This window comes from Chrysemys picta, chromosome 3 (assembly GCF_011386835.1).
Source record: "Chrysemys picta bellii isolate R12L10 chromosome 3, ASM1138683v2, whole genome shotgun sequence".
NCBI lineage: Eukaryota > Metazoa > Chordata > Testudines > Emydidae > Chrysemys > Chrysemys picta.
In genome coordinates this window covers 190766751-190910929 of record NC_088793.1, presented here as the reverse complement: position 1 = coordinate 190910929, position 144179 = coordinate 190766751, and the positions used below count along the sequence as shown (strand labels likewise).

General features: G+C 44.6%; 2 protein-coding genes across 4 annotated transcripts; one reads left to right on the top strand and one right to left on the bottom strand.

Moving 5' to 3' along the window:
• Positions 1-28184: 28184 nt before the first annotated feature.
• FBXO48 (F-box protein 48) lies at positions 28185-34214 on the bottom strand. Its single transcript, XM_005312351.4, has 3 exons — positions 34100-34214; positions 33318-33658; positions 28185-28585 (listed from the first exon to the last, which is right to left on the bottom strand). Exons 2-3 carry the CDS (start codon positions 33621-33623, stop codon positions 28424-28426), a joined length of 468 nt encoding a protein of 155 aa, XP_005312408.1. The 5' UTR covers positions 33624-33658; positions 34100-34214; the 3' UTR covers positions 28185-28423.
• Positions 34215-34318: 104 nt separating this feature from the next.
• Positions 34319-135707, top strand: APLF (aprataxin and PNKP like factor). 3 transcript variants are annotated; one of them, XR_010599948.1, is made up of 12 exons: positions 34319-34584; positions 44651-44722; positions 68916-69082; positions 71034-71226; positions 72799-72925; positions 81448-81635; positions 87712-88115; positions 97935-98057; positions 98507-98534; positions 120980-121026; positions 123128-123169; positions 133515-135707. XR_010599948.1 is itself a non-coding variant. In XM_005312352.4 (11 exons), the coding sequence occupies exons 1-11, from the start codon at positions 34492-34494 to the stop codon at positions 133721-133723; spliced, it is 1665 nt and encodes a 554-aa protein (XP_005312409.2). In that variant the 5' UTR covers positions 34319-34491; the 3' UTR covers positions 133724-135707. The 3 variants fall into 3 exon arrangements, 2 of the variants coding, with proteins under 2 accessions (XP_005312409.2, XP_065445748.1); XM_005312352.4 differs by lacking the exon at positions 98507-98534; XM_065589676.1 differs by lacking the exon at positions 133515-135707 and having other exon boundaries at positions 123128-123170.
• Positions 135708-144179: the final 8472 nt, after the last annotated feature.

The following is a 144179-nucleotide window of genomic DNA, read 5'->3' as shown; positions in this document are numbered from 1 at the left end:
CGCCATCTTGAATTTCTAAACTCCATTTTGAATTGCAGCAACATTCATAACAGAATATGACCATGTACCAAAATCACCTTACAGGATAGGTAAGAAGACAGAAATGTAATATTGCCTCTCAATAAATCCATGGTATGCCCACATCTTGAATACTGGAGCTGGTCTGAAAAAGATATCCTGGAACTGGAAAAGGTACAGAAAAGGGCAACCAAAATTATTAGGGATATGGAACAGCTTCCGTATGAGATGAAATTAATAAGACTGGGTGGAGTTTTCAGCTTGGAAAAGAGGTGACTAAGCGGGGATATGATAGAGGTCTATAAAATGGTGACTGGTATGGAGAAAGTAAATAAGGAAGTGTTATTTACTCCATCTCATAACACAAGAACTAGTGGTCACTAAATGAAATGAATAGGCAGCAAGTTTAAACAAAAAAAGGGAGTATTTAATCACAGAACAGACAGTCAACGTGGGGAAACTCTTTGCCAGAGGATGTTGTGAAGGCCAAGACTATAACAGGGTTCAACAAAGAACTAAATAAGTTAATGGAGGATAGGTCCATCATTGGCTATTAGCCAGGATGGGCAGGGATACAAAACCATGCTCTTGAAGTGTCCCTAGCCTCTGTTTGCCAGAAGCTGGGAATGGGCGACAGGGGATGGATCGCTTGATGATTACCTGTTCTGTCGATTCCCTCTGGGGCACCTGACATTGGCCACTGTGGGAGGATAGGATTCTGGGCTGGATGGGCCATTGGTCATAAGAACAGCCATACTGGATCAGACCAGTAAAGGGCAGACCCAACCAGCAATATTTATATTTGGTGCACTGAAAGGGTTAACTTTCCAAAGCTGACCAAAATGATTAGTGAAAGTGTTTTGGAGCAAAAGAATTAAACAGAACAATGTGAATGAAAATTGGGAGCTATTGTTTAAGGAGCTTGTTACATGGGGCATAAACCCCATTACATAATTAGCTGAGCTTGCAATGGCCTTCCACTCAACTCGCTGACATTTCTCTGTCTGTAAATGTGGTAACCGTTTTTAAATCTAGATCCAATCAATTACAGCATGTCAGGGAACAGTTTAGGCATCAATGGTCTGATCATTGGGTTGATGGCGGTAAACAAGAGATTCCCATATGGCTCCCCTCTCTCTCTCTCTCTCTCTCTCTCTCTCTCTCTCTCAATGTGTCTCTCCCCCCACCCCTCAACAGCCACCCTCATCCTCTCTCCCCTTTCTGCCCCTGCATCCTCAGCAAACTTTCAAAGACGGATGCCTCGTGATGGCCTTCGCTCGTGGGGATGTTGCCTAGTGGTCAGGGTTTCAGCCCTTCGACATGCGGAGGGGAAGGGCGCGGCAGATGGTGGGGGAGCACAGGCCTCCCACAGGGTCTCACCCAAGCCACTCTGAGGGCAACACAAGGGTGTGACACTTCCTACCAGCCAGTTGGTGTCCAAAGTTCAGAGTTTATCACAGGAGGCTCTGAAGGGTGTCAGCTCACTGCTTGGCACCTCTTCTCAACTGGGCGTGGCATGGCAGCTCTCTCCCTCTTGGGGTGGCAGCTGCCTCTGTAATGCTGACAGACCCTGGTTGTTGGGACCTCTGGAGCTTAGTGCCTGAGCCTCTGCAGCATGAGCTAAAAGCCAACTGGCTGTTCGCTAAGACTGTAGAGCAGACTCATTTTATCTTTCTCTCTAAATGGTCTCGGTGCCACTAGATGGGACACACCACCACACCCAGAAGGTGTGTGGGTTACATACTTCCCCTAGCTGAGGAAGCGCATCCTGAGCTTCAGAGACTTCCCAGTTGAAATCCCAGATGACCCCTGTAACAATGCGGCCTCTGGTGGGACACTACTGAGAGTATCAATTCAGGACAAATTGCTTGGAGCAGGACAGTCACAGCCCAAGGCTGGGTGTCCTTGTGTCCTTTACTATTAAGGCACGCCAAACCAGCCAAACAGAAAGGACTTTGGTTTTACCCCACTGGCTAACCAGAAGTCATACAAGCAATTCCCTCAGATACCCCAGTTCCCTTGTATCACCACCAGCACCACTCCTTATGGGGATGAATGGTTATGAAAACCAATACCAATGCAGAAAAGGACCTAGGGGTTACAATGGACGAGAAGCTGGATATGAGTCAACAGTGTGCCCTTGTTGCCAAGAAGGCTAACGGCATTTTGGGCTGTATAAGTAGGGGCATTGCCAGCAGATCGAGGGATGTGATCATTCCCCTCTATTCGACATTGGTGAAGCCTCATCTGGAGTACTGTGTCCAGTTTTGGGCCTCACGCTACGAGAAGGATTGGAAAAATTGGAGAGAGTCCAGCGGAGGGCAACAAAAATGATTAGGGGGCTGGAGCATATGACTTATGAGGAGAGGCTGAGGGAACTAGGATTGTTTAGTCTGAAGAAGAGAAGAATGAGGGGGGATTTGATAGCTGCTTTCAACTACCTGAAAGGGGGTTGCAAAGAGAATGGCTCTAGACTGTTCTCAGTGGGAGCAGATGACAGAACAAGGAGTAATGGTCTCAAGTTGCAGTGGGGAGGTTTAGGTTGGATATTAGGAAAAACTTTTTCACTGGGAGGGTGGTGAAGCACTGGAATGGGTTACCTAGGGAGGTGGTGGAATCTCCTTCCTTAGAGATTTTTAAGGTCAGGCTTGGCAAAGCCGTGGCTGGGATGATTTAGTTGGGGATTGGTCCTGCTTTGAGGAGAGGGTTGGACTAGATGACTTGGTGAGGTCTCTCCCAACCCTGATATTCTATGATTCTAATACCCCAATAAAAGAAAAAGGTTCTCCCGATCCCAAAGGACCAAGCCCCAGACCCAGGTCAATAGACGAGTCAGATCTTACCCACAAATCACGCTGTTGCCAATCCTTTTGAATCTAAAATCTAAAGGTTTATTCATAAAAAGAAAGAAATATAGATGAGAGTTAACATTGTTAAAGGAATCAATTACATACAGCAATGGCAAAGTTCTTGGTTCCATCACTGCTTGTAGCAGTGATGGAATAACTGCAGGCACAAATCACGTCTCTGGAGTACATCCATAGATTTGGATGGGTCATTCAGTCCATTGTTCAGAGCTTCAGTTTGTAGCAAAGTTCCTCCAGAGGTAAGAAGCAGGATTGAAGACAAAATGGAGGTGTTTCCCGGGCCTTTTCTATCCTCTGCCATGTGGAAGGACCCCTTTGTTCTTACTGTGGAAAATCACAGCAGCGAGGTGGATTTTGGAGTCACATGGGCAAGTCACGTGTCCATGCAGGACTCAGTTCTTTACAGGTAGAACAACCATTGCTCACATGCTACCTTGAATGTTCCCAGGAAGGCTTCTCATACGTGGATTGGAGTCTCTCAAGGTCCATTGTCAGTTAATTGTTTCTTGATTGGGCACTTAACCTGAAAATTCCTTTCTCAAAAAGCTGACCAAATGCTTCACTAATGCTACTTAGAATCAAACACAGTGAGATACAAATACATAACCAATACTCTTAACTTCAAATACAAAATGATACACACATACAGACATCATAATCATAACCAGCAAATTACAACCTTTTCATAGATACCTCGTTTGACCTCCCTTGTACAAGATTTGGTGCAACTATAGGATCTTGGTTTCAACAATGATCTATACGGTAACAGTTCATGTCAATAACGTCACAACCCCCCACTTGTAACACTGACAGACCCCAGTCATCAGCGGGCAAGATCAAACTTGGGACCTCTAGAGCTTAGTGCATGAGCCTCTATAGCATATGCTAAAAGCCATCTAGCTATTAGTTAAGGTTATAGAGCAGACTCATTTAACTCTCTCTCTAAGTGGTCTCAGTGCCATTAGATGGGACAGAACACCACACCCTGGTGCAACAGGAACAGGTCCTCCCTTCCCTCAGGGAGAGGGACCTTCAGGCAGTTGCTGAGGGAATGATCCTGCCTTCCTTCAGGGCCTGCAACGTAGAAGTTCTTCCTCTTGCCTGGTCTGCCCACAAGTCCTCGTCCAGTCTGTGCACCCTCTGCAGGTGTGATGGAGCTGGGCTGGCTGAGGCCAGAGCAGCTCCTTAACCCCTTGTTCCCCAGTGTGGGGTTTGTATTCCCAATCACAAGTCCAAAGAGAGGGGAAAAAACCTTGAAGATATAGCTTTCCATACTCTTATTAGCTAACAGGCCTAGCAGGCCTGAGGGCATATTTTTCCAAGGAGAGCTTTTTTGTTATCTTGGGTACCGATCTAATGCTGCAGATGCATATTTTGGGTAGCGAATTATTATATCATCCAGCAGTGACAATGTGAATTTTGAATATTTTATTTATCCTGACTTCTCTTTAACTCCTTGGAAGGCAACTTTAGATGCTGTTTTGTGCAGCAGGCATTCTTGCCCTGTGTTGTCCGGGCTATTCTGTTGCTGGATTCAGGAGGAGGGCTGGTGAGAATCCACTCTGCTGCCTGCAGAACGCTGCATTCTAACCAAAAGTATGTTACTTTGGGTCCTGGTTTCCTTCTGTTCCTGGAAGGTGATGTTTGGAAGTTTTTCATGGAGCATGAAACAAAGTCCGAGTCAGTATTGGTAAATGTCCCCAAAACACGACTTCAGCCTACCCTGCATCACCCAGATCCAGCCTCTTAATTTCTTTGGAATTGATTTAAAGTTACTCACACACCTGCATAGGATGTGCGTGTGTGAATCCTCCAAGGGCAGAAGTGAGATGGAGTGTACATGAGACTTTGAGTGATATCAAAGCATTCCACAATGTTGGAAATCATGGCCTTGTGGACAGACAGAAAGCAAAGTGGGGGATTCTTTCTTCCTCCCGCCATGGCAATACAATGAACAAACCCTCTGTTTCATTCCATTGGAAGACACTTCCACACCCACTGGGTCAAGCCTGCTGCCTGGGACTGCGGGTGCTACAAGTGACCAGCAGAGGGCCAGAAGGAGGAGGACCATGCAGGAGCTTTTGCAGATAGGGGCAAGGAGGAACAAGGAGCACATTGCTTTCAAAAGTTCCAAGGAGGAAAGGGACATGGTCCAGGAAGAGAGGAAGAACAGGGAGCAGGACTGATTGCTCAGAGAGAGAATGCAGGATATGGGGGTCAGCAGGGTGGTTCATCCAGTGCATATGCCAACTGCTATGTCTGCAGGTACATGTAACTATGACAGTGGAATGGTGTTCCTGGTCCTGGCTCAGAATGGTTAGAAGATGGAGTTTGTGGCAGAGCTAGTGAGCAAAATTACAGATGGGGTTTCGGTTCCCAACTATTGACAGTTGTGTGTCTCAGAGAAAGATCCTCTAACCCCTCTCTCCAAGAGACGTACCCTTGTCTCCAAAACCAGTGAGGTGGCAGAGCAACTACTGGTTTATGCCATATACTACAGATTTTCTGGCTAGCCTTGAACTCTCCAATTCCCTGATGAATGTTCTTCTGACACTTAATGGCTTTTATATTTTTGCTCTAGCGATTATTCAGACACTCAGCCCAATCGGCCAGATCCTGCTTCCATGTGGTGCCTCACTTTCCTCCTCTCTGAAGTGGGGATAATCCTAACCAACAATTAGACAGTGTTTGATCCTCAGATCTTGCTTCCCAAATCCCTGCCCTCCTGGCCCAACACCGGCCTCTTCCACATTTCCCCAAACTTCCATATCAATGCTAGTGCCTGTCTCATCCCCCAACTGCAAGGTCTCCTACACGGTCTCCTTCCAGCAAGCTGAAGCTGCCCCTGGCTCTGAAGCTGGAATCGCATGTCCAGAGAGCTTCCCTTGCATGGTGGATTCACCTGGGGCATGAGAAAGGACAATACCCATATGCAGGTAGAAGATCAACCTCCAACTCCGTCCCAGCAGCAGGATGGCCTCTGGTCCCTGCTCCCTCGGACAGCTGGAGCTACTGAGAGGTGGGGTTGGAAGAGCATGAGAACAGCCCATGAGGTTAAAAAATGGCAGGGAGAGCCTGTTGTCCCTCCGTGGGCAGTCCTTTCTTTCCGCAGGCTGTGCTTTGGTTCCTGGACTCTGCCCAGAAGCCCAGTTCCCATCCCTAGCAGCTTGGCTGTTCCCTACCCTGCTGTGCATCAGGCCCTCTGCAGAGAGCTGCTCTGGGCAAGGACTGCAGAGCCAGCTGTCATCCTGGCAGGTGTAGCCCCAGGTTCCATAACCCTGACCCATGGTCTCCCTCCACTGGCTGGCTCTGAGCAAGGCCTGCCCAGAGACATGGATGACGAGTTCTAGATCCTGGTGACAGCAGCCCCCAGCACAGACAAACTCCAGCACATCTTGGAGGTGAGCAGAATGGGGAGGGGCAGCAGGGGTTTTACCTTCGCGCTGGGGACTCCTAGAAAGAAGAGACTGGAAAATCCATGTTTCTATTGGATCCTTCCGAGTATGCATTCGTGATATAAACTCACTGGGTGACCTTGTTGTTAACTCACTTCCCCCTTATGGCATCAGTCTTCTGCCCTATCAAATCTACCCTGGGGAATAAGGACAGAAGCCCCGACAATCACCTTCACCTGTGGGTGTCTGGCCCAGGAGCCTAAACCAACTGGACTATCTGCCCCATCACCTACACTGCCCTGTATTTTCCTCCTAGGGCCTTGTCCTAAATGCTCAGCCTGACCCCTTCCCGGCTTGTCCCTGACCTTTAAAGGACTATCCAAGCCCACCCCATACCTGCTGCCCTTGGGGTCTCTCTCCTGGCTGAGCACAGGCTGCCCTTATATCTCTCAGCAGCTCTGGGTCCCAGTCACATGCTGATTCTTGTCACGTGACCCCCACACTTATTCCCTTCACCCTAGGGAGCTGCATAACCTGGGCTAGGTGCAGTTGAGCACCAGCCCCTTTCCTGGCCATCTCACCCAGGGACAGGTTGAAACTGGAAACCTGTGGGCTAACAGTAACTGTTTGCTCCCAAAGGTGCTGAAGACACAATGGAAGAGGAAATCCTTTGGCCTGGATTTAAATTATTCCAACTGAAAGTGAATGAGAGAAAATAGATCCAGAGTTATCTTCCTAGCAGCAGAAAATGTGGAGATTGATAGACGTTAAGGTCAGAAAGGACCATTATGTGCATCTAGTCGCACCTCCGTATAACTCAGGTCCTAGAATGTCACCAGGTGGTTCCTTCAGCCAACCATAGCATGGGACTGAGCCAGAGCCTGTCTTTTGGAACGACGTCCACATGCATTAGAGGCAGCTGGCTAACAGAAAATCTTTCCTCTGCAGTGACGTGGGGTTAAGGCACATGGAGGAAAAGACATGGAGGCTGTGATTAAAGTTAGGGCAGCGAGGCCAGGCTAACTGGGACTAGGTCCCAGGACTGGCTATCACAAGACCTGCCATTTTCTATTCCTGGCTTTGACCATGAGTGAGTCTCTTCACCGCTGGGTGCCTCGGTTTCCCCAACTATCAACTAGAGCTAGTCAAGGTTTTGTTTGTTCTTCCCATTTAACAGGGTGGGAAACTGAGACACAGTTGGGACCTGGCTACACTACAGGTCTGTAGTGCATTTGTAAGCTGCTGACCCCACATGTTGATCAGGGCCTATGGACAAGACAGCTCCTAAAGGTGTGTTTGTTCTGTGCTTATCCCCTATGTACCAGCAGGGCTGGACGGCCTTTTCTCACTGTGCTGTGGGGAGCAGGTCCTGGGTACTAAGGGTCTGAAGAAGCTCTCAAGGACTAATTTTTTAAAATATTTTTTATCAATGAATTGGGAGAAAACATACAATCACTGCTGATAAGACTGGTGGGTGAAAAAATACTGGCAGAGTGGTAATTACTGATGAGGAGAGGGCAGTGATACAGATCAATCTGGGTCATTCAGCAAGTTGGACCATTCAAAGAAAATAAGTTTGACCAGAGCCAAAAGGTCCTATACCAAGCAACAAGGCATGCCGGGCACACCTACAGAATGGGGAAGTGTATCCAGGAAAGCAGTGACTCTGAAAAGGATTTAGAAACCATAGTGGAGAAGTCACGCAACATGAGCTCCCAGTGTCATGCTGTGGTGAACAGGGCTAGAGCCATCATTAGACATATGAGCAGAGCCGTGAGTAATATAGGGAGGTGATACAGCATCAGGGAGTACAGCATCAGGGAGGCTGATACTGGAATACGGCATCCGGATTTGGTGTCCTCATTTGGAAAAGATGTTGAGAAATTGGAGCTGGGGCAGCAAAGAGCCACCAAATGTTCTGAGGGCTGGAGAAAAATGCCTTCTAGAGCCCTATTGAAAGATCTCAACCTGTTTAGCTTATCAAAGGAAGATTGAAAGTTGACTTCATTGAAATGTTGAAGTGCCTTAATGGAGAGAAAATATTGGGTATTAAAGGGCACTTTAATCTAGCACAGAAAGTCATAACAAGACCCAATGGCTGGAAGGTGAAGAGACAAATTCCTATTACAAATAAGGCACAACTATTCAACAGCAAGGATGATTCACCACAGGAACAAGCTACCAAGGAAAGTGGTGGATTCTCCATCTCTTGATGTCATTTAATGAAGACTAGACGCCTTTCTGGAATGTGTTTGCCCAAAAGTAGCTATTGTGGTATGCAGGAGGCCTGTGATATGCAGGGGGTAAGATTAGATGCTCTAAAGGTCTCTTCTGGCCATAAAGTCGACTAATTTCGGAAAAAGAGGAGGTTACTCACCCTGTGCAGTAACTGACGTTCTTCGAGATGAGTGTCCCTGTGGGTGCTCCACTCTAGGTGTTGGTGCGTCCCTGCGCCTTCACTCGGAGACTTTTCATAGCAGTACTCGTACTGGCCACACATGCGCAGAGGCTGCCCCCCGCAGTGAGTCTAGGATAATAGTACGCATGCGTGGCCAATCTCCTCAGTTCCTTCTCTACAACGGAGGCTACCCCAACTCCGAAGTAGAGGGGAGGAGGGTGGGTAGTGGAGCACCCACAGGGACACTCATCTCAAAGAACGTCAGTTACTGCACAGGGTGAGTAACCTCCTCTTCTTCTTCGAGAGATGTCCCTGTGGGTGCTCCACTCTAGGGGACTTAAAAGCCGTGTATCTTAAGGAGGTAGGGACTTCGGATCTGATAGGAACGCCATTGATAGTACAGCCCTGCCCAAACGTATATCAGATAGAGGGCCTTGAGTAAGGGCATAGTGTTTAACAAAAGTGTGCTCAGAGGACCAGGTAGCTGCTTTACAGATATCAGCCAGGGGAACTTTGCCTAAGAATGCTACAGAGGCAGCCATAGATCTAGTGGAGTGTGTTCTGATGCCGTCTGGAGGTGTAACTTTCTTCATCTGATAGCACAACCGGATGCACTGAGAAATCCAGTTTGAAAGTCTCTGGGTAGAAATAGGTGTACCTCTGGAACGCTCTGCGATGGAAACAAAAAGTCTGGAAGAATTTCTAAAAGGTTTGGTTCTATCCAAATAGAAGGACAAGGCCCTGCGTACATCTAGTGTATGCATTGAGGCTTCGAACGAGTTCGCATGTGGCTTCGGGAAAAAGGTTGGTAAGTGAATCGGCTCATTAATGTGGAACGAGGAGTGAACTTTAGGAAGAAAATTGGGGTGTAACCTGAGGGTAACCTTGTCTTTGAAAAATATCGTATATGGTGGGTCTGCCATAAGAGCTGCTATTTCTCCTGCCCGCCTGGCGGAGGTAATTGCCACTAAAAATGCTGTTTTCATCGAAAGGTGTAAAAGGGAACACGTGGCTAGGGGTTCAAATGGTTGTTGGGTTAGGCAAGAGAGAACTAGATGAAGGTCCCTCGGGGTGGTGGGTGGTTTTATGTCTGGGTATAGGGTTTGGAGTCCCTTGAGGAAGCGTTTGGTGATAGGATGAGCAAATACAGAAGTACCCTCAATTTTGTCATGAAAAGTTGTAATAGCAGCTAAATGGACCCTGATGGAACTGGAAGAAAGGCCGGATTGCTTAAGGTCCAATAGGTAGTCAAGTATGAGCGGAAGAGGTGCTGACGTGGGACTAAGTTGTTTAGTTGAACACCAGTGTGTGAATCGTTTCCACTTACATATATAGGTGGTGCGAGTAGATTGTGTTCTGCTATGCAGGAGTACTCTTTGAACTTGTTCAGAACAATCTAGTTCATTTTGGGAGAACCATGTAGGAACCATGCTTTGAGGTGGAGCATGGATAAGTTGGGGTGGAGAAAACGGCCGTGTTGTTGTGATAGGAGGTTCGGAATGAGAGGCAAGGGGATTGGTGGTCGAATGGACATTTTGGTGAGAAACGGAAACCAGGGCTGTCTGGGCCATGATGGGGCAATTAGGATCACTTTGGCTCCATCTGTTCGTATTTTTATCAGGACCCTGTTCAGAACCGGTATTGGGGGAAACGCATACAGTAAGTTTTGGTGCCATGGGATCATGAATGCGTCTCCCAGGGAATGTTTGCCTAGCCCTGCTCTGGAGCAAAAATTGGGACATTTCTTGTTTTTTGCAGTTGCAAAGAGGTCTATTACTGGGTAGCCCCAAATGCGGAATATGTCGCGAATGATGTGCTCGTTTAATTCCCATTCGTGATCCCACGGGAAATGTCTGCTTAGTTCGTCCGCTGTGGTATTCATCACTCCAGGAAGGTAGGCCGCTGATATCCGGATGTTGTTCGCAATGCACCAGTTCCAGAGTTTCATAGCCTCTGTGCACAGGGACTGGGATCGAGCTCCCCCCTGCCTGTTCACGTAGAACATGCATGCAATATTGTCTGTCATTATGCGTACGTGTTGGTTCTTGATCAGTGGTAGGAATTGACGGCATGCATTGCGAATGGCTCGAAGTTCTAGGACATTTATATGGAGAGAGGTCTCGGTTGAAGACCAAAGCCCCTGGGCTGTGTGGTGAGACGTGTGCACCCCATCCTGTCAGAGATGCATCGGTTGTCAGTATGAGGGATGGAGCCTGCTGAAGAAAGGGGACTCCAGAGCAGAGGTTGGAGTGAATTGTCCACCACTGTAGAGAATCTTTGACTCGGGCAGGTATGGAGAGAGTCTTGTTTAGAGGGTGCACATTCGGTCTGTACACCGTGGCCAACCACACTTGGAAGCACCTCATATATAGACGTGCATTTTGAACGACGGAGGTGCACGAGGCCATGTGACCTAGTATTTGTAGGCAGTCCCGGACAGTCACCTGGGGACTGTTGCGAATCCTTGTGGCTAGTTGACTTATAGAATTGAAGCGAGCTGGTGGGAGAGATGCCAACCCCGTCCGGGAGTCGAGGTATGCCCCTATGAACTCCAGATGTTGGGTGGGGTATAATGTGGATTTGTTTTTGTTTACTTGCAGGCCTAAAGATAGGAAACAATCAATGGTAAGCCGTATGGATCGGAGAGCTTCGTCGAACGTTGAAGCTTTGAGGAGGCAATCGTCTAGGTAAGGAAATATTACGATCCCTTGTTTTCTGAGGTAGGCTGTAACTACGGCTAGGATCTTGGAAAAAACACGGGGGGCCGTGGACAGTCCGAAAGGGAGAACCCTGTATTGGAAATGTGTGGAGCCGAGAGTAAAGCGTAGGAATCGTCTGTGGGATGGGTGTATAGTCACATGAAAATAGGCATCCTGTAGGTCGAGGGCTGAAAACCAGTCGCCCTGCTCCAGCGCTGGGATTATAGTGGTGAGAGTGACCATCTTGAACTTTTGCTTTTTGACAAATTTGTTGAGCCGCCTGAGGTCGAGGATTGGTCGCCATCCCCCATTTTTCTTCTCTGTTAAGAAATAATGGGAGTAAAAACCCTTCCCTCTGTGTCGTTCTGGCACAGTTTCTACTGCTCCCAGTTGAAGGAGATGCTGCACTTCTTGGAAGAGTAGTTGCTCGTGAGATGGGTCCCTGAAGAGGGACGGGGAGGGTGGGTGGGTGGGTGGGAGGGAGGGAGAGGAAGGGGATGGCGTATCCAATTGTAACTACCTCTATGACCCATTTGTCGGATGTAATTTTCTGCCATTGATGAGAGAATGGTCGTAGGCGGTGTCCAAAGATAGGTGTGCCGGCTGAAGTGGGAACGCTGTTTTCTAAACCCTCGACCAATGCTTCAAATCTGCCTATTAGTTGGAGGGGGTTGCAGCGCCCCTGTAGAATTAGGACGACGACGCTGGAATCTTGGTCTTTGGCGTCGTTGTTGCTGTTGTTGTTCCTGTGGTCTATAGGAGTGTTGTGAAAATGTGGGGTAGCGTGGTCGGTGATAAGGTTGATATCTATATTGTCTTCTTCTGGTCGCAGGTGGCTGGAGGCCTAGGGACCGGAGGGTTGCTCTTGCGTCCTTCATCGAATGCAGCATGTCGTTTGTGGTGGAGGCAAAAAGTTTTTCCCCATCGAAGGGAAGATCTTCAATGGTGCTCTGGACCTCTCGAGGGAAGAAGGAGGAAGAGAGCCATGAACCTCGTTGCATGACCACTGCTGTGGCGGTCGACCTTGCTGCAGTGTTAGCTACATCGAGGGCCGCTTGGAGAGCGGTGCGTGATATGGTTTGTCCCTCGGAAACCAGAGCTGTGAATTGTTGTTTCTTCTGTTCTGGGATGTGATCAATAAAATCCATGAATTTATTATAGTTTTTGTGGTCATATTTTGCAAGGACTGCTGTATAATTAGCTATGCGAAATTGTAGCGTCGAGGATGCATATACTTTACGGCCGAAGAGGTCCAGGCGTTTACTGTCCTTGTTGGCTGGTGTGGAGTGGGCGTACTGTTGTTTGGCCCTCTGGTTTGCTGCGTCCACTACCAATGAGTTTGGCGCCGGATGGGTAAAAAGGAATTCAGAGCCCTTTGAAGGAATGAAGTACTTCCTGTCCGCTTGTTTACAGGTAGGTAGGCTAGTGGCTGGATTCTGCCAGATGGATTTAGCGGGTTCTAAAAGGGCTATGTTGATTGGTAATGCCACTCTAGAGGAAGAAGAGGGCTGCAAAATGTCTGTTAGTTCATGCCGTTGTTCAGTGACTTCCTCTAAGTTAATTTTCAAGTCACCTGCAGCTCTTTTAAAGAGGTCTTGGAATTTGGCATAATCGTCCGACGGGGTTGGAGGAAGGGGAAGTAAGGCTTCCTCAAGCGTTACGTCGGACTCTGCTGGAATAGGAGCAGGACTCAGTTGCTCCTCGGAGTGTGACGGTGCTGCCTGGTATCTTATGTCACTGGCAGGTCCGTCACGAGGCAGTGCTAAACCGGTGTTGCGCCTGGTCGAAGTGCCGTAGCGCATGTGTTCTCGGGGGTACGATGCCCATGGTGCCCAACATTGCCAAGGTGGTGGGTAGGGCATAGGTGTTGCCATCCAAGGGTTCACTCCCCATGGGGCAGGATACTGAGGACAGGCTGAGGTAGTTTTTTTGTAACCCCTGTTGATCTGGGTCTGGGAGTCTTGAGAAGGAGAAAAAACTGCCTGTGGATCAGTTTCCTCCTCACTGGAGGAAGGTTGTTCTGATCCTGAATCCAGCATTGGAGAAAAACAGGCATTTATCAGGGGAGACTGCAGAATAGGTGAGACCAATAGATCTGCTGTCTGAGTGAATTGAAAAGGTGAGGCTCCTGCATGAGGTGAAAGCTGCGGAGGAGGAAGTTGCCCTGAGGGAACATTCCTCTGAGCAGGGGTTTTTCCTTTGATCTCCCTGTCAGCCTGTGCTGTGATTGCCGGTGCCGTGGTAGGTGCCGGGGGGACAACATCAGCCCGCACAGAGTCAGGCAAGGCTGGAAATGTCGGCACCGAGTTCGTCTCGGTGCCGAACGGTGCCATAAACGAGGCAGGCAACTGAAAGCCTGAAGCCTTGGCACCGGAGCTTCGCGCCGCCGCCGCAGCCTGAGGCGGCTTTCGTGCGGTGCCTGAGGAGCCCGGCTCTTCAAAAGTGCTGAGGCGAGGAAACACAGGCAGGGAAACTGTTGACCTGCCTGAGGCACTTTTGTGCCTCACCAACTTCTTTGCTGGAGAGGGCTGCCCCTTTTTTGTAGCTTTCTTCAGTTTTTTTGAAGCAGGGGGGCTGTGGCGGGCAGTAGAGCTGGAGTCGGCTCCTGGGTCTGAAACTGACCCGATAGACTTCTGCAGGAGGAGCAGTTTCAGTTTAAGCTCCCTGTCCTTTCGTGCCCTGGAACTGAGTTTGGTACAGTGGACACATTTTTGGGGAATGTGTGTTTCCCCCAGGCATTTTATACAATGAGAGTGGCCATCAGAGAGCGGAATAGCATCCTTACACGTAGAGCAGCGCTTAAAGCCTGTGGAGCCAGACATGGTAGAAGCGGCTGCGGCTGAGAGAATTTTATTTTATTTTATTTTTTTTTAACAGATAAAAGAACTAATGAGCTACACTAACAAGAACTGACAACAAACTAACTACTAGAACAGGTAATAGTAACAAAGTGAGGGATTTTCTAACGAGTCTGCTGAGCTCCGTCTCAGGCCGGGGACGGTAGAGAAGGAACTGAGGAGATTGGCCACGCATGCGCACTATTATCCTAGACTCACTGCGGGGGGCAGCCTCTGCGCATGTGTGGCCAGTACGAGTACTGCTATGCAAAGTCTCCGAGTGAAGGCGCAGGGACGCACCAACACCTAGAGTGGAGCACCCACAGGGACATCTCTCGAAGAAGAACTGAGAGTAGCATTGGGAGCAGCCTCTGATGTTTTACTGTCTAGCCGGCTTGCTTCCTATTATGAACACTCATTGAGTGGGGTGATCCACAGGGAGTAGCTCAAACCTCCAATGTGTCTGGCCAGCGGCAGGACATTAGCACTGCAGGGGACGGGTGTGTGTGTGGCAGTGATATCACAAAGGCCTTTTTGCAGGACCTCAAAGGTCAAAGGTGGTGGGGAGGTGGTGACCTCACAGAGAGATGCTGACATCAGCTAGGCAGGACGGGGCGAAGGGCCAGGGAAACCTCAGAGACCCCTATGGCTTTGCTTCAGCAAGTCTCCTTCTCGAGGTCTCTCTTTGAGGACTGAGAGAGTATTAGGGTTCACGTACATGAGCGCGAGGAGGAGCCTCTTTTGAGTTTTCTCCTTTCCCTTTACTGATTTTACTAGAAAACAAACATCCCTGTTTAGAAGGTAAGAGCTTCCGAGAGGTTTGGAACCTGTTCAGTCTGATCCATCTGGTGCCGGCTGAATTCTAGGCATGGAAAACACTAGTTTATCTTGGCAGAATTTTATTCTCCACCTGGGATTTTGTCGCGTAGAATCACTGGGGACATTAGGGTTTGTCCTTTTTGTTTTACCTTTTCCTCCATCCCTCCTTCCTTTCTCTTCATCTCTTCCTTCTTTTGTCCTTTCTCCTGTTCCCCTCCCACCACCAGGAGGGGTGTGTGTGCGTGTGTGTTGCTGGGGGTGCTCTGCATCTCCCATTGTGGGAGGTCCATCCAAAAATGTGGGGTTCAAATAGTGCTTGGACCCCACTGACACTAGATGTTGCTACTTTGGTCGTTGATGCTGCAGTTGGGTGGGGGGTGGGGAAGGCACTTCCTAGGGAGTCCAGGATAGTGTGTGGGGGGTCTCTTTGCTATGGGCTCCTGAAGGAGTTGGGGGGCTAAAGGCATCACTGAGAGGGGGGAGTGTGGGGCCCAATCTGCCCTGGGTCCTGGAGGTGGGAAGGGGGTACATTGCCCCACAATGCCGCTGTCTTTCCCCTGAGTGGCAGCAGGCGTCACCCTGTCCCCTTCTCTCCCTGGTGCAGGGACCCCCAGGGACTCAGAGGATGCGGAGGAGGAATAGGTAGACCTGGCCACAGAGGAGGCTGCTCTCGAAAACATCCAAGAGCAGCTCCAGGGCTAAGAATAGGTACAAAGGTTCCCCAGCTGTGCTGGAACCGAGATTGTCCTGCCCCTTCCCAGCACCCTGACCCCCTGCAGAGGGTCTTGTCTCTGATGATCCACCAGCCCTAATGGGGACCTTTCTCTACCATGATCTGGGACCCCCAAGATGGGGGTATTTTTCACCCACCAGCCGGGGTCCCCTCCCCCCACAGGTACTGTCCAAGGTCCTGACACTGCTTGTGTAGGAGTTGTGGGTGATTTGGACAATGGGCGGGTCCCCACTATCCCCCATTCAGGCCTGAGTCCTGCAGCTGGTGTGGGTGGGGCAGGGAGGTCCCTGGCTAATTGACTCTCTCTCCCCTAACCCCACTCCTGGTGGGTGCAGGATGAGGCCTAGCAGCTCATGTTCCTGCACGCCATCCACCCCTCGTGTCTCGATGCACAGCAGAGAGGGCAGGACACATTGGAGCCGCACTGCTGCAAGGCGGCTGTGGTGGAGAGGATTGTGGTGAGTGAGACGCGGTGCCCAGCTGCTGGAGGGAGGACAGAGACATGGGAGGGGCAGGGATCTCCCTGGGCCAATGGATGGGGGATGGCTGGTGCTGGAGGGGCAGCCGAGGGTGGCTCCTGTGGCAGAGGTGGTGAGAAGGTTCACTCTTTCCTGGCTGGGCTGTTCTTTTCACTCCAGTAACATTGCAATGGCTTTGAGGAGAGGCTCACTCTGAGGATCAGATACAGGAGGGCCAGCAGCGTCCAGGGACCAAGCGCTATTCCTGCCCTGCCACTGTCTGTCTGGGAAACATTGTCTTTGTCATTCCCTGGCTCGGTGCCTCAGTTTCCCTGCTGTTTCACAGCCGTGTTGGTGCCAGTCCCACCCCCACACTGCACAGTCTAATACTGGCTCCTCTCTCTTTCCAGCACCATGACACCTTGAGCAAGAGCTAGAGACCCACCTCCTTCGAGCTGCCCTGCATGCCGTCTTCACCCTAGGCACCCAGAAGGACACCACTCAGCCAGGTAGATCATGCTAAAGTCGAGGATTGAAGAGACAGCTGTCATCCTGCCATGAATCCCTGCTAATTGCCTGCAGTGGGATGTGAATGAGAGAGGCTGGGATATGTGTTTGGAGGTCTCACCAGTGCTTCCCAGGGACCCCTCTTCCCGTCCTCGGTCAGGGCAGTCAGTGCAATGCAGTGTCAGGCCCTTCCTAGTGAAGGACAGATGAAGGAGCTGGGGCTTCAAGCCAGAGCTCTGCCTGGTTCTGTTGAGAACTAACTACAGGGCCCCTGGCTGGCTTAGGGCATGAGAGTCTGAACCCCTCCTGTGAGATCCAGAAAATGGTCCTCAGAGAAGAGTCACAGGCTCCTTGCTAGGGAAACAGAAGGCCCCCGGAGAATCAGCGCTTCTCTCCAACAGGCCCTGAGATTCCTGGGGGGATTGTGCTCACACTCAGTCCCTTCACCCAACCAAGGACTTGAGAGGCAGAGCAGAGAAGGAGCTTGGCTTGAGTCAAGTTCTTCTTCTCTTGGTTAAGTGGTGACTGGGCTTTTAAGGGGACCATGCTCCAGGTTCATGCCTTCCTGTCATCCTGGAGCAGCTGGGGAAGCATGTCCTCATGGAGGGCCCTGCCCAATTCCCTGTTCTCCAGGCTCCCTTGGGGGCAGAGGAAATTAAGGCTCTAGCTTTAGCTTCTATCCTGTAGCATCTCCTGCAGAGGGGCTGCGGGGAAAAAGAGAGTCCTGGCCCACGGGGGACTGGGAGCTGACAGGAAAATGCGGATGGAGTCCCCTCTCCCTCTCCCTTCCATTAGAACTCAGCAGAATTCCCCAGGATGGGTCACCACGTTGCACAGCTGGCTCTGTTGATCTGTGACCCAGCCAAGCACATCAGCCAGCAGGCGAGGGAGGGGGTTTGCCGGCTCTACCAGCTGCTGCTGTACCAGAGGGGTAAGGAACCCAGCTGGGAAATGGCACCCGATAGAAGAGTGAGACTGGGACCCCAGCCAATTTCTCAGACTGACCCTGGCTGGAGGATGAGTCTCTGTCTGTCTCTTTCTCTGCTCTACACCCCTCCCCTGCAATTCTGTTGGGCCAGGCACGCAGGGAGGACTCTGCCCACTGTGAAGCCACCACTGGGATTGGAAGGACACAAGCACTGCTACCAGAATGACAAATGTGTGTGTGTCTCTCTTTCCCCGGGCTGAGCATCCATGAGGCCGAAGACCTGTGGTGCTGGGACTAGCACCAGGACAGCAGGCTCCTGGGCTACGGGAACACAGCCAGGGTCGGGGAGGTAAGGACACTCTGCCAGAGCATGAGACAGCTCAGGGAGTGGGGGTGGCTGGGTCCCCTGCAGTGGCTGCCTCCAGGGGCCACTAGATGGAGATGCCGTTCTAGCCCCAGGAGTTGAAGCCTGGCTCTGGGCAATCTGCTAATGCCTAACATCCTGTTGGTTTTAGGTCTTTGGAAAGTTCTTCTTGGAAAGGCAGAGAAGACTCTTCCTCCGGACGGCAGTGCTGGCCATCCACAACCCCCTGCTGCGTGTCAGCCAGGCTGGTCTGGTCCTGGCCTACTCCCTCCTCGGGGAAGCCCAAGAGCTGATGGGGGACAAGGTAAGCAGCTGTGTTAGACTCAGGAGATTGGGGCAGGGCCCTGGCCTCATTCCCATCCTATCGCCATTCGCTGGCCTGGCAGCATGGAGCCTGGTGGGGAATGAGAGTGAGAGCAGGTGCTACTGGGAAGGGAGATGAATTCACTTCCGTGAGCAGCAGGGAACCAGCTTGTCCCCGGAGCAGCTCCAACACAGCTCTTTAGCAAGGCTAATTAATTACAAGTGTTACCTCATCACGAACTTATGTTCTTAGGTCACGGTGCTTTTGCTCTTGGGAAGAGCAGAGGAGTCCCCTAAGTGCCCTCTGCGAGCCTCTCCTGTCCCAGAGGGCCTCACCTAGTTCCCAGTGGCCTAGTGTCCATGTCACCCGAGCCACCACCTAGAGAGAAGGGGAGGATTCAGTCAGCAGGGGCTGCTGATCTGCCCCATTCACCAGGGCTGCCTCCTGTGGCTTCAGCATTAGTGTCTGGGATGACTTGGGGCAAGATATCGACCTCCCCGCAACCTACTTCACTGCTGCCAGAATCACTCCTGCCCGCCCCTGCTAGAGGCCCCTCCCTGCCCAACCTGGGTGGGGCTGGAGGAGAGGGTTCTGAGAACTTTGAGCTGTGGTTTAGAGGTGGATCAGCTGTCAAGGGCACTGAGGGGGAGGTGGCAGGAGCTCACCCTACAAGGAGGGGGTTTGGCACTGGACGTTACTAGAAAGCATAACAAGACTCCATTCTGGGGGTCAGGAGGTGAATCCATCCCTCAGTGGTGGGGAGGTGCTGTGTGGAAATACTGCTGGTTCCAGGTGCTCTTAATTCCCCCTGATTCCTCAAGGCATTTGGGTCTCTGATAGCTTCTCGTTCCCTTGCAGCAGGAGGATGTCACGGCCAAAGTGATGCACCAGCTCCGTATCATCCGGCACTTGCGCCAGGTGCCTGAGGCACTGCAGGGGCTGTACCTTTCATGCCATCAGCAACTCCCACTCCCTGCTGCAGGTACTGCTCTGGCTCACTGTAAATGGGGAGCGAGTGGAAGGGGAAATGGAGCCCCCTGGCACTCACTAAAAGGGAAAGTGGTGGATTCTCCATCTCTTGATGTCATGGAATGAAGACTAGATGCCTTTCTGGAATGTGTGTGCCCAAAAAGTAACTATTGTACTATACAGGAAGCCCGTGATCATTCAGGGGGTTAGATTAGATGCTCTAAAGGTCTCTTCTGGCCATAAAGTCTACTAGTTTCGGAAAAACTGAGTGTAGCATTGGGAGCAGCCTCTTATGTTTTAGTGTCTAGCCGGCTTTCTTCCTAGAATGAACACGCATTGAGTTGGGTGATCCATAGAGAGTAGCTCAAACCTTCAAAGTGTCTGGCCAGCAGCAGAACATTAGTATTTCAGGGGAGAGGTGTGTGTGGCAGTGACATCACAAATGCCTTTTGCAGGACCTCAGCCTATTGGTCAAAGGTGGTGGGGAGGTGGTGACCTCACAGAGAGATGCTGACATCAGCCAGACAGGACAGGGGCGCAGGGCCAGGGAAACCTCAGAGACCCCTGTGGCTTTGCTTCAGCAAGTCTCCTTCTTGAGGTCTCTCTTTGAGGACTGAGAGCATATTAGGGTTCACTTACGTGAGTGCGAGGAGGAGCCTTTTTTGAGTTTTCTCCTTTCCTTTTACTGATTTTACTAGTAAACAGACGTCCCTGTTTAGAAGGTAAGAGCTTCCGAGAGGTTTGGAACCTGTTCAGTCTGATCCACCCGGTGCCAGCTGAATTCTAGGCATGGAAAACACTAATTTAAGGTGGCAGAATTTTATTTTGTCGCGTAGAATCACTGGGAACATTAGGGTTTGTCCTTTTCATTTTACCTTTTCCTCCATCCCTCCTTCCTTTCTCTTCATCTCTTAGTTCTTTTGTCCTTTCTCCTGTTCCTCTCCCACCACCAGGAGGGGTGAGGAGGGAACCAGCTCATCCCCGGAGCAGCTCCAACGCAGCTCTTTAGCAAGGTTAATTAGTTTTTCCTTGTCCATCTATCTATCATGTTCTTTTAGGGCTAGTCTACACTACCCAGATTGGCGGGTAGAAATCAGTCTCTCGGGGATCGATTTATCGCATCTCATCTATACGGATAAATCGATCTCTGAATCGACGCGTGTACTCCCACCTCTTCAGGAGGAGTAACGCCGTCAACGGGGGAGCTGCGGTGGCTGATTTGCCACCGTCCTCACGGCGGGGTAAGTCAAATAGGATATGTTGAATTCGTAGCTGAATTTGCGTATCTTAAATCGATTCCGCCCCCCCACCCCCCGTGTTGACCTAGCCTTAATCTTTCTTCAGTTTTAAATCTGGCTAATTCCAGTTTTTTCTGGACCTCACTTTCTGTCATCCTAGCCTTTCTGTGCTTAACCTAGCTTAACCCGAGAGCTAGAAGGAAGGAAAAACCACTTGTGAATTCTCTTGCAGGAAGTTAACTACCCCGCCCTCAGGCAGAGGAAAAAAACTGCAAGTACTCTCTGTTTTTTTTTTAAAGGTTTTTTTTTTTAAGCTAACAAACAAAACAAAAAAACCTCTCTGCTTTCCAAGCAGCCAAAAAGGAGAAAAAAATGTTCTTTTAAAATCCTACTGGGATCTTGGTCAAAATGATCCCACTGCTACAGCCATGTCAGGGTTCCTTCCCCACTCTGAACTCTGGGGTACAGATGTGTGGACCAGCATGAAAGACCCCCCTAAGTTTATTTTTACCAGCTTAGGTTAAAACTTTCCCAAGGAACAAATTCCACCTTGAACAATATGCTGCCACCACCAAGTGATTTAGACAAAGCATCAGGGAAAGGACCACTTGGAGTCCTATTCCCCCAAAATATTCCCCCAAGCCCTGCACCCCCTTTCCTGCGGAAGGCTTGAGAATAATATCCTCACCAATTGGTACAGGTGAACACAGACCCAAACTCTTGGATCTTAAGAACAATGAAAAAAATCAATCAGGTTCTTAAAAGAAGATTTTTAATTAAAGAAAAGGTAAAAGAATCACCTCTGTAAAATTAGCATGGTAAGTACTTTACTGAGTAACAAAAGACTCAAAAACACAGAGGATTTCCCTTCTAGGTAAAACTTTAAAGTTACAAAAACAGGGATAAACCTCCCTCTTAGCACAGGGAAAATTCACAAGCTAAAACAAAAGATAATCTAACACATTTCTTTACTATTGCTTACTATTTCTGCAATACTAGATGCTGAGTTCAGATATGCTTAAGGAAATGTAATTTCCCTGCCCTGGTTTCTTTGCTGACTCCCAGAGACACAGACAAAAAACCTTCCCCCACAGATTTGAAAGTATCTTCTCCCCTTATTGGTCCTTTTGGTCAGGTGCCACCCAGGTTATCTGAGCTTCTTAACCCTTTACAGGTAAAAGAGGAATTAACCCTTTACAGGGTAAAGAGGGATTTTATGCTACCCTTAGCTGTATGTTTATGACAAGGTCCCTCACCAAAAGCTCAGAAGCAAAATGGGATAAGATGGAAGATCCTCTCTGGGATAGGTAACTGGTTAAAAGGCAAGAAAGAAAGGGTTTGACTAAATGGTCAGTTTTCAGAATGGAGAGAGGTAAATAGTGGTGTCCCCCGGGGGTCTGTACTGGGACGAGTACTGTTCATCATACTCCTAAGTGATCTGGAAAAAAGGGTAAATAGTGAGGCAGATGATACAAACCATCTCAAGTTAGTTAAGTCCAAAAAAGACTGCAAATTGTGACAAAGGGATCTCACCAAATTAGCTGACTGAGCAACAAAATGGCAGATGAAATTCAATGTTGATAAATGCAAAGTAATGCACATTGAGAAACATGATCCCAACTCTATATCTAAAATGATGGGGTCTAAATTAGCTCTTACAACTTAAGAAAGAGATCTTGGAGTCATTGTGGATAGTTCTCTGAAAACATCCACTCAATGTGCATTGGCAGTCAAAAAGCGAACAAAATATTGGGAAATCATTAGGAAAGGGATAGATAATAAGACAGAAATGTAATATTGCCTCTCTATAAATCCATGGTATGTCCACATCTTGTATACTGGAGCTAGTCTCCACATCTGAAAAAGATATATTGGAATTGGAAAAGGTACAGAAAAGGGCAAGCATGGGGGGGCAAAGCCAACAAATGGGAGGGGGCAAAGCCAAGAGGGAAGAAAGAACATGATAAAAGGAAGAGACGTTGGCCATGCTCTCTCTCTTTCCCCTCCATCTACAGACACCACCACCAAGCGACTGAAATGCTGATCAAAGGGAAGAGCCTGACTTAAGGGCAACCAGCCAGCCAGGGGTGAGAAGCATCTAAGTTTGTAAGGGCACCGCAAGTGTTAAGATCAGTTTAGAATGTGTTTTGCTTTCAAAACAAAGGGGCCATGATCTCAGTCAGGGTCTGTACAGCTCTCAGCACAACGGGGACCTGATCTTGGTTGGGGTTCCTGCAGCACCTGGCACAATGGGGCCCTGATCTTGGTCGGGGTCAGTGCAGCGCCCGGCACAATGGAGGCCCTGATATCAGTCAAGGTCTGGGCAGCACCTTTCACAACGGGAGTCCTGAACTTGGTCAGGATCTGTGCAGTGCCTGGCACAATAGGGCCTGAACTCGGTTGGGGTCTGGGCAGCACCTGGCACAATGAGGGCCCTAATCTTGGTCGGGGTAATGAGGCTTTAGGGGTAGAATGGGCTGACAGGGGGAGGTGTTTGGGTTCAGGAGATTTCATGAAGGAGGCAGATCCCCACCCTGCGCTGTCTGCATCCATCTCCTCCCTCTCCCCACTGCAGCTCTATCCAGTGACAGACATGGCTATGGCCCCAAGCAGACTGTGCCCCTTGCTCTTCCTGACCCTCATCCTGCTGGCCGCCGGCCTGGCCCAGTTTGGACCACATGACACCTATGAGCAGTTCCTGAGAGAACATGTTGATTTCCCCAGTGCCACTAATGACCATCGGTGCTACAACCTCCTGATGCCATACTGGAATCTGACTAGCCCTTTCTGCAAAACCACCCACACCTTCATCCTCTCCCCCCCCCAGCCGGCTCCGAGCCATCTGCGGCCACAGTGTGATAGATGCCACCACTGTGACAGTAACGCAGCCTACCCCATGACAACCTGCTGGATGGTGCCTGGCTCCCGCCCGGGGTGTTGTATGTACTGAGGCAGAGCCCAGACCAGCAGGATACATGTGACCTGTGGCCAAGGAAGGCCTGTGCGTTTTGACAGAGTCCTGTAGAGCCCACGCACTGGCCATGGTCTGGGAGCAGAGGTTCCCCTGCTCCCCAATTTTGCTCCTGGGCAGCCCCCTATTGCTTGAGGCTCTCCTACCCCATCCCTGCCCCTCCTGGGCAGTGCCCGCCATGACTCTCCACAGAGACATTCAGTGTCTCCCCTCATCCCAGAGGCTGGCAGCTTGGGGCCTGTAGGGGGATTTCCTATGCTGGGTGCTCAGTTCCCATCCACATGAGTGAAAATCTGGATGCCCAGCCCCCCAGCTGGCACTGACACCCTCAGCCTGAGCCCAGTGGCCTCCTCACTGGGTGCCCATCATACAGTTCTGTCGCCTCCTCCCCCCTCCACATCCATAGTATTGGGGACATGTTGTTGGGAGAAGATTGTCCCAGAGGCGGGGCCTGGAAGCTGTCACTGCGTTTTGTTTCCTTGTTGCTTCCTGCAATAAAACACTTTCCTGCCAATGCAGAATGAGTCAGTGTGTTTAGGGGGCTGGGGGAATTTTAGGGCTCTCAAGGTAACTCTGAAGTAGAAGGGGGGACACACATGGAGCTTGGAGGGAGAACGGGGAGATGCGAGGCACCCCTGGCAGGTGCCCTTATCTTGCCAGGACACATAGCTCTACAGCCAGACACATTCAGCTGGGACATTTCCCATCACATCCCTGAGCTCTAAAGCACCTTGGGTGGAAAATTTTCCCATCTACAGTCACACACTCCCAGCCCCGTCCCTCTGCCAGTTTCTCCAGCCTCAGCCCATGGGCCCTGGGGTTGTGAAACTGCCCCTGGGTGTGTAGGGTTCCCCCACCCCCGCATGTCTTGGGGAGAGCAGCCTGCCCCAGACCACAGGGAGGGATCCAGCAACGGCCCAACCGACACTGGGGGAGCCAACGGGGTTGGGCAGAGTTGGACGGGCCCTGGGGCCTCACTCCCTGTCTGGGACAGGCTGGGGCCAGTCCAGGCTAACGGGGTTGTGGGCAGCCCCGTTAGGGCCAGATCTGGACCTGCCCCAGAACTGTGGTGGTGTCAAACACTGAGCCCGTGAGCACCAGGGGACACTGCAGGGTGAATGGAATCCCCCTGGGCCTGCCATCCTGCCGCAGATCCCTCTCGGCTTGGCCAACCCGGCCTGCCCCGGATCCCCCTGGGCCCAGGTCATCCCTACTCCAACAGGACACACCTGGGGATCAGACTCTGACAAGATCAGCTGGTGAGAAAGCCCCAGATCAGACACACACAGGGACAAATTCCCCCATGAGCACAGTGACACGCACATGCTGACAGAGCGCACACCGGAACACACTCCCTACCCAGATGCATACCCTTGCACTTTGCACATACACACATTGCTCATACACAATGAGCACACACACACACACTGGTACACACTGCACACACACACTCCCACACACACTCTGACTCTTTCTCCCCCCTCCCGCCCCCCACCCACAAACACAGAGAGCAGGGGCAGGACACACACCCAAGAGAGACGACTGCACTTCACTTCCTCTCCAGCCCTTGTCTTTCCCCCAGACTCAGGTGTTGCTGGGGGCTGGAGGGGAAGGACTCAGCTCCCACTGACTTGGTTGGACATGGACAGCTCCAGAAGCCAGGCCTGCCCCTCCCCTGGCTGGGTCGCTGCCCCTCATGATATCCAGGGACCTGGGCAGGGAACTTGAGCAGGGACTGGCTGGGGCAGGGGGTTGTGATTATGGGGTACCCAGGGCACCCATTAAGGGGGTAGATTCACTGGGACACCAGGGCCGTGTGGTTAGAGGGTCTGGGATTCAGGACTTCAGGGTTCTATCCTTGTCTCTGGGAGAGGAGTGGTATCTAGTAGTTAGAGCAGTGGGGCTGGGACCAAAACTCCTGGGTTCCATTCCCATCCTTGGGGAAATACTGGGTTGAGCATTGCAGGGAGAGGTGCGCCAGGCACGGGGCTGTGCGGCTCTCAGTGTCTCAGCTTCCCACCTAACTCCCTGCCCCATCCAGCATCTTTGGGCCTCTCAGTGGGAGGAGCTGCCCCCACCCCAAACCCAACTTCCAAGTCGGGATCCATATAACAACACTGGAAGGGGAAGGAGACTCAGGGATGCTCAGCTCAGCTGACAGCTGGATCCATCTCTGAGGGGAGCCCCAGGAGTCACGTGAGCCAAGAACAGACCCCAGACAGCGGGGAAATGCAGAGGGAAGGTCAGTGTAGATTGAACCCAGGGGGGTGGGAGCAGAATTGAGCCCTGACTCCATTGCACACAGGGGATGACTCCGCATTGACGCTGGGAATAAAGATCAGAAATTTCGCAAGAGAGTGAATCCTAAAACCTAACCCTCCACCTCAACCTAATCCTCACCCTTACTCTAACCCTAACTGTAACGCTAACCCTAACTCTTAACCTCACCCTAACCCTAAACCTATTCTAACCATAACCCTAAACCTCAACCTAATGTCTAAACCTCACCTACAACCTCATCCTAACGCTAACCCCCAACCTTAACTCTAACCCTAACCCAATCCCTAACTCTAATCCTAACCCTCACCCTAACCTCTAACACTCACCTGCAACCTCTTCCTAACCCTCACCCTAAATCCTAACCCTAACCCAACTCTCAACCTCACCCTAACCTTCACCCTAACCCTTATTCTAACCATAACCCTCATCCTAAACCTCACCCTCACCCCTAACTTTAACTCTAACACTAACCTTAACCCAAAACCTCACCCTAGCCTCTCTCACCCGCAACCTCATCCTAACCCTCAACCTCGCTCTAATGCTAACCCTAATGCTATCTCTAACCCTAACCTAATCCCTAACTCTAATCCTCCCTAAACCTAACCCTCACTCTAATCCTAACCCCTAACCCTAAAGGTAACACTAACCCCTTACCCTAACCTTCACCCTAACCCTAATCTCTAACCCTCACCCTAATTCTAACCCTAAACCTAACCCCTAACCCTAACTTTAACCTTACCCAAACCCTAACCGCTAACATTCAACCTCAACCTAACCCTAAACCCTAATCCTCAACCTCACCGTAATCCTAACAGTTAACCTCAGCCTAACCCTCACACTAACCCTAAACTCTAATCCAAACCCAACCCCTAACTCTAATCCTAACCCCAACCCTCACCCTAACTCTACCCCAACCCTCACTATAACCCTAACCCCTAAACCTAACACAAACACTAACCCTAACCCTTCCACAAACCCTAACTCCTACTCTCCCAAACCCTCACCCTAATCCTAACCCAAACCCTCACCCTAAACCTTACATTAACCCTAACCCTCTCCCTCACCCACTAACCCTAACCCTCACTCTAACCCTAGCTAAAAACTCTACACCTTAACACTAACCATAACCCAAACTCTAACGCTCACCCTAACCCCAACACAAACTCTAATGCTCACACAAACTCTAACCCTAACCCTTACTCTAACCTCTAACCTTCACCCCCATCCTAACCCTCTCTATTGCCTCCTCTCTATATTACGTTCTCTGTCCAGCTCTCTTCTCTTCCTTCTGAGACAACTTCTCTTAAACCTCACCCATCAGTTTGCTTGGTTCTCATTGTAAAACATTTTACAATACATTGTATGGAAGATGCTCTGACAGGGCTTGTCTAAACATCATTCTATCTGTTTAAAACCTATGTAAATTAGTATGACCCCTCCTCCCCCCAGAGTGGATGCAATTATAAGCACCTTTATAACTGTGTCCACAATAGAGGTTGTGTCAACTGAACGATTTGTTAAAAAAAAAATCAAATTTTATATCACTACAAAAACTGTGTATAGACCAGGCCTACAAAATGAGCGTAAGAGGTGGTTTATTGTACCAGGCTGCTGTTTTCTCACTGTTCTTCTGTGCAATCCCTTTTGTTTTCCATTCTCCCACTACTGCTTCCCTTCCATGAATTCATCTACCCTTTTCCTGAACCCAGCTGTACAATGTCCTCTGACCTTCCTGATTTGCTCTTCCCCTGAAGAGTTCTCTAACACATCCCCTTATTACAAAGGCTGAACTCAAGCCGTCAAAAGTGAAGTGATATGTAGAAATCTCTTTGCCCCAGAAGCAAAGAGGAGGAGGTGTCAACTAGCTGGAGGTTGGGTGAGGGTAAGAGGATGACTGAATTCCCTTCCTATTGTATGTGAGGTTTCAACTCTAGATTTAAAGAGGTTTATTGGAGAAATGTAACCCTTATTCCATTTCAAGGAGAACTCTACTATAAATCTTAATGTAACCTGAATTAAGTCAAAGTATATCCAGCTCAGTTACCCATAGTAGTTTCTGCAGTAGTAAAAGATAAAACTTAACTGCTGATTTTTGTTGCTGTGATTGAATACACACTAGGAGCAGGTCAGTGGACTAAGAAGGAGGCACTACTACAGTCACTCTTCTGACCATAACTGTACTTCAAGTAGAACCTGATGGTAAAGAGGGCCAGCCTGAAGGAGTTCATACCCAGTGGCTTTGATGCTAATACGGTAGTCAATCCCCTCCATTTCCCATGCCTATGGTCTTCTCATGGTTCTGTTTCATACGAATTTCAAGTGGAAAAAAAAAACTAATTTGTTTTCTATTTTTTCAAAAAGTGCCTAATGAAAAGTCAGTCCAAGACTTAACATCTGTGTAACAGTACAGCAGATCTTTAAAAATAATTACATTGTATAGTTTATATCTCATTCAGGGTTTTTACAACAAGCTGTTCTGATAAAGTGCAAAATAAAAATAAACTCTGTATTTATACATTTTTTCCAGTGAAGTTTCTATTACATATTTGCAAATGTCACTGGTGTGAATGGCTAAATATTTACAGTAAAAACAGTCAGTTCTGTGCCATTTCTTGCTATTTAAGATCCATGTGGTTTCTTATCTCTCCAGTTCTGCTTCCAGTATTTCTCCCCATGTATCAGCATCCATGGGATACATGCTTTTTTCTGGTAAGCCACAGCGTGAGTGAATGTTGCTATATTTTCCACTTAGCCATTCATGCTTCACTTTGCTCTTCCAGTAGTTTCTCAGTAGAGTGACCTGATACAGAGCAAACAGTTAAAAAGCCTTGAAAAACTTGAATAAACTAAGCAGAAGCCAATGTAAACATTGGAAGTTGGAAGAACTAAAGTTTTACACCAGAAAAAGCCTCTACATTATAATACATTTGGGTGTCTGGGCCCTCAATGCAATACATAGGTGCACAAATGCCCTCTAGTGGACCAGGGCTAACTTCACATTCTTCAGAGTAACATGGGGATCATTCTCACTTCTCAAATCATCTGCCTCTCATCCCCACCCTTTCAAGCCAAATCCCTACCCTAAAGTAATTTTTTTTTAAATCTTTCTATTTCTCTTCCCTATTCTGCAGGCCCCAAAATAATACAAACTCTCTTGTATGCTCTAACAACAGGGTGGTTGGGTTCCTCTGTTGGGATGTTCCCTGCTCATGCAGGGAGGTACTAACTTATTGACTTTTTGACACATGTAGCTTGTTACCTCAACCCTGGACATTAGGAGGTAGAATTAGCTGTCTGGGAGAAGGATCTAGGGCAGAGAAGGCCTATGGGAGGAGACATGGAAATGGCCATATAACTGGAGAAAGTCTGGACTAGGATTTGTGATGTTTGCTTTGTTAATGAAGTCAGATGCCAGGAAGGTGTTGAGTTTGGATTTCAGTGTGTCTACTATCTTCAGAGCAGCATGAGTACTCCATCTGCTCACAGCCTTGCCTCCTTGTGAGCTCTTGCCTCATACTGAACTACTAAAACACTTCCTCAGAGAGGAAATGAGTCTAAAACTGTGTAACTCTGAATTCCACTGACCAGTGATCTATGCAGAAGTAGACTTAAAGCCCCAAAAGAGGTGGCTGTACTTTCTTTCAAACTAGTGCTGATTGAGGGTGGTAGTTGCAATGTCTGAATCCATTCCCTCTCTGAGCTGCTAAGTCCTGCAGGCTGGATTCTATAAGTATGATGCTATAGCTGTCATAAGAACGGCCATACTGGGTTAGACCAGTGGTCCATCTAGCCCAGTACCCTGTCTTCTGATAGTGGCCAATGCCAGGTGCTTCAGAGGGAATGAACAGAACAGGTAATCATCAAGTGATCCATCCCCTGTCACCCATTCCAGGTTTCTGGCAAACAGAGGCTAGGGAAACTTCAGAGCATGGCTTTGAATCCCTGCCCATCCTGGCTAATAGGTCCATCAATAGCTATCCTCCATGAACATAGCTAGTTCTTTTTGAATGCTGTTATAGTCTTGGCCTTCACAATATCCTCTGGTAAAGAGTTCCACAGGTTGACTGTATGTCATGTGAAGAAATACTTCCTTTTGTTTGTTTTAAATTTGCTGCCTATTAATTTCATTTGGTGACCCTGAGTTCTTGTGTTAGAGTAAATAACACCTTCTCCTATTTTATTTACGTTCTCCACATCAGTCTTGATTTTCTAGACCTCTATCATAACCTTAGTAGTCTCTTTTCCAAGCTGAAAAATCCATTTTATTAATCTCTTCTCATATGGAAGCTGTTCCATACTTCTAATCATGTTTGATGCTCTTTTCTGTACTTTTCCCAATTCCAATATATCTTTTTTGAGATGGGATGACATATCTGCACGCAGTATTCAAAATGTGAGCATACCATGGATTTATACAGAGGCAATATGATATTTTCTGTCTTACTATCTATCCCCTTTCTTGAGTGGTAACAGCTAATTTAGATCCCATCATTTTACATGTATAGTTGGGATTGTTTTCCAATGTGCATTACTTTGCATTTATCTACATTGAATTTCATCTGCCATTTTATTGCCAAGTCACCTAGTTTTGTGAGATTCTTTTGTAGCTCTTTGCAGTCTGCCTGGGACTTCACTATCTTGCGTAGTTTTGTATCATCTACAAATTTTGCCACCTCACTGTTTACCCCTTTTTCCAGCTCATTTATTAATATGTTAAACAGTACTGGTCCCAGTACAGACCCTTGGGGGACACCACTATTTACCTCTCTCCATTCTGAAAACTGACCATTTATTCCTACCCTTTGTTTCCTATCTCGTAACCAGTTACCGATCCAGGAGAGGACCTTCTTATCCCATGAGTAGGGCCCTACCAAATTCACGGCCATGAAAAACGCATCACAGACCGTGAAAGCTGGTCTCCCCTGTGAAATCTGGTCTTTTGTGTGCTTGTACCCTATACTATACAGATTTCATGGGGGAGACCAACATTTCTCAAATGGGGGGGGGGGGTCACAAGGTTATTTTAAGGAGTCTGTGGTATTGCCACCCTTACTTCTGTGCTGCCTTCAGAGCTGAGCGGCTGGAGAGTGGCAGCTGTTGGCCAGGTGTCCAGCTCTGAAGACAGCGCCCTGCCAGCAGCAGTGCAGAAGGGTGGCAATACCATACCATACCACCCTTACTTCTGCATTGCTTCCTTCAGAGCCGGATGGCTAGAGAGAGGCAGTTACTGACTGATGGCCCAGCTCTGCAGGCAGCAGCACAGAAGTAAGGGTGGCAATACCATACCATGTCATCCTTACTTCTGTGCTGCTGCAGACAGCAGCTCTGCCTTCAGAGCTGGGCTCCCGACCAGCAGCCACCACTCTCCAGCTGCTCAGCTCTGAAGGCAGAGCCGCTGCCAGCACCAGTACAGAAGTAAGGGTAGCAGTACAGCAACCACCCTACAATAAACTTGCAACCCCCTACAACTTCTTTTTGGGTCAGGACCCCATCAATTACAACACTGTGAAATTTCAGATTTAAATAGCTGAAATCATGAAATTTACCATTTAAAAAATCCTATCAGCGTGAAATTGACCAAAATGGACAGTGAATTTAGTAGGACCCTCCCCATGAGAACTTACTTTGCTCAAGAGCCTTTGATGAGGAACCTTGTCAAAAGGAGGAGTACTTGTGGCACCTTAGAGACTAACAAATTTATTAGAGCATAAGCTTTCGTGGACTACAGCCCACTTCTATGCTCTAATAAATTTGTTAGTCTCTAAGGTGCCACAAGTACTCCTGTTCTTTTTGCGGATACAGACTAACACGGCTGCTACTCTGAAACCTTGTCAAAGACTTTCAGAAGATCTCAGTACACTATATCCACTGGATCACCTTTGTCCACATGCTTGTTGATGGCCTCAAAGAATTCTAGTAGATTGCTGAGGCATGATTTCCCTTAATACTTTTTGTAGACCCTTCCTCCACAAATCATGTGTCTGATCATTCTTTTCTTTACGATAGTTTCAACCAATTTGCCTGGTACTGAAGTTAGGTTTACTGACCCTTAATCACCAGGATTGCCTCTGGAGCCCTTTTTCAAAAATTAGGATCACATTAGCTGTCCTCCAGTCATCTGGTACAGAAGCTGATTTAAATGATAAGTTTAGTAGTTCTGTAACTTCATATTTTAGTTCCTTCTGAACTCTTGGGTGAATACCTCTGGTCCTGGTGACTTATTACTGTTTATTAATTTGTTCCAAAACCTCCTCTAATGACACCTCAGTCTGAGACATTCCTCAGATTTGTCACCTAAAAAGAATGGCTCAGGTTTGGGAATCTGGCCCCACTGGTTGTTTAGCAGGCTTCCTGCTTCTGATGTACTTAAAAATGTTTTTGTTATTACTCTGAGTCTTTCGCTGGCTGTTCTTCAAATTTTTTTTTGGCCTTCCTAATTATATTTTAACACTTAAGTTGCCAGAGTTCATGCTTTCTCCATTCCTCAATAGGATTTCACTCAACATGTTCAACTCCTCCTCACTGTTTTGAGTAGCAGCTGCAATGGTGCTGGGTAAGGGGGTTCTAAAGCAGCTGGTTCTTTGACCCCTAGCTGTATCTGGTTTAAGAGGTGTGTAGGGGCAAAAACTTCTCTAGATCAGCAGATTCCAGGAACCCCTTTTCTCCCAGCAGGAGTATTCCACTGAAGTAAAATTACGGGGAACATGTATGTAAAACTGTGTCCCTTTCGCAATGTGTTCCATTCCAGAGCTGGACTGATCATTTCTCAGGGACCAGGTAAGTTCACTGTCTCTATGGTACTCTTATTTTTTGGCATCTCTGCACAGACTGCCAGTTGTGATGGTGTTCGTGATACTATTTCACTATGGTCTGGTCTACACTACAGAGTTAGGTTGATGCAAGGTGGCGTATTATGACCTAATTATGTCAGTCTACATTAGAATGCGGCTTCTGATGAAGGAAGTCACCTGCTACGCTGACATAACTCCATCTCCATGAGAGGTGTAGCGCTTATGTTGATGCAGTTAGACAGTGATTAACTGACATAGCCTGTTGGCTGTCAGCCGGAGTCCTTCTACTCTCTGGTGGGGATAGCCTGAGCTGTCAGTTGTGGGTGCTTGCTCGCAGCTGGGGCCCCCATGCCCTGGCACTGACAGCTGGGTGAGCCCTGCACCCCACTGACAGCTTGGGCTGATAGGCTCCAGATCTGTGTCCTATAATGCCCCACTTCAGTTGGTGGAAGCACTCCTGGTGAGGACGTGCACTGCCGACTGAAGGAGTAAGTGTGGCTGTGAACTACTGCTTTTAATTACTGTGGAGGCTGTACTTCGACTTAAGTCATCTTAATTTTGTAGTGTAAACAAGCCCTGAGATCTCACAGGCTGCAGCTATTAGATGGTAACAACTTTGAATTGCTCTTGACCTTGGATGGATCAGAAATACTGATCAGGAGAGAACCTCACATATCTTAATACTCATCCTGAAAGCTACCCAGTTTCCCAAAGCTAGACAGTCCATGTTCTTAAATTTACCTTCCACGAATATCCATTTCCTCGATCACAGTCTATCTCTCGCTGACAGACAGCTCTTACAGTTAAACAGTGATGTTTCCACAAATGGTCACTGTTCTCAATTGCACGATTCCAGCTCTTGCATGTCACTGCAGCTTTGCATAAGCTCTGAATATCCAGTTCACTGAAAATTTTAAAACTGACTTCTGGAGGCAGCAGCTCTACAAAGTCCTCCCGATTTTCCTCTTTTTTCTTGGCTGGAGGAAGGACGGTCAGATCTTTATACGAAGCAAGTGCCTGTTTGTTCTTCTTTGAGGCTTTCTGCATAATTTAATGCCTCAGTACATCCACCATGAGTAACCCTGGGGGTGAGGAAGTACAGTGGTCACTAAACAGCCTCACATGTAGCTGGTGGCATGCCCTGGTCACTGATCTCAATTACAGAATACATGGAGTTAACTTTCACCAAGTTAACTCTAATTGTGAAGGTTATGTTAAAGTGCCTCATGTATTAAACAGCGTGCTATGCCTCGCACCCTGGCTGTGCAAAGTGCTAAGGCTAGGCTAGCCCAGCCTCCAGGCGTTAGGCAAGAGATAGACGGTGCCCTGTGCCCAGTCCCCAGGCAAGAGACAGACGGTGCCCTGCCTCTGCTCAACCATCAGGCGCCCTTTGCCCGCTGCCGAGCCCGGCCCCGCCTCGGAGCTCGCCTGGCCAAGCCGTGGCTGGAGCCCGCTCTCATCCCCCAGCCGCCCGCGGCGAAGGCGGGTGGAGGGAAATTCCAGCCCCGCAGGCCGCCCCCTACCTGGCCCCGCGCTGCTGCCCCCAGGTGACGGTTTAAACGTCTCCCCCATTCGAACTTGTTTGTTTACACCGCCGCCCACTGGCTTCCCGAGGCAATGCGCATGCGGCGGGGGCTGTTGAGGCGGGGCACGCCGGGATTTGTAGTTTCCCCGCGGCAACGCTCAAGCGCGGCCGGGCGGGGAGGGTGTGAGTTGGAAACTACCGTTTCCGGGATGGCCGGCCAAGCCGTGGGCGGTGGTGCGGGGATTTAAACACAAACAGCGGTCGCCTGCCCCGCCTCCTAGCACGGAGGGAAACGGAAGGGAGACGAACCTCCCTGCGTGGTGCGAGTTTCCGGAGGGGATAGCGGGGCCTGCTCCCTGCCCGCAGGCGGAGAGCCCCCCAGCGACGCCCATGCCGGGGTTCGAGCTAGCGCCCGCGGACGGGGGCTGCCCGGTGGCGCTGCAGCCCGGCCAGACAGTGCTGGGAAGAGGCCCCCTGCTGGGAGTAAGTCTGGCTCCTCGGCAGGGGGGTTGGGGGGCTCCCTGACCCCGCTGCCCAGCGCGGCCGCTGCAGCCCCCAGCCCAGTGCCAGCGAGCCCAGGAGCCGCCTCGGGGGAGGCCTGGCGCGGGCCTGCCCATAGCCTCAGTGGGCCGGGCGCTGCACACCCCACAAGTTCCACTTGGGGCTGGAAGGGACCATGGGCCTCCGGCAGAGCTAAGGCTCTCAGATGTCATCCACAGCCTTGCGGGGGGACCTCTGGCCCCGGGAACCAAATGAAGATGGGGGCAACTAAGGAATGACAGGGTCAGGAGTGATGATCACAGGTTCAGAACTAGGGCCCTAGAGGGGGACACCAAGCAGAAAACCCTGGACAGTGCCCACTGTGCCTCAGACCTGTTTAGGGTGCCAGCGGGTGCTGCCCAAAGGAACTCTGCCCGGATGCGTGAGACCAGGGAGGAGCAGAAATAGGCCCCCCCCCCCCCCCCCCCCCAGTCGCGGAGCACTCCCTCATCTAACATCCTCCTCCTGGTGTTGTAGAGGCTACTTTGGCCAGGGCGAGGAGGAGGTTGATGAGGTGGTCTTGTGACTTGGTGGGGCCATGGACAGGGTGTGTAAATATAAGCAGGTGTGGGGAAAAGTGCAGTTAGAATTTCAGCAGGAGGTTCTGGAGGGGCTGCAACCTGACGCATTCGAGATAAGCATGCACCAGGTTCTCCCTCATACCACAAAAGGGGCGGGTGTCAGGGATGGGGGTGAACTGTGCCAGGTACATGCCCCTGCTCACGGCTCCACAGATGAGCCACTAATCAATATCCCCGTCAGGCCATGGGGCCAGGGTGGAATAGAGGCTGGCCCCCCCTACAGAGGAAGGTGGAATCAGAGCCCTCCAGCTCCTTTCAAGCGTTTCTCCATAATCTGGAGCGATAGGAAACTTGTGTTAACAAAAACAGAGATTCTCCTTTAGCGTGACTCTAGGAGCTGGGGCTTTAAGAGAAATTCTAAACATTATGAGACTAACAAATTGTATGGGTTGGCGACACTGACTTATTTTCCTGTTTGCATAAACATCGCTTTCCCGATTCTCTCCCAAATCAGAGGAAATTAGGGGTTGAACAGGGGAGAGGGAATAGCATCAGTCTTCCAAACTTTCTGCCAACACAAACTAAGTTCTGCTCTGAGACATCAAAGCAAGACTTCACTTACAGGAAACTTGAATAATAACACAATATTGTCTTGTGCTCTTGTGTGCTTTCATCAACTGTGAAATAACTAATAATGTTAACATATCCTTAACAGTAGCCTTCAGAGTTCCCAACCCATTGAAATGTATAGGGACAATGCACATTTTTCTCAGAGCTCTTTTTTCCGACTTCCTTGTGCTAATTTCACTGCACCCATTACATTTAATGTGAGAAGTGTAATCTTTGCAACCATATGGGCAAAAGTCCCCTCCTTTTTTATTTTTTTTATTTATTTTTTGAGTGAAATCTTAAGATTTAGAGCAGCGGTTCCCAAATTTTTTATGAAGGTGACTCACCAATTGCATTTTCTCTCCTTCGTGTGTGTGCGCGATCCACCCAGGGTCCAAATGTGCATGTTTGTGGGGCCCACTTCATAGGCTGGTGGTGTTCTCCACTGCCTCTTTGCTCCACTGAGGGGGCATTGACCACCTGCAGCAGTACCTTCTGCCCTGACACTTCAACCTTAATCCCAGCCCAATGCAGAGGGGAGGCCCTGCCCTGGGAGGAAGTTGGAGAGCAAACCTGCCTCACACTCACCTAGCAGCAGTGGTTCCAGTCCTACAGGGCAGGGCCTGGCTCGCTGCTCTGGGTGTTGTGACCTGGCGCACTGGGTCTCAGCACCACTCAGGTTTGTCCTGATGGCTGGGTGAAACCTGAGTGGGGATGTGACCTGTGTGCCAGGTCACAATGTCCGGAGTGGGGAGGCAGGCTCACCCCTGTGGGGCAGGAGCTGCTACTGCTAGTGAGAGCAGGACAGGCTCACTTTTCAAGCCTGCCACTCCTTCCTGTGGCTTCCTCTCTGCGCTGGGCCTGCAACCCACCGTTCAGGAAACACTGCTTTAGAGCACAAGATGGCATCCTCCAGAAAAATCACCTCTTCTCCTGAAGCACTGTATACAAATTTAAAGTGAAACAATTTTCTCAATAGTAACTTCAGGTATACTTGTAACAATAGGTTGGTAATAACATTTCAGAAAGATGTGACTTAAGTTGGCCGTGTCTCTTCCAACAAAACTTTTTTTGCAGATAGTTTCGAGGTATGTCTACACTATCGGTGCTACAGTGACTGCTGTACAGCTTTAGCACCATAGCATAGACCCTTCCTATATCTAGGAAAGGGATTTTTCCATTGGTGTAGATATTCCACATCCCTGAGCGGCAGTAGCTGGGCCAGCAGAAGAATTCTTAACTTGGAATTCTTAAGGTTGGCTTAACTATGGCACTCAAGGGTGTGAATTTCTTACACCCCTGAGCGATGTAGTTATGTCAGTCTAAATGTTCAGTGTAGACCAGGGCTTGCACTCACTTCACTCAGCCATATCAACGCTTAGTACCTAATTGCTATGGTATCTTTCTCTAGTTGGCAAATGTGGCTGCATTTACCAAAAGCTTATATACGAGTCTGTTAAGTAGTTTTAGATTTGGGGGAGAGAGTTCAAGATAATCTAATACAAATGGTGTTAGTATTTTTAAACTCATTTAAAAATGATACATTTTTGCCCTTAGTTACACCCTGTACAAACCAGTGGATTTAACTAGGGGCAGAATTTGATCAGCTGTTTTCTGTGTTTAATTTACTCTTCTGTAATGCTAGTGCCCAGAGTCAGAATAGTGTGCATGAGAAAAGTGAGATTGACTAGAAAAGCTTGTGAAACTGATCAGTGTGGATTCATTATGCTAGATGTGGAATGCAAAAATGAAACTGTATATGTAGTAATTAGTTGTAATAAGTTGGTAATTTTCACTCCATGCATCTGAAGAAGTGGGTTTTTTTACCCACGAAAGCTTATGCCCAAATAAATCTGTTAGTCTTTAAGGTGCCACTTGACTCCTTGTTGTTTTTGTGGATACAGACTAACACAGCTACCCCCTGATACTTGTATAAGTAGTGGAAAATAAATACAACTTTCAGTGTTCTACACATTCTAATACACTAAATTACTTAACATTCCATCTTTTTTTCCAGCTCTGAGGTAGACACATGTCTGCATAATCCCAGCCCAGAGGGCTAAGCACCATATTAAATACCCAGATTAATATATCCCATTTATGCTGTTAAAGAATCCATCTGCTGTAGTTTGTAGTGATAGGAAAGGTGTAGTGAGGGGAGGGAGCCAGTCTTTTTAAAATAAATTCTTCTGGTTGCATTCAAATTGGGCCCTTTTCACATTTAGGTATCCTTTATTGCCTAGGGTTTTTGCACTAAACCATTATTTTGTGTTTGTCCCTTTGACTGGTCTTCCTCTGAAGAGGGCAGGTACATTTTTCCAATTGGCATGATGGCTCATTCACAGTCAGCATAATTAGCATTACATTAAAAACAAGCAGCTGTCCTGTTCTAGGCTTCTCTCTAGTAATATAGCTATATAATAAATAAATGGGAACTTCCTGAAGTACGTATTCAGATTGTCCGACTCTGCTGCCCAAGCTTCAAAGTTTTCCTGGAGAAAATCAAGCACTTGCAACAATATTAATGCATAGTAAATGAAACTCTGTGAGTGGAACAGGTAGACAGATCAGCACAGGGGTCAAATAGTTATGAAAGTGTGTGTGTGTGAGGGGCATAAGCAATCTGACTGGTTTAAAAGCTACATAGTCTTCATATGCATAGACTGGAAGCCTTTTCAGCTAGTCAGATTATTCCAGGGTGGATTTGATTTAAATCACTAGTCAGGAAAACTCGATTTAATCATGGATTTCTACATAAAAGGGCATTCTTGTTGGTTGTTATAACCTTAATACATATTCTTCAAAACTCAGAGATAGATGCAGGTTTCATTTTTGGAAGGTACACACTATACATTTTTTAAGTGATTTATTTGGAAAACTTTTCAGATGAGTTTTACAGCTATATCAGAAAATGAATGATTGGTTATTTCATTTACCAAAGGTAATTGAAGCAGATATTTATGAAGTCATTGGGAGGTGAACTATCTCCAATTCAATGGGTTAATCATTAATATTTGGAGGATTTTCTTGCCATGCTGTATTAGGAGGAGAACATCACCAGACAGACATTGAAATTGTTTTATATAACTAAAACAACAATGTTATGTATTCTGGATTTTTTTCTTCAACAGCAAACATATAATATTTTAACAAAACAAGCATATGATTTTTTGAATTTAGTTAAACATTCAGGTTTTTTAAAATCAGGTTTGTTTTTGTTAAAATTGTTTTTAACTAAAATAGTTAAATATTCAAAAACAAAAAAACAACAATTAAATTGACTCTGTCAGCCAGGTCAACATGAGAAAGTTAAAATATTGGCTTCTGCAGCTCACTCAGTCATCTTCACCTTCATTTTCCTGTTTGTTCATAATCTGGAAATGAAAAACAAGCTTTCCTGCTTTTTCAGGTCCCAAACGATTTCTCAGTTTGGAATGAATTAGTCCAAAGGAAGAAAATATTCTTTCTACACCAGCAGAAGAAGCTACTGCTATTAAAAGTGAGATTATCACTTCAACAGTCTCTGAATCCAAGAGCTTAAGTGACTTCCACCAGTTCACTGGTGTAACTTTCTTTAAAACATATCAGCAAACATATTTCTTAAATGGTTCTTATTCCCAAACCGGGTCTCTTTTACAGCTTGCTGACATTATAGGTTTTCCTTTCTAGTGAGAGAATGGTATGGTAGATCTCAAACCAGTGAAGGCTACACTCAGAAAGACTTCAAGACTTCTGGAGTATGCTGCTCAAACAGTTTCTCTTTTGTTTCTACTGCCTGTCCCTCCCTTCTCACATTTATCTCCAGACTTCTTCTCCTTGTCCAGATCTATTCCGCCCCCAACAATCTTCTATTCATTGAACTTTTTGAAACTTTGCACTTTTAGAGAGAGGTAAGGGATTGACTCTGTATACACACATTTGCAGAGGGACAATAGGGTTGAGGTCTGTTATTTCTGACTTCTATATACACCTCTACTCTGATATAATACTGTCCTCAGGAGCCAAAAAATCTTACCGTGTTTTAGGTGAAATCGCGTTATATCGAATTTGCTTTGATCTGCTGGAGTGCGCAGCCCCGCCCCCCTGGAGCGCTGCTTTACCGCGTTATATCCGAATTCGTGTTATATCGGGTCGCGTTATATCGGGGTAGAGGTGCATTATTTATTTATTTTTTTTTTAAACATTTTTTGCTGTTAATAAGCATATTATCTCTGAAGATACAAATCTACAGTTTGAGAACTGCAAAGCTAAGCATCTCTGATGGTATCTTCTAGACTGAGCACTGAGTCCCATTGGGTAGATAGAAAGATTAACCTGAATAATCTATACAGAAGCCCCTGGAACCGCATAAGATTGGATCCCTAATCCATGAATTATTGGAACTCATTTACAAAACTTTTCTTAAACATTACATGAATATATTGTCTCATACTCTAGAATTAGAATTTATAATCCCTATTCCATGATGAGATATTTTTGAGCTATAATGTATCTTAATTAAAACTATCTTTAGATAGGTTTTTTCCTCAAAAAGCATTTTATCAAAAAAATCTGATTTAAATAAAATTCTATTTTTTATTGTTTTTTTTTTAAAAATCATTAATTTTTATCCACCCTGGATTATTGTCATTTAAGTTACTTTCTGCTATTAGATGGCCATTTGTTGTTTCTCATGTATACCTGGGTTCACTTTTGTATTTGTATTTTAAGAACATATATAATGTAGTTTTAAGATGAGTTTGTGGTTGGTTCAAAGAGTTGTGCACAGGGAAATGTTGCTTCTTCATGGGCTGTATTTCAGAATTGGACCACTAGGCTGTTTCTGATCTGTGCTGTTGAATTATATTTGACTTTAGTTTAACTGAGGCATTTTTTCATTTTGTAATGTTTTATGGCTTGAATGTATTCCTTACTAATACATAGAATACCTGCTAGCTGACTTCTAATATACACTGCTACCTTGATATAACGCGACCCGATATAACATGAATTTGGATATAATGCGGTAAAGCAGTGCTCCGGGGGGGGGGGGGGGGGCTGCGCAGTCCAGTGGATCCAAGCAAGTTCAATATAACACGGTTTCACCTATAACGCAGTAAGATTTTTTGGCTCCTGAGGACAGCGTTATATCGAGGTAGAGGTGTATTTTACTTTGTCAGCATTTGCTTTAATGAGAACTGGTTTAGTTGCTTGTCTGCATGCTTAATTGATTTTCAAAGGCTAAGCTAGTAGCTAAAGAATGGAGGAGGACCGCTTCATGAGGCTCCCAGACCTGCTGTTGTAATATGTTAGACTTGACTGCTCTACGATCTTCGGATTTCTGAAGCTCTGAGGATGTCAGTTGAGGAAGGCTTTACTTGGGGGAGGCTGCTGATAAGATCTTTGCAGGCAACGCTTCCCCTGTTTAATGTGGGGATGTGTGAAAGATTTGTTTGGATCACTTTCTCTGGCACTGGAAATGTCAGTGGATATGAGCAGGCCATTGGCAGTGGGAACACTTCTTCCCATATTAACTACCTTGTCCTTCTGTGGAAAGAGATGAAATCATGTCCACTATGTCAAAACCTCATTTGTAGAACTGGAGTAGGGCTGAAAAAATGTAAGACACCTACTAGCAAGAGACCAGTAGGAAAGATGAGCAGTGGCGGGGAAGTTTGAGAGATCCAAAGGCAACACACTGAGAATTCCAGCCCTCACACCCAACTGTTGGTAGAGGGGCTGGTGCTAGGATTCTTATCAGTGGACTTGGCTCAGATCATGCTCCAGTTTTCGTATTGGTTTCTGCCTAGTGGGTGTTTGAAAATAGAAAGCCATACCAGCAGCCTCTGGCTGATAAAAAGAAAGAACTCTCTCTCAGCTTGCTCTCTCAGAACCTCCTGATTGCTGCAGAGCCATGCTGGCTTGGGTGCCTTTGGCCTGGTCCCCACTAAGTCCCCACTGCTGACTAAGGTACGCAAATTAATAACGTTAATAACGTAGCTGAATTCGAAGTACCTTAGTCCGAACTTACCGTGGGTCCAGACGCGGCACGGAGGCTCCCCCGTCGATGCCGCGTACTCCTCTCGCCAAGCTGGAGTACCGGCGTCGACGGCGAGCACTTCCGGGATCGATTTATCGCGTCTTAACCAGACGCGATAAATTGATCCCAGAACATCGATTGCCTGCCGCCGGACCCTCCGGTAAGTGAAGACATACCCTTTGTTGCTTTACCCCGCCTTCAGTCTCCTGGCAGCAATCAAAGTGGTGCTGGGAAGGTTCTATAGATTGAGGTGGATTTCTGTTACTCGCCCCAAGCTTCTGTGTTTTGTTTTATTCTAATGCTTCCATCTGCTGGTGTTCATAGCTTTCTAAAACAGCAGAATGTAACTGATCCATCAGTTGTTTGCAGATGAAGAGCTCTGTGTAGCTATACTCATTATACCTGGTTTCTCTTACCAACAGAAGTTTGTCCAATAAAAGATATTCCCTCATCCACCTTGTCACTGTTATCCGTTTAATTGACCACACGTTCTTAATAGCAGGAGTGAAATCACTCTGAGTCCTTTTGATTTCTCTCTGTCATCTGGCAAAACTAAGAGCAGCAGAGATATGAGAACAGTATCTTCTAACTCAGTGTAGTTCCTTTATCTCTATCTATGAACATTGTATCAACGTTGGTGAAAACCATGGAAGCTGCAGACCCCAGCTCAGATAATAGCCACTACTAATAGACAGAAGTGGAAAGGGGAAGTGCCCCACAATGACTATCCCAAATATCAATGCAAGTCCCATGATCACATGTGCTTGGCTTCCTCACTGACATGTAGCAGACATACACTGGGACCTCCTCCCTCCCCCACACACACTGTGATGATGGTGATGTAATCTGCTACCATCTTTGTTCATGGAGTGTGTTGGTTCTTATTTGCTTACCTCAGATTGGCATGTAGAATGCTTGGCAGTCTGGCAGAATCATGGACGCTTATGTGCTACTGCACACCTTCCAAGCACTGACCTTGAGGTTATTGTGTGTACAAGGGTTTATGGCCATTAGCCATTAATTAGGATCCTGTGGTATCATGGGCTTGTTCTTGCCACAATAGCAGCTTGATGGATTATTTTACCAGTTAATTATCTTGTTCTAAAATTGGACTTTGATTCCTAATAAGGATAGTAAATTTTGTTTTTCCTGGCCAACAACAGTACTCATTCTTATTGTCATGGGGTTTCTAGTGACTTGGACCTAATAGGGTGTTCTCAGTAATCATACAGCACTTTGTTTCTTACAACACTGCTATATATACACCATACACATGCTTACTGTATTCCCTCTCTGGCTTGGAACATTTCACACAACATGCCACCTCTTAATTTATGCTGCTTTTGCCATTAAGGGTGTGAATTTCTCCTGGACTAGTACCTATTCCCCTTCTCCCATCTGTGACACTCCCTTTATGTCCAGATTCAGTGGGCTCTAAACTGTTTCTTCTTCCTTCTTAAGATAATACGTTAGGACCCTGTCCTGAAGTAGCACGTTTATGCTTATCCTGTGCAAGCTTTGTTTCTTTCCCTAGCTTTGCTCTTGCAGCACTTGTTTAATATTTTGCATGCAATGTTTGTTTGTAGTAAGTGCCTACAATGAGAGAAAAAATCGATTTTTTTCAATTGAATTTTTACTGGTCAAATGTAACACGTTTTACCTTCAGTAATCTTTCAGATGTATTTTCTTGTCTAATAATCTCATATAGAGCGACTGTGTTTTCTCTTATGAATTTATTTGGTTAAGTGAAGTAACATAGTTCCTCACTAGAGGTCACAACATACACTTGTAATTCTGGTAGCAGTTTTCTGCCAGTTTGAATACACACCTTTAAACCGAATAAACATTGAGAGAAATGAATTATAGTTTCCTACAAAGATGTAATTGGATCTTTTTGCTGTCTTGAATGTCACACTTAAAGGAAATGTATGAACAGGAAGAACTTTCCTTGCAAATAGCAGCAGGTTTCTAGTTAACCCATCAGTATTAGTTTTGCTGCATATACAGAAGAGAGAGCTCTCTCACTGTAATAAATAATATTAAAACAAATGACTCTGGCAAAATCTCATTAGAGCTCCAAACTTCTCCAAATGAAAAAACAGGAGAATTAGCATCTGTTACGCTGGATTAAAAATTATCTCAATTTTTTAAAACAGTGTGTTCCTCACAAAATGTTCTTGTAATGCCAGTTCTTAGGAAATAATAACTTTTTTCCTGAGTTTTGTAAGCCCCGGGTACTGTCTCTACTTCAGTTTTTGTGTCAGTGTTTCTAGGATTAACTGTTTGTCTGCTGTGGTGGTGGAATTTACTGGAGTTACCCTGAAACTTTCTTTATAGAAAACATGAATTCCTGCTCTCTGTATGCTAGTAGCTTTGAGACAAGCACAGCACTCTATAACATTTCAAGACACATTACTGTCTCTTCTAAGTAGCACTGTCAGACCTTGAAAAATCATGAGATTTTAACAAATGGTAAATTCTGGGGTTTTTTTGCTTGCCTTTGGATATTTGAGCCAGCAGGGCTCATATTCTCAAGCTTTTCTCCACACTGAGGCTAGAAAGTTAATTTCTGTATTTAAAATAGTATAACGTCAGGCACCCAGTTCTGAAAATCTTGATCTTAATGTTTTAATCTAGTTCTAATACAGAATTTTTCTTTATTTTTTTAAACTAATTGTGTTATGTGGAACTACTTACAGGGCATCAGAAACCTACAGCCTGTATGAACTGTACTCGATGAGACCTTGTAATCTGCTTATTGATTTATCTTGATTTGATTTTTGTTTGCTTGTTTGCTATAATGATTCGAGATATGAGTGCCATAATTTGCTCTTATCTCAACTGCCTGTCTTTTTTTCAGATTACGGATAAGAGAGTATCCCGAAAACATGCCATATTGGAAGTGGTGGGTGACCAGCTTCGCATCAAACCGGTAATTTGACTTTTTTGTTGATTCTGTAACAGTCAAACTACACCAGAAAAAAGCTACTTTGATATTAGATACAAATGAATCTAAGTAATTCTTAATGAAAAGCTATGTTAGAAGTAGAAATTGATCAGGAATGTCTGAAAATAAAGCTACTGAATTAAAGTGATGACCCATAGAATCAACACTGCTTTTTCTAAAAGGTGATCGTGGAGTGAAACTGGCATTCTCCAAGGATGGGAACATGCTTTACAAACATCAGTATACTCATTATACCTGTCCGGTTATATCCCAATTTTTTCGAGACTGTGAGTTGCCTCAGTTCACAGAGGAAAAATAAAGGGATGGTAGAGTAATGAACAAGAGCCAGTTCACCTGACACCTCACCCCCACTCCCCATTATGTACAGACCACCCCTTTTTTCATTGGCATATCTGTATTCTGCCATCAGATAATTTCCAATAATTTGCTTTTATTTTTCTCTGTTACAACAGTGTAGCACTGGATATACCTAAGAAATATAGAACATAATTATGGAAATGCTGATTGTGACTCCATAGTTAGTTCAGTTTTTCACTTAAAGCAGGGATAAATCCTCCTTTGTATGAAAAATAGTGTATCCTCACTAAGTTTACAGCACTTACTGTGTACAGAATGAATTTTCTGAAAATTTGTAAGAAAATCTGATAATTTGTTGAAGTTAAAATAAATTGAGTCCTTTCAGAAAATTCACTTTTATCAGTCTTTTCTTTTGACCCGAATGATCTTAATGGAATAATGCAGATTCTTAAGAACATAAAGTTAAGAATGGCCATACTGGATCAGACATGTGGTCCATCTAGTTCAATATCCTGTCTTCTCACATTGGCTGGTGCCAGATACTTTAGAGCAGGGGTCGGCAACCTTTCAGAAGTGGTGTGCCGAGTCTTCATTTATTCACTCTCATTTAAGGCCAGGACCCGGGCAGTGTGAGTGCCATTGAAAATCAGCTCGCGTGCCGCCTTTGGCACGTGTGCCATAGGTTGCCTACCCCTGCTTTAGAGGGTATGAACAGAACAGGGTAGTTCATTGAGTGATCCATCCCGTCCCAGTGTCTGGCAGTCAGAGGTTTAGGGACACCCAGAGCATGGGATTGAGTCCTTGACCATCTTGGCTAATAGCCATTGATGAAAATATCCTCTGTAAAGTTATCTAACTCTTTTTTGAACCCAGTTATACTTCTGTCCTTCACAGTATCCCCAGCAACAAGTTACACAGGCTGACTCTGTTGTCTGAAGAAGTATTTCCTTTTATGTGTTTTGAACCTGCTGCCTGTTAATTTTATTGGGTGACCCCTGGATCGTACGTTATGTGAAAGGGTCAATAACACTTCCTTATTCACTTTCTCCATGCCATTAATGATTTTATATTCCTGTCAGACCCTCCCTCAGTCATCTCTTTTCCAAGACGAACAATCCCAAGCTTTTTAATCTCTTCTCATATGGAAGCTATTCCATACCCTTATCATTTTTGTTTCTCTTTTCTGTACTTTTTCCAATTCTAGTAGATCTTTTTGAGCTTTTTTTTAACCTACAAAATAAACTTTCACTCTTTACTCATACACCTTTTGTTTCTCTTTTCTGTACTTTTTCCAATTCTAGTAGATCTTTTTGAGCTGGGGCGAACAGAACTGCATGCAGTATTCAAGGTGTGGGCATACCATGGATTTATATAGTGGCATTATGATATATTCTGTCTTGTTATTTATCCCTTTCCTACTAGTTTCTAAAATTCTGTTAGCTTTTTTGACTGTCGCTGCTTATTGAGCTGATGTTTTCAGAGAACTATACATGATGACTCCAAGATCTTTCTTGAGTGGTAACAGCTAATTTAGACCTTATCGTTTTGTGTGTATAGTTGGTTTTGTGTTTTCCAATGTGCATTACTTTACATTTATCAAAACTGAATTTCATCTGTCATTTTGTTATCCAGTCATGCAGTTTTGTGAGATCCCTTTGTAACGCTTCACAGTCAGCTTTGGTTTTAACTATTTTGAGTAGTTTTGGATTGTCTGCAAACTTTGCCACCTCACTTTTGCCCTTTTCCAGATCATTTATGAATATGTTGAACAGCGCTGGTTCCAGTACAGATCCTTGGAGGACCCTGTTCTTTACCTCTCTCAACTGTGAAAATGGATCATTTATTGCTATCCTTTGTTTCCTAGCTTTTAACCAGTTACTGATCCATGGAGAGGATCAGTTGGATCACAGAAACCCCCTTGGGAGCTGCCACCCGATGTGCAAAGACTACCCCTGCTTCTGTTTTCCCTGCCAGCTCAGGACTCCAGCACCCTGTCTTGCTGAGCCAGACACAGACCCAGGGTCTGAATCACTTGTCCCAAAGCTGCAAGTTTACCTGAAAACAGCTCACAGTAGTGTGCTTGTCTTTAGCACTCAGAGGTCCAACTCCCAATGGGGTCTAAACCCAGATAAATCCGTTTTACCCTGCATAAAGCTTATGCAGGGCAAACTCATAAATTGTTCACCCTCTATAACACTGATAGAGAGATATGCACAGTTGTTTGCTCCCTCAGGTATTAATACATACTCTGAGTAAATTACTAAATAAAAAGCGATTTTATTAAATACAGATAGTAGGATTTAAGTGGTTCAAAGTAGTAACAGACAGAACAAAGTAAGTCACCAAGCAAAATAAAATAAAATGCGCAAATCTATGTCTAATCAAACTAAATACAGATAATTTCCTCACCAGTTCCAGAGCACTCCCTTTTACAGGCTAATCTCCTTTTAGCCTGGGTCCAGCAATCACTCACACCCCCTGTAGTTACTGTCCTTTGTTTCAGTCTCCTTCAAGTATCCTGGGCGGGGGGGAGGGGTGGAGAGGCTCCTTCTTTAGCTAGCTGAAGACCAAATGGAGGGGTCTCCCAAGGGGTCTTGTGGGTGGAGACCTCCCTCCTATGCAAAGTCCAGCTCCAAGATGGAGTTCTGGAGTCACCTAGGCAAGTCACATGTCCCTGCATGACTCAGTCTTTACAGGCTGACGCCATTGTCCACATGGTATCTTGCATGTCTCCAGGAAGACTTCTCATGTGGATTGGAGCATTCCAAGATGCATTGTTCCCCAAGTGTTTCCTGATCAGGTACTTAACCTGGCGAATTCCTTCCTAAAGAAGCTGACCAAATGCCTCACAAAGCTTACTTAGAAACCAAGCAAGCATACAGCCCATATTCTTAACCTTAAGTAGAAAATGATATATATATGTACAAATAGGATGAATAGATATAGTAGACCGTAACCTTTACAGAGATATGTTACATGGCACAGGCAGCACAAAACATATTCCAGTTATGTCATACATACATTTATAAGCACCCCCTCCCCATAAAGCCTTATGGGGTACACTGTCACAAGGGTCTTCCCTCTTATCCTATGACTGCTTAGTTTGCATAGGAGTCTTTGGTGAGGGACCTTGTCAAAGGCTTTCTGGAAGTTCAAGTACATTATATTCACTGGATCGCCCTTGTCCACATGTTTGACTCCCACAAATAATTCTAATAGATTGGTGCGGTGTGATTTCCCTTTACAAAAGCCATGTTGACTCTTCCCAAACATATCGTATTAATCTGTGTTTCTGATAATTCTGTTCTTTATTATAATTTCAAACGATTTGCCTGGTATGGAAGTTAGGCTTACTGGCTTGTAATTGCCAGGATCGCGTCTGGAGTCATCTGGTACAGAGTCTGATTTAAGCCTCCTTCAGGACTTGCTGCTCCAACAAGCAGTCATTAATGGTGCTGAGAAATTTTACTTCTGCCTCCTTTTCTGAGGTGACATGTTCCCAGTCAACATGGGGATAGGTGAAATCCCTCATTATTGTTGGGTTTTCTGTTTCTGTAGCCTCTCTAATCTCCCTGAGTATTTCACTATCACTGTCCCCATCCTGGGCAGGGAGTCGGTAGTGTAATCCTACTGCTATACTCTTTTTATCAAGCATGTAATTTTGATTCATGTAAAATTTTTACTACATTTTACTTCTGTTTTCTTTCATGTATAGTGTCACTCCCCTACCAGCGCAACCTACTCTGTCATTCCTATATATTGTGTACTCTGGTATTACTGTGTTCCATTGATTATCGTCATTCCACCAAGTTTCTGTGATGTTTATTTTATCAATATCCTCATTTAATGCCAGGCTCTCAAGTTCACCCATCTTAATATTTAGACTTCTTGCATTTGTATACAACCAGGTGTCAATATTTATTTGTTTGCCTTCAGGTGATCTAACTTTTTTTTTTTTTTTTTTTTTTTTTTTTAAATGTGACTGTTTTGGTTCCTTCCTGTACTTTTTATCAACTTCTATCCTCTTTTCTTTACTAGGATATAGAGCGGGGATTGGCAGCCTTTGCCCTGTGGCCTGCCAGGGAAAGCCGCTGGCGGGCCGGGACGGTTTGTTTACCTGCAGCGTCTGCATGTTCGGCCGATTGCAGCTCCCACTGGCCGCGGTTCACCGTCCCTGGTCAATGGGGGCTGCGGGAAGGGCAGCCAGCACATCCCTCGGCCTGTGCTGCTTCCCGCAGCCACCATTGGCCTGGGATGGCGAACCGCGGCCAATGGGAGCTGCGATTGACCGAACCTGCAGATGCTGCAGGTAAATAAACCATCCTGGCCCGCCAGCAGATTTCCCTGGTGGGCCGCTTGCCAAAGGTTGCTGATCCCTGATATAGAGTATCCCCTTTAAACTTTCCAGATGGCTAAATTTAATTGAAATATAGCATAGACTTTATTTGAAGAAACGGGTTGTGATTAATCTAATTTATTAACAATTATATGTAATTGCTGTAAATATAGATTAGTGATGGGCTCAGGGCAACAGTGTTGGTAACTTTTAAGTGGGGCCATTGTGACAGAGGTAACTCAGCCAATCACCATTTTTCCTTTATGCAATTTGCATACAGCTGTTCTATTGGTTGTAATGACTCCGTGGTATGAGGGAGACAGGGCATGTTTCAAGAGTTCAGTAGATGATTACTTGGCCCTGTGCTCTTTGAAGATTCTGTGGCTATATACTAGCTTGGACATGAGTGCTTAAAAGGCTCCTCATGGCCTCATTAGGCAGTGCTGCTGGAGCTACTGAGACTGGAACATGGAGGAAACCTCAAAGCACAGAGACAGTGGTTCTTGGGCTGTCTCTGTCCATGCTTCACATAGTGCCAGTTTCACTAATGGAGCCCTCTAAATTAAGAAGTCAATTGCAATTAAGGAACAGATTCACTAATATGTGTCATCTGCTTTGTGCTGCTCTTGCATTGCTAGGCAGCTGTAAACATAATGTAACTGTGGCTGCTTTTGCTTTGATGTAATGGTGATTCTGCTCTTAAAAGTTAAAATAATAACAAAAGTTGATACTAGATATCAAATCATTAGAAGCGTTGTTTGGTAGCATTCTCTTTGGATTTCTTGTTCAGTGTTAGTGTGTGAAGTGTTAGCAATTTAAATTAAGGAAACTCCCAGATAAAAAACCCTAAATAAATATGGAGTTAAGTTTGAATGTATGTATCAGTAATTTAAGGATAAAAAAGCAAAAGCAAAGAGATGTTGTAATTATCCCCAATTCCAAGCATTATAAGCACAGGAAATTGGAAGTTAAGGTTAAATTTAAAAGAAATCTGAATATATTAAAGTAAGAACTGTAACACTGCCCTACCACAAGGGAGGGGAGGGGGAATTTAGATTTTTTTCATGTCTTTATTCTTATCTGTGACCACAAAAACTAAAATGGTGTCACCATAATCATATGATTATTACATGATGTTGCTACAGGGCAGAGTTAAGGTTGTTTGAGTGCCTTAATTGTGTATTTCTTAAAATAATCCAAGCATATTAAGGTAACTTTGATTCTGGGTTTATAATGCTTGGCTTTGGGATAATTACAACATCCTTGTAATGTTTTCTGCCTTTAAATTATTGATACTAATTTTTTGTTTGGGAAAATAAATGATACCAACTAATTCGTCCCATTTCTTAAAATAAGATGTAATTACTTTTCATTGTCATTATCCTCTAGCTCACTGGTTTTATTTATACAGTTTAATTTTTGTCTGTTGTACCGTTGAACCATGCTCTGGCTACTTTTACTTATTTTTGGAATGACAATTTTATTAAGTCCCCTTTAAAAATGACACCAGGTTTGTGTTTTTCAGTTAGGTTCATATAACATATGAAAAGAATTCTGTATAGAATTCTTGCTGAATTACAATAAATTAACTGTAATTACAAAACAATTATTTTAGCTATCTTAATATGGGAGTTCCATTGGATTTATTGGCAAATAGGTAAACTAGCAAATCTTTTGTTGCTTAGTGTGGTAACTAGTCAAAAGGGGAAAAATGAATTACCATGGTCATAGTGTTTCCTAAGAGCATCTATTTATCAGGAAAAGAAAATGGCTGGCCAAGTTCTAATGAATATTTTTCTGCCTGGATGGTTGCTAATAAATTACTTATTGATTGCTACAATAAGTATTATATAATAAAGTGCTCCAGCCACTTTATTTTCAAGAAAGTTCTTAAATTTCCTACACTCAAACATAATTTATATTCCAGGGAAAGCTGCAAGCTTCAGTTCTTTCAGATTCATAAACATATCGCTGGATAAAGTAGATCTTATTAACCCAAATGATAGCAGAATGGGGACCTTTAGGATGCTCCAGTGGAATCAGCCTTTATGGCCATTAGCCCACAGACGCGCCAGACGTCTGTGACAAAGTCTTCAGCCTCCATGGTTGCAGTCTCAAGTGTCACTCTCTCTTCTTCTTCTTGGTAGTAGCTGCGTAGTAGTAGTAGTAGACATCCTTCAGTCTCGAGAGACCGTGGGTATCACCCCTGAGAGGTAAAGAATTTACTCAGTTGGTTTTATGGTAGCTGTAGCTGTGGCTGAAGAGACCCACTCAAGAGAGATCATCTCTGCCACATCTATCACATTTAAAGGTGATGTTTCAACCCTTTGGGCTCTGCCTCCTGCAAGCTCTTTTCTCCTCGGCAAAGCTTGACTACTTCCTCTTGTAACTCTGGAGACCTTTTTTAAGCTCTTGTTTCCAAAGGCTGTGGTCTTGAGTGTGATCTTCCCAGTTGTCCACATCAATGTCCATTTCTTTGAGGTCTTGCTTGCATACATCCTTGAAATGCAATTTTGGGTGTCCTTTGGGTCTTTTTCCAGATGCCAATTTGCTGTAGAGGATGTCCTTTGGCATTTGCCCATCATTCATTTGGCACACATGCCCAAGCCACTGGAGGCATCTCTGTTTGAGGACTGTTTGCATGCTGGGAATACTGGCTTGCTTGAGCACCTCAGTGTTGGTGACTCTGTCCCTCCAGGAGATTCCAAAAATTCGACGAAGGCAACGCATGTGAAAATTGTTGAGCCTCTTTTCCTGATGAGAATATAAGGTTCGTGTCTCACTCCCATACAAAAGTGTGCTGATAACATATGCACACAGATCTCTTTGTGTGTTTTGTCAGTTTGTTGTTTTGCCAGTGTAGACGTTGTTGTGGCATGCGGATGTTGAATTCCGTTTCAAGTGAAAGGTTGACTGCGATAGTGGACCCCAGGTATGTGCATCACTTCAAGTTCATAGTTGTTGATCTTGCTTCCTCAACTCCTTGGAACATTATACTCCTCTTTTTTAGGCTTATGGGTAAGCCCAATGTCTTGGTAGGCTTTGAAAAAACTGTCCATAAGGTTTGGAGATGAGCTCTGTGGGTTGTCTCTGCTGCGTCATGAGCAAATAGGAGGTTGGATAAGGGCCTCTGAGTCTTGCAAGCTTGAACAGCTTTCCATCAGATCTTGTGTGCAAGTAGATTCCCTCAGCTGAGGAACCAAAAGCTATTTTAGTAGTAAGGAGAAGATCACAAACAGAGTTGTGGCAAGTACACAGCCTTGCTTAATTCTGCTACGAATCTGGAAGGCCTCAGAGACTGAGCTGTTGTATTGAACTATGCCATCCATGTTTTCAAGGAAGAATTGAATCATGCTTATAAGCTTGGGGGGACATCCAGTCTTTTCTAGAAGTGCAAATAGTCCACTTTTACTGAGAAGGTCAAAAGCCTTTGTGAGATCATCAAAGGCTATGTAAAGGGGCTTTTTGTTGTTGTTGTTCTCTGCATTTCTCTTGTAGTTATCTCAGTGAGAGGATTGTCACATGAAGAGAAGGGAGTTACCTTACAAGTGGAGAACCAATGTTGAAGGCCAATTCCGTCAGGGTGGATGGGTCCACTCCCAATAATTGAGGAGGAGGTGTCAATACCAAGAGAGGGGAAATTGCTTTTGTAGTGAGCCAGCTACTCCCAGTCCCTATTGAAGCCCAAATTAATGGTGTTAAGTTTGCAAATGAATTGTAGCTCTGCAGTTTCTCTTTGAAGTCTGTTTTTGAAGTTTTTTTGTTGAAGAATGGCTACTTTTAAATCTGTTATAGAATGTCCAGGGAGATTGAAGTATTCTCCTACTGGCTTTTGTATGTTACCATTCCTGATGTCCGATTTGTGTCCATTTATCCTTTTACATAGAGACTGTCCGGTTTGGCCAATGTACATGGCAGAGGGGCATTGCTGGCACATGATGGCATATATTACATTAGTAGATGTGCAGGTGAATGAGTGGTTGGGTCCTATGATGGTGTTGCTAGAGTAGATATGGGGACAGTGAAGGCAACAGGATTTGTTACAGGGATTGGTTCCTGGGTTAGTGTTTCTGTTGTGTGGTGTGTAGTTGCTGGTGAATATTTGCTTCAGGTTGGGGGGAGGGGGGAGCTGTCTGTAAGCGAGGATTGGCCTGCCTCCCATGGCCTGTGAGAGTGGGGGATCATTTTCCAGGATAGATTGTAGATCGTTGATGATGCACCGGAGAGGTTTTAGCTGAGGGCTGTACGTGATGGCCAGTGGTGTTCTGTTATTTTCCTTGTTGGGCTTGTCCTCTAGTGACTTGTGGGTTCCCGTCTCGCTCTGTCAATCTGATTCCTCACTTCCCCAGGTAGGTATTGTAGTTTTAAGAATGCTTAATAGAGATCATGTAGGTGTTTGTGTCTGTCTCAGGGATTAGAGCAAATGCGGTTGTATCTTAGGGCTTGGCTGTAAACAATGGATTGTGTGATGTGTCCAGGATGGAAGCTGGAGGCATGGGGTAAATCTAGCGGTCAGTAGGTTTCCGGTATAGGGTGGTGTTTATGTGACCATCAGTTGTTTGCACTGTAGTGTCCAGGAAGTGGATCTCTTGTGTCGACTGGTCCAGGCTGAGGTTGATGGTGGGTTGGAAATTGTTGAAATCCAGGTGGAATTCTTCAAGGACCTCCTTCCCATGGGTCCATATGATGAAGATGTCATCAATATAGCATAAGTAGAGGAGGGGCACTAGGGGATGAGAGCTGAGGAAGCGTTGTTCTAAGTCAGAAACATCAAAGAGAAACTGCAGAGCTACAATTCATTTGCAAACTTAACACCATCAATTTGGGCGTGAATAGGGACTTGGAGTGGCTGGCTCACTACAAAAGCAATTTCCCTTCTCTTGGTATTGACACTTCCTCGTCAGTTACTGGGAGTGGACCACATCCACCCTGACTGTATTGGCCTTCAACATTGGTTCTCCACTTGTAAAGTAACTCCCTTCTCTTCATTTGCCAATATATATTTATTCCTGTATCTGTAATTTTCACTCCATGCATCTGAAGAAGTGGGTTTTTTACCCAAGAAAACTTATGCCCAAATAAATCTGTTAGTCTTTAAGGTGCCACCGGAGTCCTCATTGTTTTTGTGGATACAGACTAACACAGCTACCCCTCTGATATTTGAGAAGATTGTGTTGATAATAGACCTTTCAGCTCTGAAGCCACACTGTGATTCAGGATAGATTCTGTCTGCAAGAGTCTGAACACTGTTTAGGGCAACTCAGGCAAAGGGTTTTCCCGTAAGGCTAAGAAGGGAAATGTCACGGTAGTTGTTAGTCACTCCTGTCACCCTTGTTTTTATAAAAAGAACAGGAGTACTTGTGGCACCTTAGAGATTAACAAATTTATTTGATCATAAGCTTTCGTGGGCTACAGCCCACTTCTTTGCATCTGAAGAAGTGGGCTGTAGTCCACGAAAGCTTATGCTCAAATAAATTTTGTAGTCTCTAAGGTGCCACAAGTACTCCTGTTCTTTTTGCGGATACAGACTAACACGGCTGCTACTCTGAAACTTGTTTTTATAGAGAGTGATGATGATGGCATCTCTCATTTCTTGAGGCACTTAGCCTTCTTTCCAGCACAGGCTGAGCAATTTGTGAAGATTTTGCTGTAGAATAGGTGTTCTGCATTTTATAATCTCTGATGGTCTACAGTCTTTTCCAGAGGCTTTTCCATTGGGGAGCCATCTATGACAAAGCTAAGCTCTTCAACAGTTGCTTCATCATTGAATTGGTTCATTATAGGCAGACTTTCAATGGTGTTGATGGCTGTGTCCCTAACAATATTTTCACAAGAGTAAAGCTCAAAGTAGTGTTCTACCCAGCGATTCATCTGCTTGGTGTGGTCGCTGATTGTTTCCACTGTTGTTGATTTCAGTGGGGCTGTCTTCTCTGAAGTTGGCCCCAATACTTTCTTGATTCCATCATACATGTTTCTGACATGCATAACACTGTTTAAAACTGCCCTATTGATAAGACTGGCATCAGCTCTCACCTGTTCCAAATACTATATAAGCATATATATAATGTAGCTATGGGAATGATTATAGGACACGCCATCATGTCTGGTATGCCTATGTTCTCTAAGACTTTGTGTGAGGAATAAGAGGGAGCAGATGAAGTTCTAAGCAGAAGTTACTACTGTCCCAAATTACATGGAAGCTTCTTCAACCAAATCACAAACTCAGTATTGACAAACAGCTATGAGCCTCTAATGTGTATTATATGAATATCTACGAATCACTGACTGAACTCCAAATGTCCTGATCTAGCAATCAATGTCCTTGGAGTAGACTCTCAAATGGAGTTCAAGGGGCAGTCTTTTCCTTCTGTTCCAAAAGTCCAGGCCAGATTTCTAGCCAGAATATTTCTAGGATATTACTGTCTAGTCTAGATATTAGAATATACTATATTTTATAAATTATTTCTACTGTACCTTTCAGCATAGTGTCTTCATTATATCAATAAATAGGGAAAGGAAAAAAAAATATCAATAGGTCTGACAGTTTTCCCGCAAGTCATCTGCGTGTTTGCATGTAGCATTTTTTTATTCTTATGCATAACAGGAGGTACTCTTTAGCTAATGTTGTTTTACTTTTAAGGTCAAATCCGTTCATATAGCTGGTAAAATGTTGATGCTAATACACTTTTGCAAAGTGGGAACAGCTGCTGTTGCAGTTAATGCTCACCCTTATTTTCACTAAGATAATCAAACTTTAAACCTACTATTAAAACTGAAATCGAATGCTAAAAATTAAAGGTAGATTCTGAATCCGATTTTAAACTTCAGATCTAGGGAGTGAGAGAAACCAAATAGAATCGAATAGTTTCTTTTCAGCTGAAGATATTCTATTTAAATGTACCATCTGAATGATGTAGCAAAGGCTTGTCCAGCAGTGCAGAGATTTGTAGGGCAAGTGCTTTACCATTTACCAGTGCATTATTCTAAACATGACTGAATGAAAGCCTTTTCAAGAGGCACAACATACTGTGGTTGGTGTTACTGCACATAGGATTAAATATATGTTTTTACACTGAATGCTGGCCAAACAGTTGGGATGTATCCAAAGAAAAATTTCTTGTGTATTGGCACAGCAGAGATTCCACTCAGTTTTAATTGACCGTCTCTCCACAGCTTTGCATTCAATAATATAAAATAGCTTTTGAACTGAGGGAATGGTGTTGGTTCCTAAACTGCATATTATACCGTGTAGGTAGTATATAATTTAGGACTGACTTTTTGTTTCTAAAGCAGTTTGGTATTGTGGGACAGTGTTTTATTTCAAGTCTGTTCGGCTGTTGAATAGAGGCAAAATATTTCTCAAAGTAAGATAAGTGACTGAATTTTGGTGTGCTGACTTGCTAGCAGTAAACAAATTACTGTAACATCAGGATATTATGATTAATGGCTTTATTGAAAATGGGCGATTTGGGAAATAAAATTCAAAGAGCAGGATGTATAAATATCTTTCCCAATTATTCCCAGGGTAATAGCCATATGAACTAGGACAGCTTTTAACATTTGTTAAAATGAAAGAATCAAACTGTGGATGTCTTCTGACAAGGCTATTTGTTGATGGGTTGCTGTTCTGCGGGAGCATTGGAATCTCTAACTTGCTCCCATACATCTGAGATCATAACCTAGAGCAGGAGTTCGTAAACTGGGGCTCGGGACCCCTCAAGGGGTCACAGGGCTATTACATGGGGAGGGGAGGGTCACGAGCGGTCATCCTCCACCCCAAACCCTGCTTTGCTTCCAACATTTATAATGGTGTTAAATATATAAACAAGTGTTTTTAATTTATAAGGTCGAACTCAGAGGCTTGCTGTGTGAAAGGGGTCACCAGTAAAAAAAGTTTAGGAACCACTGACCTAGAGACATAACTGTCCAATTTTGTGCAGCTCTGTATGACTGTGACATTACCCAGCGTACAATCTGGACTGATGAACAGCTATGTCCCCTCAGTTCTCTCACCTGGGGTGCCTTTTACACTGCTTTGCTGAGAGCTACCATTCTTAGTCTGCTCTCTCTCAACCTCCAGCATGTAAATTACTCCCAGTTATACTCCAAGAGTGCTACCATCAGCCATTCTTGAATTACACTGCATAGCAACACCAGCAAATTCCCAGTCTTTTCCTCAGAAATGTACATCTTGTACTGCCCACCTTTCTCCTGGACAATACAAGCTCATAAGGCCTGTCACTTTATTAATAGAAAATAATATGCACAAATCCTGTTATCCGAAATGGAGTTTCCGAAACACTTCAATCTAAACACACTGGTTTAGATAAAACAAGTTTAATTAACTACAAAAGAGAGATTTTAAGTGATTACAAGTAATGAAGCATAAAAGTCAAATTTGTTGCAAGAAAATAAAAGTAAATCTCAACTAATGCCTAACTTAACAAGCTAGAGGGAATTCGAAGCAAAGGTCTCCTTCACCACTTGTTTTAGAGCAGTCTTACGGGCTAAATCTTTCAGTCAGGATACCTCCCCTAGTCCAAAGCTGTTCCCTTTGTTCTTCAGGTGTTGTGGATGCTGTGGGTAAAGCTAAAGGAGGAATAATTTGGAGCATCGCCCCTCTTTCCTTTTATAGTCCTTTCTCTTCTTTGAGAATCATCTCCAGCTGAGATTCAGGAGACATAAAGTCTGTCTGAACCCGAACCCCCAGCTGTTTTTGTCAAAATGTAGATTTCTACTCACGTCCTCTTTCCTACCAAAGAATGGCCAGTTAACCAGGTGATAGTCCATTTGATTTGTTGACACCTGGCTGAGGTGTTGGATAACCTTTTGTCTCTGGGTGGTTTGTGACTCTTCCCCAGACTCAGAACATATCATTAGTAATATCTTGCAGTAGAATCCTATAACTTTACATAGTGTTGCCACATATTTTACCAAGAGTTTTCAAGCGATACACAAGGTATACTTTGTATGAAATTTATCATAGTCATGTAAAAGGGGTGAACATAGGAGTATAGACTGTCAGCCATTTCATGCAATTTTAATAGGTTGATTTGCATATTTGAAAATAACTATAATAACTATAAACTTCCATTTAAAAAAATGTCAATTCAAAGCTAGTGAAGGCAATGGTGTGACAGCCCTGATGTATGAAATTCTATATGTATTTGGACAAGTTTTCCACTGCTCTGTCAGCATCCCTTAAGGCTTGTGTGGGGCAGGGCATATTCTCTAGAGCAGTAGTTCTCAAACTTATTTGATTGGGCCCCCCTTACGTGTGTCTGTAGTCATTTCTGCCCCTCCCCCAAGTACATATACCACCACGCAGCTCGTAGGGAGAGAGGAGAGTAGTGGCTGCTGGCTGGGCGCCCAGCTCTGAAGGCAGCGCACACCAGCAGCAGCGCAGAAGTAAGGTGGCAATGTAAAAAGTGACATTCGTCAATATCACTTTTCACAGCAGACTTAGCGCCCCATTGCCACCCTTATTTCTGTGCTGCTGCTGCCACTCTGGGGCTGCCAGCTGGAGCTCTGCCACCTCCAGGTGAGAGGTGAGGGGGAAGAGAGGCTGAGCTGCCTCACAGTGAGGGAGTGGGGGAAGAACCAGCCTGATGAGGGATTGATTGGGCAGGAGGGAAGAGAGCCCCGGGTTAACAGGGCTCTGGCTTTCTCCTTTATCCCTGCCTCCTGAGTGTGCATGGCCCTTCTGCCATCTGGGGCCAACAGCCAGAGCTTTACAAATAAAACAAGGTGGGGCTGGGGAGCACAGAGCCTGCACCTCCCTTGACACATTCCTGTGCATCCTTTGGGAGCCCCTCCCCCCATAGTCTGAGAACCACTGCCCTAGACCAGTGGTTCTCAACCTATTTTCTTGTTGTGTGTTTTCAGTGGTCTGCAAACACATGCTACAATGAAGTACCCATCCTGTTCTTAAAGGGGCAGCTCCTATTAACTGAGCTACACACTATTTTTCATTGTATTTCTAACATAACATCCCAATTCATTTGTTTTGCATTATAAAATTATTGCAGTTACTCCAGGGACTTCACATTCTTCACAGAAATAATGTGTATGTACTCATATATGTATAACTTGTTTATACTACATACAAAATGCTACACTAAAAGAACATTAAAGACTAACAGATTTATTTGGGCATAAGCTTTTGTGAGTAAAAACCTCGCTTCTTCGCCTGCATCCGAAGAAGCGAGGTTTTTACTCACGAAAGCTTATGCCCAAATAAATCTGTTAGTCTTTAAGGTGCCACCAGACTCCTTGTTGTTTTTGTAGATACAGACTAACACGGCTACCCCCTGATACTTAAAAGAACATTGAAGTTTGCCAAATCAAGCACTCACACTTGGAAATGCCAGAATTAAGTTTGCCTGAGCATTATGATACAGTATATACTTACATGATTGCATACTATTTTTTTCTCCTGTGTGGTTGGTCAGCAAGATTTGGACCCAGGAACTTCAGATGCACAGCACACACTTCTTCCACTTGAGCTGAAGAAGCAACTAGAAAGCAAAGTAGGCTAATGGAGAGTAGAGAAAATGGCACAGTTTGCTGGTGTGCTACACAACTATTTGTGATAACCAGCATGCAACTGCTGTATCAGGATTACTGTGTTATCGTCCTACTTTTGGGAGCTGAGTGTTTAGTGGTTAGAGCAGTGATTACAGATGGAGTAACCAAGCTCATAGAGCTGGGACAGTCATTCTGAAAGACAGTGTGGCCAATGAGATAGCATTTGGCACTTTCATGGTAGAGACCTAGGTTCTATTCCCAGCACTGTCAGAACTGACTTTGTGGAACTTGTACAACTTCTCACTTTGTAAAAGGCTGTTTGGGGGAATGCTAGTTGTTTGCCTCTGATTATAGGGCTTGTCTACACTGGCAAGTTTCAGCACAGTAAAGCAGCTTTTTGTGCTCAAACTGCAGACGTCCACATTCTGCCAAGCCACTTTGTGCACAGAAACTCCTCAGTTGCAGCCCTGCAAAAAAACCATCTCGACGAGAGTCGTAAGGCTATTTGCGCAGAGGCTCCAGCGCTCTATTGCCAGTGTAGACACGTGATTGCTTTCTGTGCTGTAATTGGCCTCTGGGGCTGTCCCATAATGCCTCAAGTGACCGCTCTGCTCATTGTTTTGAACTCAGCTGCCCTGGAGACATGCGCCCCTCCCCTTTCAAATCACCGTTTCTGACAGCCGTTGCGTGCTGTGCTGATCTGCTCCAGGATACAAAGCAAACCATTGATATGGAATGCTCGTGCTGTTGAACACAGAGGGGTGTGTGTGTGTGTGTGTGTGTGTGTGAGAGAGAGAGAGAGAGAGAAAGAGAGAGAGATTGCTGTGCAGAGAGCCCAGGGAGGGAGGCGGGGGCTGAAGTCGGGGTTTCCCCCTCCCCTTGCCTCAGGACTGGTTGCTTCCTGCTGCTGTCTGAACTTACAAGACAGCATGCTGACACACTCTGTCCCCCAAAACACAGTCTCTCTCCCCCCTTCATTTGAAAAGCAGCTGGCAATGTAGTAGGATGCCTATGGAACAATGGGATTGGGAAACCTGCATCATGTGACACTGTGCCTTCCTCATGAGGCATTGCAAACCCTTCCCAAAGCACCCTGCTGCCAGTTGCACAGAGGGATAGCTACCACAATGCACTGCTGTCTTTGCCGTTGCAAGAGCTGCTAATGTGGATGCGCTCCAGCATCACAAGGAGCACAGTGTGAACATGCAACAGCAGTTTAATTCCAGCGTTTTAATAAAAGTGGTATAACTTGTGGTGCAGAAACTTGCCAGTGTAGACATACCCTTAGAGGTGTGAGTGAGGCTTTGATCAGTAATTAGGATTGTGAACTGTGCAGCAATACTAACAGCACTCAGCTGAAGAAATGAGACAAGAACCCATGTGTGACGGGTTCCCCCTGGGGTACCACTGAGCTCCCCAGACCCACTAGCCTGGGCTTCCTTTACACTGTACTTCTGTGACCAGCCTGCCAAACCCTCTCCCAGGCTCCAACACACACACACAGGTAGGGACACACCCAGCTGCAGTACATACAGACGCTGTGATCAACTCTGCATGGGGAGGCTACAGCTAAGGAACTGTCCAGCTGCTCAAGTGCACACCCCCTCTGGAGTGTAAACTCAAAATTATACCATCTTGTGCTGATCTGTACAGCGTAAGCTCACGAAATTTGCCCCCTCCCTCAATGTGGAGAAGGATATGCAACAGCTTTCTTCCCCAAGTTATAACTCCCACACACTGATTTTAGACAAAGCAAAATAAGTTTAACTAGAAAAGATAGATTTTAAGAGATAAGGGATAGCAAACAGATCAAAGGAGATTACCTAGCAAATAAACAAAACACGCAAACTAAGCTTAATATATTAAGAGACTGGATATGGGTAGCAAATTCCCACCCTAAATAGTGATTCAAGCAGGCTGCAGAGATTCTTAAGGGGCCAGTTGTACTTGTTTACAGCTTAAAAACCCCAGGCGTTCCTTTCACATGCTAAAAAACCCCTTTAGCTTGGGTCCAGCACTTCCCCCAGCTCAGTCTTTGTTCCTTAGGTGTTTCAAGGAGTCAGTGAAGAACAACAATGATGTCACTCCTCTGACTTAAATAGCTTTTGCATAGGGTGGGAACCCTTTGTCTCAAAACTTTTGTTCCCACACCAGTCAGTGGAAAAACACCGGTATTCCAAGATGGAGTCCAGTACCAGGTGAGCTGGTTAATGTCCCTGTAGTGCCACAGTAGCCATTGCTTGGAGGCCATTTGTATCATCCTCAGGAAGATCCCCAGGTGGGAAATAAGCTCCTTCTAAGGCCAATTGTTCTCCCTAATGGTTCATTAACGTAAATGGACCCTTCCCAGCCAGGGGCTGTGACTTGTATGGGCTCGTGGTGCCCGGGCTCCAGCAAATTCAGGGCCCAGTGGGCCCGGCTCCACCAGTGTTCGGGGCTGGGTCTCTCCCTGAGCCCCACCTGCTGCCCCTGCATGCATCCCCCAGCCCCGCCTGCTGCCCCTTCATGCCTCCTCCAGAGCGTCCCCCGGCTCTGCCTACTGCTTCTGCATGCCTCCCCCGAGTGTCCCTGCCTGCCCTGGGCAGCAGGCGGCTGCCCCCTGCAGCTCTGTGCTGCACTCCCTTGTTGGCCGCTGCCGGCTACAAGGGAGCGGCGCCGGGGGCAGGCTAAGGCAGCTCCTGTGCCTAAGGAGTGGAAGAGGCGCATGGCAGCCCCCCCCCCCCCCCGCCCCGGCAGGCGACTCTGAGGGGGGGAGCTTATCCTGGCTAGACCTCCTGAGCAGCAGCCGGGGGGGGGGGGGGCTATGGAGGGCCCCCCTCCCCCAGAGCCCTTCACCCCGCACCCCGTTCTGCACCCTAACCCTCTGCTCCACCCAGATCTCGCACCCAGCACCCAACCCCCCTCCTGCACCCAGCACCCCAAACCCCCTCCTGCACCCCAACCCCTTGTCCCAGCTCAGAGCCTGCACCCAGCACCTAAACTTCCTCCCAGAGCCCACACCCCTCCCACAACCAAACTCTCTTCCAGAGCCTGCACCCCATACCCCCTCCTGCACCCCACCCTCCTGCCCCAGCTCAGAGCACCCAAACTGCATCCCAGAACCTGCATCCCTCCTGCACCCAAACTTTCTCCCAGAGCCTACACCCCAAACGCCCTCCCGCACCCAAACTCCCTCCCAGAGCCTTAGGCAGGTGTGGGGGGTGGGACTTGGATCCATTCTAGGCACCACCAAAAATTATACAAACCTGCTGCCCCTGTTCCCAGCCAGCCATCTAGACTGACAATCTTTTGCCTAGTGGGTGTTCCCTAGGTGTAAACACATTTCTGATACAGACACATAGTCAGTATTCCTAACTTCAGTTACAAAAATGATACATGCATACAAATAGGATAATCATATTCATAAATCATAACCTTTCCAGTGATATCTCACATGACCTCTCTTTTATAAAATACATTAGAATTATGCCATAATATATCAGAGTAATATCACCATGAAGAATATGGGGTGCAGTGTCACACCAGGCTCTCCTGTCTCTCCATCCAGGGTACGTTCCCCTGAGCTAAAGGGTGGTTAGTGGGGAAGATTCTCCTCCACAAATGTGACATTTTGCCTGAGATATGGGCAGGAATGACAGTGCTGCCAAATGTGCTGGTGTCACACCAAATGCATACGACGTGGTAGGACTGTAGAGAATATGAGATCAGATGAGAGTCATAAGGTGGGGGAGGTGGAACAAGATTGCAGAGGGATAGAAGTATCCTTTTCCATGACTTAAAAAAAAGTGGCCAATAGGAGATCAGCCAGTACGGAATGGGATTCTTCAAATCCATGTAGGACTAAGTGGGAAGGAGTCTCCCCAACTGCTGTATTGATTTGGAGTTTAGTGGCAAGGAAGGAGCTTAGTTTATTAGATTATTGTTGAACAAAGCACAAATTGTGATGGTGTCTTTTTATTTTTAGATGTAACTTATTTTAACCACTTGAAAAATAAATGGCATGGACAGCAAAAGATCACACATGAACTGTCAGGGTTTTTTTTAAGTAATCATGATGCTTACAAAAGAATCCTAACATAAATATGAGTTTAGATAAAGCAGCATAATTTATGGACAAGCAGGATGTACAAAATAATGGCCCCTGGGCTCAGAGAGTACATATGTCAGCTGTTGTTACTGAGGATGAGAAACAGGGTTTATCAGACCTGCAGCAAGCACAAAACGACTTTGTTTTGTAGAAATAACACACATTACAAACTAATTATATAATGTAACTCAACTTAATTTGCAATAAAGTAAATAGTTCACTTTTTAACAAACACAAGTAACCATTGTGTGAATAAGCTGAAAATGTATCTTGTAAATTATTTTTCACTTCTGAAGTGTAGAGGAGAAGATAATTCCTGTGGAAACAGACTGTGACATCACCACATGCTTTAACTTTCAAGAAAAGCTCTTTGGAAATCAGTAGAAAGCATACATGTAGGTCTCAAATCATTTTAATGAAGAGGTCTTACCACAGTGGTCTTAGTCATGTGTAAAGATATGGAAAACAAATTAAAGTGTGGATTGATTATATTTGCATGAAGATGTAAGAATTTTATTAACAGTCCTTCTTCTTTCTTGCTGCGTTCATATCTAGGGTCAGTGTAACTATGGAGAGAAAACAAAACCAAGAATTCATTCAGAAAAAAAATCCTGGTGTAATACCCACACGTTTCATCTTCTAACAGTATTTCATGATTACTGAATAATTAATAGTGGGCATAGGTTCTAAGAGGTATCACCAGACCCTGCTCTTTCCATTGTTATGAGATGCAGCAAAAGTAATGTGGTTCTTCAGTGTAGGGGTGGGAAGGATTAGGGAACACGTGCAGGGAATGGGCACCACTGTTTGTCATGAAGCACACTTCTGTGAGCCTTGTATGTACTGTTTGAGTACAGAGTAGGAGCAAGTAAGATGAAAGACTAGGATGTCCAGAGGCTGCTCCAGGCAATCTGCCACCCTAGACAACACTACAATGTGCTGCCTCCGCCATGCCACTCAAATTTGGTCTGGCTGCCCCTCTATCATGATGGAGGGGTGGCTGGGCCAAGTCTGCCACCCTAGGCAGCTGGCTAGCTTGCCTATCGTGAGAGTGGCCTTTGAGTACGTGGATAGACCTGCTGCTCTCTGGACCCCGCAGCAATTGTCCTTGTGGATTAGGGACACTGGAATTATAAATGCTGAGTGGCTCTGGTGCTTCTTTGTGACCCCGGGGAAGGATTCTACTGAATTTTACTCCTGAGAGCATTCTGCGCAAAAAAAACAAAACAAAAAACAAATTCTGCACACAATATTTTAAAATTCTGCAAATTTCTGCCAATTTTATTTGTCAAATAAATGTGGACGTTCCAGCATGGCATTGGGGAGCACAGGCCACTGGCTGCAAAGAGGTGGGAGATCACTATACAGCCCCCCCAGCTCCCCTCGGGCACGGACTCAGTGGTGAGGCTGCATCTATCCCTGACACAGCTCAGGGACCAGGCCTGCCCCAGAAACACCTCAGGCCCCTGCCCTTCCATGCCAGTTGAACCCCAGGTGGGCCAGACAGGCTCAGCAAGACAGGATCCAAGTGTGGAGGGGCTCAGTGTGGGGGGATCCACATGTGGGTTGAGAGTGTTCCGTGTGGGGCAATCTGGGTGTGGGCAGCTCAGTTGGGGATCCAGGTGGAGGGGGGGGTCTGGGTGAACAGGGGCTTGTTGGGTGGGTTCTGGGTGCAATGGTAATGGGACTCTGCAGGGGGGGTCCAGGTGAAGGTGGTTTGGGCTCAGCGTGGGGGGGGGTCTTGGTGTGGGGGGGATAGAGCTCGGCAGGGGGGTCTGGGTGTGGGGGGTCAGTGGGGGTTCCAGATGCTGGTGGAGTGGTGCCCAGTGGGGTGGGGAACCAGGTGCATCTGGTTGGCGCTTGATGGGGTGGGGATCTGGGTGTGGCTCGTCAGGGTGGTCCAGGTGCAGGGGGAGTGGGGCTTATCAGGGTGGGGGGGCTCTGATTGCGGGGTGGGAGGAGGCTTCATGAGGTATAAGGGGGTCTAGATGCACAGGGGTTGGGTGGATGGGGGAGCAGCTCCCTATACAAGGATCCCTCCCCCTGCAGCTGAGGAGCGATGGACTCAGGAAACAAGTGTGTGTGGGGAATTTGCAGAGCTTCCTGCAGCCGGGGAAGAAATCTGGGAGTGGGTCTGACCTAACCCCGGATGCCATGCAGGGAAAGAGGAAGTCCCGTGCTCCCCAGCCAAACTGGGACTACCAGCTGATCCTGTCACAGGGTAGGAGCCACTGGCCAGGTCTTCTTTAGTGCCGCCCTCTGCCCCACAGTAATTTACCTCTCTGCCGGCTGCCTGGGCACCTGAACATAGTGCATGCTGTGGAGAGTCATATGACCGCTCTTGTGGCTTCCCCATCAGAAAGTCATTCTTCTGCAGGGAAGCAAAGAAATCTGCAGGGACATAAATTCTGCGCATGTGCAGTGGTGCAGAATCCCCCCAGAAGTAGAATTTGCAAGCTTCTGAAAGTTGTTACATAGCCTATTCTGGCTTGTCTGGAAAATTAAACTACTGTTTGCCTTTCTTGCACGGCTAACAACTTGACTGTAACTGAAAAACTTAGATCCAATTTCATGGCTTCCGAGTCATAACAGACCTCCGATCAGACTGCACATTTGAACAAGTTCTACCTCAGACCTTCTTTGCTGTCTTCTTCTCCCAAAGCATTAGTTGTGTGGCTGACACACAGTAGGCCCATATTTTCCCATCTCGGACTGACGGTTAATTACTACTGTTCTTGTCTGCCACTCTTCCTTCAGCCTCTTCTTTCCTCTGATTGGTAGCTCAGTGCTGCTGTGCTTGATGTCACTCAGGGTTTGTTTACACTGCAGTAAAATAAGAAGAACCAGAGGTGTTAAATAACTTTATTTTAAAAATGGTCAGAAGTTTCAGGAGTTATCTTCAAGCAGGATAATCATGGAGGGCCAATAATAGTTGAAGAAGGATAGAGTACAGCTATTTTTTTTTCCAATTTCCTAGACACATCAAAGACAAATAATTACTTTAGCTTTTACATTTATCCTGAAGAGCACACTACCTTTTCTCTTGACAGAGTTAATAGGTATTTTTAAAAAAATGTTTACAGTTAGAGGTTTATGGAACAGATCAGAAGATAAGATAAATGTGTCATGCTTCTGAAATTTAACCCTGTGCTTTTTATATTGCAGGAATAGAATCTTATTGTGATGTGTATATGCTGTAAGAACAGGGAAGTTTTCAGAGATCTTCACTTATTTTCTTGTCTAAATAAATTAAACAAAGTTCATACTGTTATCTTACTCCCCATCACTGAATTATTAATTTTAATTATTCTCTGTGAATGTGAATAAATGTCATCTGTCAACCAGTTAGAAGTGCAAATAAATAGTGATTGCAATCTTTGCAAATACAGCTTGCAGAATTGAACGGAGAAGCTGAGAAGTTGACCTAGGTGACTTTATTCTATAGGGAACAATTATAATGCCAAGGTCACCTAAAATTGCTTGTTTCACCGATTAGTAGTACCCATGTGCTTAATTTTATGCACTGGGAACAGTTCCATTGATTCCAGTTGGACTGTTAGCGTGTGATGCACAGTACATAGTAAGTTTTTTGCAGGATACAGGCCTAGCTCTTCCTAGTTGCAGACGCTCCTAGCCCATTGGACAGTAGTTCTTATGTAAGCAAGCCCATAGCAGACATCAGTTTCTATAAGCTTTCTCTATGAAAATCAAAGTAGTTTTGATAGCTAATAGAATTAACTGCATTAATTCATATACTTCATCTAATGTATCTAAAATCTTAGATACTCACAAAGGTGGGTAGTTTTGAAGTCTGACTGTTGAGACTAGAGAGATCAATAAAAAGTTAGTCTACAATCTGTAGGCCCTAGGGAAACATACACTTCTGGGATCCTGCCTTCTAATCTGAATAACAACCACCACCTCCGGTTCCTTTTTTTATTCTTTGCTGGTCCCAAAAGAGGCATTGTTTGCTGTAATAGTCACAAAATGATGGGAAATGCAAGCATAAATGGGGGGCGGACACAGAGGAGGAGAGATGGAAGGAAGGGCAAAATACACTTCAGTGATGTTCCCTCCCATACATGCCACTGCAGTAAATTCCCATCCCAGACTGTACACTTACTACTGTTGGAGAAGGAAGTGGCTTCTTTACCCAGTGCCACCCTCCTCTCCTTTACTATGTTGGGAATGGAAAAGTGAGTCTCCGTTGCATGGTGGCAGGGTGAGGACTATCTCTTCCCACTCATCCACTGGTGCAGATGTGTGGGTGAACTGAAAAAACTTCACTCACTTGAGCGAGTGGTGGCATTACCTAGCACATGGGGTCACAATACCCCTCAAGTGAAGTTCTTTCAATTCACGCAGAAATCTGCATTGGCCAAAACAAAATGTTGGTCGTTCTCCCCCTGCCCTCAAAATTGGAGTCCTACTAGGAACATGCCTAGTTTGCCAGTGAGTTGCTCTGGTCCTATCTACAAGGTCTAATTTATCAAATGAGTCATTTAAATGGTTTAGAACACTGAAAATATTTAATTTTTTTCAACATTTTCCCCAGAATTAAATCTTACCTAGACCTCTGGTGTAAAATTGGTACAGGAATTATTTCATCTTCATAGAAACCAAACAAAATTTAAATAGAAATGGAAATATAAACTCAGTCCTATACCTTCTATTGAGCAGCTACCAGTACATACATAATATCGATATAAAAAAGTTTATAAGTGGGAATCAGTTGTTTTTTCTAATACTGTACTTTATTTCTGTTTAACATGCTAACAACTATTCAAAGGTTGCTGAAATATGTGGAATTGTTTTAGTAACTGAGTCAATGCTTCACTGTGTAATGTAAGCTACTAGAATTCCTACAGCATAGCATATGGTATACCAATGTTCTTTTTTTAAATTGACAGGTCCATGTAAATCCTTGTTTTTATCAATCATCCGAGAATAGCCATCTATTACCATTGGAAACAGATGAATGGCACTCTTTGAGCCCAGGTGACAGCTTTTCCCTGTTAATAGACAAATACATTTTCAAGGTCCTCTCTACACACTCAGATGTGGAAAGCACACTAAGGTAACGCTATCCGACGTGGAAAAACCTATAGTAATACTATTTGTAATATAAACTTGTTAATTATAGTTTTCTAAGGCACAACAGACCTTGAATGAACAAAAAATAAATCCAAATAAACATCTGCTTAAAGTCAAGTTTAAATTATTGTATCTCTTCCTTAAGAACATAGAGGGAAAGCATAAAGTAACTAGATCAATCCATATCCGATATACATGCAGTCCCAATCCTGGGGCCCCAGTGAGTGGTTTATTGTAGTATCTGGCGGGGAGGTTGTGGGGAATGAGAAACATGTATCTGCTTTATCATTCTTACCTGTCAATGTTTTAATAAATAGATTCAAAAGTGCTTTTATATCTCACGGGTGAGATTTTTCAAAGGCATGGCACCCAACTCCCATTGAAAACCTGTGTTTTAGAAATTGTGGGGGAAACGGAACTTTACTTAAATAGGTAGTATAATGTTTAATGTAGTTTTAATTTAAAAAATAAGCTTTGGTTAGCAACCAATAAAAGGATTCTACTTCCATACATCCTGATCTCGAATCTTGTTTTTAAAACATTTTAGATGCAGCCCTTTAGATCTAACTTTTTTTCTGGTAAGTGAGTTAGCAAAATATTTATTGCTGGAGGAGCAGAAAAATGACCACGAACACCACTCTCAGGGGACAACTGATTTGAAAGACTGAAACAATTACATTGCTGATAGACACTGTACTTCAGATAGTTCCTATAGTAACCAAAAACTACTGCATACCTTAAATTTTCAATTCACCGTGTGTTTTCTTTGATACTACATACTTTCCAAGTTGTGAAGAGGAGAGAGCTAGTAGACGGGCAAATGTTAAAGTACAGTTGAAGATCCTGAATCATATTTTAAACTGTTAGAAATTTTTAAACTTTAGAATTTTTTTTTAAAATGCACTGACTTCTCGTTTTCCCAAGGGCATTATGGTTGTCCACAAGCCTCAGTGGAACAGCCAAGAAGATTTCTATTTTTGTTAAAAAGCAAAAACCTATGTAAAGATTGAAAAACATAAATAGATGTGTCAAATTTCAGCCTAGTGCAAATGTTTATCAATTAATTACCTGCTATTTTATGACAAAACAATGTATGTTGAATTATACAAGTATGTAAGTAGAAGTTAGACTTATGCGCAAGTACCGTGCTGAATTAGGCCCCAAATGAAGAAGTGCATTTAATCTATTATATATAGTTTTGTTTACTATTTCTAATTTGTAAAGCGACAACAATTTGTACTCTCTACTTGGAAATAAGCTAGTATAACAGAATGAAAAATGAGCTACTGCTACAGAGAATGGAAAATGAATGTTTGTTTGAGATATGAAAGCTGGGAATGAAAGTTTGCTTTTCTGTCTGTTCTATTTTAGGATTTTATGCTGCTGATTACTACTGTAATATTTGTATCTTTTAGAATTTGAATAACACACTTCAAAAACTGTACTCATTTTATGGTAAAAATGATCATTTTCAATAACGCAGTAGTAGTATTGTAAGTTAACCGCTCCTACAGTTAAATGAAGGCAGAAACCAGTTTATTTTATGGTCAATAATGCAAATCTGGTTTCACCTTGTTATATTGGGGTTTTATATGGTCTTACCCTTAACCTTGGATCTTAAGCGGTGCTGACTGATGATTTGGTTGCTTTTAGGCAACCATGTAGTTTGTTCCCTAGATACATCATAGTAAAAAATTGTCAACAGACTTAAGAGAGAGTTATTCTAGCACCATTAATATGTATGGTAGATGCAATACAGTAGAGGTTTTTTGTTGGTCACTTAATATCTGAAACTGAGGTTTGCTTCTACATTATGACATTTGAGTGAAAATAGACATTTAGAGCGGAAATAAACGTGTGTTCAGTTCAAATAGATAAAGGAAGTTTTTGAGATTTTTTTTCCCCACTAAAAGATGCATTTTAATATACTATAGGAAAAATAGCAAGATTGCTGCAGATGAAACAGCAAATAAATCCTCTTCAAGTGGTCATCCTATCAAGATGTCTTGTGATCCATCTTTAGTAGAATTAACTTCATGTTCCAATAACAACATACAAGTGAAAGCACATTCTCTATTGGAAAGGACAGCAGAAATTCCAAAAAGTGAGACTTCTTCCAAGAGTTCGGTGGGTGTTAATATCTGATTAAATATTGCAACATGTCTGTATTTTTGGAAGGGTGGACTGAAAATCGGGTAAAATGAAAATTGTTTTTGTTCTTGTCTCTGTACCTTTTTAAAGCCCTTCATGGGGGAGTAGGTTCTTTGACAAATCGAGGCTGTTTGAGAATACATTATCTTGATTTTATTTACTATAATAGAATTTCCAAAAAAATTGTGGCTGTTACAAAAGCCTTAAGCTGACGTTCCTGAGCTTTTTCTTATACTTGCAGCACTATAAACAGGTGCAAAGCAGTAAAAGATTTCTTCAGAACAAAGAATGGCTTTGTTTAGTGAGTGATATCAGAAATAAAATTTGTATTTTGTGGGAGAAACAAGTGTTGAGTTCTGATTATGTCCTTACAAAACCTGTTGTGTTCCAAAGCAGTGTGATATACTGGAAGAAAGGTCAGGTAAGGTCAGGGCTCTGACTATGAACAGGAAAATGCCCCAAAAGCCATTGCTTAGGGGAATGTACAACACAACACAGTGCTTGTACCCTGCTGAAAAGCCTCTGAAGTTCACACTCGTCTTGTGCTCTGCATCTAGAACCGTGGACACACAGTTCTGGGGTTAGGTCAGGGAATAAGATCCACATGTCCTGTTCACACAGCTTCTTCCACTTGGTTACAGCTGTGGAGTTGTGTGTTCAGGGTCAGACAGAATACAGAAAAAAGGTTCATATTACCCTGCCTTTGTAGTGTTAATGTTTCCTTATGTTTGTGGTAAAGAGGCTTAGAGCCAGAATTTGCAAACAACAGAATTTTCAAAACTGTCTTATCTTACTGTGGCTGAGTAAAATGGCTTTCAGATAGTGTAATTATTGAGATGCCAATTTGATTTTATTTTTACTACTGTTGCTTTTCTAATGGAGACAGCAATGTCATGCAAAGACAGACACGCAGGACAATTGCTCTTTGATAACATACTATAGCTGATATTTTTCTTTCTAAGTACAATTGAAATGCCAGCCTTCATCACACTTACAAGACTTTCAAAATATATTTTATCCCTTCTTAAAAGCAGAGTCTGTATATTTTTCTTGTTTCTCTAGCCCAGTTCTGGAGTCTTTGTTTCTGAGCATAACTTAGCAGGGAGTGAAATAGCCACTTGAAAAATGCTGAACTTTTTTGCATCTCCCATTCTGCATAGTAATTCAGTGTTCCTTACTCTCACTGTCTCCAGGCTTTCTGATGCTTCAGTGGGCACAAGCCATGTGGCATCAGTGACAAGGTATCAGTGAGATCTTTTATGAACCTTTTGGTCTGTAAATGAACATAGGCTTTCTTCCAAGGGTTAAGGAGTAAAGAGAGGCTTCTTTAAATACTGAGAGAGTAGGTGGTGCCAAAATGTTCAGCATTATGACTGGCTTTTGCTTCTGTTAAGCTGTACCTACAAGAAAACCAGATCCATTCAGGCTCTTTATGAAGACAAAGCTGCTTACAAATGTCTTTTGAACCAAGTCTTTTTTTCATAGTTTCTGTATCCTAAAACTAGAAAAAAAAAGTACTATGGTACTAATCAACAAACATTATTTCAGTTGTTTTCTGCTAGTTGTAATGAAAGTGAGGAGCTAAAGCCTGTCTGGAGGAAAAGAATGCTTCCATCTTGGATGTTGCAAGGAGACCTCATGGTTCAAAGTCTTTCAACTCCAGTCCCTAAAAGAGGTAGGTTAGTAATGAATACAAAGTACTTCCCTTATGACAATATGCATATTCTCTGCTTTGATCTCATCTGACCATCAATATGGTAAAGTGGGGGTATAAACTAATTATTTTTCCTCCATGGAATCCTCTTTACATTCCTCTTTATAGTTTGACAGATGACTGAACATATTCGCTTCTATTGCTTCCCTTGTCTCACATGTTATGGTCTCTGGTGTTTGCAGCATGCATCCAAAGAGAGGGTGAGCTAACAATAACCTGATGTTTTAGCACTTTTATTCTGACCTGTAAGCCTGACACAGAGGGCACATTTGCCTTCCTAAAAGCTTGTTGACAATTTCTTTCTTTTACATGTTTGGTTTTGTTAATGTTTTTTCTTGATAGATTACACCTTGATGACAAGTTTACCTGTGTAACAATACTGATTAGTTTTATAGTGCCTGTAGTTCCAAAAAAACGTGTCTTGAAGTTTTTTTCCCAAATTTCAGCAGCATCAGCAATACTGTAGCAATCTTTCTGCAATTTGTCCAAGGCTATGGAAATAGGTTTCAGTGTATTTAGCACATCTTCTACATTTCTCTTTAGTTTGTTGTTGTCTACTTTTATCATTCTCTAGTATACAGAATGGGCAAGGTGGGCAAGGTAATATCTTTTATTGAACCAACTTCTGAGCTACACACCTTGTCTCCCTAATATCCTGGGACCAACACAGTTACAACAACTCTGCAATTTACCAGTATAGGAAGACATGGTAGGCAGCCCATAAGAATGGTGCAAAAATGAGTTCACTATCCAGTTCATCCAGATTGTTCAGAGATGTCCGCAGCATCATCTTCAAAGTCATTGCCTTCTGAGAAGCATGTTTCATAATATTTCATTCTGAGAACCAGACCTTGCATCTCTTTGCTGCCCTGTTTATATTTGGCACATGTTCCTTTTTTTTAACCCTGAGGTACAGGGATTTGTTGAAGAGATTCCCGAATGGGGTCTTTTTTTTATGACTTGCAGACAGTGCTGGTTTTTCCCCCGCCAGTTCCCAGATGTTGAAATCAACACAGGCTGCACTCTGAAGAATGTTGTCCCTTCTTCCCACAGTGTCCTTCACTTTGACACCAGTGTTGCTTCTTTCTGGTTGCACACCTTGCTCCTTCTCTCTTGTTACATAACTCCCCTGTTTGTTTGTATCTCCGTCTGTGTACGTATGCAAGGAGCTACAGGAAGGTCATTAATTTGAAGTGCCTTGAAGCAAGGGCTGGTAGTTAGTGGGCAGATCAATGTTTTTCCACAAACTAGAGATACGTTTTCATGGTTGGTGGAGTCATAAATATTCAGAATTTGAGAACTGAGCCAAGCAGAGCTCAGATTGGGAGAAGAGTATGAGACCTTGCAGATGGGCTCAGTGGATGATCCTGATGAGATGCATGATAACGTCTCCTGGCATCAGAAGCCAGGTCCCAAAGCCTGGGATAAGTTTGCCAGCCCCTGCATCCCCCACAAGTTCAAGCCCAAGTACATGACTTATTGTGCCATATTTTTGAACTTTGAAATCAAAAGTTAGATGCTTTCCCCCTTATTCTTTCTTTATATAGAAAAGCAGTTTTTAACTCAAAGTTTTTGATAGAGGTTCATGCATATTGATATAGGCTTCAGCATATTTGTTTTTTATTTAAAAGTTTTAGGAGATTATAATAAGTTGGGTCTTACCATATTTTGTATTAAATTCAGATTTCATTTTAAACAGCTTTATTTTTAAAATGAAAAACTTTAAATTTAAATAAAATTTAAACAAATCAGATTTCAGTTTAAAAAAAGACCACTTTTTTTTTCAAAAAAATCATCAATTTTTAGCCATACTGGGTGAGAGGTAGCAATGCAAGTCTATCTGTTCGGTGGATGAGACTACTAGGGTAGCTTCTTCCTAGAGTTGTTACTACTTGCTACCCTCACAAGAATCTGGGATTTGCTTGAAGGAGCAAGGAAGGCTGTTCATCAGAGTTCAGAGTAGTACTTTTGCCAATATATTAGTTCCAATTTTTGAAGTACAAACTTCTTTGGAAAATGAAAATATTGTAAATTCTTTTTTTTGTGAAAACTATCATTATTTTACAGTTAGTCTTGGTAACTTACCATTGTTTTGATGTTTGTAAATAGAAGTTACTGGAGAGATTCACAACTATGATGGTGAATGACACTTAGGTGCTGATTACCTCATTTAAAATTGTTCAGTCATCCACCCCATCCGATCATATAAAAGCCTCCAGAATTCTTCACGGGTAATGTTAAATACTGCCACTTTCCTATAAATGGATAGTAACAAAACCATTCCATATTCGTCATGTATTGTCCTATTTATGATTCAGATATGAGTATTAATATCATTTAGTATCTCTGAGGGGGAAGCATATTAAAATGTGGTCTGTTAGTTTAATTCAATATGACACAGGGTACAGATTCAGTCTATTGATATTTGACAAGGAAAAGGATGAAGCTGTCATTGACTTCAGCGTTAAAAAAATTTAACACATAGGCTTCTGGTGTACTGGGACCACTGCCTATCAAACTGATCAATATGGTCTCACCGTTTCTTTGTGCTCCCTCTCTGTATTGATCTGTCCTCTGTCTTCTACTTGGATTGTAAGCTCTTTGGGGCAGGGGCTGTCTTTTTGTTCTGTTTGTACAGTGCTAGCACAGTGGGGTCTTGGTGCGTGACTGCGGCTCCTAGATGATACGGTAATACAAATAATAAATGAATCTGACTTTAAAATGCCAACAACAATCCAGGGAAAGAGGTTGTTTGGGTGCTGATTGCTGAGAATTTTCCTCTTTAATGGTTTGTATGCATAAACTGCGTGGTGTTCTTTGAGTAGTGTTCCTGTGGGTGCTCCACTCTAGGTTTATTCACGCCACTGCACCTCAGTTCCGAGATTTTTAGGTAGCAGTGTCTGCTCGGTCCACACATGTGCTCTCTCCATCTCATGCTCTGCTTTGGTGCTAAATAGCGCTGTGTGGGCAAACCGCCCGCAGTTCCTTCTCAATCGCCTTTGGCCTGAGACAGAGCCTTAGCAGAGTCTGAGTTCAGAGTTCCTTATCTATATCATACTTTGTTTCTCAGTTATCAAGTACTTCGGTCCTGCAGAAGACCAGAATGACATCTAATGGCCATTCGTCGGAGCTTGCCTCAGTGGTACAGACCACTACTCTGATACTGCAGGAATTTCGTTTCCTCTAAAGACTTACTAGTCTTGGAGATGCCTGACTTGTCTCTGCTCAGCACAGACATGATTTTGGTAATGGTCACATCTTGGTCCCCTGACTTACGTGTAGTACCAAGGCAATCTCCCCCAGCGTCCATGACTGTTCCACCTCTGTCAAGCGATGATGAAGAGGAGGAGGAGGATGATTTATATTCAGTGTCTGTGGAAGATTCCCCATTACAATATCACAGAACTAGTCATCCAGAAACTGCTACAGCCCCAGTTTACCACCATGGGAAACACTGTCTACCCAGTTGGTAAGGACACCCTTGCACCAGCTCAGTGGCAATACTGGGACCCATGGGCAGCTTATAGGCACCAATTCTCGAGGACCTCTAGTGTCATCCAAAGGGATAGAGGATGACAGTCTCCTTCAGCTTAGTTATCCAGGCCCCCAATCTTAAAAAGGAGTCATTTGAGTAGCAGGAAGAGAGACTAGACAAGGAGGCTACTCCTATGACCAACATCTCGTCATCCTCTCCTGAGGAAGCCATTATGTCTCCCCCACCAATCCTGGCAGACAACTTCAAACAGTTTCAAGATCTCATTAAGAGAGTAGTGGATTCACATTCCGCTTGAAGAAGTGAGGCAGTCAAAACACAAGCTACTAGACATCTTGCATACTTCATTATCAGCATTGCACTCTCTGTCAATGAGGCCCTGCTTGACCAAACACAAACTACGTGGCAGATACAGACACAATACCTTCCACATTGCAAGAGAGCAGACAAAAATATTAGGTTCCCTCTAAGGATATCGACTTTTTATTTTATTTTCTCACCCATCCCTGAATTCTCTGAATTTTCATTGACGTAGTAAATGAATGTGAAGACAGCACCATGCTAAATTGACACCATTTGACAAGGACTGGAAACAACTGGATTTCTTTGGGCAAAAATCATATTCATCAGTGACCCTACAATTTAGGATTGCTAATTACCAAGCTCTTATGGCAGTGGTGGGCAACCTGCAGCCCGTCAGGGTAATCCGCTGGCGGGCCATGAGACAGTTTGTTTACATTGACCGTCCGCAGGCACGGCCGCTCGCAGCTCCCAGTGGCCGTGGTTCGCCGTTCCCAGCCAATGGGAGCTGCGGGAAGCGACATGGGCCACAGGGACGTGCTGGCTGCTGCTTCCCGCAGCTCCCATTGGCAAGGAATGGTGAGCTGCGGCCACTGGGAGCTGCGAGCGGCCGTGCCTGTGGACGGTCAATGTAACAAACTGTCTCGTGGCCCACCAGTGGATTACCCTGACTGGCAGCTGGTTACCCATCACTGCCTTATGGCAAAGTACAATCATACCAACTACTCTAAGTTAAATGCCTTCATCAGACATCTCCCAACTGATCAAAGAGAACACTTTCAGGCACTTATTGCTGAGGGTCAGCTCCTCGTGAGGACATTGTTTCAGGCTTCTCTGGATGCTATTGATACAGCTGCTTGCTCCATCTCAGCAACAGTGGTTATGTGGAGAGCTCCATGGCTTCACCTTTCTCTCTTTCCAAAGGAGGTACAATCCACAGTGGAAGCCCTCCCATTTGAGGGATCCAAATTATTTGCAGAAAGAACAGGTGAATCCCTCCACACATTAAGACTCTAGAGCAATGTTGCATTCCCTGGTAATTTACACACCTTCACAAAAAAGGAGATACAGTAAGTCCCAGATGGCACAGAGATCCCGGCCAGCTCAATTTCCTCCTCCCCAGTGGCATTATGAACCCCAACGGAAATGACAAAGACTACAAAAACAGAAACTAGCTGCTCTACAATCATCAACATCACAGCCATCAACATCTGAACACCAATGTTGATCGGTTGGTCGAGGCCCCTAGTTACCACTGCCACTTTTATTTGCTGCAACAATCAACATCTGCATTCATTTGGTGACCACCTTATTCTTTCATCAAAACTGGGAGCACATAATCACAGACAAGTGGGTATTGGAGATCATCTCCCTGGGATATTCAGTCCACTTTTACCTCCCTCTCCCCTGCCCGCCCCCGCCTGTTCCTCTTTGGGGATCCTGCCCATGAGCATCTTTTATGTCAGGAAACAAACTATCTTCTGGACCTAGGTGCTATAGAACCAGATATTAGACTTTAAGATTGTGACCTAGAGCCGGTTGAAAAAATTCCCTTTTTATTTCCATGAAGAGTTTAAATAAAACATTTTTTGTTCATTTTTTTCAAAAATATTTAGGTTTTTTTTCAATGATTCAATATAAAATGAATTTGAAATTTTTCATTTATCTTCCATTCTCCATTCTCCAACCTTTCTCTTTCTCTCATTTACTTCCACCCCCTGTTTTTCCTAGCTTGCTCCACTTGCTGCACTGTTCCCACATTGTGCGCTGGTGCATCAGGAGTGGGACTATAGCCCTGGCTTCCTCTCTTCCTCTTCGTCACTGTATACCCCAGAAGAAGTAGATACGTAGTGGGTGGGACTGTAGATTTTGCCTGGTTTGTGCAGGCTGCAAGAGGAGCAGGGGATTCTCTATTCACTTTCCCATTCAGTGCTGCCTGGTGTAATGGCTAAGCAGAAAGTGTCTCTCAAATAACTCCTATAAATAGGCCTAACAAATTCACGGCCATGAAAAACGCATTATGGACTGTGAAATCTGGTCTCCCCTAGTGAAATCTGGTCTTCTGTGTGCTTTTCCCCTATACTATACAGATTTCATGGGGGAGACCAGCGTTTCTCAAATTGGGGGTCCTGACCCAAAAGGGAGTTATGGGGGGGTCACAAGGTTATTTTAGGGGGTCATGGTATTACCACCCTTACTTCTGCACTTCTGCCTTCAGAGCTGGGCAGCCGGAGAGTGGCAGCGGCTGGCCAGGTGCCCAGTTCTGAAGGCAGTGCCCCGCCAGCAGCAGCACAGTAGTAAGTGACAATACCATACTATGTCACTCTTACTTCTGCGCTGCGGCCTTCAGAAGCCGGAGGGTGGCGACTGCTGACGGAGGGCCCAGCTTTGCAGGCAACACCACAGAAGTAAGGGTGGCAGTACCATACCATGTCATCCTTATTTCTGAACTGCTGCTGACGGCAGCTCTGCCTTCGGAGCTGGGCTCCCTGCCAGCAACCACTGCTCTCCAGCTGCCCAGCTCTGAGGGCAGAGCTGCCATGAGCAGCAGTGCAGAAGGAAGGGTAGCAGTACCGCATTCCCCTACAATAACCTTGCGACCCCCCACAACTCCTTTTTGGGTCAGGACCCCTACAATTACAACACTGAAATTTCAGATCTAAATAGCTGAAATCATTAAATTTACAATTTTTATTATCCTATGACTGTGAAATTGACCAAAATGGACAGTGAATTTGGTAGTATATTTAGCAGAATCAGGTTTACTATAGTAACTTGCTTGTGTAAACGTTAATGGTCTGCAACATTTCATGATACTCTTGTGTGAAAGATACTACATAAAAGACACATTGTACAAGCCATTTACCTGACTATTTTACCATTACATAGTTAATAAGCTACAATATCAGCGAAATAAGAGAGTCCAGTATGTCCTCTGCCATGCACTGAATCTCTCTCCCTTAATCATTCTTATGAAGCCCCCTTCTCAAATCATCTATTCATAGCGGTTAATTTTGTATATTCAAATTTAACAGGGAGAACAGCAAGTAAAGACTACTGTATTCAATTGAAACTGCAGCGGAAGTATAGATAGTCAGTATGTAGCTACCTGACTTGGCCAAGATAACTCAGCTCAACACCCCTTATCTTAGGAAAACTGTTGATTCTTAATATGGCCAGGATTTGTCATCTTAGAATCATAGAACCGTAGATTTAGAAGGGACCATAAGGGTCATTTAGTCTACCCACTGCCAAGATGCAGGATTTGTTGTGTCTAAACCATCCAAGGCCGATGGCTACCAAGCCTCCTTTTGAAAACCTCCAGTGAAGGAGCTTCCATGACCACCCTAGGCTGTCTGTTCCATTGTCCTACTTATTACAGTTAGGAAGGTTTTCCTGAGATTTAATCTAAATCTGCTGTGCTGCAGTTTGAACTCGTTGCCTCTTGTCCTGCCCTCTGTGGCAAGAGAAAACAACTTTTCTCCATCCTTTTTATGGCAGCCTTTCAAGTATCTGAAGACCGCTATCATATCTCCCCCCACCCCCTTATTCTCCTCTTTTCCAAACTAAACATACCCAGTTCCTTCAGCCCTTGTTTGTATGGCTTGCATTCCATCACTTTGATCATCTTTGTCGCTCACTCCTTTCCAGTTTCTCTACATCCTTTCTATATGTTGGTGACCAAAACTGGACACAGTACTCCAGCTGAGGCGTAACCAGCGCAGAACAGAGTGGCACTATCACCTCCTGTGACTTGCATGCTATACTTCTGTTAATGCAACCAAACATTGCATTTGCATTTGCTTTTTTTTTTTTTTTTTTTTTTTTGGAACAGCCTTGGATTGGTGACTTATGTTGAGGTTGTGATCCACCACAGCTCCCAGATTCTTCTCAGCTGTCCTACAGCTAAGCCAGTTTCCCCCCAATCTGTATTTGTGCATTTGGTTTTTCTTCCCTAAGTGTAGCACCTTACATTTGTCTTTGTTGAATTTCATTTTTTCTATAGCCCAGTTCTCCAGTTTCGCAAGATACCTTTGAATTTTAGCTCTATCCTCCAAAGTGTTTGCTAGCCCCAGGTTTGTGTCATCTGCAAATCAGATCAGTTTGCTCTCTATTCCTACATCCAGGTCATTAATAAAGATGTTAAACAACACCAAACCCTGAACTGGTCCCTTTAGAACCCCACTTGCGACCTCCCTCCAATCTGACATCATTCCATTAATAGTTACTCTTTGTTCGTGGTTGTTTAATCAATTATGTATCCACTTAATGGTGGTACTGCTGAGCCTGCATTTCTCCAGCTGACTTATCAGAATGTCATGTGGGACTGTGTCAAAGCCTTGCTGAAGTCCAGGTATATTATGTCCACTGCATTTCCCCCATCCACCAAAACAGTTATTGTATCAAAGAAGGAAATCAAGCTGGTTTGGTATGATTTGTTCTTAGTAAATCCATGGTGGCTGCTAGTGATTACCCCTTCATCATCCAGGTATTTTCAAATTGAATGTTTTATACATTGGTCTAGTAGCTTCCCAGATATCAAAGTCAGGCTGACTGGTCTATAGTTTCCCAGCTCATTTTCCCCCCTTTTTACATTAGCCTTTCTCCAGTCTTCTGGGGTCTCCTGAGGTCTTGAAGGTTGCATTCAAGGTTGGATCCCATAAATGTCCTCTTTTTCTTTTTCTTTAAGGTCGTGGAGTAACAAGAGGCAGAGGGAGAGGAAAAAGCGATATGGAACCATCAAAGTCAAGAGCAAATGTGCAGGGGAGAAAACGGTTAGCTTCTGAAGAGTGTTTAGGGGATTTCAAAGAGATGGAACAGGATCAGGGAAAAAAGAGCAAAACTACTGAAGAGGAAGCTACTGTCCCCCCATCACGGGTAATGTTTTTTGTATGTTGCTGAGCCCCATTATTTCAAGTATTATTGAAGTACAGTTAGCAATGTTAGAGCTTTAAAATTGGTTCATCTCTTGCATTATAACTATCTTCAGCTTTTTATCTCATGATAAAATGTTTATTCCAGATAAAACTTGCCTTCCCAGTGTTGTACAAATTAAAAACAGGAATTACTATTTCAGAGTAGCAGCCGTGTTAGTCTGTATCCACAAAAAGAACAGGAGTACTTGTGGCACCTTAGAGACTAACAAATTTATTAGAGCATAAGCTTTCGTGGACTACAGCCCACTTCTTCGGATGCATACAGAGTGGAATAAATATTGAGGAGATATATATACACACACATATACTCTCTGTATGTGTGTATATATATATATAGAGGAGGCAGGATGTGGTCTCCATTATCTAATTTCTCCATTGCTTCGCATGCTGAATCCATTGCTGTGCAATCTGAGTAACTTAATATATTAGTGAGCACAAGAAGATCTCTGTATTTTTTCCCTTCCTCTATATTGTGTTAAGTTTTTGTTGTAGGGTATCTTGGTTTTTAGATTTTAATAAGTGATTTTGGTGGAGGTGCCGGTAGTGTGGGAAAGCTAGGTCAGGAAACTGGGCTTTACATTTTCTTTGGAAGGCACACAGATTTGTGGTCATTCTGATTTCTTCCAGAAGTGAGTTCCACAGTTGTTGACTAGTTGCCAAGAAAGCTGTCTCCTGTCTACGGATCTCAATCTTTGGGTTGCCAGTTCCATTGTTTCAATGGAATTTATCTGTTGTGGGATGTCATGATCAATGACTGGCCCCTAAGGTAACCTGGGCAAATTTAATAGGAGTGCTTTAAAAATTAAGACAAAAATCCTGAATTTAACTTAGTGTTCAACAGGAAGCTAGTGAAGAAAACCGAACAGGGTGATCTGGGAGATGAGGGGAATGGACACCTCTGTTTTAGCCTCAGTGGCTATGTTTAATGACAGGTTTCAGAGTAGCAGCCGTGTTAGTCTGTATCCGCAAAAAGAACAGGAGTACTCGTGGCACCTTAGAGACTAACAAATTTACTTACCTGTTCATGCTCTCTGTATGTGTGTGTATATATATCTCCTCAATATATGTTCCACTCTATATGCATCCGAAGAAGTGGGCAGTAGCCCACAAAAGCTTATGCTCTAATAAATTTGTTAGTCTCTAAGGTGCCACAAGTACTCCTGTTCTTTTTATGTTTAATGAGTGGTCATAGTGTCATTTATTTCATGTCTTTTTTTGTGGGATGGAATTTCCTAAAAAGGTGTTCTGAGATTAGACTAAATCATGAACTTTTGTGAGTAGGCCATTTTAGTAGCTTCTTGTTGTTTGGGCATGGGGAACTGTCTGATCTCAGTCCAAAGCAGGTACCTGTTGGTCAATAAGCTTTTCCTACCTTATCTGTATCCATGTTCTAGGCAAAAACTAGCTCGTGTGTAAGCTGTTTTTTTTTTTTTTTTTTTTTAATACTACTTGGATGACAAGCTGAGAAGTAAAATGATAATGAGTTAACAAACGCTGGTGAAATAACTTCTGTTTTCTGGCAGCGGAAGTCATCATTTTATTGTCAAAATAGTGGCTGTTTGAGTTTTCATAAACACAGAGTGTGACATACAGTATGTGCATTAGTTTTGTTTTGCTACACAGAGGAAACAAGAATTCACATTGCAACTTCTGCAATACGTTGTCACCATTATTTTATTTTCTTTCTTCCTGCTAGTATTGTAAACATAATTACTGGCAACTAAGTACGAAAAAGCCACATTTTGTGATGAGATAATGAGGCTTTCCCTGAAAAATGTTTGCCTTTGAACTTCTATTTAAAAAAAAATCTTAAAAAGAAAGTCTTCTACCAGTCACTTTATTTTATTTTAATGGTTTAAAGATCTTTCTAACATCAAAATTAACGTGTGATTTTATCATCGTGGGCCTGTCAAAGATTTTTTTTTAATTATGCATTTTCAGCCATTAAACTACACTGTGATCAGTTTACACTGCAAAGACTGCCCACATTATTCTACCTTTAATGTGTTTACCTTGGAATGAGCTCATCATGAAGAGCTTAAACCTTATGGATTGTTTCTTGTCTCTTGACGTAAAAATATTCAGTTTGCCAGTCTTAGTATTTTAAATGTGGACTTAAGAAGTGTTAACAACACCCTCTGGTGAGGAGAAAGATCGCATGGAGCATTCCTTATAAGGACCACCAGGCCTAGTGGAAAAGTTAGTTCCTAGTGCTGTCGGAGAATTAGAACAGAAAGTCCCTTCTCTTTAAATAGAGAGTAAATGGTGGAGAATGTACTGTCGAAGTACAACCCCTGCATTAGGCAGTGAAGACATGGCTTATACCCTCCCAGGACTTGAAAAATTAACCATGCACCTACTAGTTGGAGAATGAAGCCTATTATCCAGACAGAACCAATCCTTGGAAGTGAAATTTCACTCTGCTACCGTAAGTTTGGAAATTATGTGTACGTACCTTGAGCTCTGTATTTATGTAACAATTTGAAAAGGCCTTTCAATATTAATTTAAAATATTCATGTAACCCTATCAATATTATCTTAAAATATTACATTTTACAACACCTTAAAGCTAGGGCTGCCAGCTTTGGTTGGACGAATTCCTGGAGGTTTCATCACATGACATAATTTTCAATTAAAGATTCATCTTTAATTCCTGGAGACTCCCGGACAATCCTGGAGGGTTGACAACCCTACTTAAAGCATGCATTGGGCTTCACAGGCATGAGACAAAGATCCCAAGGAGCTTATAATGTAAGGGCCTGCTCCTATAAATGTTTACTGCAGAGCATAGTGCTTAACATGGTAAGCTTCCCTACTGAGTAGTGTACCCTAAAAAGTACACTTTCCTCATGACAAATTATATAGTGAGTGAGTTATAGGGTTGATAATGGAACTCTGGTTGCAGCTCATATGAAGCTGTACTGAGTGGTTCCATATTCAAAGTGTCTTTTAATTATCTTTAACTCAAACACAGCATGACCAATTTTCTTCAGACTTTGCAGAAAAAAATTAGCTGGTTGAATGCCATTCTGCGATTAATTCATTGCTTCAAACAAGGAAACACTAATTACTAGATGAGCCATAAAACCCTGGTGCTTCAGTCTCAGAGCATTATTCCTCTATTACCATACTTAGCTAAGGGAAAAAAATCTCGTATAGAGTTGAAATATAGACGTACTTCTGATTCACTCTAAGCTGCAGCCAGCCAACAGATAGCGCACATTTGACCCGATTGCCATGACCATTACAAGTAAAAAACTGTTGTCCATAACTTTACTTAATTGCTCTTTTCTTCGGTGAGAATACAGTGCTTGGAAGTAACTGTTTGTAGCTTAATTAGACATAATATAGACAAAGGAATGGATGAAGGGTTGCTGTGGGGGAAGAAATCATACAAAATAGAGGGGGAGGTTAGTTGGGCCATTCAGTCAATCTCCCTGCAAATGCAGGATTATTACCTGGTGCACTTTTTGTGTTTTGTGCAGTCTAGTTTTAAGTCTCAGACAATGAGGGTGGTCAATAGGTGGACCGTGGGCCTAATCCAGACTGCCAGATGCTTCTGAACAGACAGCAAAATCTATTTATTTATTATTATCATTGTTGGTTTTATATTTTCTCTGGAGTCTGGACCCTGACTATACCTTGACCAAGAAATTTAGACTTTGACAAAAAATAATTGATTACACCTGTTTTAACTGCTCCTCTAGTGAGACTATACAGCAGGGGTGGGCAAAATACGGCCCGTCTAACATTTCTGTCCAGCCCGCCATGACTAACATTTTTGTCCTCGCAATCTCTGGGCTGCTAAAAGTCCTGCAGCGCAGCAGGGCACTCAGGCAGGCTGCCTGCCTGCTGTGGCCCCACGCTGCTCCTGTAAGCAGCCGGCTGCTGCTGGCATGTCTCTGCGTGTCCCTGGTAGGGGAAGGGGAGGCAGCTCCGCGTGCTGCCCCCTCCCCCAGCACCGTCCTCACAGCTCCCATTGGCTGGAAACCGGCCAATGGGAGCTGTAGGGGCAGTGCTTGCGGGCCCGGGCAGCACATAGAGACCCGCTGCCCCCCTCCCCCTCCAAAGGGCACACAGAGACGTGCCAGCAGCCAGCTGCATCTGGGAGCGGTATGGGGCCATGGCATGCAGGCAACCTGTTGAGCCCTGCTGCGCCGCCGGCTGGGAGCTGCCTGTGGTAAACGCCTTCTGGCCAGAGCCTGCACCTCGCACCCACTCCCGCACCCTAACCCCCTGCTCCAGGTCAGAACCCTCCTGCACCCAAACTCCCTCCCAGAACCCGCACCTTCTCCTGCACCCTCAATTTTTGCGCGAATTATTTTATTAGGTGGCACTGCAGTCAAGGGGTAGAATTAAAATATGTCATTAATATAGTAGAAATGTGCGGCCCGTGACGACTTACTAAAATTTGTGGGGTGGTCTCCCTGCAAAAACTACTGCACACCCCTACTATACAGTATATCTAATTATCAGGAAGGCTTACTTGATATTGAATAAATTTTATCCCACTACTCATATTATTGTTTATTTTTGACATTCATTTGGTTAGTTCCAGAATTTTAAAAGAACGTGCACACACACAAAAAAAGAGGCCAACCCACTAAATCAGAGAAATACCACAAACTTCTCAAAATTCATATTAATATGAACTGAAATAAATGTATTGGAGGGGAGCCTTTCTACAGTTAACACTGGAAAGTGTAGATCTCATAACAGTTTTGTAGTATATTAAAGCATTATGTAATCTGTATATACAGTCTGTAGCATTTGTGTTTCTAGATTAGAGCTGCATGAATAACGGATTTTTCGTTCGCTGGCAGTTCCAAAAAATTGTGGAAAACTTCATATTGGGTGAACCCAAAACTGAAATTTTCTTGAATTTTTCTTAAATCGAAAAGTCTGAAAAAAATAGTTTTGTGTTGAGTGAAACCTTTTATTTGAAACCTTTTGTTTGCTTCAGGCATTTTTAACCGTTTCTAATTAATGCAAAGGAAATTTTGGAAATGAGCTAGAATGAGAAGGGGATTTAGGTGTTGTTCACAAAACTGAGGAAGTGCCTGTGTCCCCCATTTATACTTAACAGTCAGATTGCTAGAGCACTCTCCTGGGATGTGGGAGACCCAGATTTGAATCCACACTCTAAAGCAGGGACTGAATGCAGGTGTCCCCCTTTTAGGTTAGTGCCCTAACTACCAGGCTTTAGTGTCTGTCTCTCTCTGTGTTTGTGTCTCTCTCATCCAGTGAACATGGGAGGGGGGCGATTTGGGTTAAAGTCCCTTCCCCAGAACAGGGATTCAGACCTGGGTTTTCTGCATCCTATGTGAGGGCTCTAATCACAGGGCTATTGGTTTTGTGACTGGTGCCTAAATCCCCTTCTGAATCTAGCCCAAGAAATACAAAAGTTTAATTTTGGAAATGTTGAAAAATATAGTTTCAGCATTTCTAATTTTTTCCCACCTGAAACAAATTGCCAAAATCTACATGAATTTGCAGATTTTTTTGATTTGACCTGAATCTGCATTTTGGACTGAAGGAAGTTTCAGCCCAAAAATTTTGCCCAGCTCTGGTCTCAGATAGTAAATAAGGGAGCACATGCCTTATAGAAAGCATCTTACACAAGTTATTGAGATAGAAGCTATACTATGTGTATACGTATGTGTGTATTTATATCTGAGAGAGACCTCACAAAATTAAAAGGAAGAATTTGTTAGCCAAAGCTTCCAGCTCTGACCACAATAGCTTTTGACAAACTCTAATCTGTTTCTTGATAAAAGTAGAGTCCTGAACTCAAGCTTCTGATTTAAATTTTATTATAAACACAGAAAAGATTTTTTTTAAATCGTATTTGATTGTATCATCTCCTCTGTAGGAACATATGTCCTGAATGCTTATGATGACAGAATCTGAAACCTGCTTACATTCAAAAGTGCATTACTCTATGAGTGATCCATAGAACTATTTGCACAGTAAGGCACTCTAAAGATTGTTGTGATCTTTTATTTTCTATTTCACAGGATGCATTGGGAATACCTCTTGCCAGAGCTATGAGGAAAGTGGAAGAGAATGATAACAAGACTGTGTCACAAAAGATTGAAAGTTCTGTGGAGAAAAGTGATTGTCAGCTCCACAGCAAGTGGTCTGAACACAGGCTAGATGCAAAAAGTCAGCTCTCCACTGACACAAATAAAATGAATAAAAGGGAAAACAACGATGAGGTTATCCATTCTGCAAGCCAACAGATGCACCAGGACAAGCCATCCCACTCTCATGTTCCCCTAGCTGAGACTCAAGAGCTTGATTTAAATCAGGATCCTGAAGCTGAAGATTTAAATTCAGCCAGAAGCGCAGATGCTCTACAGAGTTCTAAACAAACCAAGCAGAACAGGGCACCCTGCATGTATGGGTCAAGTTGCTACAGGTAAAGTGGAATTGTAAATAAGCTAGATTCAAATTACTGCTAGCAAGTCACTACTTACCCCAAATGGGAGATAATGGTAGAATCATTAGTCTCCTTTTTCAAAATATTGTAAGCAAAGGATTAGAAAAGATCAGATAGAGTAGCAATCTTTTTAGAAACATAAAAAGGGATATTCTGGAAATGTTACCGACCAATCAATATAACCTCAGCAGAGGGTGAAATAGTTCAGCAAATTAGAAACCACAGTTCAATAAGCAATAGAACAGCTTGCACCAGGCAGTTACAAGTACAGTAGAGAAAAGAAATTGAATTGGAGAGAATGGCCAGCGTGTGTGCATTTTATTAACAGACAAAGATTTTATTAGAAAATGTGATTTTATGTATGTGCATTTATTGAAGCAATTGCATGTTCTATCTTCCCCCAACAGTTAATTCTTCTTCAAGTAATGTACCTCTGGGTACTCCACTCTAGGCGCACTTATGCACCCTGCCAGAGATTTCTCATAGCCCTGTCTATTCGGCCTGCGCGTGTGGTAGTCAGCTTAGTGCACGGCCATTGTTATATAACCCTGCGCAGGTGAACTGCCCTTAGTTGCTTTCCAACTGCCTCAGCCGGAGATGGATCTCTGGCAGTTGTTCCCATTGAGGTTACCTCAACTGTGTCCCAGTTTTTATTCCAGTTGTAGTATCAGTGTAATTGGTTAGTAAGTAGTAGTAGCTTTATCTTCCTAGTTTAACATTGTAGTTATGTTCCTGAAAAATACGACTTTAAGTAAGATGATGTTAAGCGAATCGAGTTTCCCCTTAAGAATTAATGTAAATGGGGGTGGGGGGGTGGTTAGGTTCCAGGGAATTTTTTTTCACCAGACAAAAGTCTATATTATATATATACACACCGTATAAGTTTTAAATAAACAATTTAATACTGGTACCCAGCAATGATGATTGTGAAGCTTGGTTGAGGTGGTGGAGTCAGAGGGTAGGATATTTCCCAGGGAATGCCTTACTGCTAAATGATGAACTAGCAATTGGCTGAGCCCTCCAGGGTTAACTCGTTGTTAATGTAGCCTCACACTCTACAAGGCAGCATGAATGGAGGGAGTGGAGACAGCATGGCAGACAGAGACACAACCTGTGTGTGTGAGAGAGATGCGCATTGCCCCTTTAAGTACACTGACCCCACTCTAAGTACAATGCCTTGTTAAGTAGATCAGCAAGCTGAGATGGCAGCCGCTGCCAGGAAGCTCCCTCCGTCCTGAGCCCTGTCGTGTGTCCCCCCTGCTCTTTGGAAGATGGGGGTCAGCGGGGTGCAGCAGCAGGGGGGAGGGAGCCACCCGATCATTAGCTCCTCTCTTCCCTCCCCTGCACAGCAAGCAGGAAGCTCCAGAGAGCAGTTCCAAGGCAGAGGGCAAGAGCAGCACATGGCAGTGGGGGAGGGACAGCTGAACTGCTGGCAATTGATAGTCTGCTGGGCGGCTGCCGCACAGGGAACTTAGGGGAATGGGGAGCTGATAGGGGGGCTGCCGGTCCACCCTGGTTCCAAGCCCCCACCAGCTAGCTGCAATGGGCTGCTCTTCCTGCAAGCAGTGGACAAAGCAGGCGGCTGCCAAGCAACGTTATAAGGGAGCATAGCGCAACTTTAAATGAGCATGTTCTCTGATTGATCAGCAACGTAACAACGAAACAACATTAACTGACATGACTTTAAGTGAGGAGTTACTGTATTTATTTTCATATATATTATATAGATATTACTTAGTAGATAGTTCTTGTTCACTGGGAGGTTATCATATGCCCAGTACTCCCAGTTTCAAACGTTGATCTGTCATGCCAAGAAGCAGTTCTGGTAACCAACAGGCACTCCTGGTGCATCTGTTGTCTTGGGGAATTGCACATTGTTCTGCCTGGCATTAAAATCTAGAGCCAGAAATAACAGGGAGATCAAACTTCCTCTCCACATGATGGAGAGCTCTCTGTGCCCGGTTTTTGACCCAGGCCAAGGGTCCTCTCTCCCCATCCCTTCGGGTACAATGGTCTCCGAGCAAGTCTGCTGCCTCCACTATCTCTGAGCCACACTCCTCGAGGGCATCTAAGAGGAAGACCCAAGGCTCCTCTCATAAATCTTCCAAAGAACATGCTCAGAGTTCTCCAGGTCAGGAATCTACCTCAAAAAACCCATTGTCATTCGTACTGAAGTAGCTGAAGACACCATCTGCTCTCCAGTCCAGTACCCATGAGGCTGCTGGTTCCTCAGGTATCGAGGGCACTGCTAGACCAAAAACCAGCAAAACCTCAGGCTTGGAAAGATCATCAGTACTGTCAGCAGACCGAGGTGGCAAGAAGAGCTCTTCCTCTGCTGCCTCGGTACTGAAGAAGCCTGCTCAGGCTCTTACTGCACTTCCCTTGGAGCGACCGAGACTCACTGTACTTTCAGCTCCCTTGGCCACTATTACCTCAGTACAGACCACGGACTCGGTACAGCAGGAGTTTTTGTTTTCCCTGGGACCTGGCTGTATCTGAGATGCTCGAATCTCTGCTTTTCGGCTCCAGCATATTTTCAGTACCAAGATCACCGGAAATTCACCTAATACCGATAGTTTCACCTCATTTCTCTGGGTGCTCCATCATTCTATAGCTAGTTTAAGGAAGAAGATTCTGATGAAGAGCTTGCCCCAGTTTCCCAAATATTGGTCCAGGACTCTCTTCCTCACCCTTATAGAGGCCCCTTTCCAGAAGTCTCTGAGCCTATGACCACTCATGGCCCAAGGTTGCAGCCGCCATCTCGCTCGTTTGAACACCCATGGGTGCCCCCTGCTATACCACCTTCTTGGCTATATAGGGATCCTTGGGTGGCCTATTGCCAGCAATTTTCTAGGACTTCAAGCACCACCCATCGGAGAGAGAGGCAGCCTTCATTGCCTGCCCTCTCTAGGAGTCCTGATCCTCAAGCAGAAACCTCTGAGAAGCTGTAAGTTAGAGCCCATGAAGAGATCTCTCTTCCAGCCAAGATTGCCGGATGAAGCAGTTTTGCCTCCTCTTCCATCCTTGGTAGATGACTTTGAGCAGTTTCAGGATCTGGTCAAGAGAATTGCTGACTCTCCCTGCAGATACCTCTCGAGGAAGTTAAAGAACCTCCTCATAAGCTGCTTGACATCCTTCATAAAGCTTCATCTGCCTGCATAGCCTTAACTGTCAATGAGGCCCTTCTGGACCCTGCAAAGATCGTTCAACACATCTGAGCTTCAATTCCACCTACACACAAAAGAGTGGATAAGAAATACTACATTCCAGCAAAGGACTGAGTTTTTATTTTCTCATCACTTTTCTAATTCTTTGGTGGTTAATGTAGTTAACAAATGTGGAAGGCAGCATCATGCTAAATCCATGCCCCATGACAAAGATCATAAGCGTCTAGACCTACTTGGTAGAAAATCTTATTTGTCAGCCTCCTGACAATTTAGAATCGTGAACTACAAGGCATTAATGGTGAAATATAATCATATAAATTACACCAAACTGAACTCTTTTGTTGACCACCTACTGGCGGCGCATGGAGAGCCATTCCTGGCAGTTATTGGGTAAGGCCAGCTGCTTGACAGAACATCACCACAAGCAACTCTCTTGATGCTGTTGATACTGCCACCTGTTTGATTTCTACAGTGGCAGTTCTGAGAAGGGCTTCCTGGCTCCAGGTCTCCAGATTTCCGAAAGAGGTCCTTAATACAGTGGAAGACCTCCCATTTGATGGGTCTAAACTTTCTGCAGATAGCGCAGATGATTCTCTGTGCATGTAAAAGAATTCCAGGGCTACTTTGCATTCTCTTGGGATTTCTACACCTGCCTACAAAAGACTGTTTAGCAAGTCCCCGACAGCTGAGAGATCCCATACTGCCCAGTTCCCAACCTCCCAGAGGTGGTATGAACCACATCAGAAAAGAGAGAAATTCCAGAGAAGGAAACTATCCACCTCTCTGCTTTGACCTCTCACCCTTTCATCTCCAAACAGTAATTTTGATTGACTGGTCCAGGGTCTGAATTACCATCCTCATCTTTACCAGCTGTACCAATTCACCTGCCTTCCTCTCTTTGGCGCCTGCCTTTACCACTTCAGACAGGCTTGGAGTCTATCACTACAGATAAGTGGGTTTTGGAGGTCATCTCCACAGGGTACATCAGCCACATTTTTACTCTTCCATCGACCAACACCTCTTTTCCATCCCTCTTCAGGGACCCCTCTCACAAGAACTTGCTTGGTCAAGAAATAGACTTTCTCCTACACTTGGGTGCTACAAAACAGTTCCCATGCAGCACAGAGGAAAGGGGATATGTTCCAGGTTCATTTTGGTAACAAAAATAATGGCCATTGGATACCCACCACATATTCTATATTCGATAAACAAGAGCTGTGCCCTGCTCCAGAGGCAGTCTGGGTCACCGATCCCGGGGATATGCCTTTCACCTTCATTCGTTGTCCGATCTACTGTATGCATTCCCACCGACTCCTCAAATAGCCAAAGTTCTACTCCAAAATAAAAAAGAACAGAGCCAGAGTCATCCTGATAGTCCTGACCTGTCCCAGACAAACATAGTTTCTTTACTTGTTACAACTGACCATTTGCTCACCGATCACTCTCCAGGCCGCTCCTCATCTCCTCTACTGGGAAGATTCTTTGCCCCAATCTCCTTGAGTGCTTCGTCTCAAAACATGGTTGGTCGATGGCTCTCGGGACAACCTGATCAGAGGAGGTAAAAAAGTACAATTACCTAGCAGAAAACAGTCTACTCGCTACACATAGTTTTAAAAATGGACAAGATTTGTCTGTGGGTGTGACCTCAAACATATTCCATTGACAACCTCATTGCTGCCAGCTATACTGGACTATATCCTAACACTAAAAAGTTTGGGGCTATTGCTGAGCTCCATTAGAGTCCATCTGGCAGCCATCATTACTTTTCATTCTCAAATAGAGGGTTATTCCGTTTTTGCCCACCCAACAACAGTGAAGTCCCTCAGGGGGTTCAGAAATCTCTTTCCACCAGTCAAGCATCCTGCTCTGGTTTGGGACCTCAGTCTGGTTCTTAAATGCCTTACAAGACCACCATTTGAACCGATGGCTACCTGTTCGCTCCTCCATTTATCAATGAAAACTGCATTCCTGACAGCCATCGTGTCGGCAAGCCCCCCCCCTCCCTTTTACAGTATTTTTAAAGGACAAGGTCACATTGTGATCATGCCCCACATTTTTATCTAAAATCTCTGAGTTCCATATTAACCAACCCATTCACCTGCCAGTCTTCCTCCCTAAACCTCACCTAGATAAACAAGAGGTACTGTTGCACACCCTTAATGTCAAGAGAGCCCTAGCCTTCTGTCTGGTTAGGTCTAAACCCTTCAGAAAGATTCCCTAATTATTTCTCTTCATTCACTGTTCTCCACTTCAGCAATAGTTGAATGGCCTTGAGAGCTTCACTTTTAATCTGGCAAACTCCTGCCAAAAGGGCCTGTTTGTTGGATGTGACCTTGGAATATTAACACAAAGCCAATTAAAATAGCATTCAACCTTCTACTCCATATGTACTAAGTTTACAGTAACCAGCGAGATCCTGGGCCACAGGTGAACTTTTTGCAAACATAATGGTTCTTCCCTATTGTGTGTGTCTATCCGAGGAACCCCCTCAGTCAAGTCTTTTAAAATTGTAGCTGACAATAAGAACTAAAGAAAAATTGACCTCTGCAACACACTTATTCTCCCTGTATCTTCAGGCATTCCTTTTTATAAATCACAAACAGGCAGTTTCTTCCCATACAGAGCTGGAGGCCACTTCAGCTAGAGGAGAAAGCCTGGTGATCAGCTCTCATACCATGATCCTATCACCAGGCTTTGAGAGAATGTCTGGAGATTCAAATTCAGTGATACCGCATCACCTTTGCTCCAAGGATAAGATGGTGTCACTATTTGCTACTTGACCGTTTCCATTATCCCAAATCACAACAACCACAGTTTTGCTTGAGAATGAAATAAATTGGGTCAATGTTCAATTCAGTTGTTAACCAACCAACCAGTTGTAAACCAACCCCATTGTCTAGGCTCGCTCATGACAATAGTAAAGGCTAAATTCTTACATGCTGGTATGTTTTTCATGTGTTTTTGTTCCAGCCCAAATAGTTCTCCCTGTCAGTAGAAGGTTGGTTGTTTGCACTGCATTAATGCCTGGAGGTGGCAACCAAGATCAGGCTCCCTCTGTACAAGGTGCTGTATATACATAGTACGAAACTGTCCCTGTTTCATGGTACTTACGGTGTAAATAGACAAAAGGTGGTGGAAGGACTGTATATCCCCATTTTCCAGATGGGGAACGAGGCCCAGAAAGATCAAGTGATTTGTCCAGGGTTTTAAAGGTAGTGTGTGGTACAGCCAAGAACTGAACTCTGATCTCCAGAGTCCCAAGCCAGTGCTTTAACCACAATACCATCCTTTATCTCAAGTAGTCTCATCTGTTAATTTACTCAGTGGGAGTCTGGAAGCCGTTGCACCCTTTATAGAGGGACAGCGAACTCACCAAAGCCCTGGTGTTTCATGTCTGCTCTCCATAGAAGGGACAGATATAGAACCTATTGTCTGATCTGGCAGGACAGGACCCATAGGAACTCTTGGCTTCACATATACATCTTTTTCTAAATATTTTACATTTTATTCCCTTCTGAAAATGGAATATCTTTAGTTTTCGCTAATATTAAACTTAGCCCAGCATTTGATAAGCCTCTCTGAATTCTCTCTTCCAGTAAACTTAATGATGGAGGATGTTACTATAGACACATCCTAGCATGTCAGAACTTTAGATTAAAACTCTTCAGGTTTACAATCAATACTATAATAGCTATGGCTTGTGACTGCATTTTTGTTAATGGGACTCCAATGGTGGTGATACTGTAGCAGCAAAGTCATCTTTAAAAAAAAAATTGATGTTCCAAATGTGTTTGTTGCTTGTACACCCATGAAAAGCCTTCTAGCAAATAAATGAGAATTAAAATCCAATCTATTGATTCGAATCAACTAGACTGACTTTGTAACTGGTTTGATTAAAGATCCTTTAGCTAGTCAGGAATCTTAAAAAACGGTAGTAAATAGCTCGTTGTCACAGCAGGAAGATTTTTGGTAACTGTTATTTTTTGTTCAAATGTTTTATTTAGCAGCAAGTTGGGTATATAATAACTAAAATTTTCTATAAATTACTGTGAAGCTGCAGGTATTAAGTAACTCCGATATATCAAGTATAATTTAAAGCTTTTATTTTACAAAGCCGCATAGCTTGTGAATCTTTATAGGCATATAAAATACTCTTGTAAGTAATGTATTGAACTTACGGTACTTACACAAGAAAAACCATGTTGTTCTGGTCAACTGAACATTAGAGTTCCCTACTGTCCAAGAGTTTATTATAGAATTCAGCCATTTCGACAGTGTCACCTACGGGTCATTCCCTAGTGTAATGGATGGGTGTTCCTTTACTTTTGTCTGAATTTTTTTGTGCCTTAGAAAAGTAGAAAGCTAACTGTAAGTAAAGCAATGGGAATAATGAGTAGGTTGTTCTTCTGCTGTCAAGAAGGGAAACATTGGCTTATCTATGGCATATAATTTGATGCTTTTACTATGCATGCTGGGTAACATTGAGCAGAGCATGAAATGAAAGCAGAACAGCTAGGACTTCATCAGACAGGACAGGGTAGAGTATAATATTTTATTTGCCCTGATGACCATTTAAGCTACTTCACACACAGTATGCAATTTGACAGTTAACTAATTCAGTCAGTGTCCCTAAGAAATCTATATGCTTGATTGAACAAAAAATTATTAGAAAGACCTCCTCTGGTGAAAGGCACATTATTCAGTAATCTTCATGTTTTGTATAAAGTATCCCTAAAAAGAAAACTGACATATAAAATACTGTAACTTCTAGAAATGTCTGCTGTTGGACTTGAGGCATTAGATAGAAACCTACTGCTGTCTGAATCTTGGAGTGGAAATTAACATAAATATAAATTCAAGAGCGTTATTTTCTTTTGGAGCGTTATGAAAGCTGTGTTAGTTAATCTTGGTGGTCTGTTCTCCTTGCTTATCTAGGTAATATATTAGCATTACCTCTAGAAACCTAATTGAACCAACTGACTCTAGAAAGGTTTGGTTTCATCTTGATGACTATTCTTGAACAAAAAAGCTCAGTTAATTCCCCAAGACATCATTAATTTTGTTGCTCTTAATCTGACGGAAGGAAGTGATGATGATCTCTAAAGGGTTCGGTGATAGTTTAAAAAGATAAAATGTTAAATGCAACCTTAGAGTGTCTTTCTGCAGTTAGTGCACACAACTTCAAGTGTGGCAGTGTTGCCTAGTGGGTTGATCAGTCTGGATTCCAGTGGTATAGTTGACAATAACTTGCTGTGTGACTTTTGACAAATCACTTACCTTATCATCAGTTAACCCATCTATAAATTGGTATATTTGTATAGTGCTTTGAAATCCTTGTACTACATAAAAGTAATATGCTGTTAATAGTTTTAGTATCAGGTCTCAGATGTAGCAGGAGCTTACCTGCTTCAAAATTTTGAGTTTCTGCTAATGCATGAGTCCCTGGATTGGAGTAAGATGAGCTTAATATGATTGTATAGAGCACTTTGCAGAAGCTATAGCTGAAATCCCTAGACTTCTCACTGTGGTGGCACTGATGTGCTGAGGCTGATAGTACTCAGTGGCTTTAGTGGTCGTATAGAAATTCTTAGGAGTTCATGGCCGCTATGACAATCATGGAGTTGTCCCACGTGGCTTCTGGCTTCATGTATAGCAATCCTACTGTCTGAACTAGTGTCTGGAATGGGATTGTAATTTATGGATGTAATGATCGCACCTTACATGTCCTGGTCCAATAATTATATCTTGCAGTTTGAGATTCGGGCACTCCTTTTTTTGTCAGAGAAAAGAGACTATTTTCGTGGTCTGTTCAAGTAGACTGAGGAAGATGCATTTTGGCATCTTGTACTCCTGTCAGCGAGAGACAGAAAGACAAAGAATTGTGTGAATATGCCTATGGGTGTTTGTATTTATTTATGGGTTTTAAAACATAAAAGTTGCAAATACAAAAGAGGCTGCAGTTTAACTATTTAAGTAGGGCAAGAAAAACAGCAATCATTAATGTGTATATTGTATGGAAATAGTTAATTGAAACACGCTTTGCAAGATGATCACTAAGGGGAGATTCTGTACTGTAGTAGGGTAGTTTACAGTTGTAGGAACTGATCTGAAGGGTTGGGTGTCAGGAAAATAAGACCCAGCTATTCCTAAGTAAGGACTTGTCTCTACAACTGGGTTATCATGACTTTGGTCAAAGTATTGCAGGTATTTTGTAATAGGGTTTTACCTGCTACAGAGAGACTTTTTTCCGCATGTTTCATCTTGTACAGAAGTACTGAAAAAAGCACGTGAAGTTTGTATCAGGCCATTAGTTACCGTATACTATTTCAATTTGAAGTCAATGGGGAAAACTCCTATTTAACTTTTATCGGAGCACAATCAAGTCCCGTGAGCTAAGACAAAGAAACTGAAAACTTTTATATGATTTGCTGTGAAAATAGGTCTTAAACGACTAACATTACAGAATTGAAGCTTGCCACTACATTCATAGCCACAAACAAATGAATAACTATGCATTGTTGAATATAAACTTGCTTGTATTAGCTGCACAGCATTCCCCATCCCTGTATGCACATGAGTGGTGAATGTCATATTGTTTACTTTTACTTACATATGTTCCTTAACATCACAGGAAGAATCCACTTCATTTTCAGCAGTTCAGTCACCCTGGTGACTGCGATTATCATGACGTGGAGGTTGTAAGTCAAGATGACGATGACAGGCCTGAATGTCCATATGGAACTACTTGTTATAGGTAAGAAACATAATCCAATACAGTTGTCTGTCTATATTTGTAAAGCAAGACATATTTTGACTGGGAGCTATGCAAGCAAAGTGATGATACAGCAATGAGTAATTCTTGAAATTAAATCTTGGGCATAGCTTACTGTTGTGGCATTTTGTTTTTGACAGGGTTATGTTTTATTGCCATCTGAAGCTTGCCTTGAACAATCATATTGTATTTTCGTCACTAATATTATTTGTTGCAAAGGTACCTCTGATAGTGACCTGATCTAACAGGCATGTCAAAAAAGATAAACATTACATGCACAATGGGAATGTCAGTGAATAAGTTTCCAAAGTTATGGAGGTTGAAGATCTATCTACCTTTTATATCTTTTATTTGAAAGAGAGAATGATTTACTCATTCACTACAGCTTATCTGACAAGTGCTTTTTTTTTTTGTATGCCATGTTGTTGCAGCCATGTTGGTCCCAGGATATTAGAAAAGGTGGGTGAGGTAACATATTTTATTAGCTCGAGTTCTGTTGGTGAGAGAGAGAGACAAGCTTTCAAGTTTACAGAACTCTTCTTCAAGTCTAAAGAAAAAAGTACACATTCTTTTTGGGCTAGCATTTTTAGTGTCCTGACTTCTTATACACACATCTTACATCTAATCAGTCACAACAAATATAAATATTTTAATATTTAACACTTTGTTTTCTTAGAATAACATGCACAAAATTTAGTTCACTTTTAAAGTATATCTTGTTAAGTAATAAAGTCCACCTCATGATGTGAAAGTTCTGCATTTTCTTTTAATGTATATTTAGAATTTGGACGATTGATTGTTTGGAAAGATATCAGCACGTTTCATTTCACTCCTCAATATACACATTTAGAGATTGATCCAGCTGAAATTAATGGCTGCTAGATTTACTGGGCAAAGTCATGCCTTGAAAATTGTCAGAATTTCTGTTGGGACGTATTGATGGGGCATGAATAACTTCCTTTAACATTACTGACCTCTGTACACACAAGTCTAAAAAAAATTCCCCATAGTTTGGCTGGAAACTGGTGACTCTAAAGATGTTCTTAAAATGCAGTTCTCATTTGAAAAATGACAGAACCAACACAGCTTTGAGAGAGTGTTGGATGCTGTTTTGGTTTGTACATCAATGTAATTTTTATAGTTGCTTTTCAGATCAGAAATGTTTTGGATGAAAAATCTATGGTATACCCCTGTGATATAACTTCCCAGTGCACCTTTGTCAGGAGCAGAATGAATACCTAATGTTGAAGAATAATGTAGAGACAATATTTTGTGCTGCGAAACAATCATTCCTTAATCTGTGTTTTGTTTTTGTTTGCTTATAAAGTGATAACCTGATTGAAGGATGCAACTTGGAAAGATCTGGGGGGAAAGGGCTAACTCAAGGGTGGGCAAACTTTTTGGCCTGAGGGCCACATCTGGATGGGAAAATTGTATGCAGGGCCATGAATGTAGGGCTGGGATGGGGGTTGGGCTGCGGGAGGGAGAGCGGGGTGTGCGAGGGGGTGCGGTGTGCAGGAAGGGGCTCAGAACAAGGGGTTGGGGTGCAGGAGAGATGCGGCAGGGGGCTCGGCAGGGGGTTGGAGTGCAGGAGGTGTGCAGCAGGGGACTCAGTGCAGAAGGGGTGCAGCAGGGGGTTGGGGTCTCAGGGCAGGGGGGTTGGGTGCAGAAGGGGTGCAGTAGGAGGCTCAGGGCAGGGGGTTGGGGTCTCAGGGCATGGGGGGTTGGGTGCAGAAGGGGTGCGGCAGGAGGCTCAAGGCAGGGGGTTAGGGGGCTCAGGGCAGGGGGTTGGGGTGCGGGGTGCAGGAGGGGTGCGGGGGTGCGGGCTCCAGCCCCAGCACTGCTTACTTCGAGGGGCTCCAGGGTGGCAGTGGCGCGCAGCAGGGCTAAAGCAGGCTCCCCATTAGTGCCCCGCGCCACTCCCAAAAGTGGCCAGCATGTCCGGCAGTGGCTCCTGGGGGTGGGGTGGGGCAGGCGGCTCTGCTGCGCATTGCCCTTGCCTGTGGGTACCACCCCTGAAGCTCCCATTGGCCACGGTTCCCCATTCCTGGCTAATGGGAGCTGCAGGGGGCGGTGCCTGTAGGCGAGGGAAGTTCATGGAGCCCTCTACCCCCTCCATCCCCAGGGGCCACAGGGATGTGGTGCCGGCTGCTTCTGGGAGTGGCACGGGGCCAGGGCAAGCAGGGAGCCTGCCTTAGCCCCACTGCACCACGGGGCTGGCAATCCTGCGGGCCAGTTTGAAAGCCCTGACAGGACAGATCCAGCCTGTGAGCCGTAGTTTGCCCTTCCCTGGAATAACTACTTTTTAAGAACCATTATTTGTCTGTAAATTGATATTTAGAATAAAAAGGACCTGGCTGATGTTTTGAATGCTTTGCTCTGATTAGGACAGGATTTTTGAAGCAGCCTGATGCTTCAGTATTTTATCACTATATTCAGCAGAGGTTTTTTCTTAAACCTTTGAGCTCCAGCTCAGATTGTGTTCTCCTGTTGGGTTTGAAACCAGAGCTAATTAGAATATCAATCCCCCAATCAAAGGGAAATGTCACCTGAAATGAAAGAAGAAATGTAACCTAGACCAGTGCTTCTCAAAGCCGGTCCACCGCTTGTACAGGGAAAGCTCCTGGCGGCCCAAGCTGGTTCGTTTACCTGCCACGTCCGCAGGTTCAGCCGATCGCAGCTCCCTCTGGCCACAGTTCGCCGCTCCAGGCCAATGGGGGCTGCGGGAAGCGGCGCGGGCCGAGGGACGTGCTGGCCGCCCTTCCCGCAGCCCCCATTGGCCTGGAGCGGTGAACAGCGACCAGTGGGAGCCACGATCGGCCGAACCTGCGGACACGGCAGGTAAACGAACCGGCCCGGACCGCCAGGGGCTTTCCCTGCACAAGCGGCGACCTGACTTTGAGAAGCACTGACCTAGACATTTGAATTGGATTAAAAGAATAAGCAAGAAAAGATATTTTTTTAAATCCATTACCCAAAACAATATTTACGATTATAATAAAAATGGTAGTTTAGCATGAGACTAAAACATTTGCTTATGTTTACCTTGAAGTGTAACTGAGACTTTTCTTAATAAAGCTCTTTCTATATTGAACTGAAAAACCACTACCACTGAAGTTTCCTTTGTAAATTAGTGATCTATTACTCTTGCACTTAGTGTCTGTTCTGTTAAGCTTTGGTCACATGATGAACCACAAGCCAATGTAACAAGGGATCCAACTCCTAAACTCCTCTCTTTATTAGGAGGAGTTTGGATGGAATTTTATAAAAATGGAAGGAAACTGAAAGGACAGCTCTTACTTGTAATTTCCAATGCTGTTGCCGAAGTACATTTTCTTCTAACCCTATCCCCAAAACAAGTCTATTCAAATGCAGAAGTTGCCTCTGTTTTCCACTCTTCTTCCCTCAGTGGCCTCCTCTGGTTGTCAAGGTCTACAATACAATTAGCTTTCCCTAAAGTTCAAAATAAGCAGTTGCAATGATGGAGAGGTTAGCTGGTGACTGAGGCCAGGTCTACACTACAGACCTATAGCAGTATAACTACGTTGCCCAAGGGTGTGAAAAATTCACACCCTGTGGTAACGTAGTTATACTGACCTAACCCACTGCATAGACAATGCTGTGTCAACATAGCTACCCCCTCTTGGGAAAGTGGATTAATTACGCCGACAGGAGAAGCTCTCCCGTCTGCATAGGAATGTCTTCACTTAAGCGCTACAGTGGCTGTACTAAGCCCTCAGGAATTAAGTGTGTTAACTCTGCTGCAGCTCAGGACATGCATTTCCCACTCCACTAGCTTTGTGTGGAACTCCACTGTCTGGCCAGCCCAAGAGTAATAGTTATCCATCTAAACCAGTGATTCTCAACCCGTGGGCTGCTTGCGGCCCAATCAGCGCACAGCTGCAGCTCATGTGACCTCCTCAGGACTGTAACTAGAGTTGGGCGGGAGGGACACCTGCCCCGGGTGCAGAGCTGCTCGTGGGGGTGTAAAATGGGGCGGCGCAGGATCAGCAGGAGGCTAGGGAGCTCAGTGCCCCCTCCCACTCCCCTGCAGGATTGTGGGTCCAGTGACCCTGGCTGGAGCTAACTTGCCAGTACTAGGATCACTGAGGCAGGGTGGGCTGCATGGCTGAGCTATGTGCAGCCAAGGTAGGAGACCAATGGGGAAGGGGTGCAGGGAGTGTGGGGGAGTGGGTGCAGGGGGCGAGGGCCACAGGGAGGGGGGGTTCAGCTGGTGCATGGGGGGACAGACTCTAGGTGGGGGGACTGGTGGCTGGGGGCAGTCCCTGGATGGGGGGCTAGATACTGGGGCATAGTCCCTGGATGGGGGGGTTGAGTGCTGGGGGGGGACTCCTCTGGGGAGGAGGAGTTGCTGGGTGCTGCTGGGGGCAGTTCCTAGGTGGGGGCTATGTGCATGGGGGACAGTTCCTAGGTGGGGGCTGTGTGCATGGGGGACAGTTCCTAGGTGGGGGCTCTGTGCATGGAGGGCAGTCCCTCAGGGGGCCGTTCTGCCCTGGACAGGGCACCCTGTCTCTGCAGGGCAGGCACGAGTGTTAGCCCAGTGTTGGGGATTGGGGGATGCTTGGGGTACAGTCCCAAGGGTTTTGGATGATGCGGGGGGGCATTTCCTGGCTTGGGGAGGCAGTCTGGTGAGGGGCTGGGGGACAGTCATTTGGTGGAGGAGCTGGGTGCATGGGGGGCAGTCCCTGGCTGGGGGTCGGGTGCATGGGGGGCAGTCCCTGGCTGGGGGGCAGGGCTCCCCATCTTTGCAGGCAGGCTCAGCAGCCGTACTCTCCAGGTGCTCAGCCCAGCCCAGCTGCATCGCCAGCAGCAGTGCGGAAGTGAGGGTGGCGATACACCATGTCATGCCTCCCTTACAGTAAATTAATTTTAACAGTTAATATTTTGATTTATTTTGCTAATTTAAAATGCTCTTGGCAGACATTTACCAGTGTTGAAATGAAAGGTGCTGTATTGATCTGAATTGTATTGCTGTCATGTAACAAATACGAAACTTTTTTTTTGTAGATGTACAGGTATTGTATATATTGTGTGGATGAGGCCCACATAGAGAGCTGCATATGTGGCCCGCAGTAGTAAATAGTTTCAGAACCACTGATCTAAAACATTTGACCAATCTAACACAAATCAATGGCAAAAGTGCTGCTGAGTAATATTAACTGGTCGTATTGTGGTGATCCTGCTTGTCATAGTAGCTAGTATCAGCCTGCCATGTAACAAATTTAAATGGTTTGTAACCCTCTTGCAACTGGGGACGGAAATAAAGGTATTTTACCAGCAGTCCTGTGTTTGTCTGTTGTAGTGCTAGAGGGGTGTTAATTCCTAGGTTAATAGGGGGTGCTAGAATCATAGGCCTTTGGGATATACACCTCTACCCCGATATAACGACGTTCTTCTTCGAGTGATTGTTCACGTCCATTACACATTAGGTGTGCGCGCGCCACGTGCACGGACGTCGGAAACTTTTTCCCTTAGCGGCTCCCGTCGGGCCGGCAGGGCCCCCTCCTTCTCGCCAGAGCGGCGCCCCGCTCCAGGGTATATATATCCCTGCCGACCCGACCCCTCCAGTTCCTTCTTACCGTCCGTGGCGGCGTTGGAACAACTCTGTCTCTCGTCTGAGAGTGTCCCTTAGCAATAGTCATTAGTGTTATCTAGCAGTTATCAGTTAGTTTGTAGTAGTGTTGAGCCAGTAGTTAACAGCTCATTAGGGTACTTAAAGTTCCTGCTGTGGTTGTTTGTTCAACCCCGGCACCGGCCCTGGGTGGCGGGGCATGCCGCACGCCCAAGGCTTCAAGGCTTGTGCCACGTGCCGCAGGCCTATGCCATTGAGCGACCCCCACGCCTCGTGTCTCCGTTGCCTGGGGGAGGCCCACCAGAAAGAGCGCTGCAAGATCTGCAAGGCCTTTAAGCCCAGAACTAAGAAAGAAAGAGACTTTCGCCTTAAGCAGCTGCTCATGGAGACGGCATTACAGCCCTCCACTTCGGCGGCACCGTCTGCCTCCGTGCGGAGCGCCCCGGCTTCGGTGCGGGAACCGGCGCCGGCGGGTCACCTGAAGCCCACGGCACCGACCCAACGGGGACATATACGACGCCGGTCGTCTTCGCCGGCAAAAGTGAAGGGCCAACCTAAGGCCCGAGGACGCTCCCCGCACAAGAAGGCGGCACCGGTGAAGACCTCGAGTGCCCCTAAGGCCGGTACGGCCCCGGCACAGACCCCGGTAGTGGCTCCGGCGCCGAAAGGCCCGTCGAGCCCCGGGATGGGCGCGTCGAGTGAGGATGAAGGGCTGGAGGAGCTCTTGGAACAGCCCTCCACTCCGGACACGTTTGAGGCAGCTAAGGACCTCATCGCATTGTCCGTCGAGGCCCCGGCACGCGCTGAGGACGCTCCGCCGAAGCTGCCGCACAGAGGCAAGCCGGCGATGGTGCGCCCGTCACGGTCGCCGTCTCGGCACCGTTTCGGGAACCGGTCCCGGTCGAGCTCCGCTTCGGTGGACTCCCGGTTACCCTCAGCGCAGGAAGCACCGCAGCAGTCGGGCTTCAACAAGCGGTCGGCACCAACTCAGCAACCCATCACGAGTCGGCACCGCAAAATGTCGGCGGTACGTTACCCGAGGCCGACCAGCCGTAGCCGTTCCCGGTCCCGCGACCGCCGGTACCGTTCCAGGTCCAGATCGGCGAGACGCTATTCCAGATCCTGGTCGCGGAGGCGCTACTCCCCAAACCCGGAGCGGCACCATCCTACGGCTCCGCCGTGGCCTTCCAGGTCACCGTCTGTGGTCTCGGGGACTGACTCGGACCGGTACGGCGGATATGGCCATAGGTCGCAGGCCAGCAGGGACTATGGCCATTCTCAATGGGGCCAGCCGAGCCAATGGCCATTCTGGACATCCTGGGCCTACCACCAGCAAGGGCCCCCATTGAGGGCCTCGAGATCCAGGCCACCGGGGGTACCGATCCCGCTCCCCACGGCACCGCCTACCATCGCATAAGGAGGCAACGGTCTCTAGACCACCGGAGCGGGAAGGAGTGGACTCGGTACCGAGTACGGTACCGTCCCAGTCCCACACTGCGGGTCAGGCCCCAGAGGAGCAACTGGTCGATGCTGGGTTGCAGGACACTGAGGAGGGGCAGAAGGCTCCGACCTCTTCCTCCTCGCCAGATGAGGCAGTAGCGGGCACCATGGTGTCCGGCCCTCCCCCGATTGACCATCGGGCACACCAAGACCTGCTTCGCAGGGTAGCCCTCAATCTGGGCTTGCAAGCGGAGGAGACCGTAGAACAGGAAGACCCCATGGTCGATATCCTGAGCCCAGAGGGCCCCTCCAGAGTCGCTCTCCCGATCATACGGACAGTACAGTCCAACTATAAGACGGTGTGGCAAACGCCGGCCTCCAGTGCACCGACTGCAAGAGGCGTGGAGAGGAAATAATTCGCCCCATCTAGAGGGTTCGACTTCCTCTTTCTACACCCGTCCCCTTGTTCGCTGGTGGTCTCGGCGGTCAATGAGAGAGAGCGTCATGGCCAGCAAGCTCCGGCCCCCAAGGGCAAGGAAGCTAAGCAGCTGGACTTGTTCGGGAGGAAAGTCTATTCCTCTGGGGGCCTTCAACTGAGGATCGCCAATCAGCAGGCGATTCTGAACAGGCACAATTTTAACTCTTGGGCTTCAGTCGCCAAGTTTAAGGACTCCCTCCCACCTGACGCGCATCAGGAGTTCACGGCCCTGGTGGACGAGGGGATGACGGTGGCCAAGACCTCATTGCAGGCCTCCCTCGACTCAGCCGATGCTGCGGCTAGAACAATCGCGTCAGGAGTCGTGATGAGGCGTTCGGCGTGGTTACAGGCTTCAGGTCTTCCACCAGAGGTGCAAACCACACTGCAGGACCTCCCGTTTGAAGGTTCGGGCTTGTTCTCTGACCAAACGGACGCCAGGCTACATAGCTTTAAGGACTCGCGTGCGACCCTTAAGTCGTTGGGTATGCACACCCCGGTAACGCAACGTAAGCCCTTTAAACCCCAGCCACCGCAGAGGCAATACCACCCTCGCCCCCGGCACGAGCCTTATCGCCGTCGAGGCAGGGATAACAGGCGGAGACGTAACAATACGCCTAACCAAGGCCAGAGTCACGGCCAGGGCAAGCCGCAGCCAGGGAATAAACCAGGCTTTTGAAGCTACGCCCGAGGACAGCGTACCACTTTCTATACCGGATCCTCCTCTGGGGTTCAAGGACCGCCTGGCCCATTTCTACCGGGCCTGGTTGTGCATAACATCGGACCGCTGGGTCCTGCGCACAGTGAAGGCGGGCTATACCCTCCAGTTTTCCTCGCCTCCTCCCTGCCATTCCCCCTTCCCCGTCCCTCTTCAGGGACCCTTCTCACGAGCAACTCCTCATACAGGAGGTACAGACCCTTCTCGCTGCAGGAGCAGTAGAAGAGGTCCCACCAGACCTAAGGGGAAAAGGATTCTATTCCAGATACTTCCTGATCCCCAAGGCGAAAGGGGGCCTCCGTCCTATTTTGGACCTGCGCGATCTAAACAAGTTTCTGATCAAAGCGCGCTTCCGTGTGGTCTCCCTTGGGACTATTATCCCATCCCTGGATCCGGGGGATTGGTATGCTGCCCTCGATATGAAAGATGCCTATTTTCACATCGCAATCAATCCGGCCCACAGACGGTTTCTGCGCTTCGTTGTCAACCAGCACCATTTCCAATTTACGGTCCTGCCCTTCGGCCTGGCATCAGCACCACGAGTGTTTACAAAGTGCATGTCCGTGGTAGCAGCCTTCCTTCGAAAAAGAAGAATGCGTGTGTTCCCGTACCTGGACGATTGGCTTCTCGCGGGCAGGTCGGAGGCCGAGGTCCGATCTCACGTGACGCTGGCCTTGCAGACGTTCGACAAGCTCGGCCTCCGGGTCAATGTGCCCAAGTCCACGTTAGTCCCCACACAGAGACTGGACTTCATAGGTGCGACCCTGGACTCGGTAGCCGCACAGGCAAGCCTACCAGAGGCACGGTTCATGTCAATTCAGAGAGCCGTAAGCTCGGTCCAAAAATTCCCCACGACAACGGCAAGGTGTTGCATGCAGCTTCTGGGGCATATGGCAGCTTGCACACACGTGGTCAGACATGCTCGCCTAAGGCTCCGGCCTTTACAGTTGTGGTTCGCCCGCACGCATCGCCCCAACAGAGACCCATTGGATCAAGTAGTCACGATCCCAAACCAGGTGCTGAGCTCGCTACGCTGGTGGCTCGATCCCCAACAGGTATGCGAAGGGATCCCCTTCGCTGCCCCACAGCCTACTCTGACGTTGGTAACAGATGCGTCGGACCTGGGTTGGGGAGCGCACCTGGGGGAACTGCGGACCCAAGGGCTGTGGTCCAGAGAAGACAAGAAGCTTCACATCAATCTGAAGGAGCTAAGAGCGGTTCGCCTCGCCTGTCAGACCTTCCGCGCCACCATAAAAGGTCACAGCGTGGCAGTCCTGATGGACAACACTACCGCCATGTTCTATATAAACAAGCTGGGCGGGTCCCGGTCGTCTCCCCTCTGTCACGAGGCACTCCAATTATGGAACTTCTGTATAGCCCATGCGATACACCTCATCGCGACGTATCTTCCGGGAATTCAAAACGGCTTAGCGGACCGCCTCAGCCGATCCTACCGAATGCACGAATGGACGTTGAGGCGAGACGTCCTGCATTCGATCTTCCGGAGGTGGGGCTTTCCCCGGGTGGATCTATTTGCCACCAGGGACAACAGCCAATGCCCTCAGTTCTGCTCGTTCCAGAACCTCAGCCGGGGATCATTAGCAGATGCCTTCATGATCCCATGGGGAGGGAGCCTGAGATATGCCTTCCCTCTGTTCCCACTCATACACAAGGTTCTCCTCAAGACCCGCAGGGACAGGGCGACGATCATACTTATCGCCCCGGCCTGGCCACGCCAGCATTGGTTCACGTCCTTGTTGGAACTGTCCATAGCCGATCCAATCACCCTCCCCCTCCATCGTGACCTAGTCACGCAAGACAAAGGTCGCCTACTCCACCCGAACCTGTCTTCGCTACATCTCACGGCATGGTATCTCTCTGGCTGAATGATGCAGAACACAGGTGCTCTCACCAAGTTCAACAAATCCTCCTTAATAGTAGGAAGCCCTCTACAAGAGCGACCTACCTGGCAAAATGGAAAAGGTTCTCCCACTGGTGTGAGCCTCAACGCATACAGCCTTTACAAGCCTCCGTTCCGTCGATCTTGGACTACCTACTGCACCTCAAGAATCAAGGGCTTGCGCCCGCCTCGATTAAAGTGCACTTAGCCGCCATTTCGGCTTTCCATCCGGGAGAGTTGGGAGTGTCAGTGTTCTCCAACCCCACAGTGGCCCGATTCCTCAAGGGGCTGGAAAGGGTGTTTCCCTACTCGCGCCCGCCTGTCCCGGCGTGGAGTCTGAACCTAGTCCTAACAAGACTCATGAGTCCCCCCTTTGAGCCCCTAGCCACTTGCTCCCTCACGCACCTCTCGTGGAAGGTGGCGTTTCTCGTGGCCATCATGTCGGCCAGAAGGGTATCGGAACTGAGGGCCCTCACTTCAGAACCACCCTATACAGTGTTCCATAAGGATAAGGTGCAACTGAGGCCGCACCCCAAATTCCTTCCAAAGGTGGTATCGCAGTTTCACATGGGGCAGGACATTTGCCTACCGGTGTTCTTTCCTAAACCCCATACGGACCCTCACCACCGCAGCCTACATACCCTGGATGTCCGAAGGGCGTTGGCATTCTACCTGGAACGGACCAGGTCGTTCCGCAGAACACCTCAGCTGTTCATTGCTATTGCGGAACGTATGAAAGGCTTGCCTATCTCGACACAGCGCTTGTCGGCATGGATTGTGCATTGTATACGCACCTGTTATGAGCTCGCCAATGTTCCGGCCCCAGAGATCCAGGCCCACTCGACTAGGGCCCAAGCGTCCTCAACGGCCTTCTTGGCGCAGGTCCCTATCCAGGAGATCTGTAAGGCGGCCACCTGGTCGTCCGTTCAGACGTTCACAGCCCACTACGCGATCCATCATCAGACTAGAGAGGACGCGATGGTCGGTCGGGCTGTGCTACAGTCAGTTGTACCTTGACTCCTACCCACCTCCAATGGTAAGCTTGGGAATCACCTAATGTGTAATGGACGTGAACAATCACTCGAAGAAGAAAGAATGGTTACTTACCTTCTGTAACTGTTGTTCTTCGAGATGTGTTGTTCACGTCCATTACACTTCCCACCCTCCTTCCCCTCTGTCGGAGTCTCCGGCAAGAAGGAACCGGAGGGGTCGGGTCGGCAGGGATATATATACCCTGGAGCGGGGCGCCGCTCTGGCGGGAAGGAGGGGGCCCTGCCGGCCCGACGGGAGCCGCTAAGGGAAAAAGTTTCCGACGTCCGTGCACGCGGCGCGCGCACACCTAATGTGTAATGGACGTGAACAACACATCTCGAAGAACAACAGTTACAGAAGGTAAGTAACCGTTCTTTCCCGGGAGCCAAAAAATCTTACTGCATTATAGGTGAAACTGCGTTATATCAAACTTGCTTTGATCCACTGGAGTGCACAGCCCCGCCCCCTCGGAGCAATGCTTTACCACGTTATATCCGAATTCATGTTATATCGGGTTGTGTTATGTCGGGGTAGAGGTGTATTACTTTCTCATACTGCTAGTGCTTTCTGTCAGTTTCTGTTAAACCATAAAGTTGTAGTTTTAATTGTACACATTATACTGTTGCCTAAACTAGAGTAAAACAATTGATGGGAAGATGTAGCAATCTGTTCAAGCTTCTTTTTAGAAGAATCTGAAAACTAATTTGTGTGTTTATGGTTATATATAGTCCTTTTTAGTACTTTACCATATGAGTATAATATATTAGAATGATCAAATGTGTTTTATAGTAATTTATTTTCACTTTAAATTGGTTTAGACAAAAGCGATTTTTCAAGTTCATGCCTAAAATGATTAGTAATTAATTCAGCTGTTAGCTGAATTTCTTTTTTTTTTTTCAGACTACTGGGATATAATTTAATAAATGTATTTTTACAAGTAGTTTAATATATATTGACTTGTTAATGAGCAAAATAAGTCGCTAATGTGTGCTAATAATGTCAAAAACCAAAAATCTTTTCAGTTATTTATGACTGGATATAACAACAGCTTTAAAAAGGGTTTCCAATTATTTTTTTCACCTTTCTCTTGTTTGTAATATGTTAGATGCATACAATATTTGTTTCCTGTTTTTGTACTTTAACCCTTTGTAAACTTCAGTTATTTTCGTGTTTTATCTGCATTTTTTATGGAGTACAAACTAATTTAGCTCTGCTGAATGGACTTTCTTGTCTGTGGTGTAAACACACTTCTAGGAGTGTGGTGCTTTTTGCCATCTCTTCTGTGCACACTAAAAATATTGTGAAATTATGATTGAATGTTAGCTATTTGGGATTTTGGTTCACTTTTAATTTCTTAGCAGTAATGTACAGTTAAAGAAACCTAGAATCCATATATTTCCCATCAGATTATAATAATCTGAACTCAAGTCAGATTTGGTGTGGCAGTCACTGTAAAAATTGAGGGTTGGAATATTTTTAAGTTTCAGTCTGCCTTAAGTCCAGATAGATTTTCCTGACTGAATGAAATGTCATCAGTTTGCTCCCTTCCAAATTCCTGTACCCTCTAAGTCAGGGGTGGGCAAACTTTTTGGCCCGAGAGCCACATCTGGGTGGGGAAATTGCATGCAGGGCCATGAATGTAGGGCTGGGGAAGGGTTGGGGTGCAGGGGTGTCTGTATGCAGGAAGGGGCTCAGGGCAAGGGGTTGGGGCACAGGAGGGGTGTGGGGTGTACGAGGGTGCTTAGGGCAGGGGGTTGGGGTGCAGGAGGGGTGCGGCGGGGGCTCAGGGCAGGGGGTTGGGGCATTTACCTGGAGCAGCTCCGGCGTGGCAGTGGGGCTAAGGCAGGCTCCTTGTCTGCCCTGGCCCCACGCAGCTCCCAGAAGTGGCCGGCACCATGTCCCTGCGGCCTCTGGGAGAGAGAGGAGGAAGAGGGCTCCGTGCGCTGCCCTCCCCTGCAGATACCTCCCCTGAAGCTGTTAGGGGATTGTTGGGGCTTTTGACATTCAGAAAGATGTGGTGATCTTTTGTTGCTGTTTTTGGTGACCGAGAGACAGTTGAGGCTCTGGGGAGTGGATGGAACTCATTTTTCCTTCCTCCTTTTGAGCAAAGCTGTTAGGTGACTTTAAATTTTGGAAGAGGAAGAAAGCTTTTAATAGTAACTAACTGTCTGCCCCAATATCTGCTACCTCATCCAGCAATGGAGCACATTAGCTTGCTCTTCCTCCTCAAATAACTCGTAGTTCAATACTTTAAAATGTCAACATTGTTATCCATCCTCTTAGTCTTCATTAATAATACCTGGACTTGAATTGGGCATGTGACATTTCTGAATTTGTTTCAAGCTGTCTGTAGAATCAGGCAGACCTCACTTCAGCTTGTATTCAGTTCACATTTTGAAGGTTATTTTCACAGCTACAAAGACTCCTGCCTCCACGTGAACGTGTGAAAAGCAGTGCTGAAAATGCTTTTTATTTAGCTATCAGCTCCCCAAATAATAAGACATCATCAACCTCAGTGCCAAATAGCTTATATGAGGAGGGTCAAATCCCTCACAGGCTGAAGCGTCTGCATTAAGTATCGGGGGGTAGCCGTTTTAGTCTGTATCCACAAAAACAACAAGGAGTCCGGTGGCACCTTAAAGACTAACCTCACTTCTTCAGATGCATGGAGTGAAAGTTACAGATGCAGGCATTGAATTCAAGCAAGGTTTTTTACCCACAAAAGCTTAGGCCCAAATAAATCTGTTAGTCTTTAAGGTGCCACCGGACTCCTGGTTGTTTTCGTTTGCATAAAGTGTCCCTGGAGGGCCACAGAACTTCTGTAGGAGTCCACAGTGGCAATAATATTTGTAGGTATAGAGGCTGGTGTGCATGGGACTTGCATCTCAGTTCACATTTTAGGTGCTAAGTTAACACAAATAAATAAAGCTGTGCTACAATTGTAGTTGGTTGTATTAATTTTTCTTTCTTTAACTGAATGAAAATAATTTAATTATGCATGCCGCTTTGATATTTAATGCTATTTGCATTTTATCAGTTGTACAGAAGTTATATTTCTGTACATTCTTTTACTGGCTTCACAATAAAGGGACAAGAGATTGTTGCTTGTCACTTGTGAAGTTTAACTTGAATAAAAATTACATTGAAATGAGAGAGATTAAGAGTGCAAGTTAATTTCATTCATACAGTACTTTTTATTAATTCCCTTGCAGCTTTGCTACCGGCTGTAACAAAACTTCAGTAAACTTACCAGAAGGAATCATAGGTGTATAACAGGGGTCGGCAACGTTTGGCACGCGGCTCGCCAGGGTAAGCACCCTGGCGGGCCGGGCCAGTTTTATTTACATGCTGACACGGCAGGTTCGGCCGATCACGGCCCCCACTGGCCGCGGTTCGCCGTCCCGGGCCAATGGGGGCGGCGAGAAGCGGCGCGGGCGAGCGATCTGTTGGCCGCGGCTTCTGGCCGCCCCCATGGGCCCGGGACAGCGAACCGCGGCCAGTGGGGGCCGCGATCGGACGAACCTGCCGCGTCAGCAGGTAAATAAAACTGGCCCGGCCCGCCAGGGTGCTTACCCTGGCGAGCCGCGTGCCGAACGTTGCCAACCCCTGGTGTATAATTATGCTGTCATGACAAGTTACAGTGGAATATGCTTTGTACCTGAAGTTCATTAAATGAAGAGACAAACATGCTTCCCCAAGGGTAATGATAAATATGTATTCCTTTATTTAGTAAACATTCATCAGATTAAAACTCAGTCAGTTCTTTCTGTACATTGTAAATATTATTGTTTCTTAATCAGCAAAATGGCTTTACTATTACCATATTTTATTCTTACCAAGCCAGCTTAATTTCTTGTTATTTTGACCTGTAGATAAGGGCAGGAATAACTTTGTTTTTCTTCCTGAATTTTAAGACTTGAGACTGTTAGAGGTTTCAAGATGTGTGTGCTGTCTACAGCTTTTCTAAGCTAATAAAACCGCAATGATGTGGAGATGTGATACAGGGATTTTTCTTGAATAAATTAAAATTATAGTTAACTTATTTTGGAAGTGTCCCTTATGAAAAGGTTATTGCCTACCAACAAGTGAACTTCTTTCTCTTTTGGACAGTTTAGTGAATAGCTACTGGAAGGCAGAATGAGCTATAAAACAGCAGTTATTTAATCAATTGGAAAAAATACAGGTGACAAATACGAATTTTCAAATTCTGGCGTTCAGTGTATATGAACTAATAATGCCATAAACTTGTTGTTTGACATTCACCATATTTTTCAGCAAACTCAAGTAAAACATTTGAGGAGGCATAAACAAATCTTGTATTAGGCAGTGAAGTACAGGAGAACAATGCAAATACTTGGTGCCACTACAATCAAAGATTCACTAATTCAACTCCCTTGAATTTTATTGGTGATTACCTCTGCTTCCATATGAACGATAGTGAGAATCTTGTATTCTCTGTGACAAATCCAATCCATTAGATATTGTGGGTTTCATTCTCAGTGTGTGTGTGTATATATAGATCTAGTCTTGAATATAGCACTTCAGAAGTCATTGACTTACTCCTCTAGTGTTTTGGCAACAGAGTTTTCATTCAGTTAAATATCACTCTGTGCTTCAGACTTCCTTGAAATCTGACATTTTGGGAAACAGTAGTTACAAAATCACAAACCAAATAAACTGCTTCTTCTCTTTGTTTGACAAATTCAAATAAGTGCTTTTTAGAGAATACCTAGACTTTTTTCTGTGAAATTAAAGAAAATTAGATTAGCTGAGCAACAGGGATTCACAAGGCAGTTTTTATAGCAAGAATGTTTTTTGTAGATTATATTAAAGCTTCAACTAATAGCAAATGTGACTAGGTGTCACAAATAACAAATAATATCACATGCCCAGCGATGTGCACTCATCATTATTGAGCAATGTGGGTTTCAATAATTTGTTTAAAAAACAAAGAAACATCCTAGTGATATATGGCTGAGTTGTTTTCCTTGAATTTGGTTCAAAAATGCATGCAGTTGAATTGCCTTAGGCTTTTTCTGTGGGGAGCCAATTAATACTGGAAGCTACTTTGTCAAGCCTTTGTTTAAAAAGCCTTAGCTATATTTACAAAATAGTTGAGCCCAAGATTAGTTACAACTAAGGATGTAAGGTGTTAAACTGCCTGAACCGTTAACCCCCCGAGCCGGCCGGCCCCAGTGGCCCCGCACCAGCCAGTCCTTTAATGGGTTAAATGTTTAAACAAAATATTTTTAATCATTTAAATGGTTAATTTTTTAAATGGTATTTACATCCCGAGTTACAACACACTTTCGTTTAAGAATACTTAAGGTGGACGTGAACTTCGAATTTTAAAAAGTGCATACAAATGAGGCTAAAACTGAATGTCCTTAGTTCATTTTAACATGGTTCTCATGCAGGCAAAACTCATTGACATCAGTAGCTTTGCCCGAGTAAGGATGGAATAGGAGTTTTAAAATTTGGGTCAACATAAATTTTTAACTATGGAATAAAAATTGATGAGTAAATGCAATGCAGGTGAGGCGCCCTGAGCTGGCAAGGTGGAAGATGCATTTGATCCATCCTCAAATTATAATTGACAAAATCACTTACATAGTCAAGTGTGGATATAAAATGAATGTGAACTCCCAAAATATTTTTGGTACTCAATTACAGAATAGCTATATCTGTTAATGCAATATTTAAAGCAGCCACAAAAAACTGAGAATTCTCGTCTCACTGATGTCTCTTTATAATGTATTCTTGAGAATTGTCATCTGAGCATTTGCATCAAAACAACTTGCTGTGACTTAAATGAGGATCCCAGAACGGCCGGATCATCTGTCCAGTAAGAATTGAATTGAAACCACAATCTCATTTCATCTAGCCACTGGTGCAACAATTGTATGGTAACTGGTTTTGGCATATACCATCTTGAGTTGGAGTTGAACTGGGTACATAGTGATGAGCGGCATTGCTTCTATTATCAGGCTCTGGCTCATGAAGTTTCCCCAACAGCACTGCTGCTGCCATTGACTGTATTCTGAGGTGGCCATGTGTAACTGGAGTATGGAAACCTCCCTTTCACCCTGGAAGTATGTTCTTGTTGCAGGGAGGAGGTACTGCTGGGAAGCTTACATTACCATTGCCTATTCTGTAGCTGAATAAAGTCTCCAGGTATTAATTCAGCAACTACTCACAAGCCCTAAATTCACTCCTTAAAAAATCCTGAATAGGTACATATTGAAGAATTACACTAATTTCAAACTATATAAAGTCTAAAACTTCTGAACACAGGTTCATCTCAACTATCTGACTTGGATGACATACACCTCTACCCCGATATAACGTGACCTGATATAACACAAATTCAGATATAACGCGGTAAAGCAGTGCTCCGGGGGGGCGGGGCTGCGCACTCCGGTCAATCAAAGCAAGTTCGATAAAACGCGGTTTCACCTATAATGCGGTAAGATTTTTTGGCTCCCGAGGACATCGTTCTATCGAGGTAGAGGTGTATATCTAAAATTCAGAAAACCCGAATCTTGAATAGTTGAAGTTCAGATAATCATTTTCCTATGCCATCGAGTACAAGCCTGTGTTTTTGTCTATTGCGTGTATTTTTAGAGGCACTGAGCACTATCGGTTCCAACTAAAGTTAATAATTGCTGTGGGTGCTCGGCATCTCTGAAAATCTGACCCAAAATCATTAGTTGTCCTGAAAAATGTTCTGTATATAGGAACACTGTTTAAATGATTAGTAAAACAGAAAACGTTAAATGCAACTGGAAATAGTCTCTTTTTCTGTCTGCTGAGAAATACAGTGATATTGTTGGACCCTGGTATAAATTGTAGAACAAAGCACAATAAAGATAATTTGGCAGAATACACTTTTCAGTATGACACAAAAGTGAGACTTTGGTGTTTTAAAAACAAATTTTTATTGTAAAATTGGACTCATGCATGTTTTTCTGAAAAGCCTCATGTGTAATTGACAGCACATCTAAGTGAACATGGCTTAACTTAAATGTCCCTTCATATGTGCCTAAAAATGTAGTGTAAAGTTCTGAAAATATTAACCTGTATAAACTATTATCATAAACTGCTTCACTATGAAAACTTGTTAAACACTGTTAAAAAGAAACTGACACTAGTACTGTATATTAAGACAATTAGGTTGTTTCAACAGAAAGTTAGTCTTTCTGAAATAACAGAAGTAAGATTAAATAGGTGTAGTAGCTATCGAAAGGCTTGGGGGGGGGGGGGAGATGGGAAAACAATGAGATAACATCCATCAACAACTAGGGTTGCCAGGTATCCGTTTTTTGACCAGAATGCCCGGTCGAAAAGAGACCTTGCCTGCTCTGGTCAGCATTGCTGAACAGGCCGCTAAAAGTCCAGTTGGCAGTGCAGCGGGGCTAAGGCAAGCTCCCTGTGAATCCCGGAAGTGGCCAGCATGTCTGCTTCTCAGTGCAGGGGCAGCCAGGGAGGTTCCGCACACTGCCCCCTCCCTGAGCGCTGGCTCTGCAGCTCCCATTGGCCGTGGTTTCTGGACAGTGCGCAGAGCCCCCTGGCCTCTCCGCCTAGGAGCTGGACATGCTGGACGTTTCCTGGAGCACCCTAAGATAAGCGCCGTCTGGTCCCCAAGCCCCTGCCCCAGCCCTGAGCCGCCATGTGCACCCAAACTCCCTCCCAGAGCCCGCATCCCCCTCCCCAACCTCCCACCCCAGCCCTGAGCTCCCTCCTGCACTCCAAACCCCTTGGCCCCAGCCCGGAGCCCTCGCCCCCTCCCTCACCCAAACCCCCGCCCCAGCCCAGAGCTCTCTCATGCACCCCAAGCCCCTCATCCCTGGCCCCACCAAAGAGCCCTCACCCCCAGCTGGAACCCTCGCCCCCAGAGCTCCTGCCCCAGCCCGGTGAAAGTGAGTGAGGGTTGGGAAGAGTGAACGATGGAGAGAGGGGGGATGGAGTGAGCGGGGATGGGGCCTTGGAGGAGGGGTTGGGCCTTAGGGAAGAGGCGGGGCAGGGGTGTTCGGTTTTGTGCGATTAGAAAGTTGGCAACCCTAACAACAACAACTGAAAAAAACACTATCTTGTACGGAATGTTACTTGTGTTAATTGGCTATCACCCTGCAACTTTGAGTGGAAAATAAGAAAACCAAAAGAAAAGGGGCAGACACCATCAAATGAGAAGGGAGGAAGCCCCCACTCTTGGAGTCCTTTATATTATATCTCTGTCATCCATAGGTTACCACTGGTCACGTGATGGACTCCTGGAACTTTCCATGGTTTTCCTCCAAAACCCTCACACATGTCAGGACTTTTTCTTATCTGGATAATGTTTTTTTTGTAGTCCAGGAACACATTATCTCTAAACAGTCTGTGAACCTATTAGTAGAAGTCCAAGTTCCCAAAACAAGTCAAAGTAGACTTATTCTCTTAGCAAGACTCTGGTTAGGAAAATTAGGCCTTCCTATATGGTCTATTATCCTTAGGCCATTAGTCTTTTTCCCAAAGGCAGTGGGTTCCACTGCATTGACTGACAGTACAATGTAGTTTCTGAAAAGGGGGGGAAGCGTGTTTTGGGGAGCAGAATGGACGAACAAAGCTCAAGGAGACCCCAAGATCTGTGGATTTAGACCTTTTTGCTCCTCAGATCCTCTGGTTCTGGAGGTCCTGTAATGTTTCCCTCCAGAGGGGAGCCTTCACGGCAAACACCACATACTGAATCTCATGAAATTTTAAGAGTCCTCTTGACTTTACCATAGGAGGCTACAGTTTGGCTCTCAAAATTGTAGACCTGATCCAAAGGCCATTGAAACTGGAAAGTTTCTGTGTTAGCAATAAATTCAGTGAGGAGGACAGGTTTACATAGTTTGTTTAGGGATATTCATGAACAAAGAACGGTAGAAACTAGAATTACAGACTGCAGATCGAATGTCCTACATTAAACAGATTTAATGAAAAGTTACTGTTGTCTTCACTTTTGAGCGAATATGCTGTTTCAGGCTGTATGCTAGTTGTACATATTGCATTTCCTCTGTAGGCCAGATATCATTTGTTTCATACTTTGTGGTTTTCACACTGTTTTAGTTTCATTATTAAAGGTAAACACTGTCCTCTACGTACAGGGTCCCCTGTGATTCATGGTGCAGGCTTTCAGAATCTTGCATTATTATTATTTTTTTGCAGTGTTTTTATGACTCTAGAAGCTTTGTGACATCTGTAATAAAAATTCCAGTCAATTGCATGTGATTGCCACTCTTTATTTTTCCTGTTTCTCAGTGTGCAAGTTGAGTAAACAATTATCCCTTCTCACAGCTTCTATAAAGACCACTAATTATAGCAAAAGATTTAAGATGCAGAAGGGGAAGAAAATTAATCTTGATATTTTTTTTTCTTGTGAAGTGGGAGGTGATTTTATTTTTATCTACCACCATATTTCTACATAGAGCTAACGAACCATCTTCTTCCTCCCTTGCATTGATCTCTGCTATTAACACTCTTAAGTTATTTCTTATTGATGTTAATGAGATTTGAAAACAACCTCAAGGGAAAGTTGAGAGCACTGCTGTGAAATTAAATTCTAAACAAAATATAATTCTTAATATTGGTTTACTAATTAAGGTTCATTCCTGCATGATGCAGAGTACTCTAGCTCTGATCCAGCAAAGTACATGAACACAAGTGATCCCATTGACTTCAAGTGCGGTATTGCTGGTGATTAGAAAAAACAAACAAAAACTTATCTTGGGTGCCTGCTTGACTGATTCTTGGAGCTGGTAATTGAGAGGAAAAATAGTTTTTACTTGTAAATGGAGCATATTTGCATAGAAATCTGTAAAAGATGATAAACAAAAAACCCTGCCATAGTGTTTTTAGAGTCTGTTTCCAGTCCACTTTATGGGGGATTTTTTTCAGTGTGTACACTTCCTGCAGAATATTCAGCACATGAACACTGTCTACAATGGCATTTGAAGTTGAATCCTCTTTGACATGTGTGAAACTTAAATGTAATAAGTCATTAAAATGTAAAATGATTAACTTGTTTAAAAATAGTTGTGCCTATTCCTTGCTGAAGTCAGACATTTATAGTATTATATGGCTAGCTTTAGCCTTTTAAAAATATATTTCCTGCCCCTTTTGTAGGGTATGTGCATGGGTTGGGCATTGGAAGTCATGTAAAAGAGTCTGGGAAATGCATAACCAATGATGGCTCTTAATAAATTAACATTGTGATGGGTCTTCAGAGCCCTCCAAACCCACCAGTCTGGGCTGTCTCTCACACTATGATGCTAATGTCAAGCTACAAGTCTCTGACAGAAACTGCACTTACATCGACATCCACAGTACACAGACATCTCAGTACCACATATAGCGACACTTCATAACTTCACATACAATGATAGTACATACAACCCAACAGGATATTAATGTTTAGCAAATCAAATGATTTGAAAATGACTTTTAAAATGATACCTCACAAGGCACGCATTGTACAAAACATATAATCATATCACAGTGATGAATATGGGGCTTTCAGGGTGCTATTTTGAGGTACAGAGTGTCACAAACATGGACCTATTCTGCTTCTGAAAATGGTGAACAAACTGTGCTGAACAAATGAGGCGTGTAGGGGAAGGATGGTGCCGTGATTAGGACACTAGCCCAAGACTTGGGAGGCCTGGGTTCAGTTTCCTGCTCTGTCACAGACTTCCTGTGTGACTTTGGGCAAGTCACTTATTCTCTGTGTGCCTCAGATCTCCATCTGTAAAGTGCAGGTGATGAGAACATAAAAATAGCCATACTGGATCAGACCAAAGGTCCATCTAGCCCAGTGTCCTGTCTTCTGACAGTGGCCAATGCCAGGTGCCCCAGAAGGAATGAACAGAACAGGTAATCATCAAATGATCCATCCCGTCACCCATTCCCAGCTTTCGGAAGACAGAGGCTAGGGCACCATCCCTGTCCATCCTGGCTAATAGCCATTGATGGACCTATCCTCCAAGAATTTATCTAGTTCTTTTTTGAAAGACCATATGAAATAGGAAATACTAAGATGAATATATTAAAGCAGGGGTTGGCAACGTTTGGCACGCGGCTCACCAGGGTAAACACCCTGGCGGGCTGGGCCAGTTTATTTACATGCTGACGCGGCAGGTTCGGCCGATCACGGCCCCCGCTGGCCGCAGTTCGCCGTCCTGGGCCAATGGGGGCGGCGAGAAGCGGCGCAGGCGAGGGACGTGCTGGCCGCGGCTTCCTGCCGCCCCCATTGGCCAGGGACGGCGAACCGCGGCCAGTGGGGGCCGCAATCGCCCGAACCTGCCGCGTCAGCAGGTAAATAAACTGGCCCGGCCCGCCAGGGTGCTTACCCTGGCGAGTCGCGTGCCAAACGTTGCCGACCCCTGTATTAAAGTTTTAAAGTTTGAGGCACTGAGGCACAGTAATGGGGGTCTGTAAGTGCCATAGATAAATACATATGTGAATGCTGATTCTAGAGAGCTAAAGTCAGTTATATTGATTACTGTAACATAAAAGGTTTTGGGGGGGGGCTGTTTCTTTTTACTATTATATTGAGAGAGCTGTAGATAAGTGATTTGAAACTACATAGTGATTAATTTAAATTTCATTCACATCCCCTAAAGTTTGATGATTACTTCCATTGTGCAGTGAATAATTCTTGAATGAAGAAAGGTGGGATGCAAGGGCCGGAAATGATTTTATTGTATTGATTTTTATTTCTTTGCAGGAAGAATCCACAGCACAAGCTTGAATACAAGCACACTGCACCTCCAGGTAAAGACTCTTGTTCAAAACTTTTAAAAATAAAAACAGTGATACACACTTAAAAGGGCGTATGAAATTGTTTATGCTTCTGTTAAGCTTTACTCATTTGTATTTGTCACTTACTATACAACTCTGCAATGTTGCCATTCCTAATGCTTTAATTCTTTCCCTGCAGTTGTCCACAGTAAAGATTATTGCTTTTCTACTCCACTTAAGATTTGTTTCACTGCTAACTATTTTAGATGTCTTTTGATCTGAGTAACCTCACCAGGTGGTTCAAATGCTAACAGTATGACATGTACATGCATGGCTTTTATACCATACAGACAAACACCAAGAAGTAGTAGATATTTGAATCAGTTGGTGGCTTTTACTCTAAACACTTAATGGAACAAAAAATTCCATAATTTGAGAGACTCTGATTTTTAAGATAGGGCAATCTCAATAAAAGGTTTTGGGTTTTTTTGTTTCTGGCAGGGGATCTGAGGAAAGTAGCACAATGAGAGAAGGGGTTAAAAATGTAGACTATAGTGCTTGTGATGTTTGTTTAAAAAAAAGTTTGTCTCTTTTCTAGACTAGTGGTTCTCTGCATCTAAGATACCAAGTAGTTCCATATTTTCTTTGGGGGACTTGGACAGAGTTTAATCAGGATGGAATCTAAGTATTCATTGAAAAGCTATTTTTCTAGCATTTCAGGTTGAAGTAATTACCGGTAGATTTATTGAACACTTAGCATTGGAAAATATTGCAGTTCGACATTTTTCTCTAAGAATGTTATCACATTTATTTTTTGATTTTTTTAAGTGTACTAGGCTTTTTCAAGAAAAATATAAATCCATCCATCAACCATACAAACGATGCACGATTTTTAATTTCATACAACTATGCAAATGTAATGCCACTCTGTTCAGAGTTTCCCAAGAGTTAGGGATCACGGCAACGTTATCGCTGCAGGAGAAATTGCAGTTATTTCAGTGACCCAGACCTGAAAAATTAGCTCTGTGTAACTCAAAAGTTTGTCTTTCACCAACAGAAGGTGGTCCAATAAAAGATATTACCTCAACCACCTGTCTTTTATTTCAGTAACACAATAATCTAAAAAAGTAATGTAAACATACAAGCGTATTGCTATATTTGCAACTTTTTTAAATGTTCAGCTGTTGTGTCCCTGAAGGATAAACAATAAACCAACATGCCCACAGGGTTGGAGCTCTGGGAAGGAGTGTACTCAAGCAACGGTAGAGTTATGGGGTGCTGGCACTAGTCTTGGAGTCCTGCCAGTTGGATTGCAGGGTCTCAGCTCTCTGAAACAGCTGTTGGACAGAGGATCTGTATCCTGAGGGTGTGCCCAGAAACCCTCAGCCAGAAACCGTGCCTGGCCTCTGTTCAGACTCAGGAAGCTTAAAGCTCACAGGATCCAGTGAAGTGAGGCCCAAACACAGCAGCCTAGTGCAGTGCTTCTCAACCAGGGGTCCGGAGTCCCCTGGGGGATCACAAGCAGGTTTCAGGGGATCTGCCAAGTAGGGCCAGTGTGAGATTTGCTGTGGCCCAGGGCAGAAAGCCGAAGTCCCACCTCATGGGTCTGAAGCCCAGAGCCCTGCCTCAGGGGCCGAAGCATGAGCAATGCAGCTTCACAGGGGCCCCTGTGGCGTGAGGCCCCAGGCAATTGTCCTGCTTGCTACCCGCTAATACCGACCCCTGCTTTTATATGCAGAAAACCAGTTATTATGGCACAGGTGGGTTGTGGAGTTTTTATAGCATATGGGGGAGGGAGGCGGCTCAGAAAGAAAAAGATTGAGAACCCCTGGCCTAGTGAGCTCTACCAGGGCAGTGTGAAATCATTGATATGCTTTGCTGGAACAGAAAAGGTGTGGGATCAAACCTGGAAAAGGTGTTCATGAGAGGGTTACTATCTTGGGAAGTGGTCAGTCATCTGAAAAAGACCAGTCTCATAAATACATAAATATACCTAGTAAATACAGTCACCATGGCAGTTACGTTAAAATGTGGGAATGTCCTCTTTATTTCTGCAGTCTCAGTTACTGATACGTCACAGATTTCTGCTAGATTGTAGTTTCCCTGGTAATTGCTTTTTTTTTTTTCCATTTAGAAACTGAAACAAGAAGAACTAGACAGAAAACTACTAAAAGAGGTTAGAAAGTTCTAATTTTCTTAATGGACCCGTTACTGTTGTGGTGGTGGTGGGTTTTTTTAAATCATGCACATGAAAGACAAATCGGGTTAGATGTATTGGTTTCGGTTAAGGATGGTGTAATATTGAAGCACTTTATCATGAATGCTACTTGCTAGGTCTCTAGTTGGGGAAAGTGCATTATTTTCTTTCAGTGAATACCCCACTTTGTATTGCATGTGACAGTCCTTAAATTGGGTGTTCTATGCAAATGTGTTCCAGATAAGCAAACTTAGTTTTAATCTGGAAACTGCAAAGTATCTTTTAACTTTAAAGATGAACACTGAGTGACTTAAACCAATTAGTTCCCTAATATTGCCTAGAGGTAAAAGGCAATAAGATAAAAGGAATCAGTATTTCAGCTACAACTGTTTAAAGTCTGTCCAGTACAGGCTGACTGCCCAAAGCATTGATGTATTCCTTTTTGCCTTAAGCCATGTTCTAAAGAACTTGAAGGTAATTCGCTTTGTGTGCATATATACATGTGCCATTGAGCTTTTCTTAAGTTTAATTTTGTATCTGAAATATTGATGCCTCATAAGGTGTTCTGAATTAGAGGTTCACTAAAATGCTTACCAAATGGAACACTGCTTTATCATTTTTCATCCCTATGTGAAATATTAACATTCTCTTATAAGGCTGTCACTAAAGATGAGTTGATTTGTTTTAAATTGTTTATCCCTTGTTTTGAACAAAGGTCACTAACCAAGAGATACAAAACATATGTTTATATTTCTTAAAACAATAGAGCTACTGTCAAGTGCAGCTTCTTTGAATAGTGTCCCTTTGGGTGCTCCACTGTAGGTGTATTTATGCCCATTCACCTTTAATTGGAGGATCCTAATGGGAGCAGGAAAGAATCCACTGATTGTCCTTCTTGTGGGAACAAATGATGTGGCTAGATTCTCGCTGGAACGTATCAAGGGAGACTATGCCAGGCTGGGGAAGACACTTAAGGAAATCGAGGCTCAGGTGATCTTCAGTGGGATTCTGCCTGTTCCTAGAGAAGGGCAACAAAGGTGTGACAAGATTATGACAATCAACAGATGGCTCAGGCAGTGGTGCTATAAGGAGGGCTTTGGGATGTATGGCCACTGGGAGGCATTCATGGACAGAGGACTGTTCTCTCGGAATGGACTTCACCTGAGCAGGGAGGGAAATAGACTTCTAGGATGGAGTCTGGCACAACTGATTAAGAGAACTTTAAACTAGGAATTTGGGAGAGACGGTTGGAAGATGTCCAGGTAATCTCCACGCTGGATTTTAACATTGAGAGGAAAGCAAACGAAGTAAGAAAGGATACAGCTGTGGGTATGAGAATGGACATAAGGAGGAAGGGTAGTGTAGATACCAGTCTAATAGGTGATACTGGTGGTAGAATGTCTGGGCCTAATCGGGTAAAGAATGTGAGCAAAGCCAAACAGCAAAAATTAAGATGTTTGTACAGCAATGGTAGGAGCCTAGGTAACAAAATGGAGGAACTAGAGTTACTGGTGCAGGAAGTGAAACCAGATATTATAGAGATAACAGAAACATGGTGGAATAGTAGCCATGAGTGGAGTACAGGTATTGAAGGATATGTGCTGTTTAGGAAAGACAGAAATAAAGGCAAAGGTGGTGGAGTAGCATCGTATATCAATGATGAGGTAGACGGCAAAGAAATAAGGGATGGAATGGAAAAGACAGAGTATGTCTGGGCAAAAATCACATTGGGGAAGAAAGCTACTAGAGCCTCTCCTGAGATAGTGCTTGGGGTGAGCTATAGACCACCGGGATCTGATTTGGATATGGATAGAGACGTTTTTAATGAAGTAAATACTAATGGGAATTGGGTGATCATGGGAGACTTTAACTTCCCAGATATAGACTGGAGGACAAGTGCTAGTAATGATTTTCCTGGATGAGATAGCTGATGGATTCCTTCATCAAGTAGTTGCTGAACCAACAAGAGGGGATGCCATTTTAGATTTGGTTTTGGTGAGTAGTGAGGACCTCATAGAAGAAATGGTTGTAGGGGACAACCTTGGTTCGAGCGATCATGAGCTAATTCAGTTTAAATTAAATGGAAGGATAAACAAAAATAGATCTGTAACTAGGGTTTTTGATTTCAAAAGGGCTAACTTTAAAAAATTAAGGAAATTAGTTAGGGAAGTGGATTGGACTGAAGAACTTGTGGATCTAAAAGTGGAGGAGGCCTGGAATTACTTCAAGTCAAAGTTGCAGAAACTATCAGAAGCCTGCATCCCAGAAAGGGGAAAAAATTCATAGGCAGGAATTGTAGACCAAGCTGGATGAGCAAGCATCTCAGAGAGGTGATTAAGAAAAAGCAGAAAGCCTACAAGGAGTGGAAGATGGGAGGGATTAGCAAGGAAAGCTACCTTATTGAGGTCATATAGGGGTAAAGTGAGAAAGGCCAAAAGCCATGTAAAGTTGGACCTTGCAAAGGGAATTAAAACCAATAGTAAAAGGTTCTATAGCCATATAAATAAGAAGAAAGCAAAGAAAGAAGAAGTGGGACTGCTAAACACTGAGGATGGAGTGGAGGTTAAGGATAATCTAGGCATGGCCCAATATCTAAACAAATACTTTACCTCAGTCTTTAATGAGGCTAATGAGGATCTTAGGGATAATGGTAGGATGACAAATGGGAATGAGGATATGGAGGTAGATATTACCACATCTGAGGTAGAAGCCAAACTCGAACAGCTTAATGGGACTAAATCAGGGGGCCCAGATAATCTTCATTCAAGATTATTAAAGGAACTGGCCCATAAAATTGCAAGCCCATTAGCAAGCATTTTTAATGAATCTGTAAATTTAGGGATTGTACCGTATGACTGGAGAATTGCTAACATAATTCCTATTTTTAAGAAAGGGAAAAAAAGTGATCCGGGTAACTACAGGCCTGTCAGTTTGACATCTGTACTATTCAAGGTCTTGGAAAAAAATTTGAAGGAGAAAGTAGTTAAGAACATTGAAGTCAATGGTAATTGGGACAAAATACAACATGGTTTTACAAAAGGTAGATTGTGCCAAACCAACCTGATCTCCTTCTTTCAGAAGGTAACAGATTTTTTAGACAAAGGAAATGCAGTGGATCTAATTTACCTCAATTTCAGTATGGCATTTGATACAGTTCCACATGGGGAATTATTAGCTAAATTGGAGAAGATAGGGATCAATATGAAAATTGAAAGGTGGATAAGGAACTGGTTAAAGGGGAGACTACAACGGGTCGTACTGAAAGGTGAACTGTCAGGCTGGAGGGAGGTTACTAGTGGAGTTCCTCAGGGATCAGTTTTGGGACCAATCTTATTTAAACTTTTTATTACTGACCTTGGCACAAAAAGTGGGAATGTGCTAATAAAGTTTGCAGATGACACAAAGCTGGGAGGTATTGCCAATACAGAGAAGGACCGGGATATTATACAGGATGATCTGGGTGACCTTGTAAACTGGAGTAATAGTAATGGGATGAAATTTAATAGTGAAAAGTGCAAGGTCATGCATTTAGGGATTAATAACAAAAAATTTTGTTATAAGCTGGGGACACATCAGTTGGAAGTAACAGAGGAGGAGAAGGACCTTGGTGTATTGGTTGATCACAGGATGACTATGAGTTGACGTTAGTTCCAGTGCAGAGGATAGAGTTCGTCAGAGCGGTGCTCGACTCCACCTGCGCCAGAGCATTTCTGCCACAGGAAAGGATCCAAGCATTGGTGGACCTCATCGCGGGAGTCTCCGCATTCCCCCTGACCACCACCAGAGTTTGTCTGCGCCTGCTGGGACACATGGCAGCATGTATGGATGTCGTCCACTATGCCAGGCTACAGATGCAGCCCTTATAGCAGTGGCTGACAATGGTCTATTCCCAGTCCAGAGGTAACCTGGAAAAGTTGTTACCATCCCGCCGACAATACTTACCTTGCTGCAGTGGTGGACCAACCCAATGTCAGCCCTGGAAGGAGTTATGTTCGACAGCCCTTGTCACTCCATTGAGCTGATATTGGATGCCTTGGACCTAGGCTGGGAAGCGCATCTTGGCAACCTTCAGTCCCAGGGCATGTTATCCCCAGAGGAGATGATGTTGCACATAAACGTCAAAGAGCTCAGAGCGGTACGGTTGGCCTGCGGAGTCTTTCTACCACACCTGGCGGGCAAGGGGGTGAGAGTGTTCACAGACAATACGGCCTCTATGTTCTACATCAACAGGCAAGGGAGAGCATGCTCATTGGCTCTCTGTCAAGAGGCTGTCCGATTGTGGGATTTCTGCATCGAGCACGGGATCCACCCTCCCCGGTGTCAGGAACATGCTGGCAGATCATCTCAGCAGTTCCTTTTTCTCTCACCACGAGTGGTTGCTCCATCCGGAGGTAGCCTGGACTCTCTTCCAGAGGTCGGGGACTTCCCAAGTGGACCTGTTTGCCATCAGACAGAACAGGAAATGCCATCGCTTCTGTTCCCTGCAGGGTCTGGGCAAGTACGCCCTCTCCAATGCCTTCCTCCTGTCATAGTCGGGGGGATTGATGTACATGTTCCCACCAATCCCGCTCATCAGCAGAGTCCTGTCAAAGATCAAGAGAGACGAGCCCCAAGTCATCATGATCACCCTGGCGTGGCCGCACCAACATTAGTTCGGCACACTGATGGACCTGGAAGTGGCCATTCCCTGGACCCTTCCCGTCCAACCAGATCTGTTGTTGCAAGATCGCAGGCGTCTCTTACACCCCAATCTCACCCTCTCCACCTCACGGGTGGATGCTGCGTGGTTGAACTCGGAAGAGCGGACCTGCTCTAGCGAGGTCCAGCTAATCCTTCTGGAAAGCAGGAAGCCTTCCACTAGAGCGACCTACCTGGCCAAGTGGATGAGGTTCTCCCACTGGGCATCTGAGCATAATATTTCTCCATCGCGCTCCTGCTTACAATCTATCTTAGATTACCTGCTCCATTTTAAGAACCAGGGGCTGACCCAGTCCTCTGTCAGGGTGTACCTTGTGGCTATCTCCGCTTCCCACCCACCGATCCAAGGTCAGACTGTATTTTCACATGACATGTCAGTCCGATTTCTGAGAGGCCTCAAGAGGCTCTTTCCATCGGCCCAAGCCCCTGTCCCACAGTGGGACCTTAACTTGGTTCTTTCTAGGCTTACAGGCCTGCCTTTTGAGTCTATGGGCTCCTGCTCCCTCTCCCACCTGTCATGGAAGGTCGCTTTCCTTGTAGCTATAACATCCGCGAGTCGAGTGTCGGAGATTAAAGCTCTGACATCGGAACTGCCGTATACAGTGTTCTATAAGGGCAAAATTCAACTGCGACCCCACCCGGCCTTTCTGCCGAAGATGGTGTCTTCCTTCCATGTTAACCTGGACATCATCTTCCCGGTGTTTTATCCCAAGCCGCACACCGCTAGTGAGGAAAGGAGGCTGCACGCCCTGGACGTCAGATGTGCCCTTGCATTTTATCTAAAGCGTACCAAGCCCTTTCACAGGTCGAGCCAGCTCTTCATCGTGACAGCGGAGAGGATGAAGGACCTTGCAGTGTCCTCACAGAGAATTTCCAACTGGATCACCTCCTGCATCTGGACCTGTTACGAGCTGGCACAGGTCCCGCTGCCACTGATTGTGACTGAGCTCAGGCGTCCTCGGCAGACTTCATGACGCACGTTCCTATCCAGGACATTTGCAGACCCGTGACGTGGTCTTCAGTTCACACGTTCATGGTGCACTACGCCATCACTTAGCAAGCCAGATGATGCTGGGTTCGGCAGAGCTGTGTTGCAGTCTACACGTCCGTGAACTCCTACCCGCCTCGGTTGGCATTGCTTGGGAGTCACCTAATATGGAATGGACATGAGCAAGCACTCGAAGAAGAAAAGACAGTTACCCTTTCCATAACTGGTGTTCTTCGAGATGTGTTGCTCATGTCCATTCCATGACCAGCCCGCCTTTCTGGGAAGAAGGAACTGAGGGTGGGGGGAGCCGGCAGCGCCCCTTATAACACGGCATGTGCGTGCCGCTCCAGGGGGCGCCAGAGCCAGTCCCCTATGGTTACCACTGAGAGAAAAACTTCTGGCACCGGTGCGTGTGGTGAGAATACACACTCATATGGAATGGACATGAGCAACACATCTCAAAGAACACCATTTACGGAAAAGGTAACTGTCTTTTCCTGAGAGGCCGTGAGTAGCTTTGAAAAGCTTTAATTGAAGATCTTTCTGAGACCATCAGTGCGTGATTGAATTTCCTCACATTATTTGTGCTTACTTCTGCTATTACTGAAATACTTAGTCTGGCTGTTACTACTCGCCATGCTTTTTTGAGACACGTTTGCATACAGTATCTAGTGCCACAGCAACTGATTTGAGGTGCCACCACTCTGGCACTGCTGCTTCAGAGGTAGCGAATGCAGTTGTTACGCAGTCCAGTTTGGGTCATTCTGCATAGTGAAGTCCTATCGGTTAATACTTTAAGTCCCTCTTACATTAAAAATAAGTCTGAGTTTTTTATGGCATGTACAGCTACAAGAAATACAATTCAAGTAACATGGCCCTTGTCAGCTGTTGCAGGGGTGTGTGTGTGTGTGTACACAGGCAGGTGGCAGCTGAACATGAATATCTGGCAGGGTGATGGTATAACTCAGTTATTTTAGAGAGTCTACTTATTAAAGATGCAAGGCACTTTCAGTGAGAGTAAACTCACATTTTGTTTCTTTGTGCTCAGATGTCTTTCTTCCTGTTGATTTTAGGTAACTTAGATTAATTAAAGTGTTCTTAATTGTTGTTAGAGACTAGGTGGGCTTAACTGCTGTTGCTGTGAAGCTTGAAAGCTTGTCCCTTGCACCTGCTAATTGGTCCAATAAAATATATTACCTCGCTTGGCTTGTGTCTCTCATACCCTGGGACCAACACAGCTGCAATACAACCACAGCAATGGTTAATATTTGCTGACTCTTTCTAAAAATGCCCTATCTGCTGGTTCCAGTGGTTGCTCCCAAAGGCTTGTAAAAGGCTAGGATCAGCAAGTTCACATTTGAGACAGTCCTAGTCAGCTGTGAATACTGTATCTTGCAGGCAGATAGGATTCCATTAACCTTTAGTATATGCTGCGTGGCACAGCTGCAGGGTTCGGCAGAGTAGAGCTGATATTTCCATATAAATATATTTCAACTCTGGCAACCAAGGGGAGAAGGGTACTGACTAGATGACATTTGACATGTTTAGTTCTTAGTCATTATCCTAATTGCCACCAGAGGGACTGCTAATTGCTTAGTGCCTATAGACAATAAGAGGCCAGGGTTTGAAACATTATCTAAGGGTAGAACTGTGAGGATAAGAGCAAAGGGGATCAATAAAGCTTCATGTAGTCACTGATTCTGTTCTTATCACTGTGTTGCAAATTTGTGCCTGTCCATTCTACAGCTACCCAGATGAGTGGTCTGCTTTGGCTCTCAGCTATATGGAATCCTCTTACGAACAGCTTTCCTATCTCTAGCAAGCAAATTATCTAGTTCCCAAGAATAGCTTTTTTAAAGAGGATGTGCTGCATCCTCTTGGAGCTTCTTTTGTGTAAACACATTTTAAATAAAAGAGCCTCATGGTCATCTTGATAAATGTGGTGCCACTACAAGAGACTGTTTTGTCAGAACTGCTTGCTTAATAAGCTGCCTTAAGAGCCATGGGCTTGAGTAAACTTTGTCAGGAACAATAAAAACACCTACGCTGTTCTTTGCTGGAGTCTGAAAACCAAGCAAGAAAAACACGGCTTCTTTTTTTTACCATTTTAACTGTTTGTAGGACTGTGGCACCATATCAACAGGCTGGTGAAAATAGCCAGCAGCTCCACACAACAGTTCACTTAAAATAAAGATGATACAAGCAGTGCTCTGGAAGTGAAGGGGGATTTTGTTTAAAGGTTCTGGGCTTACTGGACTCAAGAGGGCCAATCTGCCATCTTTACTCGGATTGAGCAATACACTACTCTGCAAAGATCCCATATGTTTCAGTGGGACTACTTGATGGGTAAAGTGCTATTCAACAAGTTTAAGAGGTCCAGAATGTGGTCTATAGTAGGTCCAATATCATATCATCATCAACCTGTATTTTTGTTCTTGCCAAATACTCTTGAAGCAGGTAGTGGGTTTTTTTCTTAACTGGGTGGGGTTGGGGGGTGATTAATAGACAATTGTGGGAGACTTCTCAGAAGTGCTTGAGCACCTGCAGCTGTTATTAAAATAATTGGAAGCTGCAGGTACTTGGTACTTATGAAAATCACTCTCATATGAGAAGATTCGATCCTTTCAAAGAGAGGGACACAGTGAAATCAATATATTCTTTTCTTCAGTTTTCTTTTTTCTTCTTCTCCACCCTCCCCTTTGTTCAATCCTGTATGTCTCCTTATTTCCAATTTTTCCTTCCTTTGTCTTGCAACTTTACTGTATTTTTACACCTTCTCTAATTGTTTGGTTTGAAATGGTGGGGATTTTGTTTTTACCATATTTAGGACACCTGCCATTTCTCTGTTCCTTAATGAATCTGCTGGTCCATACGCCGTCAGTGACTTTTGTAACAAACAATACCATTTTCAGCAGTGAAGTTAGTGGTGTTGGGTGGAAATGATTAGTTGATCCTTTTAGAGCTGATGGTAGGTGGTAAAACAGCAAGCAAGATGGTAGATTACAGCCCAGATTGGCAAAGTTGGCAAGTTATTTGATTCCTTTCTAGGCACGTGTATCATAACTGGATTGTCCAAAGCAAGTAGTTAGATCCAGAGGACTGTGGACTAGGTTTTCTTGGATTGTACTCTTGTCTCCTCCACAGATTGCTGTGTGTCTTCCAGCAAATCTTTTAACTTCCCTGTGCCATCGTTCACCCATCTAAAAAATGGAAGTAATATTTTATAGTGGTGGTTGTGACATTCCCCAGGGTGCAACTTGAACTGCTGTGTCCCCTTATCTCTCTAGACTGGGATGCCTTTTACACTGCTTTGCTAGTGAACAGCAAACCCTCTAGGCTCTGTTCATTCACAGCCAGCAGCATGTTAAAACACTCCCAGCTGAATGCATGAATGCTATGCCCAGCCATCCATGAATAGATACGGGGCAACACCCACATATCCCTCAATCCCAGCCTTGCCCCCAAGAAATGTGCGTCTTGTTCAGTAGCCCACTGGACTGTACAAGCTCATAAATTAGTCTGTCATTCCAACAAAGAGTAATGAATATGCACCAGCCCTATTGACCTGAGTAGAGATTTCCCGAACACTTCAATCAAACACGCGGGTTTAGATAAAACAGTAAAATAAGTTTATTAACTAGAGAAAGATTTAAAGTGATTATAAGTGATAAGGTATATGAGTTAGAATTGGTTACAAAAGAAATAAGAGGATAAACACACAAGCTAATTCCTAAACTTTACCAAGGCCAATAAGTTTAAAAGCAAAAAGATTTCTCTCACCCAGAAGCTTTCAGCAGACCATACTAGCTGGAAAAACCTCCAGGCCAGGACCACTTCCCCAGTTCAATGATGCACCTTTGTCTTTCAAGCAATCTTGCTGCCGTGAGTAGAGATGGGGAAAGAGAGGTATCTGGAGGCATTTTTCCCACTTCTTTTATGCTAACCCTTTGTACTGGAAAAGTCTTTCCTGGATCATGGGGTTAGGCAGTTCCATGGCATATCTGAGCTGCCAGCTGTCCTTAAGATGAATTGTAAATTTCTTGTTTACAACTCCCCTGCTGGTGAATCTCTGATCTTAGCACTGAGCTTTTAGCACTTAGCTGGCCTGCCAGTGTGCCTTTGTCTTTGAGAAAATGGTCTGAGGGTGTTACCCAGAACTACAGCATATTTCAGTAACACTCATATAGCAAGATCTTGTAACTCCATATACAGTGTTGATACACACATTTTAGCAGGACAGTTATGTTCAGTGGATTATGAGTTTTCAAATGAAACCTCACAAGGCATACTTTGTACAAAATATATCATAATCATATAAATTGGTAAACATGGGGTACATGTTGTCAGATGGGGTACAATGTGTCACAGTGATGAGAAGCTTACTTAATATTTATAAATGCTTTGGTATCCTTGGGTGCAAAGTGCTATAAATATAACTAAGTGCAAAGTATTCTATTAATAGAACAGCTTAATAATCCCATAAATAGTTTTGTAATAGTTGTAATAATTTCTGGTAAAAAAAATGAAATTGCTGTAACTCTTGAGCTAACGGCATTATAATAAGCACCTCGTAGATCTAGATTTTTCCACAGCGCTTGAAGTCTATACTTTAATCTCTCTACATTTTGCCCTGTACAGGAAAAAGTGTTTTGGAGGAGGACAGCGATAATGATGGTGAACCGAATGAATATGACCTGAATGACAGCTTTCTAGATGATGAGGAGAAAGAGGAGTATGACCCTACTGATGAAGATTCCGATTGGGAGCCAGATCCTGAAGACAAAGATAACGAAGATGTTGAAACACTTTTGAAAGAAGCACAAAAATTTATTAAAACCAAAAAGTAGTTTTGTCCAAATGATGTGAAGTACTGACAACGTACCTGTTTACAGGATTGGTGGGGGTTTGGGGAATGACTTTGAAAGCCAACTTTACCCATGCTTGAGACACTACAAACAAGGATTAGGAAAAAACGAGCAACAGCTTCCTTTTCTTTTGATACACATTGTTTTGTCTTCCCGATTTTTTAGCTGATGACGTCAAATCATAAAGTCTGGGATTATATTGTGGTTTAATTGAAGATTTTTTTAAAAAAAGTCTCTTTTCTGAGGCTTTTCCAACTTCTTCACAGCTCATATTGTCAGAGGGAGGATTAATGGATTGGAATGTAGCTATTAACATTCCTCATGAATATCTTTCTATGCTTGCAAAAAAATAAGGATTGTAGACCTACTTTAGGGAGGTGTATAGTTTTGCTAAAGTGTAATATATTCCATGCTAAATAAAGAAAAAGTAACATTGCACAACTTTTTTTTTATGGCAGATCAAATCATTCTCAGTTCAGTAGGGAGTCTTTGTTAAACCAGTTATTTTGATTAGTTTGTTATTCAGCTATCCTACACTATCATATTAAGTTTTAACAGGCTGTTAATAGTGGATGTCTTCACCTTATAATTGCACTTATTTCTTTGACATTCCTGGTGTAAATTGCTAATTTTGAAAACTGTCTAAATAACTTGGGGAAAACACATTTTTTAAAATGTATGCTAAATTTCAAATTATGTCCCCAATCAATTCTAGTACATCTTTTTTTCCAGTCAATGTACATTGATGATATTTTCAATTTATGTTGAAATTGAAACCTTAATGGCTGGTTCTACAAACTGATTTTAAATTATGCTGAGCTTATTTAAGTGAAGCTTGTAGTTTGTTTGCCTAATGCTTCCCATTAAGGCCCTGTTTTCAATTGGCTTTTAACTTTCCCTAACTTTTAACCTTTTCAGACTGAATGTTTTTGGAAAGTTTCAGCAAAAAATGGTTTAGCTGTTACTGAATACAAGGTTAGAAGAAAACGCATTGTTTTGCCTAGATTTAAAAAATATCTTAAAACCATTTTGTTGAGAAGATCTAGCACATCCATGCTTTGGAGCAGGGATTTGTAATTTAGCAGAGGGGGGTCTCCCTGGTTTCAGGGATATGCCTTTTGCTGTCCCTGTGAAAATCTGCCCAGATTTAGTAAAGAACCTCCAAACATCACACTTTGCACATGCTCACTAGAAGCTCGTTAGAGTTCGGCAGCTGACTTCTCTGAAGATTGCGTCTGTACTGAGAATGCTCCATCCCCTCGCAGCTCCTGCATTTGATCAGGCTGCGCAAGCACCATCACCGCAGAATGACTGAGCATGCTCTTCTCCAGGGGCTCGGTAGCACTTTCTCTGCAGTTTTTTCTCTCAGAGGCCATGGGTCACTGTGGTGCTGGGTACAGGAACTGAGAGCAGTGATCTTCCTGGTGATGCCTAGGCAGTGAGGAGGAGGAGGAGGAAGGGACTTGATTGGAATTCTGAGGGGTGAGGCGCAAAGGGCGTTGGGGGGCAGCATTGTGGAGGTCAACATGGTTCCACATGTTAGGATTGTTTTTTGTTTCCTTTTTTTTTAAAATGAAGCTATGACAGAGGAAAAAATAGCATGTGATCATGTAATTAAAGATTGTATCATAGCATGTATGCACAAGGAGGCTGAATTAAGGTGTTGTGGGCATTCTTTATGCAGGCATTTACTAACTTTTGAAGGCTTGATTTTGCAAATATAACATTCTTGTAACATCAGGGAGTTTTGTATGTAATAGTACGTATACTGGCTTGTATCTCCCTGTCTGCAAAGGCACTAACGGTTGTCAGAAATGTTCTCAGGCATTAAGATTTGTAATTTGACAATTATTTAATTTTTTGAAAGGGCTTCAGAGAAGGAGTTCAAATAACCTGCTAGTGTCTAAATCTGTATTGAGCTGTATTTGGGAGCAATATAATATTTTCAAAAATTGTGCATCAGAAATCTGGCTCAGACTTTTGAAGTATGAATGATCACTCATGATCTTGTTCTGCATGTTGAGAATATGGGAATAATTTGTTTACTGTCAGAGTTGTTTCACTTGAAAATAATTCTAGTCAGAGATGAGTTTTATCTGATTTCATATGTGACCTTAGCAACCTCCAGCAAGCAGAAACATTCTGTTCAGTAGTGTCACAATATGAATGTCCATCTAAGCTGCTCCAAAGAGTTGAATTAGAATGTTCTATTAAAATAAAAGTAGCGATTTTCATCTGTGGAGGTTATCAAGGTCATACATATAATCACAAAAACAAATCACACGTAGCTTTACATAATATATTAGTTTTTGTTATTAAATATAATCCTCCCAGGATTGAAATAAAAATTATATGGAGAGGGTAACTGACCAACTGTCATCAAGAGCCCGCCACAGTTGTTATAATAGTATACTCCAGTATTGTCTGCTTGAGTCAAGCCTAAGTTCCGATATTTTTCCTTTCTGTCTCCCCCTCTCAAAAGCAACGTAACTTTTCCATGCTTCCAGTCTGAAATGTGATGGATTTGTTGACTTCAAAGTGTCCAAAAATCAGTCTGATACTTTCTTCCCAAAATTTCTGAGGTGTAAATGAGATTCCCCAAAGTATTTTTATTCCTTTTTCCCCCAAGCTTCCCACACATTGCCTGCTAGTGAGCCAGATCTGGCCAGTAAGGTGGAGGCCTTCCCAGGCTAATAACTGTTGGTCACTGTTCACCTAGACCACATTAGACTGGCCAGCTAGGGGGTCAGTTGCTCTTTATCTCATTACCATCCCCTGAGTGCCCTCCTATTATTTCAGATTTAAAATCACTGGCAGAAGTTGAGTGCTTGTGCAGTGGTGGGAGCCAAACTCAAAGTTTGTATCTAATTTCCTGACTCTCATCTTAATTTTTTTTTAGACTTTTTTTTTGGTGGGGGGAAGCCTGGGAGGAAAGTGGGAGAATGTTCTAAAAACATAAGTCATTTAATTTCCAGAGTAAATATATGTAGCTAACATGCAATATGCCAGTGCATATAGATCTGCATGAGTTGAGCATATAAGGGAAGATTATGCCTCCTAAAAAGTAGTGAGATCCTAGGAGCAAATACATTACCCACGTAGCAGTGTCTGGAATTACTAAAATTCTACTTTGAAAATGCTGACTAGGAATCCTCAAATATACAGCTCCATTTTCTCCTTACATCTCCTTTTCTGTCTGCTCTTCTAGGCAGAGGGAGACTGAAGAAAGGAGTAGAAAAGTAGGCAGAATCTGATTGTGAGAAGAGACAAAAAAAATTATTCCCATTGGTTGCCAATCTGCTTAATTAGCATTGGGGAAGAGCTAATGGATCTCCAGGCATGACAAAGCTGGACCCAGAAAATAGTTTAGAACATAAGAACGGCCAGAGCGGGTCAGACCAAAAGCCCATCTAGCCCAGTATCCTGTCTTCCGACAGTGGCCAATGCCGGGTGCTTCAGAGGGAATGAACAGAACAGGTAATCAGCAAGTGATCCATCCCCTGTCACCCATTCCCAACTTCTGGCAAACAGAGACTAGGGACACTAAGATCCAAAATTAAAACAGGAGTGGTAACAAACGTAAACTTTTGACTTCTAAAACTTTAAACAACAAAACCTTTTGTCACCATATGAAACTGATGACAGACTGATTTGCTGTCAAACTTTATGGGTCAAAAGTTTTGTCATCTGAAACTTCATCTAATAGTTTTTATGGCAAATACACTTGGCTTCAGTCACAGCTGGCAACAAGTACACAATACCATCCCTGATGTACAATGTGCTGATATCTTCTCAGCACTAGCCTGGTGTGTAGGCTGTGCCATGTTGTGACTGCCTGTTGAACAGATGAGCACAAGGGCTATAGAGGAGGCTTCTAGCAACACCTTTCATGCCAGCCAGGACTTAGTCCTTTCATACATAAGGACTCGTGTTTAATTGTGACCTCTCCAGCTATCCAATGAGCTACACTCTGGGAGTTGATTAATTCTGAAAACAAAACTTGCGTGTAATGTTATGCTAGCAGTTGGACTCTTATTGTGTCATGTCCATTAGCTTCTCAGAAAAATCATAATAGGAAAAAAGTTAAGGTTCCTAGGTAAGTACACTGTACTCATGACCAGGAACACCGGAAGATTGATATATCCCCTATTAGATCTTGTACTGCAATGTACACTTTCTGACTGTATTGTGACTTAATTGCCCATAACATGAGACCTTGGAAATGAGTCACTCTCAACCCAAACTGAATGTATGGTAGGAATAAAACACAAATTAAATCTTATGAATGGAGATGGCTCGGCATCAAAGCCTTTAGTCCGAGGTTATCAATTTGTCACATTTTAAAGTTAAATCAGTAGGCTAGCACAATCAATGTTGCACTGAAAACTACTAGCATACTTCTACAAGGTTTTGCTTGCCTGTATGAGATACAAAAGAATAACTCAAATAAGTAATGAAATTCTTTATTAAAATTAATGGAGATGATAATGACCTGCATTTCTGAAATAGCATTTGTGATTAGAAATAGACTTAACAGGGAGCATGGGTTACAGCACATGCGATGGCTTGAAATCTTTTCTCTGCTGCCTTCACTGTCACCGGATGACTGGACGATAGCTAATATAATGCTGATTTTTTTAAAAAGTCTCCAGAGGTGATCTTGGCAATTTCAGGCAATTTATGGGCCAGTGAGCCTAACTTCAGTTCCAGGCAAATTAGTTGAAACTTGTGACATTCCCCTGGTGCTATCTGGGTCGGTGATCTGCTAGATCACTCCAATCCCCGACTCTGGGAGCCAGCCTTACCCTGCTCCGCTGTGAGACCCCCCACTCCCGGGCTGTTCACGCACAGCCTCTAGCATGTAAGCTGCTCCCAGCTACGCGAGTGAGCACTTTTAGCCAGCTGCTGCTTGGACTGTGCAACCGAATGACACTGGCCAATATCTCCGGTCCCAGACACAACCCTAGGAACCTCTGTCTTGCAGTGTCCAGTTATGCCTGCTGGACGCTGCAAGCTTATATGAGTTTATCAATTTACAAAGAAATTGATATGTACCAGGCTTGTTATCCCAAGGGGAGTCTCTGACACACTTCAAACCAAACACATTGCTTCAGGTAGAATAAAACAAACAAATTTATTAACTCAATAGATAGATTTTAAGCGATTATAAATCAAAGCACAAGAAGTCAGATTTGGTCAAATGGAATAAAAGCAAAACACATTCTAAGCTGCTCTTAACACTTTCAGTGCCCTTACCAACTTAGATGCTTCTCACCACAGGCTGGCTGGCTGCCCTTCAGCCAGGCTCTCCCCTTTAATCCACACTTCAGTCGCTTGGTGGTGGTGTTTGTAGATGGAGGTGGAAGAGAGAGAGCATGGCAAACATCTCTCCTTTTTATCCTGTTCTTTCTTCCCTTTCGGCTTTGACTCCCCTTTCAGAGTCAGGTGAGCATTACCTCATCACAGTCCCAAACTGACTAAGGGAAGGTGGGTGACTCACTCGAGAGTACAACAGATCCTTTGTTGCTGCCTAGGCCAGTGTCCTTTTTTCCTGTGAGGCTGGTCTGGGTTTGTCCGACACATGCCCTGATGAGGTGTGAACTGCCCCTCTGCTCCTGGAGAGTTTTGCCTGGTTTTAGGCCATGAGGACACATATTCAGCCTCATGACTATATACAAATAATTACAACCTATAACATTACTATAACAACAATGCTCAGTGTATCATGAGCCTTCTGAAGACACCCGACATGACAAACTTTGCATGGGATACCACATAATCATAAGGATGAACATGGGGATGCAGGATGTTCCTCTGAGGTACAGAGTGTCACAAAACTATAGTAAAGAACAGTTATCAGACACATAGGTGGAGACAATATGTTGGAGAAGAATTAGAATGGCTTTTGTAAAGGGAAATCATGCCTCACAAATCTATTAGAATTCTTTGAGGGGGTCAACAAACATGTGGACAAAGGTGATCCAATGGATATAGTGTACTTGGACTTTCAGAAAGCCTTTGAAAAGGTCCCTCACCAAAGGCTCTTAAGCAATGTAAGGGGTCATAGGAGGGAAGGTCCTCTCCTGGATCAGTAACTGGTTAAAAGATAGGAAACAAAGGGTAGGAATAAATGGTCAGTTTTCAGAAAAGAGAGAGGTAAATAGTGGGGTCCCCCAGGGGCCTGTACTGGGACCAGTGCTGTTCAACATAGTCATAAGTGATCTGGAAAGAGGGGTAAACTGAGGTCGCAAAATTTGCAGATGTTACAAAATTACTCAAGATAGTTAAGTCCAAAGCAGATTGGGAAGAGTTACAAAGGGATCTCACAAAACTGGGTGACTGGATGACAAAATGGCAGATGAAATTCAGTGTTGATAAATGCAAAGTAATGTACATTTGAAAACATAGTCCCAACTCTACATATAAAATTATGGAACCTAAATTAGCTGTTACCACTCAAGAAAAAGATCTTGGAGTCATTGTGGATAGTTCTCTGAAAACTTCTGCTCAATTTGTATTGGATCAGCGTTCACATCATGTCCCCCATCAGTACCTGGCTAACCCTTGGGAAGCTAATGATCCAGTTTAGCAGACCAAATTCAATTAATCCTGGCCACCTGCCAGCCATCATCCCTGATGTGGTGCCAGACCCCTAGCTTTCTACTCATCGGCCCGGCTTTCAGAGTCCTCCAACTCAACATCGAGGATTTGGATGCTGATAAAGTTGCTGTCAAGTGGGTTGGCAAGCATTGCAAATGCTAGAAGACAAATGTGCAGTCTCAGTCAAAAAGGCTAATAGAATGTTAGGAACCATTAGGAAAGGGATTGATGACAATACAGACAATATCATAGTACCATTGTACAAATCCCTGGTATGCCCACTTCTTGAATACTGCGTGCAGTTCTGGTTGCCCCATCTCAAAAAAGATCTATTAGATTTGGAAAAAGTACAGAGAAGGGCAACAAAAATGATTATGCAACAACTTCCATATGAGGAGAGATTAAAAAAGACTGGGACTGTTCATCCTGGAAAAGAGATGATTGAGGGGGATCTGATAGACATCTATAAAATCATGAATGTTGTGAAAAAAGTGAATAAAGAAGGTTGTTTATCCCTTCAGATAACACATGAACCAGGGTCACTCAATGGAATGAATAGGCAGCAGGTTTATAACAAACCAAGGAAATACTTCACGCAACACACAGTCCACTTATGGAACTTGTTGCCAGGGGATGTTGTGAGAGCCAAAATTATAACTGGGTTAAAAAAAGAATTAGATAAATTCATGGTGGATATTTCCATCAAAAGATGGTCAGGGGTACAACTCATGCTCTGGATGTTGCTAAATCTCTGACTGCCAGAAGCTGGGACTGGATAACTGCCCTGTTCTCTCCATTCCCTCTGAACCATCTGGCTCCAGCCACTGTCAGACAGGATCCTGGATTTGATGGGCCATTGGTTGACCCAGTATGGCCATTATGGTCATGAAGAATGATTTAGAATGGGACCCACAAAGTGCTGACTTTAAATAGTCAAGGAAATCCTAACCATGTCAGTAATAGCCACTATATCCATTGGTCTGGTTGTCTTCTCAATAGTGCTTGTAAATTCTGTCTTATAGCTGTGGCTTTCTAGGGTAGTTCACTGCGTTCTTTGGCCACAGATAGCATAGAATGTCAAAACCAGGGGCTGGACTGTTGGATCTGTCATGAGATAGGCATTGGCTATGTTTGAAGCTTGTTCTTACCACTTAGTATGCCATCTGCAAATGATATTGAGGTTCTTTAGAGGAATTGTCCAAATGAGTTGTCTTGAGCTAAGATTGTAGATCTGTGGATTAGACACATCTTCAAATGAGTAGATGTGGCATGTCTTGAACCTTGAGCAGATTGTGCAAGGTGATTTGTTCCCTGATGCAGAAGGAGCAACGTTGGAGAGGACCGGAAGCAGGCCAGGTTGATTGGTCTCATGGCACCAGTTATTATAATCATAATGAGAGTTTTGTGAGGGAGTTCTCTAGGTGAAGGAGGAGAGACTACATGATCCTTGGGGTGAGTTTGTCTGTTAGTTGTATGCTTGCTAAATCTGGGGTACCTTTGTGGATTGGGACCTAAATCAATTGCTGATGGAGTCAGGAGTCATTGTGGCAGTGAAGATGAACTTGAGGGTTCCTGCCTCCCTGTCCTATGTTTAGAATGCTAGACCTGGAATTAGAATTCAAGAAAATAGCTGAATGTTTTCTAATGATTGAATTCCATTCCTCTCTTCTGGATCCAGGGCTCTTCAGACAAGAGAAACTTGAGGGGGGCGGGGAGGGAAGTGTGTGTGTCAATATGTAAATGTTTAGGGGGGAGAAATGGGAGCATTTAGGAGGAAATAAACAGAAAGATGGAAACAAGAATTTGGTGATATGAAGGGATGGGAAGAGACGAAAAACATGGATAATAGAGCAGATATCTAAAGGAAAAAGATGGGGGGGCCTAACTATGTACATGGAAAAGGGAATATTAAAGATGAAAAGGATGGAGCTTCTTGGTAAACTGAGAAAATATAAAAAAAACCCAAACTAAGACTAGTTGGGTGGAAAAGCTTTACTTTCTAGCGTTCTCAAAGTGACACGCTTCAGAGGGAGGAGACGTCATAGCTTAAATATTGAAGGACAGATACCTAGTACCTGGAATTTCCAGTTCAGTTCAGGACGAGAAGCAGCTTTTCCCTTTGATGCTATACATTTACTTGGATTCCTCTAGATTATATTACTCCCACATGCATGAGATTATATCCAGATGGAGCTGGTGTAGCTGAGCTTTTAGGGGTAGGAGGATTGTCTTTGTTTTTTTGTTTTTTTTAGGGCTCCTAGCACTATGATGATATGAATAATAATAAGTGGCAGACTGGATATGATGCTTCAGCATCTTTCTGGCCTCTCTGGCCCCAACGAAGGTACAAATTGTAGAGCAATAATTATTGCTCATCTTCTTTTAATCTATATTCACAGAATATAAAGGTAGAATAATTCTCTTATGTATGTCCAAGAAATGTCCAAGGAAGGAGGACTTTTATTTAGGGCTAGATTCTGCTACACTTGGTCATGTTTCGTAGATTTTAAGATGAAAAGGGACCACTAGGATAATCTCATCTGATCTTTTGTACAACACAGGCCACACCAAGTGATTCCTGTATTTAGTCCAACAACTTGTGGTTGAGCTAGAGCATATCTTCTAGAAAGATCTTTTATGCCATCTTCATGGAAAGATTCCAATTTATGGAGAATCTACCATACTCCTTGGTGAGTTGTCCTAGCCACTAATTATCCTCTCTGTTAAAAATGTGTATTTTATTTTCAGTTTAAACTCTAATCAAGCCAATGCTGGCAAATAAATAAATAAAATGGCTCAAGTACATTGGCAGTTCTTCTTACAGGAACGTAATGACAAGACTAGGAAGCAATGTGCACAAAAAGCAATACTGTATTTATGATTCAAATAATTGAACAACAAGATAATTGTTTGTCTAATGCCTGGTACAATGAGGCCCCAGTCTTGGTTGGGGTCACAAATACAATATAAATAACAATAATTGAAGATAGTGGATGAAACTCATACAGTTGACCGTGCCTCAGGGAAACTTTAGTGAAATGCATAAATAGAAGTATTACAGTCCATTTTCCTAGTATGAGACCATTTAGGTTACTGTAAGAATGACATAAGCAGACAGACTTCTGATTACGTCAGTCAGTCAGCTATTGGTAGTTAACAGTCAGGGACACAAGCCCATGTCCTGGGTTCTCCTAAACCTCTGACTTCCATAAGATGGGACTGGACAACGGGATGGATCACCTGATAAATTGTCCTCTTCTGTTCAATCTCTCCAAAGCATTTGGCACTGACTGATGGCAGAAGAGAGGATCCTATGCTAGCTGGACCACTGGTCTGACCCAGTATGGCCATTCTTATGTTCTTAACATCATCTTATGCTCCATCAGCAGATGACAACATAGGTAACACACAGTACTTCAGTCACCTCAGATACTATAGACATTGAGAAGATCTGGCAGACAGGTAGTAGGTTAGTATAGAGGTGCTGGGATCCGACTTTTGCAGAAAGTTTAGAGAAAATCTGTATTCCTGAGCAATAAAAATGAGATTAGGGAAGGACTCTATTACCCATTTTTGAAGAATAGATGCTTATAAAATGGGATTTGAACTAATGGAGAAAATATAAGAATATGGGGCCAAAAAGTAAGATGTGGGAAAGAAATTTGCTTGCACAACTTTCTACAGCCCTCACTCATGATGAATGAAGCTTGAATGGGAAATACTAACACATGCACTGAAGTCCATGTGACTGCTTGTGAAGGGGTTACTCAGCATGAGAAGATTGCCAGATTTCATCCTCTGAGAAGGTTTAACATATGGAATACCTTACTGGGCACAA

What these genes read in the sequence shown, in the direction of transcription:
- APLF (XM_005312352.4), top strand. Translation starts at nt 34,492, where the DNA reads ATGCCGGGGTTCGAGCTAGCGCCCGCGGACGGGGGCTGCCCGGTGGCG. An exon ending in GAAGAGGCCCCCTGCTGGGA is followed by an intron (nt 34,585 to 44,650) that starts GTAAGTCTGGCT and finishes TCTTTTTTTCAG; the next exon opens with ATTACGGATAAGAGAGTATC. An exon ending in TATGGAACTACTTGTTATAG is followed by an intron (nt 98,058 to 120,979) that starts GTAAGAAACATA and finishes ATTTCTTTGCAG; the next exon opens with GAAGAATCCACAGCACAAGC.
- FBXO48 (XM_005312351.4), bottom strand. Translation starts at nt 33,623, where the DNA reads ATGCAGAAAGCCTCAAAGAAGAACAAACAGGCACTTGCTTCGTATAAA. An exon ending in GAAATGGATATTCGTGGAAG is followed by an intron (nt 28,586 to 33,317) that starts GTAAATTTAAGA and finishes GCTCTGTATCAG; the next exon opens with GTCACTCTACTGAGAAACTA.